A 135,910-nucleotide genomic window follows, 5' to 3' on the forward strand; every position below is an offset into this window, starting at 1 on the left:
CCTTTCCCAGCCACATTCCTGCTGTAGCCTGTCCCCTCCAGAGGCAGAAGTGACCTCACAGCCCCTTCACCGCCATTGCCTTCCTCCTGGATGAGTTCCTGAGACACAATTGACCCCATGACCCCGTACCCACCCATCACCCTCCTTGTGGCCCAGTCCCTGAGCAGATAAAAGGGAGCTTCTCTCATCAAATTTATCTCACAGATTTCCTGCCAACGGTTTGAGGGGAGAAACGTTCCTCAGAGGAGCTGCTGTATTTATACTGGTGCATTTTGTATCTCACCTTCTGCCTGTTTCTTCTTCTTCCTCCGTCTGTTCTGTCTTCAAAGAGCTCTCCAAGGAAAAGATTCCTCGAATCCTAGGACGGCGCAGGTTGGAAGAGACCCCTGAACAGCGTTGTCCTGGGTCTGGCTGGGAGGGAGTTAACTTTCTCCATAGCAGCCCCTACACTGCTGCGCTTCCTACTCGTGCCTAGAAGGGTGTTGGTCCTGCACCAATGTTTTGGCTATCGCTGAGCAGTGCTCGCACCACGTGAAGGCTGTCTCTCCCACCCCCTCTGAAGGTAGTACACTCGGGGTGGGCAAGTGGTTGGGCTGGGCCCTGAATTGACCAAAGGGATATTCCGTGCCATATGACATCATGCTCAGCAAGAAAAGCTGAGAGAAAGGACGGGGAAGGGCATGATATTCGTAATTAACACATTTGTCTTCCAAAGAGACTGCTATATGTATAGAATCGTTGCCTCCCAGGAGGTAGCTGATATTGTCTCCTGACAGGAAGTAGAGGAAACAATCGCATCTGGTTTTCCTCTCCTTCTGTGTGTGGCCTTTGCTTTTCGCTTGCTTCTTTTTTTTTTTGTCCTCACACACACAGACTGTCCCCCTCTGTCAAGCTACTTTTATCTTTACCCATGAGTGTTTTCACCTTCTTTTCTCCCTTTGTCATGCTGAGGAGGAGCGGTGAGAACCTCCCATGGCTTGGTGTGCACCTGATGGCCAGCCATGTGTAACCCACCACAGTCATCTTGCCCAACTCTCCTGCTACCAAGAGTGCTAACTAGGTGAGATTCTGCAAGGGCTCCCCACAACTTGGCATCATCCACAAAGGAGGGGAAAGTGCATTTTCTCCCACCATCCAGAGGGATAATAAAAATGTTCCCTACTTCTTGTCAAGGGCTGGTCTTTGAAGGATGCCACAGGAATTGGCCGCCAGGAGGACTTTGTAGCACAGATGACATCTCTCCTCAGCAATCAGCCAGCTTCCCACCCACCACATCGTCCACTTCTTCAGCCCGGCTGGCAACAAGCTGACTCTAAGGAGACTACAGAAGACCACGTCAAAGGCCTTGCTAAAGTCCGGGTACACAACATCCCCTTCTTTTCCCTCCCACATGTCTTCTGCGATCCCTTTCTTGTCCTTCAAATGCCTGCAGATGGCTGCAGGAGGACTTGTCATATCACCTTCCCTGGTGAGGCTGACCAGTCTGTGATCATCCCCGTCCTCCTTCCTGCCTTTTTGAAAACTGTCTGCCTTCTCCAAGGCCCCAGGAACCTCTCTGACAGCTCTGGCCTTTCCAAGGTGTTGGAAAGAGGTGTCACAATGACACTGGCCAGCCTTCTCCATCTCCCTGACACCAACAGCCTTCTCACTATGACACGCTGCCAGAGGAGTGCCCAGGACACAATTCTAACCTGTCCAGGCCCTTGGGGCCACTTCAAAAGAGAACCATAAGGGATTTCTTCCAACAAGCCCACAACTCCAACGGCATCTCTCTGCAGCTGACAGCTTTCCTAAGCTGTTTTTGTCAGTTCCTCCCGACCCCCAATCCTTTCTTCTCCTCAGGCTGGAGATGAGAGGATTGAGCAGGGGTGAGGTGCGTGTTGAAAGAGGGCTTTGTTAAACTCTCTCCAGAGGGCTGTTCTGGGCATCCCACTGACAGTGAGGAGGGTGCCGCAGAAAGGAGTGGCTCCAGGGAGATGAGAGGAACCGGTGGAGAAGGCCTTCTGCCTGCCCCTGCTGGGCAGGAGGGCTGCCCCCAAGTGCAGCTCTGATGCACTCACAGGATACCAGCATGAACAGGAACGGCAAGAATGGGTCTAAAAAGCAGGTCATGAAAACAAAGTCCATGAGTGTCATGGTTTCACGTCAGGAGAGTTTCAGCATTGGTGCAAACCCACCGAATCATAGAGTCATAAACAGGCTTGGGTTTTAAGGGACCTTTAAAGGTCATCTTGTCCAACCCCCCTTGCAGTGAACAGGGACATCTCCAATGAGACAGGTTGCTCAGAGCCCTGTCCCAGCTGACCTTGAATGTCTCCAGAGACTGGGTACATACAACCTCTCCAGGAGACCTGTTTCAGTGTTTCACCCGCACAAGAAGAAGTGGTCCAGTACGTGGGGAACACAACATGTACCTGGGACAAGAAGGAAATGATTGCTGTAGATGACAGAATCCCCCTAGCCAAGGTGCAGCCTTCTTCTGGAGACAACCCTTCCAGTTCACGAGCCTTGCAGAGAGCAGGGGGCGGCATACAGCCCAGTACTCCTCGTAGGATGTGGCCATCAGCAGGAAACACTGCGTACACGCCAAAGGTGCAGGAAAGAGCACTAACCATTGCTGTGAGCAGAGATTGTGCTGTCCCCAGTCGGGGGACAGTCAGGATGCTGGAGCTGGAGCAGGTTTCCAAGTTTTCCAGCAGCATCAACATGACGAGGAGGGTGTTCCCAACCCCAGTGATGGGGTAGGTCATGAGAAAGAGAGGAGGAAGAGACTTTTTCTGAAGGTTGAGGACATCTATTACTTAGGGCATTTGCTTCCCTGTTAGGTGCTTAAAAAAAACCTGTGATAGACGTTCAGAGAGGTGAAACATGGAGGGTGTGTGCCTCCGGCTACATTCCTACTCCCTAGACATGGTCTGTGCTTTGTGAAAGGTGAGAAATGCCATCTTCTAGAGGGCGATGCCACTCATGCCTGCAGAACCCTTTCTGACTGCACAGGTGAGATGCCCCACAGAGGCGCTTCTGTCACACTGTGTAATAAAAGGGACAGGCCATGAAGAGAGGGGAGGGTGAGGTAGCACACAGGCTGTTCCTGGAGGCACACCCAGCACTATCAGGGCTCTGGCAGGGCTGTTCAGAGACACGAGTCCTTCCCTGGCACGGGCAGAGGCCCCGCAGCAGACTCCATGGCCTCCTGTTGCCACTCCCGGAGGCCGGCAGCACCTCAGCCCCACGCTGTGTCTCCCTGCTCGGCACCTCTCTGAGGTGCCCCACGGCGTGAGGAATGGACACAGGGACCTGGGGTCAAGGAAGCCCACCCCAGGGCTGCATTCAGGGGGTTTCCCAGGGGACGTTACTCTCCGAGTGAAGTGACCTCCAGCCACTGTCTGTCCCACAGGCCTTCATGGAGGCCCCAGCAACAGCTGATGGTGTTTGTGCTCACTCAGGTTAATCTCACCACACGCACATCATGCTCATGCCTGTGGTTGTTATTAGCCAGGTGTGTGGCCATTGCCCTGTGGCAGCTTCCCTGGGGTGTCCAGCACACACAGGACCTGACCAGAACCTGCTCTGCTGGTCCTTCACGTCCTGCCCAGGAGCCCTGGCTGAGCAAGGGAGCTGCTGCTTGTCCCCACCCTGCACACTTTACGCAATTAAGTTCTACACTGGTGGTGTCATTTGTGGGGAACTTCCCTGGGCGTATTCTTGACAGCAACTCTTGGAGAAGCCCTTCCAAACGTCTTTTTGCCTGAGGACCTTCAGGCACTGCCCTGAGGACATTCCCTGCTGTTAGGGAGGCCAGCTCTGTCAGAGAATTGACCAGTCCCTGCCCCTGCCTGTGCTCACAGGGCCGCCACACCATCAGCAGTGTGAGAGAGCTGCCAGAGCAATCGGGCCTTCCAAGAAGGCAAAGGATCAGAATGGAAAATGTGGAAACGGAAAGAAAGCAGCTCGGAGAAGACCAAGGCTGGTTCTCCCTCCTCTTCCTCCCTCTCCTCTCTCCTCTTCTTTCCCCTTCGCCTCTGCACACAGGCATTGCCTTACGGCTCCAGAGAGGGCTTCATAGGAAGGATTTTGAGCAAACAAGTCACTGGAAAGTTCTTTATTTCTTTCAAATAGACAGAGAGCACAGGGCCTCATTTACATAGTCTGCAGGCCTCACAAATTTGGAAAGATGCATCATTAGGAACAGCACAAATGACAAAATTTCTTTGTGGCCATCAGTATAAGAAGTAAAGCAAAGCAAAAAAACCCCAAAACCACAACCATACCCAACAAACCTACAGGAGATGGACTTGGCCTCTAATGAGTTACGTTATGAGTGATTTGCAGAAGACAAATTTTATTGCTTTTGAAAATCATCTGGTCATCAATTTCCGCAATGCATCCTTGAACTCCTGCTTCCTCATGCTGTAGATGAGGGTGTTCACTGCTGGAGGCACCACTGAGTACAGCACTGCCACCACCAGTTCCAGAGATGGGGAGGAGATGGAGGAAGGCTTCAGGGAGGCAAACATGGCAGCGCTGAGAAAGAGGGAGACCACGGCCAGGTGAGGGAGGCACATGGAAAAGGCTTTGTGCCGTCCCTGCTCAGAGGGGATCCTCAGCACGGCCCTGAAGATCTGCACGTAGGACAGCACAATGAAAACAAAACAACCAAAAGAGAATAAGGCACTGACCACAATAAGCCCAAATTCCCTGAGGTAGGCATCTGAGCAGGAGAGCTTGAGGATTTGGGGGACTTCACAGAAGAACTGGCCCACAGCATTGCCCTGGCAGAGGGGCAGGGAAAATGTACTGGCCGTGTGCAGGAGAGCAGTGAGAAACCCACTGCCCCAGGCAGCTGCTGCCATGTGGACACAAGCTCTGCTGCCCAGGAGGGTCCCGTAGTGCAGGGCTTTGCAGATGGCAACGTAGCGGTCATAGGACATGACAGTGAGAAGATAAACCTCTGCTACAGCACAGAAAAAGAAAAAAAAATACCTGTGAAGCACATCCTGTGTAGGAGATGGCTCCAGTGTCCCAAAGGGAATTGGCCATGGCTTTGGGGACAGTGGTGGAGATGGAGCCCAGGTCAAGGAGGGCAAGGCTGAGGAGGAAGAAGTACATGGGGGTGTGGAGGCGGTGGTCACAGGCGATGGTGGTGATGATGAGGCCGTTGGCCAGGAGGGCAGCCAGGTAGATGCCCAGGAAGAGCCCGAAGTGCAAGAGCTGCAGCTCCCGTGTGTCTGCCAATGGCAGGAGGAGGAACTGGGTGATGGAGCTGCCATTGGACATTTGTTCACCTTCAGTGTGGGGGACTGTTGAAAGAGAAGACATTGACAAATTCAGGCAGACTGAGCCAATCCCATTCTTTTTTTCCCCAAAAATCTCCCCGCGATGACTTCTCCTTTGTAATAATTTCGTTCAGCTCCTTTTTGGAGATCAGGTTTGTGCTACTGAGGGCACTTTCCTTGCAGGGGCAGAAATCCTTCTTTTTCCCATTGCCTTTCGCCTGAACACTGCTGAGCCCTGAGGGACAAAAGGGCTCTCTGTGCCCTAGTGCAGAGTCAGGAGAGCTGCTCTGCTCACCAGTGACCTGCCGGGCACCACCCAAGTGTCCTGTGCTTACACCTCCATTGGACAATGGTCCCCCTGACAATGTCCTTGAAGAAGAAAATGGACTATTGTTACTGTTTGGGGAAGGAACCAGTTTCAAAGTCGGTTTCTCCCATCTGGTTTCTCTTTCCCTGTGCAGCGGAGCAGAGAGGGATGCAGCCGGCTGGCGTGGCTCTCTGCTGCCTGGAGCTGCCCCTGCCAGGAGCTGCTTCTCTGTGCCCAGGTCTCCTCCCTGTCCCTGCTCCCAGAGCCCATCCTACGCGCTGGATGCCAGGAGCCCAGCCCTGCTCCCAGAGCCCATCCTACGCTCCATGCCAGGAGCCCAGCCCAGCTCAGCAGCAGAGGACCAGCCCAAGGCAGCCCTTTCTCTGCCCCCTCGGGGATCCCTCCAGGTGTCCCTGGGGCTCCAGGGAACCTGCTAGGAAACAGGATGAAGCAATCACTAAGCTGGGGAGAGGCTCTTCCTTCCTGCGCTGTCATTTCGTGTATCAGGAAAACAGTGAGTCTCAAGAATCCTATTTTCTCATCCCATCATTTGTCAGGACACCCAGACAGGGATAGGGAGTAATCGCCTTTATCCCTCCTGCTGAGGGAAGGAATTCAGCCGAGTCAATCAAGGCATCTCATCCCGGCTCTGTAGCCCTGGGGCCAGAAGGGGACTCAGCTCCCTCCCGTGCCTGCCACAAACCTGCAGGAGGTGGGATTCTTCTTGCCTCCGTTCAGGCGTGCACAAGATGAGCACCTGCAAGTGAGCTGTTTGTGTCCACTCCCTTGCTAATTAATGGAGAGTGAGGGAGTTGTTCAGGTGGGAACACCTGGTGACATTTGAGGTGACACCAGAGTTTGCCCAGGATATGTGCAGGTGACTGCAAGCCCTAATGCAGCAATGCTGAGACACAAGGCAGCATCTGGGGGCAACATCATGGAGCCTGGTGAGGAATTTCTTTGGTAGATGGAAATGAAAGTAGATGTTACATTTTGGACAGATAAAACCTTCAATATTCCCTACATCCACAGCACCTACAGAGGTGGTCATCTGACCAAATGCAGCTAAGTCCCTCTCTTTCTCTTCTCCACCAGGTGTATTTCCTAGATCTCTGCTGACTGTAGTGGCAGGTGTCTCGTGGACATTCCCCCATTGCTCAACCTAATTCAGGACAGCTCCTCAGTGGCCATATTCGGCTTGTTGTGCCACCTGAGATGCCAGCGCCCCCCAGAACAACTGCAGGTTGCTGGCAGGGACAGCACAGCACCTACGGGAAAGCCATTCCTGATCAGAGCAGATGCATGACAGACACCCCAGAGAGCACCGCGGCCAGATTTGGTTCCTTTGGGCAAGCCTATGTGGCAGCCCAGGCAGGTTTGGTTTCTGTCCATCAGCAACCGAAACCCACCACTGCAGTGAGGCCCAGTCTGACCCATCTCCACCCAGTTGACGCAGACCAGGTCATGAACAAGAAGCCCATCACACGGAGGGCTCAACTCGGTTGGCTGTTCCCAGACTCTGCTGGGTCTTCTTCCAACAATCCTTTGCTGAGCCCCTCGGTGATATAACCAAGGAAGAGGCGACTGATTGTCACAGTGCTCCTCAATCACAGCATCTCCACACCCAAGGACATTTTCAGCAGCACCTTGTCCTCCTGGAGATCAACTTTCCCTCCAGCACAGCTCTTTGGGAGCATCAAAGCCTTTTCCTGGCAGGGCTACAGAGCCCAGCCCTGCTTTTCTGGCCTCTGGGTGAACAGGATTTTCACTTTTGGTGCTTTCACATTGCTGCCCTCCGTCCACTCCAGCATGTCTCTGATCTCAAGCAAAGCATTGCACATACTGGGTCTTGGGGACTTGGTACTTAGTGACAAGGCTGAGCGTGGCCCCAGTGCTCCAGCCGAAGTGATGCAGTGCACCAAAAGTGCACCAACACCCTCAGCCTGGGGCACAGAGCGGAGGAGCTGGAGTCCCATGTACTACCACAGAGTTTTGATACTGGTGGAAGAAATGGCGAGGAGTGCTGGGAAAGCTCCGGCTGCTAGTTGTAAGAGACAGACTGTAAATTCCCTGACAAGGGGCAGAAGGCCCTCTAAGCTTTCAATGGAAAGCCTCCAACACTCGCAAGGAAATAAATAATGCAGGCCTGGCCTTCAAAGAACTGATAAGGCTCACAGTTCTAGCACCAGAAAGTGTGGGAGAACCGTCTTGTGAAGACAAGATAGCTCTGCCACTCGTGTGGTGAGCTTGCTAGTTCTCAGTTCTCAAGGCCATTGTGTCTGAGAAGTGACCTTTGCTTCATTATCCATGAAATACATATGAAAGCACGCACACCCCTGCATATGATAATGAAGTTTATAGAGATCATGCTAAACATGTATGACTATAGTTCTCTCCCCACCCAAATGATGCTACACATCAGCCAGGAGGAGGAGACATCTGAGATGGAACTACCCCATAATGAGTGGGGCGGGCTGTGCTAATTCGGCAAACATAAAAGGGGAGGAAGACGAGTATGATGGGGGTGGATTTACAGGAGGTTGCTCCTACAAGACCTCCCCTGAGTTTTGGCTGTCTCAATGCTGAAACTGGGATTGGTGAACTCTTCATCTTTTCCTGCTGTCTTTTCTTATGGAGCTCCTCTATGGGATGTGCAAGAGGTTGGGTGAGTCCTTTGTGGGTGAGGATCAGAGGAGAGGCCTCTTAGTGTGGGAGACAAAGCACCTGCAATCAGGATAAGGAAGCGGAGAAAGGCTTATTCAAGAAACCCAAAGAATTGCCAGGTCTTATTGGGGATTTTAATGACCGTGGCATGCACTGGAAGAGGAGCACAGCAAGACGCACACTGTCCAGCAGGTGTCTAACCCTAACCCTACCCTGCCCGAACCGTAACCTAACCCTGCTCTGAACATAACCCTGACCTTATCTTAATCCTAACCCTAATCATTGCCTGACCCTAGCTCTACCCCAACCCCAGGTCATAACCCTCGACTCTAACTGTAACCCGCACCCCAACCTTACCCTTACCCTAACCAAACCCCAACCTATTTGAAATCTAACCCTAAACCACGTGAACTCTAGCTCTAATTTAAGAGTGAACATGAACCTTAACTAACCCTGACCTAACACTTATCTTAACCCAACAGCACGTGTGTAATGAAATCTGTATCATCCTATCAGGCAATGATTACCATGGTAAGTTTGTCACAAAAGAAACAAACTTGAGCATAGTGGGAGCACAACTGGGATGGACAGACAAGCTGGTATCACCTTGTCAGTGCTGTCTCAAGGCCCGAGCAGTCGCCTTTCGCTTCCTCATGATCTGGACGCACCACTGTGTGTCACCCAAGTCAGACCCTTGGGTCAGATGAGCTGTTTTTCAGTTCTCATATACTGTGTTCCTTGTTTCTCCATTGACTCTGACAAGAGCTGAGTTACCTAGATATCCAGGCTGCAGATGGCATATTCCTCATGCAATGACCACTTGACCCCACCTCAAACTGAGATTCTTAAACATCTCTCAGCTGAGTCCCTTCTCCATAAGAAGCCACCTGCTGTTGTGGTGCTGCTAGATTGTAGCTGACACCCTTCAGGTGTGCCCAGCAAGAAGCCCTTCTGCTCTGGGAAGGGGGGCAATGTGAAGGGAGGGCTGAGCTCCCCAGGCAGCAAGAGCACTGCTCTGCTTCTGTGAGGGCTTGCAGGGTTGGGATCAGAGCGAATGGGCCCTCGGCTGCATTTGTAAGCTGTCAGAAATCCAAGCGACAGAGCAGCAGGTTTGGGAACCCTGAATGATTCGGGACTTATTCAAAAGTTATAGATGCCTGACCTGTGCGGGAAAAACGGGTGTCATGGAGATATCACACGCTTTTAATCACTTTCTTCTCCGTATGATTGAAACCTGCATAAAGCAGTTTTCTTGCTTGCACAAAAATGTCTTTTAGCACCCTGAAAACTGGTAATTTAAGCATAACCTGCTGCTTCTCTGTCTTGTTTAAATGTGCCATGGATGCATCAGTGTCACTGGATTCTTTGGCAGAGAGAAGCCTGTGTTACTTCTGACGGGATTCACCCTTCACTAGGCAAAAACTGATGATTCAGATCTAAGATAGTCTCCCAGATCTTTGTGTGTGGACGCAGCATCAGGGGATGAGCTCTCCCATGTGAGGAGAGCTGGGATTAATCTCTCTCACTAAGGTCTAAGCATCAAGTCATACCTTGCCTTGCTTTGGCTTGTTTGCCTCTCCTTGCCTAGCCTTGCCTTTCTTTGTCTTCCCCTTTTTCATCCTTCCCCCCTTTTAACCCTATTCCTTCTTAATGTTCTTACATTAAATGCACCTCTGATGAGATCTGGACAAGGAACGTAAGTAAGGCTGTCCTTAAAGGCACTAGTATTTGTCTCTTTTCTTCCTTTTCTCTCATCTTTCAATAGGTACTCTATTTAATAAAATCACCTCTAAAAGAGAAAGTCAAGTTTCTTTTACCCATATGACAATAAAACCCCCAGTTATTCAGGCTCAAGGACTCTGTTCTCTCTCTCTACAAACCTCCCCTCCGCAAGCGACCCACGTTAGATTTCCAAACATTCATGCCTATCTTGGTCGACCTCTCCTAATCCTGCAATCGCGTGTATGCTGATGTTTGTAGTCTTTCTCTAGGCTTGAAGTGTCTGTGATGGTGGACAGGCCACCAGCATCCTCTGAGAGCCTGTTGTTTGAATCGCTCTGTGCAGGAAAAATGCCCCAAAGAAAAGGCCTGGAGAATCACACCGGTGGATCTGGATTCATTCTTCTGGGATTTTCTGACCACTCCAGCCTGCAGGGCTTGTGCTTCACAGTATTCCTGGTCATCTACCTCATGGTCCTCACAGGGAACAGCCTGATTGCACTCATCACAGTAGTGGACTCAAGCCTCCACAGCCCCATGTATTTCTTCCTGAGGAACTTGTCCTTCCTGGAGATCTGCTACACATCAGTCACTCTGCCAAAAATGCTGGTGGTTTTCCTGCTGGAGGATGGCAGGACCTCCTTCATTGGCTGTGCTGCCCAGCTGTATTTCCTGGTGTTGCTGGGCAGCATCAAGTGCCTTCTCCTGGCTGTCATGGCCTATGACCGCTACATAGCCATCTGTGACCCCCTGCACTACCCCCTCATCATGAGGAGGGGTCTCTGCATCAGACTGGTGGTGGGGTCGTGGGTGGCTGTCGTACCAGTGCAAGTAGGACAGACCTACCAGGTGTTCACTTTGCCCTCTGTGCATCCCATGACCTTCATCGCTTTTTTTGTGATGTCCCCCCTCTGCTGGAGCTGGCCTGTGCAGACACGTTCTGGAACCAAGTGACACTGTACACCATCATCCTGGTATTTGCAATCTTTCCCTTCTCCTTAATAGTTATTTCTTACATTAAAATTATCAGGGCATTTCTGAAAATACCTTCAGTTCTGCACAGATACAAAGCCTTTTCCACCTGTTCCTCACAGCTCGTGGTGGTGACACTCTTCTATGGCTCGGCCACAGTCGTCTACTTAAAGCAACGGTCAAGGGATTCCGTAGACACCGACAAATACCTTGCCCTGTTTTACACAATTTTTACCCCAGTGTTTAACCCTGTCATCTATAGCCTGAGGAATAAGGAAGTGAGAATTGCCTTGAAGACACTCCTACGGACAAAGTGGTACTACAGAGTACGTAAAATCCTCTCAAATAGTCCCCAAAAAGTCCCACTGGGCTACATGGTTGCCTGAAGAAAGGCATCTCATACCTGCTGAAACAAAACCATGTGTCCGGCCTGGCTTTCATCCTCCTCAAGAAGGGGAAAGGTGTCCTGAGGCATTCCTCCTATGTTGTGTCCCACCTTGATACCTTTGTACTCTAGAGCATCTTCAGCACCTCTGAGTAGTTTAATGCAAACAGCTACTTCAAGCTGTGTCTGACCAAATAATGTTAAAGGGAAATAGTCAAAGCATGGTCAGTAGCCATTGATGCCCAGAAAGTGAGACAAGTGGTGAAGAGACGACCAGCCTCACGTTTGAGAAATCGCTTGCTAGACCCCACGGGCTATCTTCTATAGCATCCCTGCATGGAATCGCCTTAAAAGTGTTCAAAGATATGAAGGGCTTCAAAGCATCTCCCCCTGCTATGATGTCTTGCTCTGAGTTGTGTAATTCTTGACTAACCTGACATAAAAATAAAAGATAAAAAGGTCACCAGGAGGACAGTCCAGCACTGGAATGGGGTCCCAGAGAATGGTAAAGTTTCTGTTTGTTGTGGTTTAACACCAGCCGGCAACTAAGCACTACACAGTCGCTCACTCACTTCCCGCCAGTGGGATGGGAGAGAGAATCAGAAGGGTAAAAGTGATCAAACTCCGGGGCTGAGATCAAGCAATTTAATTGGTAAAGCAAAAGCCGCACACTTAAGCGAAGCAAAACAAGGAATTAATTCACTACTTCCCATCGGCAGGCAGGTGTTCGGCCACCTCCAGGAAGGCAGGGCTCCATACCACGTAATGGTTACTTGGGAAGACAAAATGCCGTAACTCCAAACATCCCTCCCTTCCTTCTTCTTCCCCCAGATTTATATGGTTGAGCATGATGCTACATGGTACGGGATATCCCTTTGGTCGGGGTCCACCGTCCCAGCTGTGTCCCCTCCCAACTTCTCGTGCACTCCCAGCCTACTTGCTGGTGGGGTGGTGTGAGGAGCAGAAAAGGCCATGGTGCTGTGTAAGCGCTGCTCAGCAATAATGGAAACATCTCTGTCTTATCAACACTGTTTCCAGCACAAATCCAAAACACAGCCCCATACCAGCTACTGTGAAGAAAATCAACTCTATCCCAGCAAAAACAAGCATTTATGTGCCGAATCTGCTTTGCCACTCTGCAACTGTCTCTGAAAAACTAGCCCAGTGGGGGTTTTTAGCCCAAATGCACATGCAGCACTGAAGTGTGTTTCCGTATTGTCCTGGTTTAGGCCGAGTTGGCCAATGACGGACGACAGATGCTCTCCCCCAGCTCTCACTCCGAGGAGAGGAAGGAAAGAAAGAGATTTATGAGTTTAGAAGGAACTAATCTACTTTAATGAAATACTCGTAATAAAATAAAAAGGAAATAATGAAATAGATACAATATCTAGAAAAACTTTATCAAGCTCCAAGGATGATGTCACTGTCAGGCACTGGGGAAGTCCCAGACTGGACTCAATGACGGACAGGAGCTGGATTCCAGGTCTGGAGCCAAGAATGCACAGATCGGGGTCAAAGGCAGATTAACACTGAGCATTCCGCCACCTGAGGAACCTGAACATACACAAGTCCACATGGTGGACAGACAATTCCCTGTCTTCTCTCTGCCTAGCTGAACAAGGTAACTTAGAGGAGAGGGGGCTGTAGGAACGTGTTTCTGCCCAGAGAAGCAGGTGTGTCTCCCCACTAACTCCCCCACCTTCCCAGGTACCCTTAAAAATAAGTATGAGGCTCTGCAAGGGGAACTCAATCATGACGAGGAGGATAATTCAGTGTCCACAGAGGTGTCACCACAGTTAAATCAGACTACACCTCCCATCAAAACATCTTCAGTTAAGGAAAAAAGACCGGTCATTGTTGTAGGTGACTCCCTCCTGAAGGGAACGGAAGGCCCAATATGCAGAACAGACCCACTTCTCAGGGAAGTCTGCTGCCTCCCTGGGGCCCAGGTTAAAGATATAAAAAGAAAACTTCCCTCCCTGGTAAGACCCTCAGATTATTACCCACTACTAATTTTTCAGACAGGCAGAGATGATCTGTTAACAAGAAACGCAAGTGTGATCAAGAGAGACTTCTGGGCCTTGGGATGACTGGTTAAAGGGTCAGGACTGCAAGTCATGTTCTCCTCGGTCCTCCCAGTCACAGGGAAAGATGAGGAAAGCAACAGGAAGAGCTGGAAGATCAATACTTGGCTCTGAGCCTGGTGCCAGTGGCAGGACTTTGGTTTTTTTTGATCACGGGATGGTTTACACGACACCAGGCCTGCTCGAGACAGATGGGGTACGCCTGTCTCAAAAGGGGAAAAGGATCCTTGCACAGGAGTTGGCAGGGCTCATCAAATGGGCTTTAAACTAGATTTGAAGGGGAAAGGGGATGAATCCAGCAGCAGAGAGGCAAGGGTCTTTGATGGCTTAGAAACTATGGCTGCGCCTGCGAATGGTCAGGTAGAAGTTAAGCCTTCTTCCAGCAAAAAGGTGGCAGGACCAGTAGCCCAGCTGAAGTGCTTCTTGTCCTGGGTTGAGCAACACAGGACTAATTTATCTTCTAATGTCTGGGAAAACGTCATTCTTAGAAGATTCTAGTGTCTGAATTCGTGAAAATATTTGCTTTATAGCCAGCTAGGCTATGTGGGATTCAAGGCCTCGGTGTTTTCAAGCCTTGGCAGGTGCAGGTACGAGGAGGAGCGAGGCCTGGGCATTTGACCCAGGCTGGCCAACAGGATTATTTCATACCATGAACATCACATTCGATACAAATGAGAAAGTTTGCTGCGTCGTTTCTCTCTCCCTTGATGGCTGTGGTGCAGAGAAAGTCCTTGCCCCGGTGCTGGACCCCTGAGCCCTTCCCTCCCTCCTGAAGCCGTTGCTCTTGCAGTGTCCGACATTTACTCTCCCCTGCTGGGAGTGCACAGCTTCCTACTGATAGAATTGGCTGAGTATAATTCTTGTACATCTTATATTAGTATTGGGATTAATACTGGTGCTTTAATATTGTTGTTAACTATTTAGTCTTGTCCTATTAAATCTACTTATATTTCAACCCTCATGTTTCCTTGCTTTCCGTGATTCCCCTTTCTGCGTGGGGAGGGGTCACTGGGTGATAGAATAGTTGTCTAAATGACAAGAAATTGTTATGGGTTTTCTGAAAACATAACACGTCTACACTAATGCACGCAGCATGGGCAACAAACAGGAGGAGCTGGAAGCCATTGTGCAGCAGGAAAACTATGATGTAGTCGCCATCACAGAAATGTGGTGGGATGAGTCGCACAACCAGTGCTGCATTAGATGGCTACAGACTCTTCAGAAGGGACGGGCAAGGAAGGAGAGGAGGTGGGGTGACTTTGTATGTGAGGGAGTGTTAGGAATGTCAAGAGCTTAATGATGGTGACAATAGGGTTGAGTGTTTATGGGTGAGAATCAGGGGGAGGGCCAATAAGACAGATATCATGGTGGGAGTCTGTTATACACTGCCCAACCAGGATGCAGAGGTGGATGAAATATCGTACAAGCAGCTGGGAGAAATCTCATGATCGCTGGCCCTTGCCCTGGTGGGAGACTTCAACTTACCTGATACCAGCTGGGAGCACAATACGGCTGAGAGGGAACAGCCTAGGAAGTTCCTGGAGTGTGTTGCGGAGAACTTCCTGACACAGCTGGTGAGGGAGCTGACAAGGGAAAGAGCCCTGCCGGACCTGTTGTTTGTAAATGGAGAAAGACTTGTGGGGGATGTGACAGCTGGAGGCCATCTTGGGCATAGTGACCATGAAATTATTTTCAATTCTCAGAGGAGCAAGGAGGGTGGTCAGCAGAACTGCCACCATGGACTTCCAGAGGGCAGACTTTGGTCTTTCCAGGAGGCTGCTTGACAGAGCCACTTGGCAGGCAGTCCTGAAGGGCAAAGGAGTTCAGGAAGGCTGGACATTTTTCAAGACGAAAGTCTTAAAGGTGCAGGAGCAGGCTGTCCCCATGTGATGTAAAATGAGACATCAGGGAAAAAAGACAGCCTGGCTGAACAGAGAGCTACGGTTACAACTCAGGGAAAAAAGGAGAGTTTATGGTCTTTGGAAGAAGGCCACTCAGGAAGGCTACAAGGATGTTGTAAGGCTATTTACGGAGAAAATTAGCAGGGCCAAAGCCCAACTAGAACTTAAACTGGCTTTGGATGTTAAGAACAAGAAGAAAAGTTCCTATAAACACACTAGTAACAAAAGGAGGACTCGGGAGAATCTCCATCCTTTATCCGATGAAGGCAGTAACATAGTGACAAAGGATGAGGAAAAGGCTAAGGTACTCAGTGCCTTCTTTGACTCCTTCTTTAGTAGTAGAGTGGGTTGTTCCCTGAGTACCCAGACCCCTGAGCTTGTAGACAGGGGCAGGGAGCAGAACGAAGCCCCCATAATCCAAAGGGAGATGGTGAGGGACCTGCTCCAACAGCTAGACATACACAAGTCTATGGGGCTAGGTGGCCTCCACGCGAGGGTACTGAAGGAGCTGGCAGAAGTACTCACCGAGCGACTTTCCATCATTTACCAGCAGTCCTGGTGAACGGGGGAGGTCCCAGTTCACTGGAGGTTACCCCGCTTTGCTGGGTAAAAACCAGCGCGATGGCCAGGCCCAACGAGTGGTGGTGAATGGAATTCAATCCAGTTGGCAGCTGGTCACAAGTGGTGTTCCCTAGGGCTCGGTATTGGGGCCAGTTCTCTTTAATGTCTTTATCAATGATTTGGACGAGGGGATTGAGTGCACCCTCAGGAAGTTTGCAGATGAGAGCAGGTTGGGTGGGATTGTCGACCTGCTTGAGGGTAGGATGGCTCCAGAGGCAGATCTGGGCAGGCTGTACCGATGGGCCGAGGCCAATGGTATGAGGTTCCTCAAGGCCAAGTGCCAGGTCCCGCACCTGGGTCACAACGACCCCATGCAGTGATACAGGCTGGGGGAAGAGTGTCTGGAGAGCTGCCTGGCAAAAAAGGACCTGGGGGTGTCAGTTGACAGCTGGCTGGATGTGAGCCAGCAGCATGCCCAGCGTGGCTGAGAAGGACAACAGCATCCTGGCCTGTATCAGGAATAACGTGGCCGGCAGGACTTGAGAGGCTGAGGGCCCTGGGCTCAGTGGTGCAGAGACTGAGGACAGTACAGAGGTAGCCTGAGTGTGCTTGAGGGCTGCTGGTGGAGCCGGTGGAGCTTTCCTTTGTAGTGGAAAACAGCATGAGAAAGAAATAATGCCCCAACATGCAGCTGGGGAGGTGCAGACTGGACACCAGGAGAAAGAAATGTCATTCCAAGGGCAGTGCTGTGGTGCAACACGCCACCCAGAAAGAGTCTGGATCAGCCCAAGGCTTTGTGTTTCAAGGAAGAGCCAGGGAGGATGGAGAGATCTCAGCAAAGGAAGGTGGCAGCAAGGTGGGGCAGCCGGGTGGATGACTGCAGCCTGCAGGGAAAGAGGCAGAGGTGATGGGACACCGTAGGACAGCCTGTGGTGGAGATGACACAGGGATGTGGCAAAGCTGAAAGGCCCCTAACAGAGCCAACCTCTTCATGTCTTGGGCTATGGCTGTTGTCTCTGCTACTGATGCCTACGAGGAGTCAAGTTATCCTTCCAGCACTGGGGTCTCATTGCCTCCTCGTCCATACTTCAGAGGCTGGGAGGTGTCGTACCATAGCGCTGGCCGTGGCATTGCACATCTCCACACCACACTGTGCCAGGAAGAGCCCTGAGGAAGGAGTGAGGGAGAGGATCTCCCTTCCTGGGGGCTGGGGGTCAGGCCTTGGCCCTGTGGGTGATGGGGTCAGGCCTTTGCCCTTTGCACTAATGAAACACATCCAGGGTTACTCAGCACCAGAGCCACCTTCACCTTGCTTTTCTCGACCTGTCATCACTGCCTCCAGTTTCTGCTCTAACCGGACCCTGGGGACAACATCTCAGTGGTGTCCCTCAGTGGGACCTATTAACACTCCAAGAAACTTTGGAGTTTGAACCTGACTTTGACTTCTTGAGAGGTTTTTTCAGCTTCCTCTCAGTGTCTGGGGTTCATGGACTCGGCATCAATCCCACCAGAGGGGTCATTAAAACTCCTTGGGCTGGTCCTCTGCGTCTGAGCTGGGCTGGGCTCCTGGGATGGAGGGAGCTCATGGCAAGCGGGCAGCGCCTCAGCGAGACAGCTCTGCCCAGGAGCAGCTCCTCTGCCAAGCGCAGCAGGTCTGAGGGCGGTGCCTGGGTGTCTCAGGGAGATGAGCGAGGCAGAGAGAGAGCTTAAAGGTGTCAGGATTGGGAGGATGACTGAGAGCTCACTGGAGGAGAAATCCTTGCAGCCCTTGGCACGGTAAGCCTCTGGGTGCAGGGCACTGCAGGTGGAGTTCCTGGAGGCATCTCCTAAAGCTGGCACAGCCACAGCTTATGGGATCTGTAAGGAGGCGGAGGGGGAGGAGGGGTCTTGTTATGAAATGTGAATAGCCGTGAAGCCAGGGTGTGCAGGCAGGGGTGCCCAGGGCTGTCCTTGAGCAGGGTCCCTGCACCCCGTGGGTCTGTGTGCCGGGGCAGGGACTCTGCCGGCTGCCAGGGTCAGCTCTCAGCCTGCCCCGGGAGACCCCCACGGGCATGTGGGGAGAAGCTTTGGAGAAAGAGCAACCGCTGGCAGGGGAGGGTCCTGCTGTTGAGAGGGTGCTGCGTGGGTGAGGGCTGCTCACAGCTGCAGATCGCTGCAGGACGTTCCCTGGAGATTTTTCAAGAAGCACAGCACGGCAGGGGCTACCTGCAAGGGAAGGATCCTGTTCTTCCAATCTTCTACTCCGGGTTGTCTGGGTGGGCGATGGGACAGAGAAATTCATCTCTCAGTTGAGGAGGGGGCACTGAAATTCCAAATCTGTTTCTCTTAGAAGTGAATAATCCAGGGAGGATTGGAAATCAACAACTGAATCTCTGCCCCTGCAACGATACTGCCCTCGGCAGCACAAAGCTGATCTCGCAAAAAGATATGAATGAAATTATTCTGAGGAAAGAGAAGTCATTTGGGGGAAAATTTTGGGAAATGGAATAGGATGGGCCCAAAGAAGTCTGCCTTAACTTGCCAAGGTCTTCTCCTCTTTCAACAGTCCCTCATGCCCAGAGTGAACAAATGTCCAATGGCAGCTCCATCACCCAGTTCCTCCTCCTGCCATTGGCAGACACACGGGAGCTGCAGCTCTTGCACTTCGGGCTCTTCCTGGGCACCTACCTGGCTGCCCTCCTGGCCAACGGCCTCATCATCACCACCATCGCCTGTGACCACCGCCTCCACACCCCCATGTACTTCTTCCTCCTCAGCCTCGCCCTCCTTGACCTGGGCTCCATCTCCACCACTGTCCCCAAAGCCATGGCCAATTCTCTCTGGGATATCAGTGATATTTCCTACTTGGGATGTATTGCACAGGTCTTTTTCTTTGTTTTCTGTGCTGCAACAGAGTTTTATCTTCTCACTGTCATGTCCTATGACCGCTACGTTGCCATCTGCAAAGCCCTGCACTACGGGACCCTCCTGGGCAGCAGAGCTTGTGTCCACATGGCAGCAGCTGCCTGGGGCAGTGGGTTTCTCACTGCTCTCCTGCACACGGCCAGTACATTTTCCCTACCCCTCTGCCAGGGCAATGCTGTGGGCCAGTTCTTCTGTGAAATCCCCCAGATCCTCAAGCTCTCCTGTTCAGACTACTACTTCAGGGAAGCTGGGCTTTTTGTGTTTGGTGTCTGTTTAGGCTTTGGTTGTTTTGTTTTCATTGTGCTGTCCTATGTGCAGATCTTCAGGACCGTGCTGAGGGTCCCCTCTGAGCAGGGACGGCACAAAGCCTTTTCCATGTGCCTCCCTCACCTGGCCATGGTCTCCCTGTTTGTCAGCACTGCCACGTTTGCCTATCTGAAGCCCCCCTCCATCTCCTCCACAGTTCTAAATCTGGTGGTGGCAGTGCTGTACTCAGTGGTGCCTCCAGCAGTGAACCCCCTCATCTACAGCATGAGGAACCAGGAGCTCAAGGATGCCCTAAGGAAACTGGCTCAATGGAAGTTCTTTCTCCAATAATAACCTGTCTCCCTTCTCCGCAAGTTTCCTAGACTTTATGTTAGGCAATATGCCTGCTTTTTTCTCTTGCAATAATCCTGCTTATATATAATTTTCCGGGTTTGTACTACTTGTCTTGAGGTTTGATCCAGTTGTTTCTGACCCTTGCACAACACTGTGTCAAAGGTGACCTGTCTAATAGCAGCTCTTCAGTAAAAAGGCATCTCCCAGGTGCAGTGCCTGGAGGCTAGGTGCTTCCTCCAAAGGTGCTGCCAATAAAACGTCCAAGGAACTGGTCTTTCAAAGAGTCTCTTCTCCCTGTGTTCTCCCTGTGTTTGGGGTTAAGCTCACTGTACTATTGGGTTCCGTTGGACCAAATGTTCTGGTTTTAAAGGCTCTCTTCTTGTGTCCACTGGTAGTGGAGATGGCGCATGAGCTCCTGATTAACTCCTCAGGCTGCTTCATATGTGTCAGGACCTGCAGCATACAGCAGATTGTATGGAAATGAATTTGGATGTGTGAGGAGAGGATGGGGACTCGCCCCGTGCCCTGAGCTGTGGGTGAATGAAGACACAGAAGGTGAAACGCCCACAGAGGTGAAGTCGCCCACAAGCAAAACACTAAATTGAGGTATGCACAAACAAGAACTCTGCAGTCCCCTGAAAGTCAGTGGGGACCCAGTAGGCATGGGAAAGGGAGAGGTGTGGGAGCTGCCCGAGGACCCCCAGGGCCAGGAGTGTCGTGCTGTCCTGGGGAGTGGGGCTGATGGGAGCAGAGGAGGGGGCAAATTCAGTCAGGATTGTGGGTTCACCTAAATAGGATAGCAGGAGGGGCAGAGAGTGACTAGCCTGTTTCAATTGTTCCCTTGGGGCCAGCACTGGCCTGGGGCTGATGGGGAGGCTGAGCTCCTTGTCTGCCCCACAGGAGCTGCTGTGCCCTTCAGAGGAGCTGGGGCTGGGGATGAGCGCCAAGAGCTCTGCAGCAACTGTGGTGGGCACTGCCATGGGACCAGCCCAGACCGGGCAGCTGTGCTTGGCTGGGCAGAGGAGGGGGCAAGGGGTCTGGGGAGAGCCGAGGAACAGCTAGGATGGGCTGGTAAAAGCCTGGGAGAGGAAAACATCAGTGTAGAGCTAAGTTGTGCAGGGCGTGGGCACTCCAGGTGTGGCCTCACCAGAGCCGAGTAGAGGGGAAGGGACACCTCCCTCCATCTGCCAGCAATGCTTTTCCTAAACAGCCCAGGAGGCTGTTGGCCTTTGCCACGGGGGTGCATTGCTGGCTCACGCTCAGCTGCTTGTCCTCCAGGACCCCAGGGTCCTTCTCTGCAGAGCCACTATCTAGCCAGTCAGCGCCCGGGACGATGTCCGCTGTGTGGCTAGATCACAAGCTGTCCTCCCCCAGGGACTTTCTCAGCAGCACCTTGGCCTTCTTGGAGATGAGCTCCACCTCTGTCACAGGTCCCACAGAGCTTCAGAGAAACCTGGGACAGCAAACCCCTCTCCTGCCAGGGCTGCGCAGCCAAGGCCTGTTTCTCTCTGGCCTCAGGGACTGCAGCTTCTACTCTAGTTGTGGGAACCCCATTCATCACTTTGTGTCCACCTGACATCCACTCCAGCATGCCTCTCCAGGTTTTCTGGTAGGACCTGTGGCCTGTGGGGGACCCACACTGGAGCAGTCCGTGCCTGAAGGACTGTACCCCATGGAAAGGATCCACGCTGGAGCAGTTTGTGGAGAACTGCAGTCAGTGGGAAGGAGCCACATTTGGGGAAGCTCAGAAACAAAGTGTTATGAACTGACTGCAACTCCCATTCCACAAACCCCTGTGCCACTCGGGGCAAAGGCAGAAGAGTTAGGAATGAAGTTGAGCCTGGGAAGAAGGGAGGGAGGGGGGAAGGTGGTTTTAATTGTGTTTTATTTCTCACTGTCATTTTTAATTAATTTCCCCAAGTTGGGTCTCTTTTGCACATGACAGCAACCGGTAAATTAAGAACATGGTGAGAGTTCCCCTCACACAAAAGTGCAGTTATTTCATCATGAAGGCAATTAGATTGGCAAGGCATGATTTCATAAAATCGTAGAATGGTTTTAGTTGGAAGGGACCTTAAAGATCATCTAGTTCACACACCCCTGCCCTGGGCAGGGACACCTCCCACCAGCCCAGGCTGCTCCAAGCCCCGTCCAGCCTGGCCTTGAACCCTTCCAGGGATGGGGCAGCCACAGCTTCTCTGGGCAACTGGGCCAGGGGCTCACCACCCTCAGAGTGAAGTTTCTTCCTGATATCTAATCTAAATCTACCCTCTTCCAGTTTGAAACCATTACCCCTCGTCCTATCAATTCATGCCCTTGTAAAAAGTCCCTCTCCAGCTTTCGTGTAGGCCCACTTCAGATACTGGAAGGCTGCTATAAGGTCTCCACACAGCCTTCTCTTCTCCAGGCTGAACAACCCCAGTTCCAACAGGTCCATGTCCTTCCTATGTTGAGGACTCCAGAGCTGGACGCAGTACTTCAGGTGGGGTCTCACCAGAGCACAGCAGAGGGGCAGAATCCCCCCCCTCCCCCTGCTGGCCACGCTTTTGATGCAGCCCAGGATGCGGACGGCTCTCAGGGCTGCGAGTGCACATCACTGGCTCATGTTGAGCTTCTTATCCACCAGCACCCCCAAGTCTTTCTCCTCAGGGCTGCTCTCAAGCCATTCTCCACACAACCTGTATTTGTGCTTGGGATTGTCCTGACCCGTGTGCAGGACCTTGCACTTGGCCTGGTTGAACCTCATGAGGTTTACACAGGTCCATCTCTCAAGCCTGTCAAGGTCCCCCTGGATGGCATCCCTTCCCTCCAGCTTGTCAACTGCTCCACAGCTTGGTGTCGTCGGCGACCTTGCTGAGGGTGCACTCAATCCCAATGTTCATGTCGCCAACAAAGATGTTAAATAGCACTGGTTCCAGTACTAGCCCCTGAGGAACACCACTGGTCACTGCTCACCACTTAGACATCGAGCCATTGACTGCAACCCTTTGAGTGCAACCATCTAGCCAGATTTTTGTCCAACAAGTGGTTCATTGGTCAAATCCATGTTTTTCCAATTTAGAGACCAGGATGTCGTGCGGGACAATGTCAAATGTTTTGCACAAGTCCAGGCAGATGATGTTAGTTGCTCTTCCCTTATCCACCAATGCTATAACCCGGTCATTGAAGGCCATCAAATTTGCCAGACACAATTTGTTCTTGGTGAAGCCGTGTTGGCTGTAACCAACGACCTCCTTATTTTGCAGGTGCCTTAGCATAGCTTCCAAGATGATCTGCTCCGTGATTTGCCAGGCACAGAGGTGAGACTGACTGGCCTGTAGTTGGCTGGATCTTCCTTTTTTCCCTTTTTGAAAATCAGCTTTCTTGTTGCCCTTGATGCCTCTGGCCAGATTTGACTTTATCTGGGCTTTGGCTTTCCTAACATGATCCATGGCTGCTTAGACACTTTCTCTGTATTCCTCCCAGGCTACCTGTCCTTGCTTCCACCTTCTGTAGGCTTCCTTTTTCTTTGATTTACTCGTGGTAAGTCCATGCTGATGGTTCTTAGCACAGCTGCCAAATGGGCCACACAGTCTGAGGCACAAGTGGAGCTGGTACTCCCAAAAGAGGAAGAGCTGGTCAGAGATGTGAAGACCAGTCTCAGCCTTGACTGTAGTGACCATAAAATTGTGGTCTCCCAGATCTCCAGGGAAACAGGGAAGGAGAGCAGCAGAGCACAGACCCTGGACAGTAGGGAAGGAGGCCTACTGAGGGCACTGGCAGGTGGGCTCCCATGGAAACAGTGACAGGGCCCTGAAAACATCCACAGGCCTTCATGGCCCTGACCAGCTTCACCTGGGGCCTCCACCCCCACCTCTGTCCATCAGCCCAGGAGTCCCTTTAAGCCCAGGCCTGAGGTTCAGCCCCAGCTTGATCTATGCTGTAGGTGTAAAGGTCTCCAGACACAGCCTTGCCTGTCCATGGACCTTGTTGGTTTGGTCTTGCAGGCTGACTTCCCAGCTTGATTCTTTACCTGGTGTACCATGAAATAACTGACATTCACTGAACGGCCCTCCAAGTGCTAGACCCCAGCTAATTCACAGAGGCCTAGGGCCTTTCTGCTTGCTTTCTCCATATCACTTGGTCAGGTTTTGGGAGGAGAGGAAGAAAAGCACTTGAGGTTTCTGGGTGCCAATGATTGAAAGTGGGAAGCAGAACCATCCCATGTGAAATGATTTAAAGGCTAGGCTAGTTCAACACTCTTATTTTCAACTCCTTTCTTGGCCCTGAAAACCTCCCCGTGGGGACAGACCGGCTGGTATGAGGTCCTCCAGACCTTCCCTTCTCCAGGCTAAACAAGGCCCTTCCCCTTCAGCCCCTAAGCATCTTGGTGGCCAACCGCTGAACTCGCTCCCAGCTATCAGAAACTTCCTTGCTGTGGTGGGTTGACTCTGGCCAATAGCCAACAGCCCAGCAGCCACACAGTCACTCACACTTTCTTCCCCCTTCCCGAGTGGGACAAGGAAGACATGAAGTGTGAAAAGTTTGTGGTTGACAGAATAACAGTTTAATAAGTGAAGAGATTAAGAAAACCTCAACAAGCGAAACACAGGCCATCGCTCACCACCTCCCACAAGTAAACTGATGGCCAGCCAGTCTCCAAGCAGCAGGCTCCTTGAACAACAAAAACTTCACCGTCTTCTTCCTCTGTCTCAAGCCTTTATTCCTGAGCATGAGGTCATATGGTATGGAATATGCCTCTGGTCAGCTTGGATTGGCGGTCCTGGCTGGGTCCCCTTTCAACTTCTTTCTCACCTCCCACCTACTCACTGGAGGGAGCAGAGTGAGAACTAGAGAAGGCCTTGACACCGTGCAAACTCTGTTCAGCAATACCCAAAACACTGGAGTATTATCAACACTGAGTTTTCTCAAGTCCCATGGGCAAAGGAAACAGCCGTCCTCCGGGACTTCTTGTGGTCTGGTCCAGAAGAGAAGCCGTGCTGGGCTGGCCTTTTTCCTGTAGGAGAGTTAGACCTGCAGCCCATGGAGGACCCCGGTGGAGCAGGCTCCTGGCCGGACCTGCTGCCCAAGGAGAGGAGCCCATGCTGGAGCAGGTTTTGCAGCAGGACCTGTGGCCTGTGGGGGACCCACACTGGAGTAGTCCGTGCCTGAAGGACTGTACCCCATGGAAAGGATCCACGCTGGAGCAGTTTGTGGAGAACTGCAGTCAGTGGGAAGGAGCCACATTTGGGGAAGCTCAGAAACAAAGTGTTATGAACTGACTGCAACTCCCATTCCACAACCCCCCTGTGCCACTCGGGGCAAAGGCAGAAGAGTTAGGAATGAAGTTGAGCCTGGGAAGAAGGGAGGGAGGGGGGAAGGTGTTTTTAGTTGTGTTTTCTTTCTCACTGTCCTATTCTGTTACAATCAATTGGAAATAAATTTAATGAATTTTCCCAAGTTGGGCCTGTTTTGCCTGTGATGAGAATTGGTAAATTAACTGGTAAACAAACGATCCTCCCAATTTATTGCTATTGACAAACGTGGCGAGAGTTGCCCTCATGCACAAAGGCAGTTACTTCATCGTGAAGTCAATCAGGTTGGCGAGGCATGATTTATCCTTGGTAAGTCCATGCTGATGCGTTTTGGACACGTTCTGTTGGTGGTGCCCAGAAATGTCACCCAAAAGGACTCGAACTGATGGCCCTCTCCTCACCGATGTGAGCCTGTGCAGCCTGGGGTTCCCTGGGGTGCACTTTTGGATTCTTCCAAAGACGGGTGCACCACTTGCTTGTCCTCTCTCACAAGAGACCTCTGCCAATCCCATGACCTCTCAGAAAGGATATTCCAAAGAAATATTGATCTTCCCTGTGACGCCATTACAACTATTCTCCCTGTTACACAGTGCAGTCAGTTTCTCTGATTGTTCATATACTTGTCCTGATACAGTGACCATTTCTAAAGTCACCTTTTCAGATCCAGACTGTCTAGGCAAAGGCCCTTTCCATAATTCTTCAGTTTTCTTCTCCATTTACTCTTTGTTCATTCAGGTACCTCTCACCTATGCTGCTGCTTTCACCTTCAGAGACTGAACAGCTTGACTATCTTTCAACAGTCTAATGGTCTCCTTATCCAGATCTTTAATTATGTTTATATCTATCTTTTTTTATCTAACTACCTAAAATATTTCTGCTAAGATTATCCCTTGTAGAAAAGCAACCTCATTAGTGGTAGCTTGTACTTAGCGTGTGATTACAGAATACGATTTATTATTTATGAAAACTGATTGTGCTTTACTTTTCTGAAGAATGGGAAACAATGGTTCAGTCCACTGTCCTGGAAACCCTGCGGGATTGATCTAGTGCAGCCCTTCCCTGCCCTTTGTGAAACTGAAGACACCCCTTGGTCCTGCCAAGCCCTGTCCTTGGCTACTGAGCAATGAGGGAAGATGGAAGGGGGCTTAGCAGCAGTGATCCCTTTCTGGCAAGTTCTGCTCCTCACCCCGACCAGCATGGCCAGTGCAGGGTCACCCCATGGCCTCAGGGCACCACAGCCCCCTCCCTCTGCAGAGCAGAAACACCAGCTCAGGGCCCTGCAGGGAGCACGCAGTGGGAACCAGGAATGTCCAGCCAGGCCAGCCTGGACACGCTCACCTGGGGAAAGGCTCTCTGGGGAGAAGGGGTGTCCCTGGAGAAGAGCAAGGGAGCATTTCTGTGCTTGCAGGGAGGAATCCTTGAGAAGGAGAAACCTCTTCCTGCAGGCCCCCACTCTGGACAGGCTGCTCTGTGCCTGGACCAGGACTCCTGTGCTGGCCTGGGGAGAGGGGCTGGCACTGAGGGGACACAGACCATCTGTGGCCCAGGCACTGGGGGAGGCCACAAAAACAGGCAGGCTGAGGGGGACAGAGCCCTGAGGGCTGCCAGGGTACTTTGCCGGGGGGATGTCTCCCCACCCTCGAGCACACCTGTCCCATGCGGTTCCAGCATGGTGGGCCCATCGAACCATTAAGGGGGCAGCAGGGCCAGCCTCCCCATTGCTCTCCAGTTTCCCCGTCACTTACTCCTCGCTCAGTCACATCCCTCTAAACTCCCCAGGTGCTGCTTTGAGCTTCAGGCAGTTGGAAGAATGCCCTGGTCTTTCAGCAGGCTAATAATCTCTTCAGCAAAATCCTTCCATGTGTTTATATCTATCCTGTCCCACCCACCTCTCCCCCATACTTCGAGTGAGGTTATCCCTTTTGGATGACGACCCTCACTGGAGGAGGTTCACCAGGTTGAAGAAGCCCATGTCCCTCACCGTCCCCACACAGGGCTTATGTGCTAGGCCCCAATCCTCAAAACCAAGAAATTCCAACTGAACTCAAGAAAACATGTTTCGGCATCAAGGGCGCATGACCCTGGCACAGGCTGCCCTGAGAGGCTGTGGAGTGTCCATTCGTGGAGATACTTAAAACCAGCCTGGACATCTTCTTACGTGATGGGATTGATCTAGATGATCTCCAAAGATCCCTTACAATCTACATGATTCTGTGAGGACACGGCAGTCCAGCAAAAGGCTTTATCATTAGAGTAGTTGCTTGTGAGGTCCCTTCTGCCTGAGAACCCCAGTCCAGCAGCAGGCCAAGGTCTGGCATGTTGATTGTGAGGTCACTGCTGCTATAACAGCGGGCATCTGCTTTGGATGCTCATTTTGGGGTCACCCCTGTCTCTGCAGGTGGCAGGCCAACCCCAGGCTCAAGGCTGGGTTCGGTGCCTACGAGGTCCTTTCTCCATGAGTACCTGACAGGCCAGCAGCAGGCACACGGTGTGGATGTTGGTTATGAGGTCAGTGCTGCCAGAATCTCTGATAGACCAGAAACAGGCAGATCTCTCTGATACTGCTTTGGAGGTCACTGCTGTCTGAGTGCCCGATAGGCCAGCACCAGCCTCATGGATGAGCTCGGTGCTTGGGAGGTCACTTCTGCCTGAGTCCTTGATAGCCCCGCAGCAGGCGTATGGCCTGAATGCCAGTTGTGAGGGTGCTGCTGCCTGAGGACCTGAGAGACCATGAGCAAGGTCAGAGGTGTTTGAAGCCCTGTGTTCCAGAGCACCCCTTAGGCCAGCAGAGGGGTGATGACCGGCCTTGGTTCTTGTGAGGTCCCAAGTACGGGACATGCCAGCAGCGTGAGTATGAATGCAACACACAGTATGGAACACGCCAGCACGTATGGAACATGCCAGCAGCTAGAGGTTGCTTGTGGGATCACTGCGGCCTGGGCACATGATTGTCCATCAGCAGGCTCACAACTGGGGTCTGTGTGTGTGAAGTCATTTCCTTCTGCATACCTTTTTAGGGCAGGATGAGGCTTGTGGCTGTGTTAGGTGCCTCGGAGGTCTCTTCTTCCTGGAAACTTTCTGGACTCTTCTGTAGGTGGTGGGACGTCCACACTAATGGTCCCAAGGCTTCTGCCAGCTTTTACTTTCTCAGCAGTGAAATGTCTCAGCATTTCTCTTCCCTGGGTTGAGGTTTCTGGGCTCACTGGTAAGGCATCCGACAGAGCCAAGGTGCCTGGTCATGAATAGTGAAATATTTATTAATAGAAAACAGTGATTTAACAAAGTTAGCAGTGAATGCGACAGTGTTTTATGAGGTTCGATGACAAGGTACACCTGATTATTTACTGCATAGAGGCCGGGGTCAGACAAGCTCTCAGGGAGACCCTCCCGTTGAGTCCCGAGGTTCAGAAAGGACCCCCTGGCTTTCTAAACTCCTTCTCAGAGAGGAGTCTGGCTGCGGCTGGATCCAATCCTAGTCCCAGACTCGGTCAACGGTTTATGTCTAAAGGATTCTATATGCGCAATCAATCCTTAGATCCCTTAGCTAAGATTTCAAAGTTTAGCATGCTATTAGTCACTTACCGAGAATCTGTTGCGGCAAGGAATCTCTCAGCCTCGAGGAGAAGAACCTTAAGTGAGCGTCCCCACTCAAGGGAAGATCCTGTCGTGCAGCCGCTGCCGTGCAGGAGAGCTCCAAGGGCTCTTGCTCTGTCCACTGTTTATGGAGTAGGAGAATTGACCTATAGTCATATTCGCATGGGAACAAAATATCTAGGCCCCCACTCCAGACAGTGTTTTGACTGTTACCAGCCATCCCCCAAAGTCCAGGTGCAACTCATCACAACTCCCACTGATGGTTATGGCTTGAGCAGGAGCCAGAGGGGCAGGGAAGGGGGAGAGCACAGCACCACAAGATGTGGCACGCAGGGGTGTGGTTTAGTGGTGGACCTGGCAGTGTTAGGTTTACAGTTGGACTCAATGATGTTAAAGATCCTTTCCGACATAATTGATTCTATGCGTCTGTGATTCTTTTGAGCCTCAGGACTCTGTTTCATCCTCGCCCCTTCTCTGGGAGGCCAGGAGGTGTCACAGAATTTTCCTACACTTGGCATTGCTCCCCCTCACATCCCTCTGTCCCAGGAAGAGCCCTAGGCCACAAGTGAGGGACAGGATCTGCCTTGCCAGGGCCTGGGGCTGAGGGCTTGGCCTTTCTGCTGCATCAAACAAACCAAGGGTTTCTTCAGCTTTCCAGCCACCTGCACTCTGCCTTTGCCCACCTGCAATCACAGCCTCCAGCTATCTGCTCTAACGAGTCCCTGGGGAGGCTTTGTCAGGAATGGCCCTCAGTGGGGCTCATTAACGCTTCCAGGTACTTTGAGTTTGGCTTCTGATTTCTTGAGCACTCTGTTCAACCTTCTCTCAGGATCTGAGGTCTATGGACTCAGCAGCAAATACACCATGGGGCTCATTAAAAGACAGAAAGCCTTAACAAGGTATTTCTCCTTTTGTAATTTTCTTCAAGTCTTCAAGACTTGTACAGCTAATTAGAGAGGTTTCATAGCGTAATTAAGTAGGAAGATTCCAAAGATGCATCTTTTATGTTGAAGGATATATTTTATTACTTTTCACTTTAAAGAAGAGGTGATAGAAGCATTCTCTGATTGATACTGATGCAGAGTGTTTGCTCAGGAAGTCTGGGCAGAAAGGAAAAGTAGTCCCTTGACGTCCATCGCTGCATGGACAGCCTTGCTCCTCACCTCCCCAACCTCCCCATTTCTGACATTGGCCACCTGGGACTTACATCACTGCTCCTTGCATCAGACTTCTCCACTGATCTCTGCAGCTGGAGGTTACAGCTCCATTGCACCATCTCCCACCTGAGCTCCTTAGAGACATGGCTGCGCTCAGGCACAGGAGAGTTTTTCCCATTCTTCAGAAAAGTAAAGCACAATCAGTTTTCATAAATAATAAATCGTATTCTGTAATCACACGCTAAGTACAAGCTACCACTAATGAGGTTGCTTTTCTACAAGGGATAATCTTAGCAGAAATATTTTAGGTAGTTAGATAAAAAAAGATAGATATAAACATAATTAAAGATCTGGATAAGGAGACCATTAGACTGTTGAAAGATAGTCAAGCTGTTCAGTCTCTGAAGGTGAAAGCAGCAGCATAGGTGAGAGGTACCTGAATGAACAAAGAGTAAATGGAGAAGAAAACTGAAGAATTATGGAAAGGGCCTTTGCCTAGACAGTCTGGATCTGAAAAGGTGACTTTAGAAATGGTCACTGTATCAGGACAAGTATATGAACAATCAGAGAAACTGACTGCACTGTGTAACAGGGAGAATAGTTGTAATGGCGTCACAGGGAAGATCAATATTTCTTTGGAATATCCTTTCTGAGAGGTCATGGGATTGGCAGAGGTCTCTTGTGAGAGAGGACAAGCAAGTGGTGCACCCGTCTTTGGAAGAATCCAAAAGTGCACCCCAGGGAACCCCAGGCTGCACAGGCTCACATCGGTGAGGAGAGGGCCATCAGTTCGAGTCCTTTTGGGTGACATTTCTGGGCACCACCAACAGAACGTGTCCAAAACGCATCAGCATGGACTTACCAAGGATAAATCATGCCTCGCCAACCTGATTGACTTCACGATGAAGTAACTGCCTTTGTGCATGAGGGCAACTCTCGCCACGTTTGTCAATAGCAATAAATTGGGAGGATCGTTTGTTTACCAGTTAATTTACCAATTCTCATCACAGGCAAAACAGGCCCAACTTGGGAAAATTCATTAAATTTATTTCCAATTGATTGTAACAGAATAGGACAGTGAGAAAGAAAACACAACTAAAAACACCTTCCCCCCTCCCTCCCTTCTTCCCAGGCTCAACTTCATTCCTAACTCTTCTGCCTTTGCCCCGAGTGGCACAGGGGGGTTGTGGAATGGGAGTTGCAGTCAGTTCATAACACTTTGTTTCTGAGCTTCCCCAAATGTGGCTCCTTCCCACTGACTGCAGTTCTCCACAAACTGCTCCAGCGTGGATCCTTTCCATGGGGTACAGTCCTTCAGGCACGGACTACTCCAGTGTGGGTCCCCCACAGGCCACAGGTCCTGCTGCAAAACCTGCTCCAGCATGGGCTCCTCTCCTTGGGCAGCAGGTCCGGCCAGGAGCCTGCTCCACCGGGGTCCTCCATGGGCTGCAGGTCTAACTCTCCTACAGGAAAAAGGCCAGCCCAGCACGGCTTCTCTTCTGGACCAGACCACAAGAAGTCCCGGAGGACGGCTGTTTCCTTTGCCCATGGGACTTGAGAAAACTCAGTGTTGATAATACTCCAGTGTTTTGGGTATTGCTGAACAGAGTTTGCACGGTGTCAAGGCCTTCTCTAGTTCTCACTCTGCTCCCTCCAGTGAGTAGGTGGGAGGTGAGAAAGAAGTTGAAAGGGGACCCAGCCAGGACCGCCAATCCAAGCTGACCAGAGGCATATTCCATACCATATGACCTCATGCTCAGGAATAAAGGCTTGAGACAGAGGAAGAAGACGGTGAAGTTTTTGTTGTTCAAGGAGCCTGCTGCTTGGAGACTGGCTGGCCATCAGTTTACTTGTGGGAGGTGGTGAGCGATGGCCTGTGTTTCGCTTGTTGAGGTTTTCTTAATCTCTTCACTTATTAAACTGTTATTCTGTCAACCACAAACTTTTCACACTTCATGTCTTCCTTGTCCCACTCGGGAAGGGGGAAGAAAGTGTGAGTGACTGTGTGGCTGCTGGGCTGTTGGCTATTGGCCAGAGTCAACCCACCACAGCAAGGAAGTTTCTGATAGCTGGGAGCGAGTTCAGCGGTTGGCCACCAAGATGCTTAGGGGCTGAAGGGGAAGGGCCTTGTTTAGCCTGGAGAAGGGAAGGTCTGGAGGACCTCATACCAGCCGGTCTGTCCCCACGGGGAGGTTTTCAGGGCCAAGAAAGGAGTTGAAAATAAGAGTGTTGAACTAGCCTAGCCTTTAAATCATTTCACATGGGATGGTTCTGCTTCCCACTTTCAATCATTGGCACCCAGAAACCTCAAGTGCTTTTCTTCCTCTCCTCCCAAAACCTGACCAAGTGATATGGAGAAAGCAAGCAGAAAGGCCCTAGGCCTCTGTGAATTAGCTGGGGTCTAGCACTTGGAGGGCCGTTCAGTGAATGTCAGTTATTTCATGGTACACCAGGTAAAGAATCAAGCTGGGAAGTCAGCCTGCAAGACCAAACCAACAAGGTCCATGGACAGGCAAGGCTGTGTCTGGAGACCTTTACACCTACAGCATAGATCAAGCTGGGGCTGAACCTCAGGCCTGGGCTTAAAGGGACTCCTGGGCTGATGGACAGAGGTGGGGGTGGAGGCCCCAGGTGAAGCTGGTCAGGGCCATGAAGGCCTGTGGATGTTTTCAGGGCCCTGTCACTGTTTCCATGGGAGCCCACCTGCCAGTGCCCTCAGTAGGCCTCCTTCCCTACTGTCCAGGGTCTGTGCTCTGCTGCTCTCCTTCCCTGTTTCCCTGGAGATCTGGGAGACCACAATTTTATGGTCACTACAGTCAAGGCTGAGACTGGTCTTCACATCTCTGACCAGCTCTTCCTCTTTTGGGAGTACCAGCTCCACTTGTGCCTCAGACTGTGTGGCCCATTTGGCAGCTGTGCTAAGAACCATCAGCATGGACTTACCACGAGTAAATCAAAGAAAAAGGAAGCCTACAGAAGGTGGAAGCAAGGACAGGTAGCCTGGGAGGAATACAGAGAAAGTGTCTAAGCAGCCATGGATCATGTTAGGAAAGCCAAAGCCCAGATAAAGTCAAATCTGGCCAGAGGCATCAAGGGCAACAAGAAAGCTGATTTTCAAAAAGGGAAAAAAGGAAGATCCAGCCAACTACAGGCCAGTCAGTCTCACCTCTGTGCCTGGCAAATCACGGAGCAGATCATCTTGGAAGCTATGCTAAGGCACCTGCAAAATAAGGAGGTCGTTGGTTACAGCCAACACGGCTTCACCAAGAACAAATTGTGTCTGGCAAATTTGATGGCCTTCAATGACCGGGTTATAGCATTGGTGGATAAGGGAAGAGCAACTAACATCATCTGCCTGGACTTGTGCAAAACATTTGACATTGTCCCGCACGACATCCTGGTCTCTAAATTGGAAAAACATGGATTTGACCAATGAACCACTTGTTGGACAAAAATCTGGCTAGATGGTTGCACTCAAAGGGTTGCAGTCAATGGCTCGATGTCTAAGTGGTGAGCAGTGACCAGTGGTGTTCCTCAGGGGCTAGTACTGGAACCAGTGCTATTTAACATCTTTGTTGGCGACATGAACATTGGGATTGAGTGCACCCTCAGCAAGGTCGCCGACGACACCAAGCTGTGGAGCAGTTGACAAGCTGGAGGGAAGGGATGCCATCCAGGGGGACCTTGACAGGCTTGAGAGATGGACCTGTGTAAACCTCATGAGGTTCAACCAGGCCAAGTGCAAGGTCCTGCACACGGGTCAGGACAATCCCAAGCACAAATACAGGTTGTGTGGAGAATGGCTTGAGAGCAGCCCTGAGGAGAAAGACTTGGGGGTGCTGGTGGATAAGAAGCTCAACATGAGCCAGTGATGTGCACTCGCAGCCCTGAGAGCCGTCCGCATCCTGGGCTGCATCAAAAGCGTGGCCAGCAGGGGGAGGGGGGGGATTCTGCCCCTCTGCTGTGCTCTGGTGAGACCCCACCTGAAGTACTGCGTCCAGCTCTGGAGTCCTCAACATAGGAAGGACATGGACCTGTTGGAACTGGGGTTGTTCAGCCTGGAGAAGAGAAGGCTGTGTGGAGACCTTATAGCAGCCTTCCAGTATCTGAAGTGGGCCTACACGAAAGCTGGAGAGGGACTTTTTACAAGGGCATGAATTGATAGGACGAGGGGTAATGGTTTCAAACTGGAAGAGGGTAGATTTAGATTAGATATCAGGAAGAAACTTCACTCTGAGGGTGGTGAGCCCCTGGCCCAGTTGCCCAGAGAAGCTGTGGCTGCCCCATCCCTGGAAGGGTTCAAGGCCAGGCTGGACGGGGCTTGGAGCAGCCTGGGCTGGTGGGAGGTGTCCCTGCCCAGGGCAGGGGTGTGTGAACTAGATGATCTTTAAGGTCCCTTCCAACTAAAACCATTCTACGATTTTATGAAATCATGCCTTGCCAATCTAATTGCCTTCATGATGAAATAACTGCACTTTTGTGTGAGGGGAACTCTCACCATGTTCTTAATTTACCGGTTGCTGTCATGTGCAAAAGAGACCCAACTTGGGGAAATTAATTAAAAATGACAGTGAGAAATAAAACACAATTAAAACCACCTTCCCCCCTCCCTCCCTTCTTCCCAGGCTCAACTTCATTCCTAACTCTTCTGCCTTTGCCCCGAGTGGCACAGGGGTTTGTGGAATGGGAGTTGCAGTCAGTTCATAACACTTTGTTTCTGAGCTTCCCCAAATGTGGCTCCTTCCCACTGACTGCAGTTCTCCACAAACTGCTCCAGCGTGGATCCTTTCCATGGGGTACAGTCCTTCAGGCACGGACTGCTCCAGTGTGGGTCCCCCACAGGCCACAGGTCCTACCAGAAAACCTGGAGAGGCATGCTGGAGTGGATGTCAGGTGGACACAAAGTGATGAATGGGGTTCCCACAACTAGAGTAGAAGCTGCAGTCCCTGAGGCCAGAGAGAAACAGGCCTTGGCTGCGCAGCCCTGGCAGGAGAGGGGTTTGCTGTCCCAGGTTTCTCTGAAGCTCTGTGGGACCTGTGACAGAGGTGGAGCTCATCTCCAAGAAGGCCAAGGTGCTGCTGAGAAAGTCCCTGGGGGAGGACAGCTTGTGATCTAGCCACACAGCGGACATCGTCCCGGGCGCTGACTGGCTAGATAGTGGCTCTGCAGAGAAGGACCCTGGGGTCCTGGAGGACAAGCAGCTGAGCGTGAGCCAGCAATGCACCCCCGTGGCAAAGGCCAACAGCCTCCTGGGCTGTTTAGGAAAAGCATTGCTGGCAGATGGAGGGAGGTGACCCTTCCCCTCTACTCGGCTCTGGTGAGGCCACACCTGGAGTGCCCACGCCCTGCACAACTTAGCTCTACACTGATGTTTTCCTCTCCCAGGCTTTTACCAGCCCATCCTAGCTGTTCCTCGGCTCTCCCCAGACCCCTTGCCCCCTCCTCTGCCCAGCCAAGCACAGCTGCCCAGTCTGGGCTGGTCCCATGGCAGTGCCCACCACAGTTGCTGCAGAGCTCTTGGCGCTCATCCCCAGCCCCAGCTCCTCTGAAGGGCACAGCAGCTCCTGTGGGGCAGACAAGGAGCTCAGCCTCCCCATCAGCCCCAGGCCAGTGCTGGCCCCAAGGGAACAATTGAAACAGGCTAGTCACTCTCTGCCCCTCCTGCTATCCTATTTAGGTGAACCCACAATCCTGACTGAATTTGCCCCCTCCTCTGCTCCCATCAGCCCCACTCCCCAGGACAGCACGACACTCCTGGCCCTGGGGGTCCTCGGGCAGCTCCCACACCTCTCCCTTTCCCATGCCTACTGGGTCCCCACTGACTTTCAGGGGACTGCAGAGTTCTTGTTTGTGCATACCTCAATTTAGTGTTTTGCTTGTGGGCGACTTCACCTCTGTGGGCGTTTCACCTTCTGTGTCTTCATTCACCCACAGCTCAGGGCACGGGGCGAGTCCCCATCCTCTCCTCACACATCCAAATTCATTTCCATACAATCTGCTGTATGCTGCAGGTCCTGACACATATGAAGCAGCCTGAGGAGTTAATCAGGAGCTCATGCGCCATCTCCACTACCAGTGGACACAAGAAGAGAGCCTTTAAAACCAGAACATTTGGTCCAACGGAACCCAATAGTACAGTGAGCTTAACCCCAAACACAGGGAGAACACAGGGAGAAGAGACTCTTTGAAAGACCAGTTCCTTGGACGTTTTATTGGCAGCACCTTTGGAGGAAGCACCTAGCCTCCAGGCACTGCACCTGGGAGATGCCTTTTTACTGAAGAGCTGCTATTAGACAGGTCACCTTTGACACAGTGTTGTGCAAGGGTCAGAAACAACTGGATCAAACCTCAAGACAAGTAGTACAAACCCGGAAAATTATATATAAGCAGGATTATTGCAAGAGAAAAAAGCAGGCATATTGCCTAACATAAAGTCTAGGAAACTTGCGGAGAAGGGAGACAGGTTATTATTGGAGAAAGAACTTCCATTGAGCCAGTTTCCTTAGGGCATCCTTGAGCTCCTGGTTCCTCATGCTGTAGATGAGGGGGTTCACTGCTGGAGGCACCACTGAGTACAGCACTGCCACCACCAGATTTAGAACTGTGGAGGAGATGGAGGGGGGCTTCAGATAGGCAAACGTGGCAGTGCTGACAAACAGGGAGACCATGGCCAGGTGAGGGAGGCACATGGAAAAGGCTTTGTGCCGTCCCTGCTCAGAGGGGACCCTCAGCACGGTCCTGAAGATCTGCACATAGGACAGCACAATGAAAACAAAACAACCAAAGCCTAAACAGACACCAAACACAAAAAGCCCAGCTTCCCTGAAGTAGTAGTCTGAACAGGAGAGCTTGAGGATCTGGGGGATTTCACAGAAGAACTGGCCCACAGCATTGCCCTGGCAGAGGGGTAGGGAAAATGTACTGGCCGTGTGCAGGAGAGCAGTGAGAAACCCACTGCCCCAGGCAGCTGCTGCCATGTGGACACAAGCTCTGCTGCCCAGGAGGGTCCCGTAGTGCAGGGCTTTGCAGATGGCAACGTAGCGGTCATAGGACATGACAGTGAGAAGATAAAACTCTGTTGCAGCACAGAAAACAAAGAAAAAGACCTGTGCAACACATCCCAAGTAGGAAATATCACTGATATCCCAGAGAGAATTGGCCATGGCTTTGGGGACAGTGGTGGAGATGGAGCCCAGGTCAAGGAGGGCGAGGCTGAGGAGGAAGAAGTACATGGGGGTGTGGAGGCGGTGGTCACAGGCGATGGTGGTGATGATGAGGCCGTTGGCCAGGAGGGCAGCCAGGTAGGTGCCCAGGAAGAGCCCGAAGTGCAAGAGCTGCAGCTCCCGTGTGTCTGCCAATGGCAGGAGGAGGAACTGGGTGATGGAGCTGCCATTGGACATTTGTTCACTCTGGGCATGAGGGACTGTTGAAAGAGGAGAAGACCTTGGCAAGTTAAGGCAGACTTCTTTGGGCCCATCCTATTCCATTTCCCAAAATTTTCCCCAAAATGACTTCTCTTTCCTCAGAATAATTTCATTCATATCTTTTTGCGAGATCAGCTTTGTGCTGCCGAGGGCAGTATCGTTGCAGGGGCAGAGATTCAGTTGTTGATTTCCAATCCTCCCTGGATTATTCACTTCTAAGAGAAACAGATTTGGAATTTCAGTGCCCCCTCCTCAACTGAGAGATGAATTTCTCTGTCCCATCGCCCACCCAGACAACCCGGAGTAGAAGATTGGAAGAACAGGATCCTTCCCTTGCAGGTAGCCCCTGCCGTGCTGTGCTTCTTGAAAAATCTCCAGGGAACGTCCTGCAGCGATCTGCAGCTGTGAGCAGCCCTCACCCACGCAGCACCCTCTCAACAGCAGGACCCTCCCCTGCCAGCGGTTGCTCTTTCTCCAAAGCTTCTCCCCACATGCCCGTGGGGGTCTCCCGGGGCAGGCTGAGAGCTGACCCTGGCAGCCGGCAGAGTCCCTGCCCCGGCACACAGACCCACGGGGTGCAGGGACCCTGCTCAAGGACAGCCCTGGGCACCCCTGCCTGCACACCCTGGCTTCACGGCTATTCACATTTCATAACAAGACCCCTCCTCCCCCTCCGCCTCCTTACAGATCCCATAAGCTGTGGCTGTGCCAGCTTTAGGAGATGCCTCCAGGAACTCCACCTGCAGTGCCCTGCACCCAGAGGCTTACCGTGCCAAGGGCTGCAAGGATTTCTCCTCCAGTGAGCTCTCAGTCATCCTCCCAATCCTGACACCTTTAAGCTCTCTCTCTGCCTCGCTCATCTCCCTGAGACACCCAGGCACCGCCCTCAGACCTGCTGCGCTTGGCAGAGGAGCTGCTCCTGGGCAGAGCTATCTCGCTGAGGCGCTGCCCGCTTGCCATGAGCTCCCTCCATCCCAGGAGCCCAGCCCAGCTCAGACGCAGAGGACCAGCCCAAGGAGTTTTAATGACCCCTCTGGTGGGATTGATGCCGAGTCCATGAACCCCAGACACTGAGAGGAAGCTGAAAAAACCTCTCAAGAAGTCAAAGTCAGGTTCAAACTCCAAAGTTTGAAGATGAGTTCCGCTTGAGCTTTGGCCCTTCTAATTTTTGCCCCGCAGAGCTTCACTACTTGGTATTTTCCATAAGCAGCCAACCCCCTTTTCCAAAGATCATAAACTTTCTCTTTTTTCCTGAGGTTCAGCCAAAGCGCTCTATTTAGCTAGGCTGGTCTTCTTCCCTGTCTGCTCATTTTTTGGGACTTGGGGATGGCCTTCTCCTGAGCTTTTAAGAGTTCCTCCTTGAAGTAAGACCAGCCTTCCTGGGCACCTTTGCCCTTCAGGACTGTCCCCCAAGGGACACACTCGACCATGCTCCTAAGCAGGCCAAAGTTTGCCCTTTGGAAATCCAAGGTGGCAGTTCTGCTGGCTCCCCGCCTTGCTTCACCAAGAATCGAAAATTCTTTCATTTCATGGTCACTCTGCCCGAGACGACCTCCAATCTTTACATCCCCTACAAGACCTTCTGTTGCGGGCGGAGTGAATAACTTCACTTGTAAGAGAGCGTCAGGAGGATGGGGCCAGGCTCTTTCCAGTGGTGCCCGGCGACAGGACAAGAGGTAATGGGCACAAACTTGACCATAGGAAGTTCCATCTCAACACGAGGAGGAACTTCTACCCTGAGGGTGTCAGAGCCCTGGCACAGGCTGCCCAGAGAGGTGGGGGAGTCTCCAACTCTGGAAACATCCCAAACCCGCCTGGACGCGTTCCTGTGCCACCTGCTCTGGGTGACCCTGCTCTGGCCGGGGGTTGGAGGAGATGATCTCCAGAGGGCCCCTTCCAACCCCTGCCAGTCTGTGATTCTGTGAACTGCTAATTTGCAGTTCGGGAGTGTATTCCTAATCAATGCATCGAGTATCACAGAGGATAGCGTGCCAGAGTTACAGAAGCGTGCCAGAGTTATAGAAGCTGTATGCATCTTGGGAGAGCAAATTCTTTTTGCCAAAGTAAGTACTTATGATTCACGGGAATTAGTTGAAATAGTGTATGTGGCTGACATTGATTTAGAATAACTACCCCAGTAATAGTCGAAAATCCAGTCTAGTAATCCAAAAGTACATGCTTGTTTAACAGTAAGAAAGGCAGGTATTGCTTTTGCAGAGGAGAAAAGCCGTTTCCATCAGAGGTGACACGATAAGGGAATGACTAAGACAAAGAGGCTCCAGCAAAGGCTTGTAGAACATCTCTTATCACACAGACAAAAGGACAAACTGATTCCTCCTGGATTAGTGTCTAGAAGGGGAGTCAAACATTTAACCAGGGCTAATGACATTGAGCAATCTTTTACCAAAAAGGAAAGAAATAAACTAGTCAGATAATCCCTTTAGGTGTAGCATAAAGAGAAGTAAACAGAGGCAGGACATGTGGGAAGAATTTTAGGCGCCTCGGACAGACTGTGAACCCTGGAGTACCCAACCAATGGGAAACAGGGGAGGGAAAAATTCGGCCGGGATTAGGGAATAAAAAGGTGTGTTTCAAGAACTGGAAGTGTGCCTCCTTGCTAGGTCACCCGCTCTTGCAAGAATGTGAATAAAAATGTGCTTCACAGAGGATGCTGCCTGAGCCTGTTTCATTCGGACCGGAACTTGTTTCTCACAGGGGGCAGATTTAAGGGAGGGGACTGTATCGGGGGGGGGCGCGTGTGTTTGGGGGGCATGGGGAGAGGGACATGTTTAGGGGAGGGGGGGTTAGAGTACCTTCGATAGGACCTTTTCTCTCGTGTTTTTCCATTAAAAGTTGTAGCGGGCAGTGTGTTTGGGGAGGTGGGTGTGTTTAGGGGAGGCGGGTACATTTAAAGGTGGGGTAGTGTATTTTGAGAGATGCAGGGAGTGAGTTTAGGGGAGGGGGGGTTAGAGTAGCTTCGACAGGACCTTTTCTGCTGTGTTTTTCCATTAAAGGTTGTGGTGGACAGTGTATTTGGGGGGAAGGATATGTTTAGGGGAGGGGGGGTTAGGGTAGCTTCGATAGGACCTTTTCTCTCGTGTTTTTCCATTAAAAGTTGTTTCTCCAGCCCCGCTCCGTGCCTGTCTGGGAGGGGAGGGAGCGTGGGGGACAGCGGGAATCAGCCCCCACCAGGTGCCACAGTCCCACATGGGACCCCGAAGGGCACCGAGCCGGCCCCAGGGCCGAGTCACCACCAGTGGGGTGACAGTGGCGGGGGGGACTCCCCTGTCCCCTTCCCCAGGGGCAGCCAGGACAGACGGGTCCCTGCAGGACCCACGGACACGGCCCCACGCAGAAAGCAGCACGGAGCCCCTGGGACAAGGACAGACCTTGGCGAGTGGGAGGGGACGGACATACACGACCACAAGGGCTGCCAGGCCTTCGGCTGGACCCCGGCCAGCGTCCCCTCCCGCGGGGACAGGGCTCGGGGCAAAGCCCCCAAAGCCTCGGCACAATCACCCCCGTCCGTGGCTCCACAGCCCGGCTTTGCCTCCCTGCGCTGCCCAATCACCCCAAATCACCCCCACAACGGCCAGGGGGGAGCTGCCGGCCAGGCAGGGACCCTCCTCCCCTTCTCTGCCTGCACCTTGGGCAGCCCCGACACCAGCAGTGGGGGGGAAGTAAGGAAAGAAATAAAGAAATCACGGCAGGGGCCAAAAATGCCTGGAAACCCCAGCTCTGTATTGCCCGTTCCCCCTCCCAACTCCACAGCCCGGGGCCAACGCAGCCAAGGGCGCCTTCGGGCAGCGGCCGCCTCTCTGTGGGTCCGGCACGCAGAAGGTGCGGGGGGAGGTCCCTGTTCCCCGTCGGGGCACCCCCAACGTCGGGGGCTGAGCCCCTGCCTGAGTGATGCCGCCGGGGCGGGGGGAGTAGCTGCGGGCCCCGGGCGGGCGCAGTCCCCTTGGCCTCAGCAGGGCCCGGCGCAGCTCCCAGCACCGCTGCTGCTCCGTGTCCGGCCTCCCAACCCTCCGCCCCGAGCACCCTCCTGCACCCAAAACTCCCGTCCCCTGCAGCAGCTGCACCGCCACTGCCCGCAGCTCCCGGGGGCCGCGGGGAGCTGCTCTGCGCCAGAGAAGGAGGAAAAGGGAAGAGAAAGACCAGAACCCAAACTGCAGGGCTGACCACGAGTTAACTGCAGGGCTGCCCAGCACCGCACACAGTGCTCCAGGTGAAGCCGCGCCAGCGCTGAACACAACGGGACAATCCCCTCCCTTGGCCGCCTGCTTCTACTGTCTTTGATGCCCCCCACGATGCGCTTGCCCTCTTGGTCCCCTCTTGGTGCCAGGGGACACTGCTGGCTCCTCCTGAGCTGCTCACCACCCCCACACCCCTTTCTGCAGGGCTGCTCCCCAGACGCCCCCTCCCATTCCCACTGGTGCCGCCGTTACTCCCTCCCTCCCACCTGCAGAACGCGGCACTTGGACTGGTTCAATTTCACGCCGCCAGGATTGCCCAACGCTCCAAGCCATCTAGAGCCTTCTGCAAGGCCTCTTGGCCCTCAACACACTCAACAGCACCTCTCACTTTCGGATCACCAGCAACCTTCCTAATGGGGCATTCACCTCCCAAAATCCAGGGGAGCAACTCTGCCCGCCCTTTTTCTGACAATTTGAAACTCAACCATTTCATGATGTCTGCAGCTGAGACCTTCCCGTCTCCCACGAGTCCTTCTCCGCTCACAACCACCATGTCTCGCAGGGCATCTTTCCTCGATGGCCCCCGAGCGCTGCCGACAAGAAGTTCCCATCTCCCACAAACTGCAGGAATTGCCCAGCCCTGCTCCTCACAGCACCAGGGGCTTCCCAGATGCTGTCTGGGAAGACGAAATCTGCCAGAAGGAGAAGGGCTCCTGACACAGAGGTGTCTCCTCATCCCCTAGAGATTCAGAGACTCACGGCCTCAGTGCCGGCATCCTGGCTGGGCGATGGGTCGCAGACCCCCACTGCACCATCGTGGCTGGACCATCAAACCTCTCCCCTTGGGGACGGTGCGACCCCTCCACCTCTGCTCTGCCACCCCCCCAGTACAGCCCAGCACCTCCAGCGTGGCCCCCCAGCTGTGGGACCGTCCCACTGAGCCCCACTCACCCGAAGGACACCCCAGCTCTGGGAACGCACCAAGGCTCCAGCCAAAGGCACTTGCACCCACAGCCCCCGGTAGCTGCCCGTAGGGGCTGCAGGCCCTCAGCCCCCCCGAGCCCCTTCCCTCCCCAGCAGGAGCTGGGGGGGGCTGTTGGGGGGGCCGTTGGGAGGGGGCGGAGCACAGGGAGCCCCAACATTCCATCCTGGAGACGCCAAAGAGTCCTTAGCAGCCGAGAGACTGAGGGGACCCACCATGGCGCTGCCACCTCGGTGGCGCCCACTGCGCAGCCCCCGCACCCCCCCGGCCCCCCAGAGCCATCAGGCTTTCGTGCTCCCACAAACCTTCTACCCCCAAGGCAGGGAACGACCCCGACCCACAGCCCGGGGACGCTCTCGGGGCCAAGAGCGCAGGAGGTGACCGTGGCTCCTGTCTCTCTTCCAGGCGCAGCCACCCTGTTCCCACCGCCCGGGCAGCAGCAGCCATTCCCTGCAGCCTGGGCACCCCCAGTGGGGGCAGCCCCACAGGTCCCACCACCAGGTATGGCACCCCTGTCCCCTCTGCCACCCTGACACCATCAGCACCCTGATGGCCATGGGGGGCGGTTCGGCGGGTGCCCCGGGGGGTGCCCACGGCCCAGCACAGCTCCATTCTACCCACACAGGGCTGCACAGGGCCCCACGCGGTGGCTACAGCGTCGACCCACGCTTCGTCCACATCGAGCGGACGGTCAACAATGTGTCTGTGCCGGCCACCGCCACCCTCAGCCATGGCACCGCTGCTCCACCAGGCGCTGCCCTGTGGGGCCCCAGGGGCTGCGGGACCCTCCCGGCCTGGGCAGCCCCTGGCACCCCCCAGGGAATACACCCACTGCCCCACATGACGCAGCTCCCAGACTACGGCCACCAGGGCACAGCGGTGCCCGCAGCCCCCACGCTGCTCCTCACCTCCATCCCCGGATGCCAGCACCTCAAGGGACAGCCTGCAGGCACCAACAGCTCCGGCACGGCCATACCTGTGCACACACCCACTGCCAGCCGCATCCCCACGGGCACCTGCGTCTCCTCCAGACCCATTGCAGCCCCCCACAAAGAAGCTCCTATCGACCTGGATGCCAACATTGAAGTGACCGAGGAGATGCTCCTGCAAGACACCCTCAGGCTCTTTGGTTCCTCCCCAGACGCAGTGCAGGTCGGCCAGGACCCTGACACCGCTGTCCCCACACCTGGGGAACGCAGTGGCGCCAGCAGAGAGGGGAGAGCGGTGGCCCCAGCACCCACCCAGCTGCCAACCTCCATCCCTGCCTCTGAAAACACCGAGGAATGCTCTTCAGTGACCAACGGCTCCAGCAGGGCCTCCCCCACGCAGACAGCCCTGGGCAGCAACATCTCCTCAGAAAGCGACACCTCCTCAGAGCGTGACATCTCCCCAAAAAGCAACATCATCTCAGCGTTCAACATCTCCCCAAAGAGCAACACCTCCCCAAAGAGCGACATCTCCTTAGAGCGTGACATCTCCCCAGAGAGCAACATCTCCTTTGAGGGTGAAATCTCCACAGGGCGCAACATCTCTCCAAAGAGTGACATCTCCTCGGGGCACAACATCTCCCCAGAGGCATTCAACATCTCCTTTGAGAGTGACATCTCCGGGCACAACATCTCTCCAAAGAGTGACACCTCCTCGGGGCGCCACATCTCCGCAGAGCGCAACACCTCCTCCAAGAGCGACACCTCCCCAGAGCACAATTTCTCCCCAAAAAGCGACATCTCCTCAGAAGACAACAGCTCAGACCGCAACATCATCTCCCTAAAGAGTGACACCTTCTGGAGCAGTGACAACCCCTGCGAGAGTGACATCTCCTGGGAGAAAGATGTCCCCAGCAGCGCCTCTGCTGTCCCCCACAGCCAAGCCCTCGGGGACAAGGACGGCCACCTTGCAGAGCCCCAGAAGGTGCCTTTCGAGTACTACAGCGTGGAGGAGACCCTGGAGGCCATCCGCATCCTAGAAGAATCCCTCTATGGGACAGAGTCCCAGGAACTGTGCGGGGACGTGGGGATGGAGCTACCGCCGGCCCAGCCCACCGTGGCGGAGAAGCGGGGGACAAAGCGGGGGCCGAGCCCCCCATCGCCACCACCCAGCAAGCGCAGGGCTCTGGCAGGCTGCCCGGGGGTGGCAGGGGGGAAGAGACCACCCCAGTGAGGAGACAGAGATGATGGGGGGCAGAGGGGGGGTGCAGCTGGGATGTGGGGGAGGGTTGTATTTAGGGGAGGGGGGCAGATTTAAGGGAGGGGATTGTATCTGGGCGGGTGGTGTGTTTGGGGGAGGGTGGTGCATTTGGAGGTGGGGTAATGCATTTTGAGAGATGGGGGGATGTGTTTAGGGGTGGGGGGCTTAGAGTAGCTTCGATAGGGCCTTTTCTCTCCTGTTTTTCCATTACAAGTTGTAGCGGGCAGTGTACCTGGGGGGCACGGGGAGGGATGTGTTTAGAGGACCAGCGTGTATTTGGGGGGGTGGGGGGAGGGATGCGTTTAGGGGAGGGGGGCTTAGAGTGGCTTTGTTAGGACATTTTCTCTTGTGTTTTTCCATTAAAAGCTCTTTCTCCAGCCCCGCTCCGTGCCTGTGTGGGAGGGGAGGGAGCACGGGGGGGGTCAGCGGGAATGGGCCCCCACCAGGTGCCACAGCCCCGCTGAAAGGGTATTTTCATTCATACCTGTCCCTTGTTTAACTTGGACGTTCAAGCAGCTCAACTTTTTCTGACTTACTTCTCCCTGTATACACATCACACTCTCCTGCAATCAGCCTTTCCTTTTCTCCTGACTTGGCCTTTCCCAGCGAGTTCTTGGCTAGTGGTTTTCTTCAAAGCTGCTTTAGTGCTGCTGAAGGATGTTGAAGCGACAGCTCTGGCGATCCAAGCACTGTACTCGCCCATGAAAGCCTTCCAGCTCAGGCAGCCGCAACACAGGATTCACAGCTCCTCGCTCCCCTGGACACGCTTCCAACCTCCGTATGACCCGATTCTATGACTATGGAGCTGGAGAGGCTGCAGCCGGGGTCCCAAACGCATGGGGAAGATGTGGCAGCTAGAGGGCAGGAAGCAGAGGTCAGCGAGTGCCGTCTCACACCAAGCACCCCACACTTGCCACATCACTCTGTCTTTCAGTCTGAACTCCCACCCACACACCAAACACAAGGACAGACTTTGCACTCCGGCCGCTCTCATGAGCGCCAGCCCTTGCTCGCTGCATTAGCAGCACAGCCTCCTTCATACACCCACCAGGAACGTGTGGCAGCACCAAACATCTGCAGTGAGCTTTGTGCTGGCTACAGCCCATGTCAGAGAACGACCCCAGCCCCCAGAGGGAAGGTGACTTTGTCCCACGGCTCCTCCATCCATCCTGCAGCCTGCCCACAGCAGGAAGAAGGCACAACGGCCTGCACCAAAGGAGGAGCAAAAAACAGTTCCTCCCATGGGCCACCAGCAGCCGAAACACAAAGCCCTCTCACACCTCTGCTGGGCTGAGCTTGAAAATCCTTCCAAGGGGTAATGTGGAAAACCCTGTTGCCGGAGCAGCACCAACAGAATTCTGCCCACGGGACAGCTTCAAGCAGATTTACACCTCTGTGCAATGGGAGACGGCTGAGCCCTGAGCAACCAGGCCTTGCATTTACTGCTTCAAAAAACCCCCCATTAAAAAAGCCCACACCAAGCGCTCTGCATCTCTGCAGAGAGCTCCACCTTCTCCAGCTGACAGCCAGCAGGAGGCAGAAGAGCCAAAGCCCCAAAGCACAGAACCCCTCAGAGGTCACCAGATGGGGGCCTCTAGGGGGGTTGTTCTGTCCCTCGAGCCAGGATGAGCCCTGCTCCCCCGGCACAGCAGCTGCTGCTCATCCCCAACGCCTCACAGGTCAGCACCCAGGAGGTGCCCCAAAACACAGGCCCTCAGGAGCCACAACACGGGACGACACCTCTCCCCAGTGCAAGGCCCACACACCGGCCCCGCCGCCCCTCCCCACACGGACAGCCCCTCCCCCGGGGGTCCTGCCCCCACGGCCAGGCCCTTCCTGAGGGCCGCCCCCAGCCCACAGGCCCTGCTCCCCCGCAGAGCGCTCAGAGCCTCCCACAGCCGGACGGACACTGACCTCAGCGGCGCTGCGACCCCTCACACAGCCCGCCCGGCCGCCGCCCCCGGCCCGGGCACACGCAAACCCCGGCCCCGCCGCCGCTCTGAGGCAGCCTGGCCGCCGCCGGGCCTTTTATACCCGCCCCGCGCACGCGCCCCCGTCACGTGGCCCGCCCGGCCCCGGCCCTCATCCCCGCGTGCGGCAGCATGGCGGCGGCGGCGGTCCCCGCTGAGTGCGGGCCCACGACGGCCCCAGCCCCGGCCCCGGCCCCAGCCCCGGCCCCGGCCCCGGCCCCGGCCCCGGCCCCGGCGGCCCCCCGGTACGTGCCCGGGCCCCCTCCTAACCCCCCTCGGTACGTGCCAGGCCCCCCCCCAACCCCCACAGTACATGCGCAGACCTCCCCATAACCCCCTGGGTACAGGTATGGCCCTTCCATAACCCCCCTGGTAGGGGCCAGGGCCCTCCATAACCCCCCCACTACGTGTACGGCCCCCCCATAACCCCCTCCCGGTACATGCCAAGCCTCTGCACTGCCCCCCCAGTACATGCCGGGCCCCGCTGTCCCCCCAGCAGCCCCCTGTCCCCATGGCCCTGTCACACCGCCCCCCCCATGGCTGGGGTGACAGGGGTGGGATGTTTCTGTAGGTTCCTCGCCTCCAAGGAGCAGTTCCATGCCTACCTGTGGGCCCGGGGCGAGCCCAGCGGCAGGGGCGAGGAGGAGGAGGAGGAGGAGGAAGAGAAGGTCAAGGAGGAGGAGGAGGTCGGCAGCTGCCAGAGCGAGCCCCCCGCCAAACGAGTGAAGTCAGAGGACCTCGGTCAGGACGGGGAAAGCCGAGAGGATGGTGGAGCAGCAGAGAAGGAGCCCGTGGAGCGGAAGCGGGCCCGGGGGCAGAAGAAGAACAGGCCGTGTATGAAGCCCAAGCGCTACGAGCAGAGCAGGCTGTGCCCGTGGGTAACGCAGGTAGGGTGCGGGGGCCCTGCTCTGCGCTGCTCTGGGGTGGGGGATTTGGGACCCCGGTGATCCCTCCAGGGCTGCATTGATTTGGAAGTCTAGGGAAGCACACTGAAGAGAGAGACGCACCAGGGCAGGCTCCCAGCAGGGAGCGCGTAGCAGGGGGCTGCGCCGACAAAACCAGCTCCGTTGGCTGCCTGGGAGAGGGTGAAGCAGGATGAGCTGAGCGGGACAAGTAAAGCTTCAGCTTCCCTGAAGCGCTAGTGCTAAAATGTCCCCTCAAGTGGGTACGTCACCGCCCTTCTGCGGCACGTTACAGCAGTCGGCTTCCTGGGAGCGTTTCGTGGGGCACCCAACATCACCCGGGGAGCGACGGGTGCTTGGAGCAGTTCTGGCCCCTCTCCGCGTTCATCCTTTAGCCAGTCTTGCATCCCTCTAGATCTGTAACTGCTTTGAGTTTTCTCCAGGGTGAGCACTGAAAACAAACGGAGCGGTTCCAGTTTCTGGTTCTTTTCTCCAAGTGATACATTCTCTTGGAATAGTTGGGGATCTCGAAGAAAAACCAGTGATTTCCTGGGTTTCCCACTGACGTTTAGCCAAGGCAAGTGCTACAATTGCTACCTGGAATATCCTTCTGTTTAACCACTGCTGCTTCAGCTCTCCTGACGTGCTCCTCCATCCTTCTTGCTTTCCAGCTGGAAATCCAAGGCAAGCTCTACTGGGCTCCGCTGACCACGGTAGGTGGATAATTCTCTCCTTTTGTCCAAATTTGCCATTGCCACATCTGGAACAGAGCAAATCTCCTGACAAACCATCTCTCTGCTGTCTCTTTCAGGGCGGTAACCTCCCTTTCCGAAGGCGATGCGAGCGCTTTGGGGCAGACGTCACCTGTGGAGAGACGGCTGCGTGCACAAACCTGCTTCAGGGCCAGTCCTCCCAGTGGGCTCTCCTCAAACGGCATCACACCGAAGGTAATTTTTGGGGTGCGGGTGGGTGCTGTCATCTTGAGAACCAAAGAAATGATAACTCGCTTCTGAGGAGAAAAGCTGCTGCTTGAATTCATGCAGCCTGTCCCCCTCTGGCAGCCGGAGGGAGCGTTTCCAGACACGATGACCAAATGCGCAGAGCTCCCGAACCAGACAACTGAAGTGGACTTTGTGGACATCAATGTCGGGTGTCGCATTGACCTGGTCTACAAGAAGGTAAGAAGACGTTCTGAAGCGCATTTTTCCCTCCTTCAATAGATGCTTGTCTTTTGCCTCATCTCCTGTTACCCGATCTGCTCCTGCCAGTCTGATCCAGAGCTCCCAGTCCATTTATGGGCACTAGACCTCAGCGAGAAGGCAAATAAGCTTATCCGGGAGCAGGGAATGGTGAGCTGTGTCTCCCTGGCAGCAGGCAGAAGTTGGAAGGGAAGGGGCTGTGGGGTTTTTTTTTGAGTCCCTTTGAGTTTTTTTTGATCCCTGCAAGTCTTGAGGTGCTGCAAGTCTTGAGATGCCAAGCAGGAAGCGGTGCCCATCCCCAGGTCAGGAGAGCTGAGCGTTTTCCCCATTTTTCATTACCCGATTTCTGAGTTCACACAACACAGTGCAGGAAACTGGTTTTCTCCATTCCTACGAGTCCTCAGGCACTGGCTTGAAATGACTTTGCAAGCTCAAAGGCAGCTAAAAGGAGAGCTGGAGCAGCCAGCTGCTATTTCGCATCTCAGGGAAACAGAGATTAGCAGAAATAGAGCATGGCTACGGCCTTCTCTGGTTTTGCCAATCCTCATCCCTTTGGTCAGTGCTGGCAACAGCTGCCTGAAACCACGTTACCAGTACATCGAGTGGGATCCAAATTCTTAACTGTCATTTTCCAAGCGGAACCCGCCCGCATTAGGCTGCACGAAGCTTTGTAACCTGCGGTCTTTACAGTGCCAGGTAACAGACATTTATAGCTGTAAGAACTCAACATTTCAAAGCAATTTAGGTTTATTCCTTAACTCTCATTTGAAGGAGACGCTAACCAGGAGCAGGGTTCTCTGAGCACACTCCATTTCTGCTTTTGGGCTGTAGATTCAGGCTCTTGCTGTGCCGTTCTGTGCCCTGCTGGGCCACTCTCTCTCTGACATGTCTTACGGAAAGTTGTAGTGATGCTGTGTTGAAGCAGCCTCCAGGAAATAAGGTAAGCCTCCTTGACTGTAAAGAAAATGGCTCTGCACTGAAAATACAATGTGTGTTCCAAAGGGTGAAATAGCTGAAGTCGCCGAGGAGACCAGCTCCAGTGCAGGTAAGGCCTCACTGGGGAAGGGGATCGTGGCTGGGAAAAGCAGCTGCCTCGTGCCGGAACCGGCAGCTCGGGGATGGGGTGCTGACACGACGGGGGTGGAGACAACGACACACGCGGCAGTTCTAAACGGACTGTCCCCACACCCAGCACGCAGGCAGCTGGTGGGTGTCACCGCGGCGAGAGCGGGTGTACAGGACGCAGCTCTTTGAACAGTAAGTCACTGGAAACCTCTCGACCTGACCAGGACGTCATGGTAAGAACTCGGCAGAAGGCCATGCTATCCCTGAGCTCTGCACCGAGCAGCTCCGATGTGGCCACTCAGACAGAGCTTGCGTGGGAACATGCTGCCACCCAGGTGTCAGGCTGCAGGGTGTGCCCTGCTCTTGCGCCTGTGTTGAATGGCAGTGGTGAGCAGACCTGTGGGAGGTGTGCCCAGGTAGAGGAACTCCTTCACCTAGTGATGGAGCTCCGTGAGGAGGTAAGTCGTCTGAGAAGTATAAGGGATTGTGAACAGGAGATAGATAACTGGAGTCGCATCCTGCCTTCCCTGAAAGAAGCACCTCAGGCAGACAGAGCTCCACATACAGAGCGCTCCCCACCCTCTAGCAGCGTGGCTGAATGTGGAGATTCAGAGGACAGGGGCCAGTGGCAACAAGTCCCCGTCCAGCGTAGCAGGCGTGCCACCCAGGTAACCCCCACACCATCCCAGGTGCCCTTGCAGAACAGATATGATGTTCTGCAAAGGGAACCGGACGATGACAAGGACAACAGCTTGCTGAACTTGGAGTTGTCACTGAGGCCAAGACGGATTATGCCTCGTATAACAACATCCTCAGTTATGAAAGAAAGACAGGTCCTTGTAGTAGGGGACTCGATTCTGAAGGGAGCGGAAGGTCCCATATGTAGGCCAGACCCAATCTGTAGGGAAATCTGCTGTCTCCCTGGGGCCAAAGTTAAGGATGTCCAGAAGAAACTCCCTACCCTAGTTAGGCCTACTGACTACTACCCTTCATGGATTTTTCAGGTAGGCAATGATGAAATTTCAGGAAGAAGCCTGAGGGCAATGAAGAAAGACTTCAGGGTCCTGGGACGGATGGTGAGGGGATCAGGAGCACAAGTAGTGTTTGCTTCTATCCCAACAGTTGCGAAGATTGATGAGAAGATTAACAGGAAATGCCAGCTGTTCAATGCCTGGCTCAGAGACTGGTGTCATCGGCAGGACTTTGGGTTCTTTGATTATGGGCTGCTTTTCAGGACGCCAGGCCTGCTGGCAACAGACGGCAAAAGCCTGTCTCAGAGGGGGAAAAGGGTTTTAGGGCAGGAGTTGGCGGGGCTCATTGACAGGGCTTTAAACTAGATTCGAAGGAGGATGGGGATAGATCCAAGCTTGCTAGCAAAAAGCCTGAAGGTGGCATGCTGGCACTTGACTTGGAAAAGATAGGGGGCATAACCAGGCTCCTTAGGAATAAGTCTGGGGGTGGCAGAATTTCTGCTCCCGACAGTGAAAAGGAGAAAGGACCTATAGCCCAGCTGAAGTGCTTATACACTAATGTTGAAGCATGGGCAACAAACAGGAGGAGCTGGAAGCCATTGTGCAGCATCATAATGTGTACATTATGATGTAGTCGCCATCACAGAAACATGGTGGGATGACTCGCATAGCTGTAGTGCTGCCATGGATGCCTATAGGCTCTTCAGGAAGGATAGGCAAGCAAGGAGAGGCGGGGGTGTGGCCCTGTATGTTAAGGAGTGTTATGAATGCTTTGAACTAAATGATGGCCAAAGCCCAGCTAGAACTAAACCTGGCTTCTGTTGTCAAGGACAACAAAAAAAGTTTCTATAAATATATTAGCAATAAGAAGAGGACTAAGGATTATGTCTGTCCTCTAGTAGATGGGGCCGCCAACATAGTGACCAAGGATGAGGAAAAGGCTGAGGTACTTAATGCAGTCTTTGCCTCAGTCTTCAGCAGTAGGACCAGTTGTTCCCTGAGCACCCAGACCCCTGAGCTGGAAGACAGGGATGGGGAGCAGAATGAAGCCCTGTAATCCAAAGGGAAACGGTGAGGGACCTGCTTCAGCACCTGGAGGTGCACAAATCTATGGGGCCGGATGGGATCCACCCAAGGGTATTGAAAGAGCTGGCGGAGGTGCTCACCAGGCCACTTGGTATCATTTATGAGCAGTCCTGGACAACCGGGGAGGTCCCAGCTGACTGGAGGTTAGCAAATGTGACACCCATCCACAAGAAGGGCCGGAAGGAGGATCTGGGGAACTACAGGCCAGTCAGTCTGACCTCGGTGCCTGGGAAGGTCATGGAACAGATCCTCCTCAGTGCCATTACACGGCACATGCAGGAGAACAGGGTGATCAGGCCCAGTCAGCATGGGTTTGTGAAGGGCAGGTCATGCCTATCAAACCTAATATCCTTCTATGATAAGGTGACCCACTTAGTGGATGAGGGAAAAGCTGTGGATGTTATCTACTTGGATTTTTGCAAAGCTTTTGACACTGTTTCCCACAGCATTCTCCTGGAGAAACTGGCTGCTCGTGGCCTGGACAGGTGTACTCTTCGCTGGGTAAAAAACTGGCTGGATGGCCGTGCCCAGAGAGTGGTGGTAAACGGAGTTAAATCCATTTGGTGTCCAGTCACAAGTGGTGTCCCCCAGGGCTCGGTGCTGGGGCCGGTTCTCTTTAATATCTTTATCAATGATCTGGATGAAGGGATCGAATGCACCCTCAGTAAGTTCGCAGATGACACTAAGCTGGGCGGGCGTGTTGATCTGCTTGAGGGTAGGTTGGCTCTGCAGAGGGATCTGGACAGGCTGGACCGATGGGCTGAGATCGATGGTATGAGGTTCAACAAGGCCAAGTGTCGGGTCCTGCACTTGGGTCACAGCAACCCCATGCAGCGCTACACGACTGGGGCAGAGTGGCTCGAAAGCAGCCCGGCAGAAAAGGACCTGGGGGTGTTGGTGGACAGCCGGCTGAATATGAGCCAGCAGCGTGCCCAGGTGGCCAAGAAGGCCAACAGCATCCTAACCTGTATCAGGAATAGTGTGGTGAGCCGGACTAGGGAAGTGATCATCCCCCTGTACTCGGCACTGGTGAGGCCCCACCTCGAGTACTGCGTTCAGTTTTGGGTCCCTCGCTACAAGAGGGACATTGAGGTGTTGGAGCGTGTCCAGAGAAGGGCTACAAAGCTGGTGAGGGGCCTGGAGGACAAACCTTATGAAGAACGACTGAGGGAGCTGGGGTTGTTTAGCCTGGAGAAGAGGAGGCTGAGGGGAGACCTCATCACCCTCTACAACTACCTGAAAGGAGGTTGTAGAGAGATGGGGGCTGACCTCTTCTCCCTGGTGACAAGTGATAGGACGAGGGGAAACGGGTTCAAGTTATGTCAGGGGAGGTTTAGATTGGATATTAGGAGACATTTTTTCACTGAAAGGGTTATTAAACATTGGAACAGGCTGCCCAGGGAGGTGGTGGATTCACCATCCCTGGAGGTGTTTAAAAAAAGGGTAGATAGGGCACTGAGGGACATGGTTTAGAAGTGGCTTTTGTCAGGGTAGGCTAAAGGTTGGACTCGATGATCTTAAAGGTCCCTTCCAACCTCAGCAATTCTATGATTCTATGATTCTCTGATTCTATGCTGTCCTTGGCATTGCACATCTCCACACCACACTGTGCCAGGAAGAGCCCTGAAGAAGGAGTGAGGGAGAGGATCTCCCTTCCTGGGGGCTGGGGGTCAGGCCTTGGCCCTTTGCACTAATGAAACACATCCAGGGTTACTCAGCACCAGAGCCACCTTCACCTTGCTTTTCTCGACCTGTCATCACTGCCTCCAGTTTCTGCTCTAACTGGACCCTGGGGACAACATCTCAGTGGGACCCATTAACACTCCAAGAAACTTTGGAGTTTGAACCTGACTCTGACTTCTTGAGAGGTTTTATCAGCTTCCTCTCAGTGTCTGGGGTTCATGGACTCGGCATCAATCCCACCAGAGGGGTCATTAAAACTCCTTGGGCTGGTGCTCTGCGTCTGAGCTGGGCTGGGCTCCTGGGATGGAGGGAGCTCATGGCAAGCGGGCAGCGCCTCAGCGAGACAGCTCTGCCCAGGAGCAGCTCCTCTGCCAAGCGCAGCAGGTCTGAGGGCGGTGCCTGGGTGTCTCAGGGAGATGAGCGAGGCAGAGAGAGAGCTTAAAGGTGTCAGGATTGGGAGGATGACTGAGAGCTCACTGGAGGAGAAATCCTTGCAGCCCTTGGCACGGTAAGCCTCTGGGTGCAGGGCACTGCAGGTGGAGTTCCTGGAGGCATCTCCTAAAGCTGGCACAGCCACAGCTTATGGGATCTGTAAGGAGGCGGAGGGGGAGGAGGGGTCTTGTTATGAAATGTGAATAGCCGTGAAGCCAGGGTGTGCAGGCAGGGGTGCCCAGGGCTGTCCTTGAGCAGGGTCCCTGCACCCCGTGGGTCTGTGTGCCGGGGCAGGGACTCTGCCGGCTGCCAGGGTCAGCTCTCAGCCTGCCCCGGGAGACCCCCACGGGCATGTGGGGAGAAGCTTTGGAGAAAGAGCAACCGCTGGCAGGGGAGGGTCCTGCTGTTGAGAGGGTGCTGCGTGGGTGAGGGCTGCTCACAGCTGCAGATCGCTGCAGGACGTTCCCTGGAGATTTTTCAAGAAGCACAGCACGGCAGGGGCTACCTGCAAGGGAAGGATCCTGTTCTTCCAATCTTCTACTCCGGGTTGTCTGGGTGGGCGATGGGACAGAGAAATTCATCTCTCAGTTGAGGAGGGGGCACTGAAATTCCAAATCTGTTTCTCTTAGAAGTGAATAATCCAGGGAGGATTGGAAATCAACAACTGAATCTCTGCCCCTGCAACGATACTGCCCTCGGCAGCACAAAGCTGATCTCGCAAAAAGATATGAATGAAATTATTCTGAGGAAAGAGAAGTCATTTTGGGGAAAATTTTGGGAAATGGAATAGGATGGGCCCAAAGAAGTCTGCCTTAACTTGCCAAGGTCTTCTCCTCTTTCAACAGTCCCTCATGCCCAGAGTGAACAAATGTCCAATGGCAGCTCCATCACCCAGTTCCTCCTCCTGCCATTGGCAGACACACGGGAGCTGCAGCTCTTGCACTTCGGGCTCTTCCTGGGCACCTACCTGGCTGCCCTCCTGGCCAACGGCCTCATCATCACCACCATCGCCTGTGACCACCGCCTCCACACCCCCATGTACTTCTTCCTCCTCAGCCTCGCCCTCCTTGACCTGGGCTCCATCTCCACCACTGTCCCCAAAGCCATGGCCAATTCTCTCTGGGATATCAGTGATATTTCCTACTTGGGATGTATTGCACAGGTCTTTTTCTTTGTTTTCTGTGCTGCAACAGAGTTTTATCTTCTCACTGTCATGTCCTGTGACCGCTACGTTGCCATCTGCAAAGCCCTGCACTACGGGACCCTCCTGGGCAGCAGAGCTTGTGTCCACATGGCAGCAGCTGCCTGGGGCAGTGGGTTTCTCACTGCTCTCCTGCACACGGCCAGTACATTTTCCCTACCCCTCTGCCAGGGCAATGCTGTGGGCCAGTTCTTCTGTGAAATCCCCCAGATCCTCAAGCTCTCCTGCTCAGATGCCTACCTCAGGGAAGCTGGGCTTCTCATATTAAGTTGCTTTTTAGCTTTTGTGTGTTTTGTTTTCATTGTGCTGTCCTATGTGCAGATCTTCAGGACCGTGCTGAGGATCCCCTCTGAGCAGGGACGGCACAAAGCCTTTTCCATGTGCCTCCCTCACCTGGCCATGGTCTCCCTGTTTGTCAGCACTGCCATGTTTGCTTACCTGAAGCCCCCCTCCGTCTCCTTCCCATCCCTGGATCTGGTGATCACAGTGCTGTACTCAGTGGTGCCTCCAGCAGTGAACCCCCTCATCTACAGCATGAGGAACAAGGAAGTCAGGGATGGAGTTTTGAAACTATTTTAATGGTGTCTACTTGAGATTAATAAGGTGGCCATTATACCACTACGGCTCCAACTGTACATCAGGAAAAAGCAGGACTAACTATTCTTCATATTTGTCTTTCTTATTTCGTTGTGTTTTTTTAATGTTTTGTTGTTGTTGTTTTGTTTGTTTGTTTGCTTTATACCTGTGATTTTCTTCTTGGTCTCCTACATGTTTTTCTCTTGACCCAAATACCTAAGGTATGTATGGATCTGGGCTCCCTGGTTAGATAAACTCAATAAAGAAGCCAGCAGAAAATTATTAGTTTCTGCTTCCATCTCTTCACTTCTCCTCCGGAGCTGTCCGAGCAGCCCCAGCATGCAGGAGGGGTTCGGGAGGAAAATGCCCATCTGCTCCATGGAGGATCTGCCCTGGGGGCCCTTGGGGCTGCCCCGGCTGCCTCGCTGGGCACTCTGCCTCTGCTGTCTGCGAGTCGGGGCTGCTGCTTCCCTGGAGCCATGGTCAAGGACAGCAGCAGGATGTGGCATTTCCAGTGCTGGTTTCTCCTCACACCCCCACTGTCCTGCTGTGCCCTTGCCTTTGTGTTCCCCCTAAGGTCTCGTGTACCTTGTGACCGTCCTGATGTCTCTACAGCGGCATCCCTGTGGCTGCAGGCAGCAACAGGCCATGTGAACCACTGTGTCAGAGGGGGCCTTCCTACTGGCACCACTCTCACTAACGGGACTCCTCAAGGCAGCGGTAGAGGTTGGATGGCTCTTCCAAAGCTGGTATCAGGAAGGCACCCAAGGAACTGTTCCATGAAAAGCTCTCTTGGTGTTCTGGGGCTCTCCACAGACTCAGGGGGACAGGGTCAGAGTTGCAGGGGAATCTGTTAGGGACCAAGGGCTGGGCCTAGAATCATAGCATCATGTAATCATAGAATCTTCATGGTTGGAAAGGACCTTTGAGATCATCGAGTCCAACCATACACACACCAAAAAAAAACCCAACCCGCAAACAAACAACCTACAATCTCTGCCCCTAGAGCATGCCCTGAAGTGCCAAATGTAGACATTTCTTAAATACCTCTAGGGATGGGGACTCAACCACCTCCCTGGGCAGGCCGTTCCAGTGCCTGACCACTCTTTCAGTAAAGTCATTCTTCCTGATATCTAATCTAAACCTCCCCTGCCGCAGCTTCAGACCATTTCCTCTGGTCCTCTCATTATTCACCTGGGAGAAGAGGCCAACACCCACCTCTCTACACCCTCCTTTCAGGGAGTTGTAGAGGGCAATGAGGTCTCCCCTCAGCCTCCTCTTCTCCAAGCTAAACATGCCCAGCTCCCTCGGCCTCTCCTCATATGCCCTGGTCTCCAGACCCCTCACCAGCCTGGTAGCTCTCCTCTGGACACGCTCCAGCACCTCAATGTCCCTCTTGTACAGAGGGGCCCAGAACTGAACACAACACTCGAGGTGAGGCCTCACCAGTGCCGAGTACAGAGGCACCATCACTTCCCTACTCCTGCTGGCCACGCTGTTCCTGATACAAGCCAGAATGCTGCTGGCCTTCTTGGCCACCTGGGCACACTGCTGGCTCATGTTAAGCTGGCCGTCCACCAGCACCCCCAGGTCCTTTTCTGCTGGGCAGCTTTCCAGCCACTCTGCCCCAAGCCTGTAGCGTTGCTTGGGGTTGTTGTGACCAAAATGCAGGACCCGGCACTTGGCCTTATTAAAGCTCATACAGTTGGCCTTGGCCCATGGATCCAGCCTGTCCAGGTCCCTCTGTAGAGCCTTCCTACCCTCCAGCAGATCAACACTCCCACCTAGCTTGGTGTCATCTGCAAACTTACTGAGGGTGCACTCAATCCCCTCATTCAGATCTTTGATAAAGATATTGGTGGCACATGTCCAAGAAGAGTGCAAATGGTTTTTGATTGTCCTTCCTGGTACTGTCCCACTTGTGGTGCGGCTGATGGCCAATGCTATCCTAGAGAGGAACTTGGAGTTGCCAGCAGAGCTCAGGGGATCTCCCAGAAAAGTATGTGAGTCCTCATAAAATGACTGACCATCCAAGGTGGAGTGTCCTTGAAGGAAAGGTGAACCTGAAGAGCCCATGGGCTAACGAGGCCCCTGCAATGCCAGGAGGCAGCAGGCGAAAGGGACATAAGACTAAACAATGGTTCAGTCCACTGTCCTGGAAACCCTGCGGGATTGATCTAGTGCAGCCCTTCCCTGCCCTTTGTGAAACTGAAGACACCCCTTGGTCCTGCCAAGCCCTGTCCTTGGCTACTGAGCAATGAGGGAAGATGGAAGGGGGCTTAGCAGCAGTGATCCCTTTCTGGCAAGTTCTGCTCCTCACCCCGACCAGCATGGCCAGTGCAGGGTCACCCCATGGCCTCAGGGCACCACAGCCCCCTCCCTCTGCAGAGCAGAAACACCAGCTCAGGGCCCTGCAGGGAGCACGCAGTGGGAACCAGGAATGTCCAGCCAGGCCAGCCTGGACACGCTCACCTGGGGAAAGGCTCTCTGGGGAGAAGGGGTGTCCCTGGAGAAGAGCAAGGGAGCATTTCTGTGCTTGCAGGGAGGAATCCTTGAGAAGGAGAAACCTCTTCCTGCAGGCCCCCACTCTGGACAGGCTGCTCTGTGCCTGGACCAGGACTCCTGTGCTGGCCTGGGGAGAGGGGCTGGCACTGAGGGGACACAGACCATCTGTGGCCCAGGCACTGGGGGAGGCCACAAAAACAGGCAGGCTGAGGGGGACAGAGCCCTGAGGGCTGCCAGGGTACTTTGCTGGGGGGATGTCTCCCCACCCTCGAGCACACCTGTCCCATGCGGTTCCAGCATGGTGGGCCCATCGAACCATTAAGGGGGCAGCAGGGCCAGCCTCCCCATTGCTCTCCAGTTTCCCCGTCACTTACTCCTCGCTCAGTCACATCCCTCTAAACTCCCCAGGTGCTGCTTTGAGCTTCAGGCAGTTGGAAGAATGCCCTGGTCTTTCAGCAGGCTAATAATCTCTTCAGCAAAATCCTTCCATGTGTTTATATCTATCCTGTCCCACCCACCTCTCCCCCATACTTCGAGTGAGGTTATCCCTTTTGGATGACGACCCTCACTGGAGGAGGTTCACCAGGTTGAAGAAGCCCATGTCCCTCACCGTCCCCACACAGGGCTTATGTGCTAGGCCCCAATCCTCAAAACCAAGAAATTCCAACTGAACTCAAGAAAACATGTTTCGGCATCAAGGGCGCATGACCCTGGCACAGGCTGCCCTGAGAGGCTGTGGAGTGTCCATTCGTGGAGATACTTAAAACCAGCCTGGACATCTTCTTACGTGATGGGATTGATCTAGATGATCTCCAAAGATCCCTTTCAATCTACATGATTCTGTGAGGACACGGCAGTCCAGCAAAAGGCTTTATCATTAGAGTAGTTGCTTGTGAGGTCCCTTCTGCCTGAGAACCCCAGTCCAGCAGCAGGCCAAGGTCTGGCATGTTGATTGTGAGGTCACTGCTGCTATAACAGCGGGCATCTGCTTTGGATGCTCATTTTGGGGTCACCCCTGTCTCTGCAGGTGGCAGGCCAACCCCAGGCTCAAGGCTGGGTTCGGTGCCTACGAGGTCCTTTCTCCATGAGTACCTGACAGGCCAGCAGCAGGCACATGGTGTGGATGTTGGTTATGAGGTCAGTGCTGCCAGAATCTCTGATAGACCAGAAACAGGCAGATCTCTCTGATACTGCTTTGGAGGTCACTGCTGTCTGAGTGCCCGATAGGCCAGCACCAGCCTCATGGATGAGCTCGGTGCTTGGGAGGTCACTTCTGCCTGAGTCCTTGATAGCCCCGCAGCAGGCGTATGGCCTGAATGCCAGTTGTGAGGGTGCTGCTGCCTGAGGACCTGAGAGACCATGAGCAAGGTCAGAGGTGTTTGAAGCCCTGTGTTCCAGAGCACCCCTTAGGCCAGCAGAGGGGTGATGACCGGCCTTGGTTCTTGTGAGGTCCCAAGTACGGGACATGCCAGCAGCGTGAGTATGAATGCAACACACAGTATGGAACACGCCAGCACGTATGGAACATGCCAGCAGCTAGAGGTTGCTTGTGGGATCACTGCGGCCTGGGCACATGATTGTCCATCAGCAGGCTCACAACTGGGGTCTGTGTGTGTGAAGTCATTTCCTTCTGCATACCTTTTTAGGGCAGGATGAGGCTTGTGGCTGTGTTAGGTGCCTCGGAGGTCTCTTCTTCCTGGAAACTTTCTGGACTCTTCTGTAGGTGGTGGGACATCCACACTAATGGTCCCAAGGCTTCTGCCAGCTTTTACTTTCTCAGCAGTGAAATATCTCAGCATTTCTCTTCCCTGGGTTGAGGTTTCTGGGCTCACTGGTAAGGCATCCGACAGAGCCAAGGTGCCTGGTCATGAATAGTGAAATATTTATTAATAGAAAACAGTGATTTAACAAAGTTAGCAGTGAATGCGACAGTGTTTTATGAGGTTCGATGACAAGGTACACCTGATTATTTACTGCATAGAGGCCGGGGTCAGACAAGCTCTCAGGGAGACCCTCCCGTTGAGTCCCGAGGTTCAGAAAGGACCCCCTGGCTTTCTAAACTCCTTCTCAGAGAGGAGTCTGGCTGCGGCTGGATCCAATCCTAGTCCCAGACTCGGTCAACGGTTTATGTCTAAAGGATTCTATATGCGCAATCAATCCTTAGATCCCTTAGCTAAGATTTCAAAGTTTAGCATGCTATTAGTCACTTACCGAGAATCTGTTGCGGCAAGGAATCTCTCAGCCTCGAGGAGAAGAACCTTAAGTGAGCGTCCCCACTCAAGGGAAGATCCTGTCGTGCAGCCGCTGCCGTGCAGGAGAGCTCCAAGGGCTCTTGCTCTGTCCACTGTTTATGGAGTAGGAGAATTGACCTATAGTCATATTCGCATGGGAACAAAATATCTAGGCCCCCACTCCAGACAGTGTTTTGACTGTTACCAGCCATCCCCCAAAGTCCAGGTGCAACTCATCACAACTCCCACTGATGGTTATGGCTTGAGCAGGAGCCAGAGGGGCAGGGAAGGGGGAGAGCACAGCACCACAAGATGTGGCACGCAGGGGTGTGGTTTAGTGGTGGACCTGGCAGTGTTAGGTTTACAGTTGGACTCAATGATGTTAAAGATCCTTTCCGACATAATTGATTCTATGCGTCTGTGATTCTTTTGAGCCTCAGGACTCTGTTTCATCCTCGCCCCTTCTCTGGGAGGCCAGGAGGTGTCACAGAATTTTCCTACACTTGGCATTGCTCCCCCTCACATCCCTCTGTCCCAGGAAGAGCCCTAGGCCACAAGTGAGGGACAGGATCTGCCTTGCCAGGGCCTGGGGCTGAGGGCTTGGCCTTTCTGCTGCATCAAACAAACCAAGGGTTTCTTCAGCTTTCCAGCCACCTGCACTCTGCCTTTGCCCACCTGCAATCACAGCCTCCAGCTATCTGCTCTAACGAGTCCCTGGGGAGGCTTTGTCAGGAATGGCCCTCGGTGGGGCTCATTAACGCTTCCAGGTACTTTGAGTTTGGCTTCTGATTTCTTGAGCACTCTGTTCAACCTTCTCTCAGGATCTGAGGTCTATGGACTCAGCAGCAAATACACCATGGGGCTCATTAAAAGACAGAAAGCCTTAACAAGGTATTTCTCCTTTTGTAATTTTCTTCAAGTCTTCAAGACTTGTACAGCTAATTAGAGAGGTTTCATAGCGTAATTAAGTAGGAAGATTCCAAAGATGCATCTTTTATGTTGAAGGATATATTTTATTACTTTTCACTTTAAAGAAGAGGTGATAGAAGCATTCTCTGATTGATACTGATGCAGAGTGTTTGCTCAGGAAGTCTGGGCAGAAAGGAAAAGTAGTCCCTTGACGTCCATCGCTGCATGGACAGCCTTGCTCCTCACCTCCCCAACCTCCCCATTTCTGACATTGGCCACCTGGGACTTACATCACTGCTCCTTGCATCAGACTTCTCCACTGATCTCTGCAGCTGGAGGTTACAGCTCCATTGCACCATCTCCCACCTGAGCTCCTTAGAGACATGGCTGCGCTCAGGCACAGGAGAGTTTTTCCCATTCTTCAGAAAAGTAAAGCACAATCAGTTTTCATAAATAATAAATCGTATTCTGTAATCACACGCTAAGTACAAGCTACCACTAATGAGGTTGCTTTTCTACAAGGGATAATCTTAGCAGAAATATTTTAGGTAGTTAGATAAAAAAAGATAGATATAAACATAATTAAAGATCTGGATAAGGAGACCATTAGACTGTTGAAAGATAGTCAAGCTGTTCAGTCTCTGAAGGTGAAAGCAGCAGCATAGGTGAGAGGTACCTGAATGAACAAAGAGTAAATGGAGAAGAAAACTGAAGAATTATGGAAAGGGCCTTTGCCTAGACAGTCTGGATCTGAAAAGGTGACTTTAGAAATGGTCACTGTATCAGGACAAGTATATGAACAATCAGAGAAACTGACTGCACTGTGTAACAGGGAGAATAGTTGTAATGGCGTCACAGGGAAGATCAATATTTCTTTGGAATATCCTTTCTGAGAGGTCATGGGATTGGCAGAGGTCTCTTGTGAGAGAGGACAAGCAAGTGGTGCACCCGTCTTTGGAAGAATCCAAAAGTGCACCCCAGGGAACCCCAGGCTGCACAGGCTCACATCGGTGAGGAGAGGGCCATCAGTTCGAGTCCTTTTGGGTGACATTTCTGGGCACCACCAACAGAACGTGTCCAAAACGCATCAGCATGGACTTACCAAGGATAAATCATGCCTCGCCAACCTGATTGACTTCACGATGAAGTAACTGCCTTTGTGCATGAGGGCAACTCTCGCCACGTTTGTCAATAGCAATAAATTGGGAGGATCGTTTGTTTACCAGTTAATTTACCAATTCTCATCACAGGCAAAACAGGCCCAACTTGGGAAAATTCATTAAATTTATTTCCAATTGATTGTAACAGAATAGGACAGTGAGAAAGAAAACACAACTAAAAACACCTTCCCCCCTCCCTCCCTTCTTCCCAGGCTCAACTTCATTCCTAACTCTTCTGCCTTTGCCCCGAGTGGCACAGGGGGGTTGTGGAATGGGAGTTGCAGTCGGTTCATAACACTTTGTTTCTGAGCTTCCCCAAATGTGGCTCCTTCCCACTGACTGCAGTTCTCCACAAACTGCTCCAGCGTGGATCCTTTCCATGGGGTACAGTCCTTCAGGCACGGACTACTCCAGTGTGGGTCCCCCACAGGCCACAGGTCCTGCTGCAAAACCTGCTCCAGCATGGGCTCCTCTCCTTGGGCAGCAGGTCCTGCCAGGAGCCTGCTCCACCGGGGTCCTCCATGGGCTGCAGGTCTAACTCTCCTACAGGAAAAAGGCCAGCCCAGCACGGCTTCTCTTCTGGACCAGACCACAAGAAGTCCCGGAGGACGGCTGTTTCCTTTGCCCATGGGACTTGAGAAAACTCAGTGTTGATAATACTCCAGTGTTTTGGGTATTGCTGAACAGAGTTTGCACGGTGTCAAGGCCTTCTCTAGTTCTCACTCTGCTCCCTCCAGTGAGTAGGTGGGAGGTGAGAAAGAAGTTGAAAGGGGACCCAGCCAGGACCGCCAATCCAAGCTGACCAGAGGCATATTCCATACCATATGACCTCATGCTCAGGAATAAAGGCTTGAGACAGAGGAAGAAGACGGTGAAGTTTTTGTTGTTCAAGGAGCCTGCTGCTTGGAGACTGGCTGGCCATCAGTTTACTTGTGGGAGGTGGTGAGCGATGGCCTGTGTTTCGCTTGTTGAGGTTTTCTTAATCTCTTCACTTATTAAACTGTTATTCTGTCAACCACAAACTTTTCACACTTCATGTCTTCCTTGTCCCACTCGGGAAGGGGGAAGAAAGTGTGAGTGACTGTGTGGCTGCTGGGCTGTTGGCTATTGGCCAGAGTCAACCCACCACAGCAAGGAAGTTTCTGATAGCTGGGAGCGAGTTCAGCGGTTGGCCACCAAGATGCTTAGGGGCTGAAGGGGAAGGGCCTTGTTTAGCCTGGAGAAGGGAAGGTCTGGAGGACCTCATACCAGCCGGTCTGTCCCCACGGGGAGGTTTTCAGGGCCAAGAAAGGAGTTGAAAATAAGAGTGTTGAACTAGCCTAGCCTTTAAATCATTTCACATGGGATGGTTCTGCTTCCCACTTTCAATCATTGGCACCCAGAAACCTCAAGTGCTTTTCTTCCTCTCCTCCCAAAACCTGACCAAGTGATATGGAGAAAGCAAGCAGAAAGGCCCTAGGCCTCTGTGAATTAGCTGGGGTCTAGCACTTGGAGGGCCGTTCAGTGAATGTCAGTTATTTCATGGTACACCAGGTAAAGAATCAAGCTGGGAAGTCAGCCTGCAAGACCAAACCAACAAGGTCCATGGACAGGCAAGGCTGTGTCTGGAGACCTTTACACCTACAGCATAGATCAAGCTGGGGCTGAACCTCAGGCCTGGGCTTAAAGGGACTCCTGGGCTGATGGACAGAGGTGGGGGTGGAGGCCCCAGGTGAAGCTGGTCAGGGCCATGAAGGCCTGTGGATGTTTTCAGGGCCCTGTCACTGTTTCCATGGGAGCCCACCTGCCAGTGCCCTCAGTAGGCCTCCTTCCCTACTGTCCAGGGTCTGTGCTCTGCTGCTCTCCTTCCCTGTTTCCCTGGAGATCTGGGAGACCACAATTTTATGGTCACTACAGTCAAGGCTGAGACTGGTCTTCACATCTCTGACCAGCTCTTCCCCTTTTGGGAGTACCAGCTCCACTTGTGCCTCAGACTGTGTGGCCCATTTGGCAGCTGTGCTAAGAACCATCAGCATGGACTTACCACGAGTAAATCAAAGAAAAAGGAAGCCTACAGAAGGTGGAAGCAAGGACAGGTAGCCTGGGAGGAATACAGAGAAAGTGTCTAAGCAGCCATGGATCATGTTAGGAAAGCCAAAGCCCAGATAAAGTCAAATCTGGCCAGAGGCATCAAGGGCAACAAGAAAGCTGATTTTCAAAAAGGGAAAAAAGGAAGATCCAGCCAACTACAGGCCAGTCAGTCTCACCTCTGTGCCTGGCAAATCACGGAGCAGATCATCTTGGAAGCTATGCTAAGGCACCTGCAAAATAAGGAGGTCGTTGGTTACAGCCAACATGGCTTCACCAAGAACAAATTGTGTCTGGCAAATTTGATGGCCTTCGATGACCGGGTTATAGCATTGGTGGATAAGGGAAGAGCAACTAACATCATCTGCCTGGACTTGTGCAAAACATTTGACATTGTCCCGCACGACATCCTGGTCTCTAAATTGGAAAAACATGGATTTGACCAATGAACCACTTGTTGGACAAAAATCTGGCTAGATGGTTGCACTCAAAGGGTTGCAGTCAATGGCTCGATGTCTAAGTGGTGAGCAGTGACCAGTGGTGTTCCTCAGGGGCTAGTACTGGAACCAGTGCTATTTAACATCTTTGTTGGCGACATGAACATTGGGATTGAGTGCACCCTCAGCAAGGTCGCCGACGACACCAAGCTGTGGAGCAGTTGACAAGCTGGAGGGAAGGGATGCCATCCAGGGGGACCTTGACAGGCTTGAGAGATGGACCTGTGTAAACCTCATGAGGTTCAACCAGGCCAAGTGCAAGGTCCTGCACACGGGTCAGGACAATCCCAAGCACAAATACAGGTTGTGTGGAGAATGGCTTGAGAGCAGCCCTGAGGAGAAAGACTTGGGGGTGCTGGTGGATAAGAAGCTCAACATGAGCCAGTGATGTGCACTCGCAGCCCTGAGAGCCATCCGCATCCTGGGCTGCATCAAAAGCGTGGCCAGCAGGGGGAGGGGGGGGATTCTGCCCCTCTGCTGTGCTCTGGTGAGACCCCACCTGAAGTACTGCGTCCAGCTCTGGAGTCCTCAACATAGGAAGGACATGGACCTGTTGGAACTGGGGTTGTTCAGCCTGGAGAAGAGAAGGCTGTGTGGAGACCTTATAGCAGCCTTCCAGTATCTGAAGTGGGCCTACACGAAAGCTGGAGAGGGACTTTTTACAAGGGCATGAATTGATAGGACGAGGGGTAATGGTTTCAAACTGGAAGAGGGTAGATTTAGATTAGATATCAGGAAGAAACTTCACTCTGAGGGTGGTGAGCCCCTGGCCCAGTTGCCCAGAGAAGCTGTGGCTGCCCCATCCCTGGAAGGGTTCAAGGCCAGGCTGGACGGGGCTTGGAGCAGCCTGGGCTGGTGGGAGGTGTCCCTGCCCAGGGCAGGGGTGTGTGAACTAGATGATCTTTAAGGTCCCTTCCAACTAAAACCATTCTACGATTTTATGAAATCATGCCTTGCCAATCTAATTGCCTTCATGATGAAATAACTGCACTTTTGTGTGAGGGGAACTCTCACCATGTTCTTAATTTACCGGTTGCTGTCATGTGCAAAACAGACCCAACTTGGGGAAATTAATTAAAAATGACAGTGAGAAATAAAACACAATTAAAACCACCTTCCCCCCTCCCTCCCTTCTTCCCAGGCTCAACTTCATTCCTAACTCTTCTGCCTTTGCCCCGAGTGGCACAGGGGGGTTGTGGAATGGGAGTTGCAGTCGGTTCATAACACTTTGTTTCTGAGCTTCCCCAAATGTGGCTCCTTCCCACTGACTGCAGTTCTCCACAAACTGCTCCAGCGTGGATCCTTTCCATGGGGTACAGTCCTTCAGGCACGGACTGCTCCAGTGTGGGTCCCCCACAGGCCACAGGTCCTACCAGAAAACCTGGAGAGGCATGCTGGAGTGGATGTCAGGTGGACACAAAGTGATGAATGGGGTTCCCACAACTAGAGTAGAAGCTGCAGTCCCTGAGGCCAGAGGGAAACAGGCCTTGGCTGCACAGCCCTGGCAGGAGAGGGGTTTGCTGTCCCAGGTTTCTCTGAAGCTCTGTGGGACCTGTGACAGAGGTGGAGCTCATCTCCAAGAAGGCCAAGGTGCTGCTGAGAAAGTCCCTGGGGGAGGACAGCTTGTGATCTAGCCACACAGCGGACATCGTCCTGGGCGCTGACTGGCTAGATAGTGGCTCTGCAGAGAAGGACCCTGGGGTCCTGGAGGACAAGCAGCTGAGCGTGAGCCAGCAATGCACCCCCGTGGCAAAGGCCAACAGCCTCCTGGGCTGTTTAGGAAAAGCATTGCTGGCAGATGGAGGGAGGTGACCCTTCCCCTCTACTCGGCTCTGGTGAGGCCACACCTGGAGTGCCCACGCCCTGCACAACTTAGCTCTACACTGATGTTTTCCTCTCCCAGGCTTTTACCAGCCCATCCTAGCTGTTCCTCGGCTCTCCCCAGACCCCTTGCCCCCTCCTCTGCCCAGCCAAGCACAGCTGCCCGGTCTGGGCTGGTCCCATGGCAGTGCCCACCACAGTTGCTGCAGAGCTCTTGGCGCTCATCCCCAGCCCCAGCTCCTCTGAAGGGCACAGCAGCTCCTGTGGGGCAGACAAGGAGCTCAGCCTCCCCATCAGCCCCAGGCCAGTGCTGGCCCCAAGGGAACAATTGAAACAGGCTAGTCACTCTCTGCCCCTCCTGCTATCCTATTTAGGTGAACCCACAACCCTGACTGAATTTGCCCCCTCCTCTGCTCCCATCAGCCCCACTCCCCAGGACAGCACGACACTCCTGGCCCTGGGGGTCCTTGGGCAGCTCCCACACCTCTCCCTTTCCCATGCCTACTGGGTCCCCACTGACTTTCAGGGGACTGCAGAGTTCTTGTTTGTGCATACCTCAATTTAGTGTTTTGCTTGTGGGCGACTTCACCTCTGTGGGCGTATCACCTTCTGTGTCTTCATTCACCCACAGCTCAGGGCACGGGGCGAGTCCCCATCCTCTCCTCACACATCCAAATTCATTTCCATAGAATCTGCTGTATGCTGCAGGTCCTGACACATATGAAGCAGCCTGAGGAGTTAATCAGGAGCTCATGCGCAATCTCCACTACCAGTGGACACAAGAAGAGAGCCTTTAAAACCAGAACATTTGGTCCAACGGAACCCAATAGTACAGTGAGCTTAACCCCAAACACAGGGAGAACACAGGGAGAAGAGACTCTTTGAAAGACCAGTTCCTTGGACGTTTTATTGGCAGCACCTTTGGAGGAAGCACCTAGCCTCCAGGCACTGCACCTGGGAGATGCCTTTTTACTGAAGAGCTGCTATTAGACAGGTCACCTTTGACACAGTGTTGTGCAAGGGTCAGAAACAACTGGATCAAACCTCAAGACAAGTAGTACAAACCCGGAAAATTATATATAAGCAGGATTATTGCAAGAGAAAAAAGCAGGCATATTGCCTAACATAAAGTCTAGGAAACTTGCGGAGAAGGGAGACAGGTTATTATTGGAGAAAGAACTTCCATTGAGCCAGTTTCCTTAGGGCATCCTTGAGCTCCTGGTTCCTCATGCTGTAGATGAGGGGGTTCACTGCTGGAGGCACCACTGAGTACAGCACTGTGATCACCAGATCCAGGGATGGGAAGGAGACGGAGGGGGGCTTCAGGTAAGCAAACATGGCAGTGCTGACAAACAGGGAGACCATGGCCAGGTGAGGGAGGCACATGGAAAAGGCTTTGTGCCGTCCCTGCTCAGAGGGGATCCTCAGCACAGTCCTGAAGATCTGCACATAGGACAGCACAATGAAAACAAAACAACCAAAGCCTAAACAGACACCAACCACAAGAAGCCCGGCTTCCCTGAAGTAGTAGTCTGAACAGGAGAGCTTGAGGATCTGGGGGATTTCACAGAAGAACTGGTCCACAGCATTCCCCTGGCAGAGGGGTAGGGAAAATGTACTGGCCGTGTGCAGGAGAGCAGTGAGAAACCCACTGCCCCAGGCAGCTGCTGCCATGTGGACACAAGCTCTGCTGCCCAGGAGGGTCCCGTAGTGCAGGGCTTTGCAGATGGCAACGTAGCGGTCATAGGACATGACAGTGAGAAGATAAAACTCTGTTGCAGCACAGAAAACAAAGAAAAAGACCTGTGCAACACATCCTGCATAGGAGATGGCCCTTGTGTCCCAGAGAGTATTGGCCATGGCTTTGGGGACAGTGGTGGAGATGGAGCCCAGGTCAAGGAGGGCGAGGCTGAGGAGGAAGAAGTACATGGGGGTGTGGAGGCGGTGGTCACAGGCGATGGTGGTGATGATGAGGCCGTTGGCCAGGAGGGCAGCCAGGTAGGTGCCCAGGAAGAGCCCGAAGTGCAAGAGCTGCAGCTCCCGTGTGTCTGCCAATGGCAGGAGGAGGAACTGGGTGATGGAGCTGCCATTGGACATTTGTTCACTCTGGGCATGAGGGACTGTTGAAAGAGGAGAAGACCTTGGCAAGTTAAGGCAGACTTCTTTGGGCCCATCCTATTCCATTTCCCAAAATTTTCCCCAAAATGACTTCTCTTTCCTCAGAATAATTTCATTCATATCTTTTTGCGAGATCAGCTTTGTGCTGCCGAGGGCAGTATCGTTGCAGGGGCAGAGATTCAGTTGTTGATTTCCAATCCTCCCTGGATTATTCACTTCTAAGAGAAACAGATTTGGAATTTCAGTGCCCCCTCCTCAACTGAGAGATGAATTTCTCTGTCCCATCGCCCACCCAGACAACCCGGAGTAGAAGATTGGAAGAACAGGATCCTTCCCTTGCAGGTAGCCCCTGCCGTGCTGTGCTTCTTGAAAAATCTCCAGGGAACGTCCTGCAGCGATCTGCAGCTGTGAGCAGCCCTCACCCACGCAGCACCCTCTCAACAGCAGGACCCTCCCCTGCCAGCGGTTGCTCTTTCTCCAAAGCTTCTCCCCACATGCCCGTGGGGGTCTCCCGGGGCAGGCTGAGAGCTGACCCTGGCAGCCGGCAGAGTCCCTGCCCCGGCACACAGACCCACGGGGTGCAGGGACCCTGCTCAAGGACAGCCCTGGGCACCCCTGCCTGCACACCCTGGCTTCACGGCTATTCACATTTCATAACAAGACCCCTCCTCCCCCTCCGCCTCCTTACAGATCCCATAAGCTGTGGCTGTGCCAGCTTTAGGAGATGCCTCCAGGAACTCCACCTGCAGTGCCCTGCACCCAGAGGCTTACCGTGCCAAGGGCTGCAAGGATTTCTCCTCCAGTGAGCTCTCAGTCATCCTCCCAATCCTGACACCTTTAAGCTCTCTCTCTGCCTCGCTCATCTCCCTGAGACACCCAGGCACCGCCCTCAGACCTGCTGCGCTTGGCAGAGGAGCTGCTCCTGGGCAGAGCTGTCTCGCTGAGGCGCTGCCCGCTTGCCATGAGCTCCCTCCATCCCAGGAGCCCAGCCCAGCTCAGACGCAGAGCACCAGCCCAAGGAGTTTTAATGACCCCTCTGGTGGGTTTGATGCCGAGTCCATGAACCCCAGACACTGAGAGGAAGCTGAAAAAACCTCTCAGGAAGTCAAAGTCAGGTTCAAACTCCAAAGTTTCTGGAGTGTTAATAGGTCCCACTGAGGGACACCACTGAGATGTTGTCCCCAGGGTCCGGTTAGAGCAGAAACTGGAGGCAGTGATGACAGGTTGAGAAAAGCAAGGTGAAGGTGGCTCTGGTGCTGAGTAACCCTGGATGTGTTTCATTAGTGCAAAGGGCAAAGGCCTGACCCCATCACCCACAGGGCCAAGGCCTGACCCCCAGCCCCCAGGAAGGGAGATCCTCTCCCTCACTCCTTCCTCAGGGCTCTTCCTGGCACAGTGTGGTGTGGAGATGTGCAATGCCACGGCCAGCGCTATGGTACGACACCTCCCAGCCTCTGAAGTATGGACGAGGAGGCAATGAGACCCCAGTGCTGCAAGGATAACTTGACTCCTCGTAGGCATCAGTAGCAGAGACAACAGCCATAGCCCAAGACATGAAGAGGTTGGCTCTGTTAGGGGCCTTTCAGCTTTGCCACATCCCTGTGTCATCTCCACCACAGGCTGTCCTACGGTGTCCCATCACCTCTGCCTCTTTCCCTGCAGGCTGCAGTCATCCACCCCGCTGCCCCACCTTGCTGCCACCTTCCTTTGCTGAGATCTCTCCATCCTCCCTGGCTCTTCCCTGAAACACAAAGCCTTGGGCTGATCCAGACTCTTTCTGGGTGGCGTGTTGCACCACAGCACTGCCCTTGGAATGACATTTCTTTCTCCTGGTGTCCAGTCTGCACCTCCCCAGCTGCATGTTGGGGCATTATTTCTTTCTCATGCTGTTTTCCACTACAAAGGAAAGCTCCACCGGCTCCACCAGCAGCCCTCAAGCACACTCAGGCTACCTCTGTACTGTCCTCAGTCTCTGCACCACTGAGCCCAGGGCCCTCAGCCTCTCGAGTTCTGCCAGCCACGTTATTCCTGATACAGGCCAGGATGCTGTTGTCCTTCTCAGCCACGCTGGGCATGCTGCTGGCTCACATCCAGCCAGCTGTCAACTGACACCCCCAGGTCCTTTTTTGCCAGGCAGCTCTCCAGACACTCTTCCCCCAGCCTGTATCACTGCATGGGGTTGTTGTGACCCAGGTGCGGGACCTGGCACTTGGCCTTGAGGAACCTCATACCATTGGCCTCGGCCCATCGGTACAGCCTGCCCAGATCTGCCTCTGGAGCCATCCTACCCTCAAGCAGGTCGACAATCCCACCCAACCTGCTCTCGTCTGCAAACTTCCTGAGGGTGCACTCAATCCCCTCGTCCAAATCATTGATAAAGACATTAAAGAGAACTGGCCCCAATACCGAGCCCTGGGGAACACCACTTGTGACCAGCTGCCAACTGGATTGAATTCCATTCACCACCACTCGTTGGGCCTGGCCATCGCCCTGTTTTTTACCCAGCAAAGTGTACACCTGTCCAAGCCATGGGCAGCCAGTTTCTCCAGGAGAATGCTGTGGGAAACATTGTCAAAGGCTTTACTAGCGTCCAGGGAAACAACATCCACAGCCTTTCCTTCATCCACCAAGCGGGTCACCCTGTCATAGAAGGAGATCAGGTTTGTCAGGCAGGACCTGCCTTTCATGAACCCATGCTGACTGGGCCTGATCACCTGGTTGTCCTTCATGTGCCACATAATGGCACTCAGCATGATCTGTTCCATGACCTTCCCAGGCACTGAGGTCAGACTGACAGGCTTGTACTTCCCCAAATCTTCCTTCCGTCCTTTCTTGTGGATGGGCATCACATTTTCTAACCTCCAGTGAACTGGGACCTCCCCGGTTCACCAGGACTGCTGGTAAATGATGGAAAGTCGCTCGGTGAGTACTTCTGCCAGCTCCTTCAGTACCCTCGCGTGGAGGCCACCTAGCCCCATAGACTTGTGTATGTCTAGCTGTTGGAGCAGGTCCCTCACCATCTCCCTTTGGATTATGGGGGCTTCGTTCTGCTCCCTGCCCCTGTCTACAAGCTCAGGGGTCTGGGTACTCAGGGAACAACCCACTCTACTACTAAAGAAGGAGTCAAAGAAGGCACTGAGTACCTTAGCCTTTTCCTCATCCTTTGTCACTATGTTACTGCCTTCATCGGATAAAGGATGGAGATTCTCCCGAGTCCTCCTTTTGTTACTAGTGTGTTTATAGGAACTTTTCTTCTTGTTCTTAACATCCAAAGCCAGTTTAAGTTCTAGTTGGGCTTTGGCCCTGCTAATTTTCTCCGTAAATAGCCTTACAACATCCTTGTAGCCTTCCTGAGTGGCCTTCTTCCAAAGACCATAAACTCTCCTTTTTTCCCTGAGTTGTAACCGTAGCTCTCTGTTCAGCCAGGCTGTCTTTTTTCCCTGATGTCTCATTTTACATCACATGGGGACAGCCTGCTCCTGCACCTTTAAGACTTTCGTCTTGAAAAATGTCCAGCCTTCCTGAACTCCTTTGCCCTTCAGGACTGCCTGCCAAGTGGCTCTGTCAAGCAGCCTCCTGGAAAGACCAAAGTCTGCCCTCTGGAAGTCCATGGTGGCAGTTCTGCTGACCACCCTCCTTGCTCCTCTGAGAATTGAAAATAATTTCATGGTCACTATGCCCAAGATGGCCTCCAGCTGTCACATCCCCCACAAGTCTTTCTCCATTTACAAACAACAGGTCCGGCAGGGCTCTTTCCCTTGTCAGCTCCCTCACCAGCTGTGTCAGGAGGTTCTCCGCAACACACTCCAGGAACTTCCTAGGCTGTTCCCTCTCAGCCGTATTGTGCTCCCAGCTGGTATCAGGTAAGTTGAAGTCTCCCACCAGGGCAAGGGCCAGCGATCATGAGATTTCTCCCAGCTGCTTGTACGATATTTCATCCACCTCTGCATCCTGGTTGGGCAGTGTATAACAGACTCCCACCATGATATCTGTCTTATTGGCCCTCCCCCTGATTCTCACCCATAAACACTCAACCCTATTGTCACCATCATTAAGCTCTTGACATTCCTAACACTCCCTCACATACAAAGTCACCCCACCTCCTCTCCTTCCTTGCCCGTCCCTTCTGAAGAGTCTGTAGCCATCTAATGCAGCACTGGTTGTGCGACTCATCCCACCACATTTCTGTGATGGCGACTACATCATAGTTTTCCTGCTGCACAATGGCTTCCAGCTCCTCCTGTTTGTTGCCCATGCTGCGTGCATTAGTGTAGACGTGTTATGTTTTCAGAAAACCCATAACAATTTCTTGTCATTTAGACAACTATTCTATCACCCAGTGACCCCTCCCCACGCAGAAAGGGGAATCACGGAAAGCAAGGAAACATGAGGGTTGAAATATAAGTAGATTTAATAGGACAAGACTAAATAGTTAACAACAATATTAAAGCACCAGTATTAATCCCAATACTAATATAAGATGTACAAGAATTATACTCAGCCAATTCTATCAGTAGGAAGCTGTGCACTCCCAGCAGGGGAGAGTAAATGTCGGACACTGCAAGAGCAACGGCTTCAGGAGGGAGGGAAGGGCTCAGGGGTCCAGCACCGGGGCAAGGACTTTCTCTGCACCACAGCCATCAAGGGAGAGAGAAACGACGCAGCAAACTTTCTCATTTGTATCGAATGTGATGTTCATGGTATGAAATAATCCTGTTGGCCAGCCTGGGTCAAATGCCCAGGCCTCGCTCCTCCTCGTACCTGCACCTGCCAAGGCTTGAAAACACCGAGGCCTTGAATCCCACATAGCCTAGCTGGCTATAAAGCAAATATTTTCACGAATTCAGACACTAGAATCTTCTAAGAATGACGTTTTCCCAGACATTAGAAGATAAATTAGTCCTGTGTTGCTCAACCCAGGACAAGAAGCACTTCAGCTGGGCTACTGGTCCTGCCACCTTTTTGCTGGAAGAAGGCTTAACTTCTACCTGACCATTCGCAGGCGCAGCCATAGTTTCTAAGCCATCAAAGACCCTTGCCTCTCTGCTGCTGGATTCATCCCCTTTCCCCTTCAAATCTAGTTTAAAGCCCATTTGATGAGCCCTGCCAACTCCTGTGCAAGGATCCTTTTCCCCTTTTGAGACAGGCGTACCCCATCTGTCTCGAGCAGGCCTGGTGTCGTGTAAACCATCCCGTGATCAAAAAAACCAAAGTCCTGCCACTGGCACCAGGCTCAGAGCCAAGTATTGATCTTCCAGCTCTTCCTGTTGCTTTCCTCATCTTTCCCTGTGACTGGGAGGACCGAGGAGAACATGACTTGCAGTCCTGACCCTTTAACCAGTCATCCCAAGGCCCAGAAGTCTCTCTTGATCACACTTGCGTTTCTTGTTAACAGATCATCTCTGCCTGTCTGAAAAATTAGTAGTGGGTAATAATCTGAGGGTCTTACCAGGGAGGGAAGTTTTCTTTTTATATCTTTAACCTGGGCCCCAGGGAGGCAGCAGACTTCCCTGAGAAGTGGGTCTGTTCTGCATATTGGGCCTTCCGTTCCCTTCAGGAGGGAGTCACCTACAACAATGACCGGTCTTTTTTCCTTAACTGAAGATGTTTTGATGGGAGGTGTAGTCTGATTTAACTGTGGTGACACCTCTGTGGACACTGAATTATCCTCCTCGTCATGATTGAGTTCCCCTTGCAGAGCCTCATACTTATTTTTAAGGGTACCTGGGAAGGTGGGGGAGTTAGTGGGGAGACACACCTGCTTCTCTGGGCAGAAACACGTTCCTACAGCCCCCTCTCCTCTAAGTTACCTTGTTCAGCTAGGCAGAGAGAAGACAGGGAATTGTCTGTCCACCATGTGGACTTGTGTATGTTCAGGTTCCTCAGGTGGCGGAATGCTCAGTGTTAATCTGCCTTTGACCCCGATCTGTGCATTCTTGGCTCCAGACCTGGAATCCAGCTCCTGTCCGTCATTGAGTCCAGTCTGGGACTTCCCCAGTGCCTGACAGTGACATCATCCTTGGAGCTTGATAAAGTTTTTCTAGATATTGTATCTATTTCATTATTTCCTTTTTATTTTATTACGAGTATTTCATTAAAGTAGATTAGTTCCTTCTAAACTCATAAATCTCTTTCTTTCCTTCCTCTCCTCGGAGTGAGAGCTGGGGGAGAGCATCTGTCGTCCGTCATTGGCCAACTCGGCCTAAACCAGGACAATACGGAAACACACTTCAGTGCTGCATGTGCATTTGGGCTAAAAACCCCCACTGGGCTAGTTTTTCAGAGACAGTTGCAGAGTGGCAAAGCAGATTCGGCACATAAATGCTTGTTTTTGCTGGGATAGAGTTGATTTTCTTCACAGTAGCTGGTATGGGGCTGTGTTTTGGATTTGTGCTGGAAACAGTGTTGATAAGACAGAGATGTTTCCATTATTGCTGAGCAGCGCTTACACAGCACCATGGCCTTTTCTGCTCCTCACACCACCCCACCAGCAAGTAGGCTGGGAGTGCACGAGAAGTTGGGAGGGGACACAGCTGGGACGGTGGACCCCGACCAAAGGGATATCCCGTACCATGTAGCATCATGCTCAACCATATAAATCTGGGGGAAGAAGAAGGAAGGGAGGGATGTTTGGAGTTACGGCATTTTGTCTTCCCAAGTAACCATTACGTGGTATGGAGCCCTGCCTTCCTGGAGGTGGCCGAACACCTGCCTGCCGATGGGAAGTAGTGAATTAATTCCTTGTTTTGCTTCGCTTAAGTGTGCGGCTTTTGCTTTACCAATTAAATTGCTTGATCTCAGCCCCGGAGTTTGATCACTTTTACCCTTCTGATTCTCTCTCCCATCCCACTGGCGGGAAGTGAGTGAGCGACTGTGTAGTGCTTAGTTGCCGGCTGGTGTTAAACCACAACAAACAGAAACTTTACCATTCTCTGGGACCCCATTCCAGTGCTGGACTGTCCTCCTGGTGACCTTTTTATCTTTTATTTTTATGTCAGGTTAGTCAAGAATTACACAACTCAGAGCAAGACATCATAGCAGGGGGAGATGCTTTGAAGCCCTTCATATCTTTGAACACTTTTAAGGCGATTCCATGCAGGGATGCTATAGAAGATAGCCCGTGGGGTCTAGCAAGCGATTTCTCAAACGTGAGGCTGGTCGTCTCTTCACCACTTGTCTCACTTTCTGGGCATCAATGGCTACTGACCATGCTTTGACTATTTCCCTTTAACATTATTTGGTCAGACACAGCTTGAAGTAGCTGTTTGCATTAAACTACTCAGAGGTGCTGAAGATGCTCTAGAGTACAAAGGTATCAAGGTGGGACACAACATAGGAGGAATGCCTCAGGACACCTTTCCCCTTCTTGAGGAGGATGAAAGCCAGGCCGGACACATGGTTTTGTTTCAGCAGGTATGAGATGCCTTTCTTCAGGCAACCATGTAGCCCAGTGGGACTTTTTGGGGACTATTTGAGAGGATTTTACGTACTCTGTAGTACCACTTTGTCCGTAGGAGTGTCTTCAAGGCAATTCTCACTTCCTTATTCCTCAGGCTATAGATGACAGGGTTAAACACTGGGGTAAAAATTGTGTAAAACAGGGCAAGGTATTTGTCGGTGTCTACGGAATCCCTTGACCGTTGCTTTAAGTAGACGACTGTGGCCGAGCCATAGAAGAGTGTCACCACCACGAGCTGTGAGGAACAGGTGGAAAAGGCTTTGTATCTGTGCAGAACTGAAGGTATTTTCAGAAATGCCCTGATAATTTTAATGTAAGAAATAACTATTAAGGAGAAGGGAAAGATTGCAAATACCAGGATGATGGTGTACAGTGTCACTTGGTTCCAGAACGTGTCTGCACAGGCCAGCTCCAGCAGAGGGGGGACATCACAAAAAAAGCGATGAAGGTCATGGGATGCACAGAGGGCAAAGTGAACACCTGGTAGGTCTGTCCTACTTGCACTGGTACGACAGCCACCCACGACCCCACCACCAGTCTGATGCAGAGACCCCTCCTCATGATGAGGGGGTAGTGCAGGGGGTCACAGATGGCTATGTAGCGGTCATAGGCCATGACAGCCAGGAGAAGGCACTTGATGCTGCCCAGCAACACCAGGAAATACAGCTGGGCAGCACAGCCAATGAAGGAGGTCCTGCCATCCTCCAGCAGGAAAACCACCAGCATTTTTGGCAGAGTGACTGATGTGTAGCAGATCTCCAGGAAGGACAAGTTCCTCAGGAAGAAATACATGGGGCTGTGGAGGCTTGAGTCCACTACTGTGATGAGTGCAATCAGGCTGTTCCCTGTGAGGACCATGAGGTAGATGACCAGGAATACTGTGAAGCACAAGCCCTGCAGGCTGGAGTGGTCAGAAAATCCCAGAAGAATGAATCCAGATCCACCGGTGTGATTCTCCAGGCCTTTTCTTTGGGGCATTTTTCCTGCACAGAGCGATTCAAACAACAGGCTCTCAGAGGATGCTGGTGGCCTGTCCACCATCACAGACACTTCAAGCCTAGAGAAAGACTACAAACATCAGCATACACGCGATTGCAGGATTAGGAGAGGTCGACCAAGATAGGCATGAATGTTTGGAAATCTAACGTGGGTCGCTTGCGGAGGGGAGGTTTGTAGAGAGAGAGAACAGAGTCCTTGAGCCTGAATAACTGGGGGTTTTATTGTCATATGGGTAAAAGAAACTTGACTTTCTCTTTTAGAGGTGATTTTATTAAATAGAGTACCTATTGAAAGATGAGAGAAAAGGAAGAAAAGAGACAAATACTAGTGCCTTTAAGGACAGCCTTACTTACGTTCCTTGTCCAGATCTCATCAGAGGTGCATTTAATGTAAGAACATTAAGAAGGAATAGGGTTAAAAGGGGGGAAGGATGAAAAAGGGGAAGACAAAGAAAGGCAAGGCTAGGCAAGGAGAGGCAAACAAGCCAAAGCAAGGCAAGGTATGACTTGATGCTTAGACCTTAGTGAGAGAGATTAATCCCAGCTCTCCTCACATGGGAGAGCTCATCCCCTGATGCTGCGTCCACACACAAAGATCTGGGAGACTATCTTAGATCTGAATCATCAGTTTTTGCCTAGTGAAGGGTGAATCCCGTCAGAAGTAACACAGGCTTCTCTCTGCCAAAGAATCCAGTGACACTGATGCATCCATGGCACATTTAAACAAGACAGAGAAGCAGCAGGTTATGCTTAAATTACCAGTTTTCAGGGTGCTAAAAGACATTTTTGTGCAAGCAAGAAAACTGCTTTATGCAGGTTTCAATCATACGGAGAAGAAAGTGATTAAAAGCGTGTGATATCCCCATGACACCCGTTTTTCCCGCACAGGTCAGGCATCTATAACTTTTGAATAAGTCCCGAATCATTCAGGGTTCCCAAACCTGCTGCTCTGTCGCTTGGATTTCTGACAGCTTACAAATGCAGCCGAGGGCCCATTCGCTCTGATCCCAACCCTGCAAGCCCTCACAGAAGCAGAGCAGTGCTCTTGCTGCCTGGGGAGCTCAGCCCTCCCTTCACATTGCCCCCCTTCCCAGAGCAGAAGGGCTTCTTGCTGGGCACACCTGAAGGGTGTCAGCTACAATCTAGCAGCACCACAACAGCAGGTGGCTTCTTATGGAGAAGGGACTCAGCTGAGAGATGTTTAAGAATCTCAGTTTGAGGTGGGGTCAAGTGGTCATTGCATGAGGAATATGCCATCTGCAGCCTGGATATCTAGGTAACTCAGCTCTTGTCAGAGTCAATGGAGAAACAAGGAACACAGTATATGAGAACTGAAAAACAGCTCATCTGACCCAAGGGTCTGACTTGGGTGACACACAGTGGTGCGTCCAGATCATGAGGAAGCGAAAGGCGACTGCTCGGGCCTTGAGACAGCACTGACAAGGTGATACCAGCTTGTCTGTCCATCCCAGTTGTGCTCCCACTATGCTCAAGTTTGTTTCTTTTGTGACAAACTTACCATGGTAATCATTGCCTGATAGGATGATACAGATTTCATTACACACGTGCTGTTGGGTTAAGATAAGTGTTAGGTCAGGGTTAGTTAAGGTTCATGTTCACTCTTAAATTAGAGCTAGAGTTCACGTGGCTTAGGGTTAGATTTCAAATAGGTTGGGGTTTGGTTAGGGTAAGGGTAAGGTTGGGGTGCGGGTTACAGTTAGAGTCGAGGGTTATGACCTGGGGTTGGGGTAGAGCTAGGGTCAGGCAATGATTAGGGTTAGGATTAAGATAAGGTCAGGGTTATGTTCAGAGCAGGGTTAGGTTACGGTTCGGGCAGGGTAGGGTTAGGGTTAGACACCTGCTGGACAGTGTGCGTCTTGCTGTGCTCCTCTTCCAGTGCATGCCACGGTCATTAAAATCCCCAATAAGACCTGGCAATTCTTTGGGTTTCTTGAATAAGCCTTTCTCCGCTTCCTTATCCTGATTGCAGGTGCTTTGTCTCCCACACTAAGAGGCCTCTCCTCTGATCCTCACCCACAAAGGACTCACCCAACCTCTTGCACATCCCATAGAGGAGCTCCATAAGAAAAGACAGCAGGAAAAGATGAAGAGTTCACCAATCCCAGTTTCAGCATTGAGACAGCCAAAACTCAGGGGAGGTCTTGTAGGAGCAACCTCCTGTAAATCCACCCCCATCATACTCGTCTTCCTCCCCTTTTATGTTTGCCGAATTAGCACAGCCCGCCCCACTCATTATGGGGTAGTTCCATCTCAGATGTCTCCTCCTCCTGGCTGATGTGTAGCATCATTTGGGTGGGGAGAGAACTATAGTCATACATGTTTAGCATGATCTCTATAAACTTCATTATCATATGCAGGGGTGTGCGTGCTTTCATATGTATTTCATGGATAATGAAGCAAAGGTCACTTCTCAGACACAATGGCCTTGAGAACTGAGAACTAGCAAGCTCACCACACGAGTGGCAGAGCTATCTTGTCTTCACAAGACGGTTCTCCCACACTTTCTGGTGCTAGAACTGTGAGCCTTATCAGTTCTTTGAAGGCCAGGCCTGCATTATTTATTTCCTTGCGAGTGTTGGAGGCTTTCCATTGAAAGCTTAGAGGGCCTTCTGCCCCTTGTCAGGGAATTTACAGTCTGTCTCTTACAACTAGCAGCCGGAGCTTTCCCAGCACTCCTCGCCATTTCTTCCACCAGTATCAAAACTCTGTGGTAGTACATGGGACTCCAGCTCCTCCGCTCTGTGCCCCAGGCTGAGGGTGTTGGTGCACTTTTGGTGCACTGCATCACTTCGGCTGGAGCACTGGGGCCACGCTCAGCCTTGTCACTAAGTACCAAGTCCCCAAGACCCAGTATGTGCAATGCTTTGCTTGAGATCAGAGACATGCTGGAGTGGACGGAGGGCAGCAATGTGAAAGCACCAAAAGTGAAAATCCTGTTCACCCAGAGGCCAGAAAAGCAGGGCTGGGCTCTGTAGCCCTGCCAGGAAAAGGCTTTGATGCTCCCAAAGAGCTGTGCTGGAGGGAAAGTTGATCTCCAGGAGGACAAGGTGCTGCTGAAAATGTCCTTGGGTGTGGAGATGCTGTGATTGAGGAGCACTGTGACAATCAGTCGCCTCTTCCTTGGTTATATCACCGAGGGGCTCAGCAAAGGATTGTTGGAAGAAGACCCAGCAGAGTCTGGGAACAGCCAACCGAGTTGAGCCCTCCGTGTGATGGGCTTCTTGTTCATGACCTGGTCTGCGTCAACTGGGTGGAGATGGGTCAGACTGGGCCTCACTGCAGTGGTGGGTTTCGGTTGCTGATGGACAGAAACCAAACCTGCCTGGGCTGCCACATAGGCTTGCCCAAAGGAACCAAATCTGGCCGCGGTGCTCTCTGGGGTGTCTGTCATGCATCTGCTCTGATCAGGAATGGCTTTCCCGTAGGTGCTGTGCTGTCCCTGCCAGCAACCTGCAGTTGTTCTGGGGGGCGCTGGCATCTCAGGTGGCACAACAAGCCGAATATGGCCACTGAGGAGCTGTCCTGAATTAGGTTGAGCAATGGGGGAATGTCCACGAGACACCTGCCACTACAGTCAGCAGAGATCTAGGAAATACACCTGGTGGAGAAGAGAAAGAGAGGGACTTAGCTGCATTTGGTCAGATGACCACCTCTGTAGGTGCTGTGGATGTAGGGAATATTGAAGGTTTTATCTGTCCAAAATGTAACATCTACTTTCATTTCCATCTACCAAAGAAATTCCTCACCAGGCTCCATGATGTTGCCCCCAGATGCTGCCTTGTGTCTCAGCATTGCTGCATTAGGGCTTGCAGTCACCTGCACATATCCTGGGCAAACTCTGGTGTCACCTCAAATGTCACCAGGTGTTCCCACCTGAACAACTCCCTCACTCTCCATTAATTAGCAAGGGAGTGGACACAAACAGCTCACTTGCAGGTGCTCATCTTGTGCACGCCTGAACGGAGGCAAGAAGAATCCCACCTACTGCAGGTTTGTGGCAGGCACGGGAGGGAGCTGAGTCCCCTTCTGGCCCCAGGGCTACAGAGCCGGGATGAGATGCCTTGATTGACTCGGCTGAATTCCTTCCCTCAGCAGGAGGGATAAAGGCGATTACTCCCTATCCCTGTCTGGGTGTCCTGACAAATGATGGGATGAGAAAATAGGATTCTTGAGACTCACTGTTTTCCTGATACACGAAATGACAGCGCAGGAAGGAAGAGCCTCTCCCCAGCTTAGTGATTGCTTCATCCTGTTTCCTAGCAGGTTCCCTGGAGCCCCAGGGACACCTGGAGGGATCCCCGAGGGGGCAGAGAAAGGGCTGCCTTGGGCTGGTCCTCTGCTGCTGAGCTGGGCTGGGCTCCTGGCATGGAGCGTAGGATGGGCTCTGGGAGCAGGGCTGGGCTCCTGGCATCCAGCGCGTAGGATGGGCTCTGGGAGCAGGGACAGGGAGGAGACCTGGGCACAGAGAAGCAGCTCCTGGCAGGGGCAGCTCCAGGCAGCAGAGAGCCACGCCAGCCGGCTGCATCCCTCTCTGCTCCGCTGCACAGGGAAAGAGAAACCAGATGGGAGAAACCGACTTTGAAACTGGTTCCTTCCCCAAACAGTAACAATAGTCCATTTTCTTCTTCAAGGACATTGTCAGGGGGACCATTGTCCAATGGAGGTGTAAGCACAGGACACTTGGGTGGTGCCCGGCAGGTCACTGGTGAGCAGAGCAGCTCTCCTGACTCTGCACTAGGGCACAGAGAGCCCTTTTGTCCCTCAGGGCTCAGCAGTGTTCAGGCGAAAGGCAATGGGAAAAAGAAGGATTTCTGCCCCTGCAAGGAAAGTGCCCTCAGTAGCACAAACCTGATCTCCAAAAAGGAGCTGAACGAAATTATTACAAAGGAGAAGTCATCGCGGGGAGATTTTTGGGGAAAAAAAGAATGGGATTGGCTCAGTCTGCCTGAATTTGTCAATGTCTTCTCTTTCAACAGTCCCCCACACTGAAGGTGAACAAATGTCCAATGGCAGCTCCATCACCCAGTTCCTCCTCCTGCCATTGGCAGACACACGGGAGCTGCAGCTCTTGCACTTCGGGCTCTTCCTGGGCATCTACCTGGCTGCCCTCCTGGCCAACGGCCTCATCATCACCACCATCGCCTGTGACCACCGCCTCCACACCCCCATGTACTTCTTCCTCCTCAGCCTTGCCCTCCTTGACCTGGGCTCCATCTCCACCACTGTCCCCAAAGCCATGGCCAATTCCCTTTGGGACACTGGAGCCATCTCCTACACAGGATGTGCTTCACAGGTATTTTTTTTTCTTTTTCTGTGCTGTAGCAGAGGTTTATCTTCTCACTGTCATGTCCTATGACCGCTACGTTGCCATCTGCAAAGCCCTGCACTACGGGACCCTCCTGGGCAGCAGAGCTTGTGTCCACATGGCAGCAGCTGCCTGGGGCAGTGGGTTTCTCACTGCTCTCCTGCACACGGCCAGTACATTTTCCCTGCCCCTCTGCCAGGGCAATGCTGTGGGCCAGTTCTTCTGTGAAGTCCCCCAAATCCTCAAGCTCTCCTGCTCAGATGCCTACCTCAGGGAATTTGGGCTTATTGTGGTCAGTGCCTTATTCTCTTTTGGTTGTTTTGTTTTCATTGTGCTGTCCTACGTGCAGATCTTCAGGGCCGTGCTGAGGATCCCCTCTGAGCAGGGACGGCACAAAGCCTTTTCCATGTGCCTCCCTCACCTGGCCGTGGTCTCCCTCTTTCTCAGCGCTGCCATGTTTGCCTCCCTGAAGCCTTCCTCCATCTCCTCCCCATCTCTGGAACTGGTGGTGGCAGTGCTGTACTCAGTGGTGCCTCCAGCAGTGAACACCCTCATCTACAGCATGAGGAAGCAGGAGTTCAAGGATGCATTGCGGAAATTGATGACCAGATGATTTTCAAAAGCAATAAAATTTGTCTTCTGCAAATCACTCATAACGTAACTCATTAGAGGCCAAGTCCATCTCCTGTAGGTTTGTTGGGTATGGTTGTGGTTTTGGGGTTTTTTTGCTTTGCTTTACTTCTTATACTGATGGCCACAAAGAAATTTTGTCATTTGTGCTGTTCCTAATGATGCATCTTTCCAAATTTGTGAGGCCTGCAGACTATGTAAATGAGGCCCTGTGCTCTCTGTCTATTTGAAAGAAATAAAGAACTTTCCAGTGACTTGTTTGCTCAAAATCCTTCCTATGAAGCCCTCTCTGGAGCCGTAAGGCAATGCCTGTGTGCAGAGGCGAAGGGGAAAGAAGAGGAGAGAGGAGAGGGAGGAAGAGGAGGGAGAACCAGCCTTGGTCTTCTCCGAGCTGCTTTCTTTCCGTTTCCACATTTTCCATTCTGATCCTTTGCCTTCTTGGAAGGCCCGATTGCTCTGGCAGCTCTCTCACACTGCTGATGGTGTGGCGGCCCTGTGAGCACAGGCAGGGGCAGGGACTGGTCAATTCTCTGACAGAGCTGGCCTCCCTAACAGCAGGGAATGTCCTCAGGGCAGTGCCTGAAGGTCCTCAGGCAAAAAGACGTTTGGAAGGGCTTCTCCAAGAGTTGCTGTCAAGAATACGCCCAGGGAAGTTCCCCACAAATGACACCACCAGTGTAGAACTTAATTGCGTAAAGTGTGCAGGGTGGGGACAAGCAGCAGCTCCCTTGCTCAGCCAGGGCTCCTGGGCAGGACGTGAAGGACCAGCAGAGCAGGTTCTGGTCAGGTCCTGTGTGTGCTGGACACCCCAGGGAAGCTGCCACAGGGCAATGGCCACACACCTGGCTAATAACAACCACAGGCATGAGCATGATGTGCGTGTGGTGAGATTAACCTGAGTGAGCACAAACACCATCAGCTGTTGCTGGGGCCTCCATGAAGGCCTGTGGGACAGACAGTGGCTGGAGGTCACTTCACTCGGAGAGTAACGTCCCCTGGGAAACCCCCTGAATGCAGCCCTGGGGTGGGCTTCCTTGACCCCAGGTCCCTGTGTCCATTCCTCACGCCGTGGGGCACCTCAGAGAGGTGCCGAGCAGGGAGACACAGCGTGGGGCTGAGGTGCTGCCGGCCTCCGGGAGTGGCAACAGGAGGCCATGGAGTCTGCTGCGGGGCCTCTGCCCGTGCCAGGGAAGGACTCGTGTCTCTGAACAGCCCTGCCAGAGCCCTGATAGTGCTGGGTGTGCCTCCAGGAACAGCCTGTGTGCTACCTCACCCTCCCCTCTCTTCATGGCCTGTCCCTTTTATTACACAGTGTGACAGAAGCGCCTCTGTGGGGCATCTCACCTGTGCAGTCAGAAAGGGTTCTGCAGGCATGAGTGGCATCGCCCTCTAGAAGATGGCATTTCTCACCTTTCACAAAGCACAGACCATGTCTAGGGAGTAGGAATGTAGCCGGAGGCACACACCCTCCATGTTTCACCTCTCTGAACGTCTATCACAGGTTTTTTTTAAGCACCTAACAGGGAAGCAAATGCCCTAAGTAATAGATGTCCTCAACCTTCAGAAAAAGTCTCTTCCTCCTCTCTTTCTCATGACCTACCCCATCACTGGGGTTGGGAACACCCTCCTCGTCATGTTGATGCTGCTGGAAAACTTGGAAACCTGCTCCAGCTCCAGCATCCTGACTGTCCCCCGACTGGGGACAGCACAATCTCTGCTCACAGCAATGGTTAGTGCTCTTTCCTGCACCTTTGGCGTGTACGCAGTGTTTCCTGCTGATGGCCACATCCTACGAGGAGTACTGGGCTGTATGCCGCCCCCTGCTCTCTGCAAGGCTCGTGAACTGGAAGGGTTGTCTCCAGAAGAAGGCTGCACCTTGGCTAGGGGGATTCTGTCATCTACAGCAATCATTTCCTTCTTGTCCCAGGTACATGTTGTGTTCCCCACGTACTGGACCACTTCTTCTTGTGCGGGTGAAACACTGAAACAGGTCTCCTGGAGAGGTTGTATGTACCCAGTCTCTGGAGACATTCAAGGTCAGCTGGGACAGGGCTCTGAGCAACCTGTCTCATTGGAGATGTCCCTGTTCACTGCAAGGGGGGTTGGACAAGATGACCTTTAAAGGTCCCTTAAAACCCAAGCCTGTTTATGACTCTATGATTCGGTGGGTTTGCACCAATGCTGAAACTCTCCTGACGTGAAACCATGACACTCATGGACTTTGTTTTCATGACCTGCTTTTTAGACCCATTCTTGCCGTTCCTGTTCATGCTGGTATCCTGTGAGTGCATCAGAGCTGCACTTGGGGGCAGCCCTCCTGCCCAGCAGGGGCAGGCAGAAGGCCTTCTCCACCGGTTCCTCTCATCTCCCTGGAGCCACTCCTTTCTGCGGCACCCTCCTCACTGTCAGTGGGATGCCCAGAACAGCCCTCTGGAGAGAGTTTAACAAAGCCCTCTTTCAACACGCACCTCACCCCTGCTCAATCCTCTCATCTCCAGCCTGAGGAGAAGAAAGGATTGGGGGTCGGGAGGAACTGACAAAAACAGCTTAGGAAAGCTGTCAGCTGCAGAGAGATGCCGTTGGAGTTGTGGGCTTGTTGGAAGAAATCCCTTATGGTTCTCTTTTGAAGTGGCCCCAAGGGCCTGGACAGGTTAGAATTGTGTCCTGGGCACTCCTCTGGCAGCGTGTCATAGTGAGAAGGCTGTTGGTGTCAGGGAGATGGAGAAGGCTGGCCAGTGTCATTGTGACACCTCTTTCCAACACCTTGGAAAGGCCAGAGCTGTCAGAGAGGTTCCTGGGGCCTTGGAGAAGGCAGACAGTTTTCAAAAAGGCAGGAAGGAGGACGGGGATGATCACAGACTGGTCAGCCTCACCAGGGAAGGTGATATGACAAGTCCTCCTGCAGCCATCTGCAGGCATTTGAAGGACAAGAAAGGGATCGCAGAAGACATGTGGGAGGGAAAAGAAGGGGATGTTGTGTACCCGGACTTTAGCAAGGCCTTTGACGTGGTCTTCTGTAGTCTCCTTAGAGTCAGCTTGTTGCCAGCCGGGCTGAAGAAGTGGACGATGTGGTGGGTGGGAAGCTGGCTGATTGCTGAGGAGAGATGTCATCTGTGCTACAAAGTCCTCCTGGCGGCCAATTCCTGTGGCATCCTTCAAAGACCAGCCCTTGACAAGAAGTAGGGAACATTTTTATTATCCCTCTGGATGGTGGGAGAAAATGCACTTTCCCCTCCTTTGTGGATGATGCCAAGTTGTGGGGAGCCCTTGCAGAATCTCACCTAGTTAGCACTCTTGGTAGCAGGAGAGTTGGGCAAGATGACTGTGGTGGGTTACACATGGCTGGCCATCAGGTGCACACCAAGCCATGGGAGGTTCTCACCGCTCCTCCTCAGCATGACAAAGGGAGAAAAGAAGGTGAAAACACTCATGGGTAAAGATAAAAGTAGCTTGACAGAGGGGGACAGTCTGTGTGTGTGAGGACAAAAAAAAAAAGAAGCAAGCGAAAAGCAAAGGCCACACACAGAAGGAGAGGAAAACCAGATGCGATTGTTTCCTCTACTTCCTGTCAGGAGACAATATCAGCTACCTCCTGGGAGGCAACGATTCTATACATATAGCAGTCTCTTTGGAAGACAAATGTGTTAATTACGAATATCATGCCCTTCCCCGTCCTTTCTCTCAGCTTTTCTTGCTGAGCATGATGTCATATGGCACGGAATATCCCTTTGGTCAATTCAGGGCCCAGCCCAACCACTTGCCCACCCCGAGTGTACTACCTTCAGAGGGGGTGGGAGAGACAGCCTTCACGTGGCGCGAGCACTGCTCAGCGATAGCCAAAACATTGGTGCAGGACCAACACCCTTCTAGGCACGAGTAGGAAGCGCAGCAGTGTAGGGGCTGCTATGGAGAAAGTTAACTCCCTCCCAGCCAGACCCAGGACAACGCTGTTCAGGGGTCTCTTCCAACCTGCGCCGTCCTAGGATTCGAGGAATCTTTTCCTTGGAGAGCTCTTTGAAGACAGAACAGACGGAGGAAGAAGAAGAAACAGGCAGAAGGTGAGATACAAAATGCACCAGTATAAATACAGCAGCTCCTCTGAGGAACGTTTCTCCCCTCAAACCGTTGGCAGGAAATCTGTGAGATAAATTTGATGAGAGAAGCTCCCTTTTATCTGCTCAGGGACTGGGCCACAAGGAGGGTGATGGGTGGGTACGGGGTCATGGGGTCAATTGTGTCTCAGGAACTCATCCAGGAGGAAGGCAATGGCGGTGAAGGGGCTGTGAGGTCACTTCTGCCTCTGGAGGGGACAGGCTACAGCAGGAATGTGGCTGGGAAAGGGACTGTGAGGTCCCTTCTTTCTGAGAGAGCTGACAAGTCAGCCCTTGGCTCGTGGCTGGGCTCTGTGCTTTTAAGCTCACATCTGCCAGTGTCTCTGACAGGCCGGCAGAAGGCCCCTTGGTGGCACATTGACTGGGAGATGCCCTCTGCCGAAGGACCCAGGCTCACTCCAGCAAGGGGACTTATATTTTGGGTCTCATGTCTCTTCTACATTAGTACGTGAAGGGACAGCAGCAGGCACGCAGCTTGGTCATGTCTATACAAGAAGCTGAAAGGCTGGCAGCCTTGGGACATCACGGTGAGCCTGCTTCTGTCTGGTCTGGTGAAAGGCCACCAGAAGGCTGATGGGCTGGGATGGCTGCTTGAAGGTTGTTTCCCAGCTGGTGGAGCTTTCCTTGGAGGTTGGGAACTGCAGGAGAGGGAAACACTGCCACACAGTGCAGCTTGGAAGGTGGAGAGTGGCCATGAGGAAGCAGAAATATCACTCCAAGGGTAGGGCTGTGGTACGAGAAGTCATGCAGAAGGAGTCTGAGTCCATGTCTTTGTGTGTCATGGAACAAAGTGTGAGGGTGGACAGACGTCGGTGAGTGTCTGGAACTGCCAGGGTGAGAGCAAGGTGGGGAAGCGACATGGGTGTCTCCAGCCGGCAGGGAAAAAGAAGCAGCTGTGGGAGAGCGTAGGACACACTGTGGTGGAGATGGCAAAGGGCGCTGGCAAGGCTGGAAGTCACCAAGAGAACCCAAGTCTTTGTCCCCTTGGGCACAGCAATGACACCTCTGCCACCAAGGCCTGTGAGGAGACATGTTGTCCTGAGGCACTGAGGGGGCCTCCTGGCCTCCTTGCACACCCCCAGCGCTGCTGGAATGGTGACTTCAGACATGGTCGGTTTAGTTAGGAGATGTGGAAATTCATGAAAGATGAGGGAGATTAAATGCACGGTCTGAGAGGGAGCACTGAAAAAATGCAAATCAAGTTCTGCTGGTTTGGAAGGTCAATAGCTCTCCGCTTGCCATTCATGCACGTCCAGAAATCTCTTTATTTTCATCGCATGGGAAAACACTGATGACGTCCCCCAGGGATGTCATTGGCTGCCTGCAGCTGAGGCTGCAGTTGAAGGATCAGGAAAAGGTAAAGCGGCTGGAGAAGGACAGAAAGGGCATCCATCTGGAAGCTGCCCCCAGCCGGAGACAAGAGGCCGCCGGCCCCTGCGGGTGAGGAAGGGTCCCTGCGAGCAGTCCTCAGCAGGCCAGCTGGCCACCACACACCGCAGGGTCTGTATGTGGAACCAAAGGTGCGGCACGGCCGTGCAGTGTGTGTGCGGGTGTGTGAGGCTGTGTGTCTGGGAAGCTTGACCATCGTAAGAGCTGAGAGAGGCAGAGACAGAAGCGTCTGAACTGTAACATTCTCCTGGCGGCACCAAGAGTGGGAACTGCGTTGAGTCCTGGGGCCGGGGGCCGTGTCACCCCTCTGCTGCGTGCAGGTCCCTCCCCATGCCTGTGCCCCCACAGCCTTTGCCTCACTGGTCTTGCTTTTTTGCTTGCCTGTGCCTCTCTTCGGGCTGTTCTTGTATCCTGCTCCCTGCCCCTGCTCTAGTTTCCAAGCCCCTCTCTTTCTCTGCCGTTCTTCCTGTCCCTTTTGTGTTTCCCCTTGCTCTCCCTCTGTCCCGCTCCCTGCTCCTCTTTTTCTCTTCCTCTGTCTCTGTCCTGAAGCACATTGCTGGTTTTCCCTCTGGAATCTTGGGGGGGTTCCTCATATCCTGGGGTGAAGAGGTGGAGGGGCAGCTCTACGTGTGGGGCAGGGGCTGTATTAACCCCCCCACCTCCCGCTGCACGAATGGCCGCAGGTAGAAGCAATGTGAAACAAACATCAAACCTTTAATGACTTAAGAAGGAAAGCGAGACGTGGTAGAGGGCTGGGGCTGGAGTGGCTGGGTGCGGGTCGCATGCCACAGGGATTTGTGCTCCCCACCTTCCCTATCAACCCATCAACAGTGGTCGGGGGGGTGTGGGGCACTTTGCTCATCCCCCAGGGTTCGGGATTGCCTGGTGGGCACGTTGTTGCCATGGCATGCCCTCCTCTTGCTGCTGCCCACGTGCTGCCTGCTGCTACCAGCTGCAGCACCGTCCCCCATCAGCTTTCCCTCACCCAGGGTTTTTGAGTGTTTGACCACCTGGCACACCACCATCTTCTTTCTCTTCTTGGGTGGGATATTGTCCCGTGAGGAGGTCTCTTCCATTCTTGGGGTGCCCTCTGGCACGGGGCGCTTCACCTGCTTTCTGCCCGCCTTCCCCGATCTGGGCACTACCCAGTGGGGGACGATGCCCGGCGGCAGCGGCAAGCGGCTCAAAAGCACCTGGGGCTGCCTGTGCAGTGCCTCCTCCACCAGCTGGGCCTTGCGGGGCGGATGGTGCTGGGGGGCAGCTGTGGAGTTCAGCAGAGGACTCTCTGGAGGACCCTCTGGACGATCCTTCACGGGACTCTCCATGGGACTGTCCCCACAAGTCTCTACAGGACAAAGTGGCAGCCAGGTGGGGAGGACCGTTCCCACCCCACCCTGTGTCCCCTTGGGGTCCAGCAAGGGGGACGTTGCCACCCCTAAGAAGGGGTAGGCCTCTCCCAGCATCGCCACCACTTGCTCCTCAGGGCAGTCACCCTCTGCCCCGTACTCGGAGAATTGGCAGGGCTGGTTGGGGAAGGCAGTGCTGGTGAGACCGGTGGAGATGTCGAGGGCATCGGGGACGGTGTCCTCGCCCTCCAGGGTGTCGAGCCAGGCGAGCATGTCGGTGATGTCCACGTTGAACTCCTGAAAGTGCTCGTGCTCATCCTGAAAGTGCAGGTTGTCCCCTGCCAGCTCGGGAAAGGCCTCGGCAAAGCTGTGTGGCCCCAGCTCAGGCAGGACCGGGGGCTTCTCCAGGGTGTCCAGGATGGTCACCCCTGCTGACAGAGCAATCAAAACCAGCCAGACCCTGTGGCAATGCAAGATTTCCTGGGCATGGGATGGCCACCCACGGGCTCTGCCATCCCCCCCAAAACTCACCTTTGGACTTTTTTCTGGTGTCGGGGCCGCTGCCCTTGATGACCACCACGTCATTCTCAGAGGCCTCCAGCGCCTTCTTGATGCTGGTGCTCAGGGTGTGGGCCATAGGAAGGCCCTGCCCCCAATGCTGAGCCATGGTGGACAGGGGTTCCTGGTGGGCCACGGCCCATGGCCCCAACCCCATGGGCTGGTGGGGCACCAGGAGCCCTGTCACCACCTGCTGTCCCCAGCTGCAGGGACGAGGACAGGGAGCAGCCACAGGGGGAAGTGGCACCCCGTGGGGGATGTGCCCCAGCTGCCCTAGGACACCCAGGGGCCCTGGCACCCCCTGCCAGATGCTGGCCTGCGCCAGCTGGTGGGTGCTGGGCTGGGCCTGGGCAGGCTTGGAGTGCCCCGGCTGCACGCTGGCAGTGACCGGTGACAGCGTGGCGGGGGCGGTGAGGCTCACGGTAGGCACTTGCGATGCCATCAGCAGCCGCAGAGGCAACCTCTCTGTTGGGGGAAGCCAAGAGGGGTGATGGGGGGGATACTGGCGGGCAGAGCCGGCTGGGGGGTTACCCGCAGGGTAGGAGCACCAGGAGGAGCGGGAGCTGCTGCCGTACCTCGATGGCAGGCAGAAACCCGGCAAGACAGGGTGTGGTGCCAGCTGCCAGCTGGCCTTGGGGAGACCACAGGGTCGTCGTGGAAACGCACAATGACATCCTAGAGGCCGTGGGAGCCTGGGGGATGGAATCTGTGCTGTTGCGTCACCGGGCTGATCTGGAGCTGGGCATGTCCCGCAGGGCTGTCAGGATATTGGCACCTGGAAAGAAGAGGATGTAGAGTGGATAGTGGAGATTGCACCTCTAACTGAAAGAATTTTCTTGAAGGTTTTCCACAGCTGTGTAGAAGTGACTTTTATGAGAGCCTTGCATCTTCCTGTTTCTTCACACCATCATGAAACTGATGCTTTTTCTTTATTTTTACCTTTTTGTTTGTTTGTTTCTTTTTTTCTTTCCTTGCCATACCCTTGAATCACCCAGCATTTGGAAAATTGTCCATTTGTTTCTAAGCAAGTAATTTTTTCTTTTCGATGAAATATTTGGAAGGCTTTGAGAAGTGCAGACGTTAGCTCACAGGAGAATTCTGTTCCTGCTGTTGTCTACCCTGGAGGTGGTGAACCTTCCTAGCTATGAAGTTGTCAACTGAAATAACTCCTACGACCAGCAGTCAAAAGCCACGTCCCATATGCAGTGGTGAGCTGCAGTGCGGAGGAGCTCTGGACAGTCATTTCGGGTGGGGTGAGAGGCAACCCCAGCTTCCTCAAGTTCCTGGTGTTCCTGCTGGAACAACGCTAATTCTTCATTCTCTCCACTTCCTAGCTACCAACAGGAATTGTCCTGAGGATGTAAAGTGCCGCATGGCAGCATTGATCTGTATTTCTCTCTGAGAGCAGCTGTTTCCCTGGTTTCCCTCTATGTCCTGCCTTTCAGGGGACCATGTATCAAACCTGTAATGAAGAGTTTTGTTTCCAAGGCTTTCAGATGGTTGTGTCTGTCCAGGACACCTCAGCCTGTGAAGACAAAGTGCTGTCAAGTGTCTTTGTGCTGGAGACAAACTCTTGGCTTCTTTGGGATTTTGATCCCATGCAGCTTCTAGTGCTGAGGACTGAGCACCTTTTTCCAGTGTTTCCAGCCTTTTCTATTGCAGCCAAAAGCTGAGGGAGGGTTTCCAGGGCTTAGTTTGGAGTGACAAGACAAATTGTCCTATGCAAGTAAACATCGCTCACGGAGTGTAGGCATGTGCGAGCCATGAAAACTTGTGTGAAGAGCACAGTGTGCTCGGAGAGCATCCCTCTGTCCTCACTGACAGGAGACACCAGAGCAGATCTGTCGGGGGCGGCTAGCAGAAAAGTACAAGTATGCAAGAAATTCGAGGGCATGCCGACCTTGCAGACCTGAGACAAATAACTCTGAGGAGCCAGGGAACAGCTGGCCTTGCAGGTCCGAGATAAATAACCTTGAGGAAGTGGGGAGTAGGCAACAAGTTATCACTGTAGCTTTTAGCACATTCCAAAACTGTAGCTTCTAGCATGTAGCGAAACCGCAAGTAGGAGGGATTATTGTAATGAAACATTTAGAGCTAAGCCAATTAGAAATGATAGAATTTGTGTAATTTATGTAACTGTTAAGTAGCTGTATAAAAAGCTTTCCGACGCGTGTAATAAACTGACATCTTGCTTGCATCAAGCAGCGTCCCGTCTCTCAATCGCGGCAAATTGGTGACCCCGACGTGATGGGGTGGTGAACCGCCTAGCTGAGCGGCTTGCTGCGAGTCCCACGGAACGTTGAATGAGCTGCTGAAAGGAAGCAGGAACTGGCCAGGAATCCCTCTGGAGTTAAGAGGTGAGCTGTGGGAAACATGGGGAATCAGATGTCCCCCGCAGAGAGAGACATATATGAAGTTATGAAAACGCTCCTCTGGAAACATAAAAAAGATATTTCCGGGCAGGACTTAAAGATTATGCTTAAGTGGGTACAAATGAAGATCCCCACTGTTACGGCCTCCAGTATTTTTACCCAGGAACTTTGGGACGATGTGGGGGTAAAGTTGTGGGACTCAGCGACATCAGGGAATGCCGAGGCTCAGCATTTGCTTCCGTGGTGGAGAAATATCTTTGAGGCTATTAAGGCACAGGAAAGGGGCCATAAAGACTCTCCAGATACTAAGGGGGAACCTCCACCAGCTCAGCCTTTGCTTCCCCCTCCGCTACCTCCGCGACGCGCTAAGTCACCCGGACCCTTGAAAGGTCTGTGCCGCAGGCTACCCTCCTGAGGAAGATCCGCTTGACCCGGCGCCCGTTGATCCCGATAAAGAGCCTGACTTGTACCCCCCTGACCCTCATGATACGTGGGCGAATATTAGACGTCAAGCTTTAAAAGAAGGTGACTTGGAAATAGCGCGAACGATAGTCGCCCCTGTTATTTATCAAGGCCGGGGAGTGCAGTGGGAGGCTTTGTCCTTCCCGGTGATTAAAGAGCTGCGCCGTACCGTCACAGAACACGGGCTCTCTTCCCCATATTTTGCGAGCCTGCTGTCTTCTGTCTTTGATACGTATGTTATGACTCCCCATGATTTAAAATCGCTAGCGCAATTGTTATTAACCCCTTCCCAGTATTCCCTCTGGGAGTCGCATTGGAGGGGGGGCCTTCAAACTCTCCTCACCAGCTACGTGGGTCATAATAATGCTGCTCTTGCCGCACTGACCATGGAGCACCTTATGGGTACGGGTCAGCACTCTGATCCAGCGGCACAGGCTCGAGATTGTCCACGAGAGGCCCTGGAAGCAATCCGCGAAGAAGCAAAAAAGGCTTTACTCAAAATACCCGATTCCAGTAAACCTCAAAAGGCATTCACCTCTATTACGCAGGAACTTCGGGAACCGTACATGCAATTCATTGATAGACTTAAGCAAGCTTTAGAACGCCAAATAGATAATACCGAAGCTCGAGAGATTTTGCTATTAAAATTAGCAGTTGAAAATGCTAACGCCGACTGTAAAAAATTACTTAAATCTCTCCCTAACCCAGCTCCGACTTTGGTTGAAATGGTAGAGGCTTGTAATCGTATCGGTCTGGGGGAGGAAATTGTTACGGTTGTGGTAAACCAGGCCATATCAAACGAAATTGTCCCGCTTCTAATGGGGGGGCTAAAGCTCAAGCCCCTGGGATCTGTCCCCGATGCAGGAAAGGGCGTCATTATGCTAATCAATGTCATTCTAAGTATAATTTTCAAGGGCAGCCGATACAGGGAAACCGCTTGCGGAGCGCGGGGCAGCGACGCGCACAGACACAAGTGTCGTCGCCGGTGAATCGAGCCATGCAGATGGGTGTGACCTCGCCACAAGTCTTCGCCCAGCAACAGCCGGTAGCGCCGGATTGGACCTGGCAACCTCACATGCAATAACAACCCTCCGATCGTTCGCCACTTTAACACAAACACTTCTTTCGAAGCCAGCGTAAAAGCTCCAGTCCTGATCCGCGACCCTGAGACAGGTAAGGTCTTGGGGCCATACCCCCTTGTCACATGGGGCAGAGGCTATGCTTGTGTTTCCACAGAACGAGGCCCCAGGTGGATCCCAGCGAAGAGCGTGCGACCGTTCCGTGAACCCCTACCACAGTCGGGCGGCCACAACACCAATCCACAGCTAGATCATTCCCCTGAACAGCATACCGGAGAACATTCGGAGGACTGATGCAGTGCTCTTATGGACAATAGAGCAGAGACGCCAGTAGAACATATTCATTGCGTCGCCTGTGGTAATTGTGACCCTTGGGTTTTATGTGACTGCTATCGCTGTGGTAAGAGATGGTAGCGACGGAATGTGCTGCATGGACTTAGAGGACCACTCTTCTTCGATACATAAGCAAATTACACAACTCCTCGCGCATTCACAAAAGGTGCAATCTGATACGGACTTCTTCGGATTGGGTACTTTGGGTGATCGGTTTGGGCTAAAGGGCTGGCTTAGGAGCCTGGTACAATCTGCTGTGCTCATATTAGTTATTATATTGGTAGGCCTTTTGATTCTAAGCTGCGCTCTTTCCTGTGTCAGGTCTATGGTGACTAAAGTTATTCGACATACATGGTTTATTCAAAACGGCGATATTCCGAAGATTTACGGTAGTGTTAGTTCTGTCCAGCTCACTGAGTATGATGACCTTTAAACCCGCGCCTCAGTTCTGTCTTTAAAGAAACAAAAAGGGGGAGATGTCGGGGCAGCTAACGGAAAAGTACAAGTATGCAAGAAACTCGAGGGCATGCCAGCCTTGCAGATCCGGGACAAATAACTCTGAGGAGCCAGGGAACAACTGGCCTTGCAGGTCTGAGATAAATAACCTTGAAGAAGTAGGGAGTTAAGCAACAAGTTATCACTGTAGCTTTTAGCACATTCCTAAACTGGTAGCTTCTAGCATGTAGCGAAACCGCAAGTAGGAGGGATTATTGTAATGAAATATTTAGAGCTAAGCCAATTAGAAATGATAGAATTTGTGTAATTTATATAACTGTTAAGTAGCTGTATAAAAGGCTTTCCGACGCGTCTAATAAACCGACATCTTGCTTGCATCAAGCAGCGTCCCGTCTCTCAATCGCGGCAGAGAAGCAGGGTGCAGAGGGCTGTTTGAGGATCTCCTCTTCACGCTCCACAATGGCCCGCCTTGACACTCAGAAAGGAAGGCGTAGATGAGAAAGAAGCTCCTGACAAAACCCAAGCCTGAAGAGGAAGGACAGAGGAGGTGGAAGCTGGCTGCCTGCCAGCCTCAGGGGTTTTGTGTTTCCATACTGGAGACACGCATTTGTGTGTGCGTGTGCTTGTTTCTGTTGGGGGGGAACTGAGGGATGAGGAGATCCTGGGGCCGGCTTCTAGATAGAGCATCTACAACCAGCTCCTGGAGGGATCCATTTTCTCTGTGTGTCTATACAGGTCTATATTTCCCACTAACGCAGTCTGCCATACAGGCAGCGCACCATACCAGTACCCTCACTGGTATTTTGGTGATGGTTGTCACGGTACTTCCTACTTGAGGCGGCAATTCTATTGAACTAGTACCTCCTTTAATTGTGTATCGTGGCCTGCAACTCCTCATGTTATCTTGTGAGAGACAGCACCACCAGGGTGAGCCATCAGCATAGAAACATGAACAGCTGAGCAAATGGATCTTCATTCCAGGGCAATGGAGCTTCACTTCAGGGGAACCTTGAGAAACTCTGGGATATGGCCAAGAGCAACCTCTAGAAGTTTACAAGGAGAAGCATCCAGTCCTGCACTGAGGGGGAGGAAGGAATAACCAGGTGCATCAGAGCCCGCTGGGACCTAACGTGCTGAGCAGTGATCCTGAGGAGAAGGTGCTGGGAACTGGAGTGGCCCCCCAAAGAAAAGTGTCCCCCTGTGTGCAGCTCCCCATTTTGGAGGAGTGGGGAGGAACTGGAGAGTGCCCAGAGGAGGTCTGCCCAGCTGTGGTTCAGCGTATAGTGCACATGCGCTGCGTGGGGAGGCTGAGGAATGGGGGCTTCTTTGCCCCTTTGGCCCCATGGTGGAGGGGCTCTGGGCAGGACAGGGGTTGCTCGAAGGACAGTTTCAGAGATAACGGGGCTTTTCTTCTTCGTGGGAGACCGCATGAGAAAGAAATAATGCCAGAACTTGTAGCTTGGGAGGTTTAAACAGGAAACGGGAGAAAGAAACGTCACTCCAAGGGCAGTGCTGTGGAAAAGGCGGCCATCCAGAAAGAATGTGGATCAGCCCGTGGCTTTGTGTTTATTAAAGACATATCCCCGAAGGATGGCGAGACTTCAGAAAGCTTAGTGAGTTGCTCAGGCGAGAGCAAGGTAGAGAAGCAGGGGAGATGTCTGCAGCCTGCAGGGACCATGCCCAGGTGTGGAACACAATAGGACAGCCTGCGGTGGTTTCAACAGTGTGGGGCTGTTGAAATGTGAAAAGCCCCCAAGAGATCCAAGGTCTTAATCGCCGTGTCTGTGACTGTCACCTCTGCCACTGATGCCTATAAGGAGTACAAGAGCCTGATGGCCTCCTCGTCCCCACCTGGGAGCCTGGGAGGTGTCCTGCTGTCATTCTGCACGTGTCATTGCACCTCCCTTCCCACATCATCCGCATGGAAGAGCAACTTGGAAGACATCATCCTGATTATGGAACAGGTCATCCTGAGTGCCATTATGTGGCACATGAAGAACAACCAGGCGATCGGGCGCAGTCAGCATGGGTTCACGAAAGGCAGGTCGTGCTTGACAACCCTGATCTCCTTCTAAAATAAGGTGACCCGCTGAGTGGATGAGGGAAAGGCTGTGGATGTTGTTTACGTGGAGTTTAGTAAAGCTTTTTGACACAGTTTCCCACAGTGTTCTCCTGGAGAAATTGGCTGCCCATGGCTTGGATGGGCGTACACTTCGCTGGGTGAAAAACTTCTGGGACAGCTGGGCCCAATGAGTGATGGTGAATGGAGTTCAATCCAGTTGGTGGCCGGTCACAAGTGGTGTTCCCCAGGGCTCAGTACTGGGGCCGATTCTCTTTAAAATCTTTATCAATGATCTGGACAATGGGATCGAGTGCACCCCAAGTAAGTTCACAGATGACACCAAGTTGGGTGCGTGTGTCAACCTGCTCGAGGGTAGGAGGGTGTTGCAGAGGGACCTGGACAGGCTGGATCGATGGGCCGAGGCCAAGGGCATGAGGTTCAACAAGGCCAAGTGCCAGGTCCTGCCCTTGGGTCACAACAACCCCATGCATCGCTACAGGCTTGGGGAGGAGTGACTGGAGAGCTGCCTGGCAGGAAAGGACCTGGGGGTTTTTTGGTTGACAGGCATCTGAATATGACCCAGCAGTGTGCCCAGGTGGCCAACAGCATCCTGGCCTCTATCAGGAACAGTGTGGTGAATTGGACCATGGAAGTCATCATCCCTAGTCACTAGTTCAGGTTGCTCCAAGCTCCTGACCTTGGACACGTCCAGGGATGGGGCATCCGCAACTGCAAGCCATTGCCCCTTGTTCTGCTATTACAGGCCTTGGTAAAAAGTCTCACTCCATCTTTCTTGGCCTATGACCACTGTGATTTCACCTGCAAACACCGTGGAGAGAGCCCAGAGATCTCCCAAGACAGGGTTTGGAGGCCTCAAGCACTTGACCAGTATCTAGAGGCTGAGAGCCCTGGGCTCAGTGGTGTGGAGACTGAGGACGGTATAGGAGGAGCCTGAGCGTGCTGGAAGGGTGCTTTCAGAGCTGGTGGAGCTTTTCTTCCTAGTGGAAAACAGCATGAAACAGTGGAAAACAGAAAGAAATATTGCCACGACGGGCAAGTAGGGAGGTGCAGGCTGGCCACGAGGAGAAAGAAACATCACTCCAAGGGCAGTGCTGTGGTGCAACGCGCCACCCAGAAGGACTCTGGATCAGCCCAAGGCTTTGTGTTTCAGGGAAGAGCCAGGGAGGATGGAGAGATCTCAGCAAAGGAAGGTGGCAGCAAGGTGGGGCAGCCGGGTGGATGACTGCAGCCTGCAGGGAAAGAGGCAGAGGTGATGGGACGCCGTAGGACAGCCTGTGGTGTAGAAGACACAGGGATGTGGCAAAGCTGAAAGGCCCCTAACAGAGCCAACCTCTTCATGTCTTGGGCTACGGCTGTTGTCTCTGCCACTGATGCCTATGAGACAACCAGTCCTTCCAGCACTGCGGTCTTGTTGCCTCCTTGTCCACACTCAGGAGCCTGGGAGGTGTCGTACCCTAGTCCTGCCCTTGGCACTGCACATCTCCACATCCCACTGTGCCAGGAAGAGCCCTGAGGAAGGAGTGAGGGAGAGGATCTCCCTTCCTGGGGGCTGGGGGTCAGGCCTTGGCCCTTTGGGCGATGGAGTCAGGGCTTGGCCCTTTGCACTAATGAAACACATCCAGGTTTACCCAGCATCAGGGTCACCTTCAACTTGCTTTTCCCGACCTGTCATCACTGCCTCCAGTTTTCTGCTCTAACCAGACCCGGGGGGCAATTCCTCAGTGGTGTCCCTCAGTGGGACCCATCAACAACACAAGAAACTTTGGAGTTTGAACCCGACTTTGGCTCCTTGAGAGGTTCCTTCAACTTCCTCGCAGCGTCTGACGTTCACGGACTCGGCCTCGAACCCACCGGAGGGGGTCTCTCCAGTTGCTGCCCCCCCAGAGAATCACAGAAGATGCCAAGTTGGAAGGGACCCACAAGGCTCAAGTCCAACTCCCAGCTCCTCACGGAAGCACCTGAAACTGAACCATATGACAAAGACCGATGTCGGATGCTCCTTGACCTCTGGCAGGCTGGGTGCCGGGACCACTCCCCTGGGGAGCCAGCGACTGACCACCCTCTCAGTGAAGAGCCTTTGTCTCACATCCAGGCGGAATTTCCCCCGATGCAGCTTCATTCCATTTCTTCGTGTCCTGCTGCTGGTCACCAGAGAGAGCAGATCAGCACCTCCCCCTCCGCTGCCTCCGCTCGTGTCCACACGCGTGTCCATTCACCTCCCCGCCTGTCTACGTGTGTCCACACACCCCCACAGGCTTCCACGCATCTCTGCACACGTGTCCACACACCTCCACATGCCTCCACTCCCAACCACACGCCTCCACACGTGTCCACTTGCATGTCCGCACACCCCCACAGGCTTCCACGCGTGTCTGCACATGTGTCCACACGCCTCCACATGTGTCCACATGTGTGTCCACACGCCACCACTCCTGTCTCCACACGTGTCCACACACCCACATGGGCTTCCACACGTCTCCACACGTGTCCACATGTGTTCACACACCTCCACACGTGTCCGCTCTTGACCACAGGCCTCCACACGTGTCCACACGCGTGTCCACACACCCCCACAGGCTTCCACTCCGTTCTCCACACGTGCCCACACGCATCCACACGTGCCCACACACCTCCAGATGCCTCCACACCCCATTGTGCGTGGCCACACACATGTTCACACACCTCCACATGCCTGAGACCGACCCCTCCACACCATCTTGGTGCCCCCCCCACATCCCCTCCTGTCCCCCGTGGGGCGGCCCCCTCCCCGACCCACCCGTGTCCCCACTGGGGGGGATCTCCGTGTATCCCCCCCCGCCTCCTGTCCCCACCCACTAGGGTGTATCCCTGCACCCCCCACGGGTATCTCAGTGCCCCCCGTGTCCCCAGTGGGGGTCCCCGTGTTTGTCCCACCCTCCGCCTGTCCCCCCGAAAAGGGTCTCCCCCTGCCTCCCCCCCGGGTATCTCAGTGCCCACCGTGTTCCCCGCGGGGGGGGGGGGGGGGGTCCCTGTGCCCCCCCCGACCCCCCCTGTGTCCCTGCAGGCTGAAGGGGGCTTTTGGGGGGGCCCTCGGCCTGCTGGGGGTCGAGTTTGTCGGGTTCTTCTCAGGGGTCTCCATGTTCCGGCCTGGGCAGAGCCTCTTCTGTATCTTGGGGGGGCCCCAAAACCCGGGGGGGGACACCCTAAAAATGGGGGGGCCCTAAAACTGGGGGGGAGGGGCCTAAAACTGGAGGGAGGGGAGGGGCCTTAAATGGGGCAGGGGGGAGATGCCCTGAAATGGGGGGGGGACCCAATAAAGCGGGAGAGGCCCTGAAACAGGGAGGGACCCCGAAATGGGGGACACACACACACAAAACATGGGGGGTGACCCTGAAACACGGGGGGGGGGCCCAAAATATGGGGGGGGACGAAACATAAGGGGGGACAGGGCCCAACATGGGAGGGGGGCCAAAAACGGGGGGGGAACCCAGAAGGTGTGTGCAGGGGTCCGAAATGAGGGGGGGATCCCTGAAATGGGGGGCGAGACACCCTAAAACCGGGTGGGCTGCCATCAGGGAGGTTCCTTCCCCCCTCCAAAGGTCACAGGGGGGCCCTGCCAGGCCCGGGGGGAGGCGGGTTTCGCCCAATTCCGCCCTGTGGGGGGGTGCCCGGGGGGGAGGGGCCGCCCCCCCCCCCCATTTTTGGGGTGATTTTCCCTGACGTGGGGCAGCGCTGGGGGCCCACGTGGCGGCTGCCCTGGGCCTGGCCCTGGCCCTGCTGGAGGACTGGAACAGCGGCTCCTTCTGGCTCCTCTTCGGCCTCTGCAGGTGGGTCGCGGGGGGAGGGTGTCTTTTTTGGGGTGTCTCCCCCCCGCTTACACCTGACTGACACCCCCCATTCCCCCCCCCGCCCCGCAGCGTCCCTCCCGCTGTCACCGAGGCGCTGCTGCTGGTCTCCATTCTGGGGTGCAGGAGAAGAGCCCTCTGAGCCCCGGGGGGGGGTGGGGGGTGGTGTCGGTGTCCGTACCCTCCCTCCCCCCCCGAACCCCCCCGAGCGTCCCCAATATGCGCTGACCCCCCGGCGTGCCCCCAAACCTCCCCTTCCCCCCCCCCCAACTTCCACCGCCGTGTTGAGAAATTAAAGGGTTTAGCGCGGGAAAGCGCCGGCGCGCCACGGCTTTGGCGCAGAAAGACGGGGCGGTGGCCCCGCTCCTCATGCAAATGAGAGCCGCGGGGCAGGCTGGGAGCGCGCGGGAGAGAGGAAGGAGGGGTTTTTTGGGGATCGGGAGGGGGGTGAGGGAAGGGGATGGGGGGAGAGGGCGGGGGGCGTCAGGGGAGTGCGAGGGGGCGGGGGGGGTAGGGCGGGTCGCCGTTGCGTAGGGGGTGGTGGCGGATGTCCGCCCCTGCGGGGGAGGAGTAGGTGGTATTAGCGTGGTGCAGTTTCATTGTTGTTTTTCGGTTCGTATGTGGTGAGTGCGGCACGACGTGGTGTGATCACATGTCCGTGAGACGAGCGGGGCCAGGCCAAGCGCCGTAACCGGTAGCTCCAGCGGAGTGTCTGGTTGTTGGTGCGGTGGGAGTTAGCGGTGTGTGCCGTGAAGGGCCGCGTGTGCGCATAGCGGCGCCGTGCGACCGGGGGAGTCGCGTGTGTGAGGGGGCTGTGGGCACGAGGGACACTGTTTGTGCCCCATACATCCCCCACCCCATGGACATCTGCTTTGCCCCATAGGTCCCCCCTTGCCCCATACGCCCCTCCTTGTGCCCTCCACTCTCCGCACTGGGACCCCACTCGCCTGGTCTCTGGTTTCTCCCGTTTCTCCCAGTTTCCCAGTTGGCAGCTCCCAGCCCCGCAACGCGCAGCTCCCAGCCCTGCAACGCCGGGAGTCCCCCCCCCGCCCCGGGGACCCTCCGGTGCCCCCCGGGAATGATCCCCCCACAGCCAACCCCCCTGAAGACGGGAAATCTTGGAATCCTGGAATCATTTGGGTTGGAAAAGATGTTGAAGATCCTCAAAGGAGGATATTTGTGACCGTTCCTCAATAGCTACGGGGCGGGGGGCAGGAGGACGGGGCCCAGTGACAGGACAAGGGGCAACGGGGACAAACCGGGACACGGCAAACAAGGAAAATTTCGCTTGGAGGGAGATGGAGCTTGGGGACACGGTGCCTAGAGAGTGTCCTTCTCCGGAGATATCCCAACCCTGCCTGGAGCGGTCCTGGCCCACCTGCCCCGGGTGACCCTGCTGTGGTGGGGGCTGGATGATGGTCGCCGAAGGAGACGGAGGAGAGGGAAGGGGGGGGGTGAGGGCATGGGAAAGGGCCCATGGGAAGGAGGGGGACGTGGGGTTTTGGGGACCTGGGTTTTGGGGATGTGGGGTTTTGGGGACATAGGGTTTGGGGGACGTGGGTTTTTAGGGACGTGGGTTTTAGGGGCAGATTTTGATGGATATGGGGTTTTGGGGACGTGGGGTTTTGGGCCATAGATTTTGATGGATGTGGGGTTTTGGGGACGTGGGGGTTTGGGGACATGGAATAGTGATGGATTTGGCAGTTTTGGTCCATGGTTGGCCTCGATGATGTGAAAGGTCCCTTCCGACCTGGGCAATTCTGTGGTTCTCTGGGGCGGAAGAAGCTGTTTCTGCAGCGGCCCCCAGCCAGGCAGGAGTGTGTCTCCCCTCCCCGGCGTTGGCGGGGGCTGGATGATGGTCTCCAAAGGAGATGGAGGAGAGGGAAGGGTGTGGGTGAGGGCATGGGAAAGGGTCCACGGGAAGGAGGGGGATGTGGGGTTTGGGGACGTTGGTTTTTGGGGACATGGGCTTTAGGGACATCGATTTGTTATGGATATGGGGTATTGGGGGACATGGGGTTTTGAGGGACGTGGGTCTCTGGGGACTCCTCCAATGGTTGGGGCTCTCTCTGGAACCCAGATGCCATTTGTCCTTCCTCTCGTGGCGTGTCGACACCGAGGCTTTTCCCTGGGGAACGCTGGCTCCAAGGTGCCATCCCCGAGCCAGAGGTGGCGGATGGGCAGCGCCGGGGACAGGCGCGGGGCCACCACAGCCCAGGGAGAAGAGCTGCCTCGGGGACTAGCGGGAGAGACCCAGCGAACGCCGGCCCTTCCTGGCCCCCCCGCCTCCAAAAGGAGGGAATTTCCCCCCAAAATGGTGGGGAATTCCCAGGAGAGGTTGTGAGCTCAGGCGCCAGCACTGCGCGGAGCCGAGGGGCGAGTTCCAGCCCGGCTCCCATGGAGCTCTCTCCCAAGGGGGACCCATGACGAGCCCGTGCCAGCGTTTCCGTCCTGTGCCCCCCATCTCTCCCCGGCCCCTTCCTCTCCCAAGACGGTCTGTCCCAGTTGGCCACTTCCAGCCCCCACGGGGGCTCCTTGGAGCAGCCTTTTTGGGGCGGTTCCGACCGCAGCCAGCGCCAAACCCCGCTCCCGGACATCGGAGGAGCCCCCCGGCGGGGACGGAGCTGGGTCACAAATCCCTGGGGGATTCTCCGGGTTCCCGAGGCTCCTCCCCAACCCGCGATGCCCCAGAGAAGGGGGTGGGCTGGGGGGGGGGCAGTTCGGGAAGGCAGGTGGCCAGGCGTGGGGCTCCGAAATGGCCTGGGAACCCCCCAGAGCGCTGAGTCCGTGGGGCAGGAGCCCAGAGGTCCAGGCCGTCCCTCCACGCTCCTCTCCTGCCCCACACCACGGGGAGAGGGGCCACGGAGGGGGAGCCACGCGCAGGCAGATGCGGAGCGAAGCTTTGCTGAAGGAGTTTATTGATGGCGAGAGGGCAACGGTCCGGGGCTCCCGGGGGTCGGGGGGGGCCATCCAGGGATGATCATCTCCTCGTGCTGCTGCGGGAGGACGGGACGAGGGTGTCACCGCTGGTTCCAGTCCTGGAAGGCAGAGCCCGGCGTGAGACCCTCCCGGCGTGTGCCGGGCCAGGAGAGCGGCCGCGTCCCCCCCCGTCTCCCCACAGAGCCCTGGGGACGGAGAAGGGACCCGGAGCCCCCCACGCACCCAGGGCAGGACCTGGCTCTCCTGAGCCCCCCAGGGCACCCCCAGCCCCTCGCCCGGCGTGGCCTTACCTGGGGACGCCCCGAAACCTCCGTGAGCCCCGCCCGGCCCCCGCGGGCATCCTGGGGGGCACCAGAGCCCCCCGCCCGGCCACGGCGGGGCCCCGGGCAGTCCGTGCAACCCCCCCCGGGTGTGGGGACTGGCAGAGCAGCAGCTGCGTCCCGCTGGCCCGGGACATGCGGCGCCGCCGTCCCCTCGTCATCCCGCTCCTGCGGCCCCAGCAGTCCCGGCCCCGAGGGCTCGGGGACCCCCTGGGGCCCAGGACCCTCCGTGGGGCTGGAGTGGCCGGGACGTCACTCACCTAGGCCTCGGCCGCCTCAGCCATGCGTCTCTGGCGCGCCAGCTCCAGCAGCTTCTCAGCCCGGGGGGCCTGGGGAGACGGGGGGGTCAGGGAGGCGCTGGGAAAGCCATGGGGGGGCTGGGGGCGAGTGGGCTCCCAGTGCGGGCACTGAGGGGGAGTGGGCTCCCAGTGCAGGCACTGGGGGGGAGTGGGGCCCCAGTGCAGGTACTGGGGGGGGAGTGGGGTCCCAGTGGAAATACTGGTGGGAGGGGGTGGGTTCCCAGCACAGGTACTGGGGGGGTGAGTGGGTTCCCAGCGCAGATACTGGTGGGAGGGTGTGGGGTACCAGTGCAGATAGTGGGGGGCGAGTGGGGTCCCAGTGCAGGTACTGGGGGGCAAGTGGGGTCCCAGTGGAGATACTGGTGGGAGGGGGTGGGGTCCCTGTGCAGGTACTGGGGGGGCGAGTGGGGTCCCAGTGCAGATACTGGGAGGGAGTGGGGTCCCAGTGCAGACACTGGAGAGTCGAGTGGGGTCCCAGTGCAGGTACTGGGGCACACTGGGATGCTCTGGAGCGCGGTGCCCGTGGGAGGGAGGGTCTAGGGGCAGCAGAGCTGGCTGTACCTACCGCAGCCCTCTTCACTCGCCCGAAGTTGATTCCCCCCTGTGGAGAGACCGTGGGGTCGCCTGGGTCACTGGGATGTCCCCAGCCCCGGCGAGCAACGGGGGGACCGAGCGGCCCCCCCAGTTCCGCAGACTGGGCGCCCTCCCAGCCCACCCGCCGCTTACCCCGATGCAGTAACCTCCGCTTGCTTCGAAGGCCTGGGGAGAAAGAGCGCAGCAGGGGCTGGAGGGGACCATGGTGGGGCCGGGGGGGACGACACAGGCTCCCCTCGGCCCCAAGGCTTCCCAGGAAAAGGCCTTCTGCTGCCCCCCAGCACCATCCCCCCCCCCAGGTTTCACCTCACACGAGGACCAGGGGTGAGGACGGAGATGAAGGGACCACGGGGAGTTCAGGAGCCCCAGAGAGGACGGGGGCGGGGGCTGGTGGGGACGCAGCGATGGGGCACGGGGGCGGTCGGCGGGACCCCCGAGGGCCGGGGCCGGGGGCTCTGGAGGGCCGGGGGGGCGTGGGACGGACAGGAGAGGGAAGGAGCCCAAGCGGAGGGGCCGTGGGGGCTCCGAGGCGGTGGCTGGTGGGGGCAGAGGGGGGAGGAGAGCGGAGGAGCACAACGAGGGGACGGTGCAGGGAGACGGTGGGGTCGGGCAGGGGCTGCAGGGACACCGCTGCCGGGGAAAGGGGGGAAGGCGAAGGGCTGAGGGGGATGAGGGGAAGAAAGACCTCGGCAGCGACAGAGAGGTGGGACACGGAGCGTGTTGCCGGGGGGAGATGGCAGCGGGGCCCAAAAGGACGGGACTCGGGGGTGCCGGGGGGGGATGGGACGGATGTGGGGGCGCCGAGACGAGAGGCCAAGCCAAGGGCTTTCGTGCCCCCCGCTGCAGCGGAGCCGGCGTCCCCCAGCCCAGCCCCGGCCCGCGGCCCTGGGGACCCACCTGGGCATCCTCCGGGGTGCAGAGCAGGACGGCGAAGAGCAGGGCCAGGCTGAGCACCGCCACCTTCATCTTCCTCTGCCGTGCGGAGAGTCCCGGCTGCAGCTGGGGAAGGTGAAAGGGCAGATTTATCCCCCCCGGGACTCCTGCTCCTCCCTCCCCGCCCCGAGAGCCCCCGGGGCAAAGCTGGCCTTGGCAGAGACACCGGCCCTGGCCACCAGCCCAGCCCCGGCACAGAGTCACCTCCGTCCCGGCACCGGTCCAGCGTGGGCATGGGGCAGCTGGGCAGGGAAGGGCCCCGGCACCGGGGGGCGGCTGGAGAGGGCGGCCGGAGCCTCCCGACAGCCGGACGCCCGACAGCCGTGACCCACTGCTCCATCATGAGACCGGCCTCCAACAGCCCCTAAAGCCAGAACCCCCCAGCTCCCCGTGTCCCTCACCCCCAGACCCCCATCTCCCCACGTCCCTCACCCCCATCTCCCCGTGTCCCTCACCCCCAGACCCCCATCTCCCCACGTCCCTCACCCCCAGCTCCCCGTGTCCCTCACCCCCAGAGCCCCATCTCCCCACATCTCTCACCCCCAGACCCCCATCTCCCCACGTCCCTCACCCCCAGACCCACATCTCCCCACATCTCTCACCCCCAGACCCCCATCTCCCCACGTCCCTCACCCCCAGACCCACATCTCCCCACATCTCTCACCCCCAGACCAGCCTTTCCCTCCAGGGCCCCCCAGGGGTGACAGCACCCTCCAACCAGGGCTCTCAGGGCAGAAATACCTCTGCCTCGTCCCCAGCCCCTCGGGTAAAGGGGGGGCTGGAACCGGCCCCTCTTCTTCTGCACCGGGGACCCCGGGAGGAGGGAATGTGGGAGGGGGGAGGATGGCTGGGGGCAGGGGCCACGGGGCCGGCAGGAGACTGGGGCCTTCGGGCACTGGGGGACACTGGTGGGTGCTGGGCGTGGAGAGGGGAAGGCTCGGCGTGGGGGACGTGCTGGGGGGCGGCCGTGCCCGGCTCCAGCCCCCACTGTTCCCCAGGCTCCGCGGGACCCAAACCTGTGCCGTTCCCAGCCACGGCCCCCCCCGGCAGAGGGGGCTGGCCCCTGCCCTGGCCCTCGCCCCGCCGCCGCCTGGGGACACCCCGTCCCCCCACATCCCCGGGGTCCCCCGGGCAGAGCCGGCCCCGAGAGCGGGTCCCAGCGCCCCGGCCCCGGTGCAGCGCTGGCTCCGCTCCCCGCTGGGGCTCGGCCACCTCTCGCAAAAGGCCCTCGTCCCCTCCGGTGTCCTCGACCTCTGCTGGCCCTGGACGCGGCCGTTCAGAGGGACGCGACGAAGCCTCAGCTCATCCCCCGGCAGCCCCTCGGTGCTGATGGCGGGCACGGAGCCCCCCCGGTGAGAGGAGGGACGTCTGTCCCGCGGCACCTCTGACACCTGCCTGCGCCCTGCGGCACACAGGGCCCTCCAGCCCCCCCGGGGCTTCCCCAGAGCCCGCTCGGGGGCAGAACGGCGGGGGCGACAGCAGCCGGGGTGCCCTCCAGCCCCGCCAGCGGGCAGAGCCCCCTCAGGAGGGCGGTGCTGGGGGGAGCGGGGAGCAGCGGGTCCTGGGGCGCCCCAGCGCCGCGGTCCCTCCTTCCCCGGGGACAAGCCGGCGCCCAGAGACGAGGGATCTCCCTTTCCCCCTTCCTTCCCCCCGGCTCCTGCCCCAGCCACAGCCATCAGTGGGAGGTGTCCTGAGGCGCACCCCGGCCTTGGGGGGGGGCTGCCCGCAGCCGAGCGCTGTCTGGGGCGGGGACCGAGGGGTTATGTCCCCTTGCGAATATGGCCGTGGGTCACTTCTCCTACCCCGTGAAGAGCGCACAGCCCAGGAGCCCTCGGGGCTCTCCTGCGCGGCGGCGCCTGCGCCCCAGGATCTCCCCTGGAGCGGGGACGCTCGCTTGAGGTTCTGCTCCTCGGGGCCGGCAGATTCCTCACCGCAAGAGGCTCTCGGCGGCGTGCTAAACCCTGAAGTCTTGGCTAAGTGACGTAAGGGTTGATGGCGTGGCTATAATCCCTTAGACGTGAACCCTTGGCCAAGCCTGGGGCTCGGATTGGATCCAGCTGCACCTTGACTCCTCTCGGAGAAGGAGTTCGGAAAGCTGGGGGGTCCTTACCGAGCCCCGGGACCCAACGGGAGGGTCTCCCTCACGGATCGCCTGGCCCTGGCCCCCGTGCGGTAAATAACCGGGTGCCCCTTGCCATCGAATCCCGTAAAACACTGTCGCCTTCACTGCTGGCTTTGGTAAATGGTGTTTGCTGTTCATCACTATTTCGCTGCTGCTCTCTTACGAGTGAAGGTAATCCCTACGCCGGCGACGGGGCGGCGCTGGGGGAGCAGCCGGACAGCCGGGGGGGCTGCTCTCCTTGGGGGAGCCTGGGGGGGTCCGAGCAGCCAGGGTGATGGAGCTGCCTCCCCAGGGGCGCCGCGTCCTTTTCCCTCTCCTCCGCCTGCCCCGCGCTGGCCCTGGCTCTCCAGCTTGGTTTCCTTCACCCCCAGCCTGACCACCGCCACCCTGGGGGCCCTGGGCAGCCCCCTTGGGGTGCTGTGGCGTAGGGACAGCGTTGGGCTGGTCGTAAGCGGTCCGGGGCTCCGCTCCCAGTGGGGAGAGCCGCCGGGGGAAGACGCACAAGCCGAGCCAGACCTTTTCCAGCAAGCCGGCGCCAATGGAGCTGCTCTCTGCCATCGTGACGCTCCCGCAGTCGGCCCCGGCTGCTCTCTTCAAGGGCGCAAGTGCCCCAAAGGGCAGAGGGAACGGCCGGGACCTCTCCCAACAGGGACAGCTTCAGGGCAGACATGGGCATTTTTGGCTCGAGGAGCTCAGGCACCCCGGGTTTTCCCCCCTGCAGACGCACACAGCTCTCAGGGGAGACAAAGAGCAGCACAGAGAGCGACTGATTGGCTTCTGCATAACGAGGAGACCAGCCCTTCGATGGCATGAGCCACCGCTGGGAGGACATGGGACCGGCAAGGTCTCCATCGGGAGGCGCAGATCGACGGGTCTCTCTGGGTGGCAGAAGGAACCGCCCGTAACAACCAGCAAATCCACTGGCCGCGCTGAGCAACGGCGGCACCGAACGCCTTGGACTCGCCGCCTGCGCTGAGTTCCCGGGACGTCGGCATTATCCCAGCAAACCCGCGGGTGCTCTGTAAGGCCGGTGCGTTCCTCTGTAAGCTCTTCCTCTGTTCCCTGCCACAGGAATTCCAGCCACCATGCTGCGCTGCCCAAGGGCCGTTCGCCCCCTAACCCACCCAGTGGCCCACGGCCCACGGCTGAAAGTAAAACAGCGCTCAATTGGAGTCCGTGGCCCCTGGGGTTGGGGGGGTGGTTTGTGTTTGTAGGAGACGTGGGGTGGGAGTCAAAGGCCGGTGGGAAAAATCTGGACGGGGCTTTGGAAGTCGGCTGGGAGGTTTGCCCGAGTTTCAGCGAAACTGAGGTGTCGCTGGTCGTGTCCCCGTGACGGGACAGGCTCCTGTCCCGGCTTGGAAGAAACCCTGTCTGGGGTCATCTGCCCGAGAAGAGGGAAACGAGGGTGCGCTGAGAAGTCGTCACGAGAACCGTCACGAGAACCGTCAACAGCTCAGGGCCCTCGTTGACATTAGATGGCATTTCCGAGGGTTAGGGATAAGGTCGTGTCTTCACGAGACACTAACTCTAAATAAGGGATCTCTTGTGGTTCGGTCGTGAAAAGATTGAAGGCGCCTGACTGGAATATTTGCTTTGGAAATGCCCAAAGAGCAGGCAGCCACCTGGCAGATGTTCATTTTGACGGCTTCTGCTTTCTGCGTTATCTGTTGGACAGACAAGTCACCCGGTGCGGAATCATGCACCGCATTTAAACACGCTGTGGTGTTTTTTGCGTTCCGGGCCTGTTTTGAAAAGAATCGACGAATCGTAGGCGCTGACACCATTGAGGAATATGGGATTAGGAGCAGCCGATGAGAGAAACGCAGACCAGCGGGCGGCACTGGATGCCCCTTGACATTCACAGTGGTGTTCGGGGAGGTTCCCTCTGCCGGCTCAGTGGTGGCGATGACAATGCGCTCGGGTGGTTGTGATCGTGAGCCGCACATTGAAAAAGGTAAATGTCAGCAGTTGGCCGGTTTGACCAAGGGCTGGACAAGAGCCTCCTCAGGGTCTCTCTGAAGGGTGGCTGATCCTACCCGTGCTGTCCCCCCGCCGCCTCCTCAGGGGGAGCGCAAGGCCTGTGGCTTTGACAGTTCGTGTCCCAGACAAAACCCCACTGACGCTTCCGAGCACCCCAAAGTGCCAACAGAAACCAGCTTTTAACAAGCCCAACAAAAAGGGGCGCAGGGCACAGATCTGGAGGTGACTCCCGTTGAGCGCGAAGGAGAAGTGTCCCGTCAAGGAAAGGTCTTGCCAATCCCCAAACGAGTGGACCACCGTTGAGGGCAGCACCCAGAGGGAACCTCCCGTGGGGCCAAGAGCACGTCTGTACCTTTCTCTCTTTTTCCTACAGTCCCTCCTGGGAGGCAGGGGGAGTTTTACCACATTTATTTTCCAAATAAATTTTTATCAGGGTTGTTCTCCTCAGGCTCTGACCCGCAGTGAGGCGTCCCGCCGTTTTACAGAGGGAAAGGGGAGGGAAAGTGCATGTACCGCTTCTTCTTTGGTGGGAACACTTGGTTCAGTGCTCATCGTGCACACTCGGATGGCGCTGGAGCCTGAGCCACGACCCCAGCTCTGCCCTCGGCTGGTTGGAGATGGATCTTCCCCAGGGATGGAGGTGGGAGCGAGTCTGTCTGGGGTCAACGCCTGGCACATCAACCCCACGGGAGTGTGAAGCTCTGGTGGACTCTGGTGCAATGTTTGCCTTTTTCCAGTCACCGGGGACTTCACCTGACTGCCATGGCTTTTCAAATATCATGGAGAGTGGCTTGGCAACTCCACCAGCCAGTTCCCTCAGGACTCTGGGATGCATCTTGTCAGCCCCCATAGACTCCTGCATGCTCAGGTTCCTCAGGTGGTCACAAACCTCATCTTTTGCCACAGTGGGGGGGGACTTTTTTCCTCCAGTCCCTACCTTGAGGTCCACCCACTCGAGAGGTGTGGGAAGAGAGGTTGGCAGGGAAGACTGAGGCAAAACTGTTGTTGAGTACCTCAGCCTTCTCCTCGTCCATTCTTACCAGTTTGCCAGTCTTGCTCATCAGGAGGGGTACGCTTTCTTTGACCTTCCTTTTCTGGCTGACATATCTATAGAAGCCCTTCTTATTATCCTTTGCCTCCCTTGGCAAGTTCATCTTGAGCTGCGCCTTGGCCTTCCTGACCCCATCCCTGCACACCTGGGCAACATCCCCATGCTCTTCCCAGGGTACCTCTCCCTGCTTCCACTGCCTGTGCATTTCCTTCTTGCCCTTTAGTTTGACCAGCAGGTCTCTACTCAGCCATGCACATTGCTCAAGGCTTTATCCATGGGGATTATCTCCACCCCAGCCACTCCCTATGCATTGAATCTCCCCTTCCATATCATTCCTAGTCGCTTCTCTGTCTCATTCCCTGTCCATTGCAGACCAACCATCTGCAATATAAACGTGGGCACCAGATGAACTCCTCCTGGGGCCTTTGACAAGCACTTAGACCTCAAAGAGCAGAGAGGTGCCTCTAGGAGGTCCTCCTCTCCCCGAGATATGCTTCCCTCACTGGTGTCTTTAGGATGCATGAGTGGTAAATGGAGAAAGATGGTCAGCCCCTGAGAGCTTGTTAACGTTTCAGTTAGTGGTGAGGCAGTGATTGGTAGTGGGTAGGGATGCCAGAGAGGGCAGAGGAAACTCAGTGACAAACAATTCTTATGGGGAGTGGCTGAGGGAACTGGGATTGTTTAGTCTGGAGAAAAGGAGGCTGAGGGAGACCTTATCACTCTCTACAGCCACCTGAAAGGAGATGTAGAGAGGTGGGGGTGGGTCTCTTCTCCCAAGTAACAGGCAATAAGAGAAGGGGAAGCAGCCTCGAGTTGCACCAGGGGAGGTTTAGACTGGATATTATGAAAAAAGTTTACTCTGAAAGGGTTATTAAGCATTGGACGAGGCTGCCCAGGGAAGTGCAACCATCCCTGGAGGTATTTAAAAGACGGGTAGACGCCGTGCTTAGAGATATGCTTTAGTGATGGTTTTTGTCAGAGTTAGGTTGGTGGTTGGACTCGATGATCTGAAAGGTCTCTTCCAACTTAGGCAATGCTATGATTCTATGCACCCCAGAATGCAGGTTGCCCTCTTGGCTGCCAGGGCACACTCCTGACTCGTATTAGCCCAGCTGCCAACCAGCGTCCCCACATCCCTTTCTGCAGGGCTGCTTTCTAGCCACTCCTCTTCCAGCCTATACTTGTGGCCACCATTATTTCATCCCAGGTGTAGATTGCAGCATTTGTTCTTGTTAAACATGCTGAGAGTTGCCTTCTCTGGGTCACGGACACAGGTGCTAAACTGAACAGGGCCCAGGAGCCAGCATCCCTGTGCTGCCCCACAATGCCCCAGCATGTCCCAGTACGTACCCTCCGTAAGTCCATGCTGACTGCATTTGAAGACAAATTTCTCTTTTTGGTGCCCAGAAATATCACCCAAGAGGACTCTAACTGGTGGCACACTGCTCACCAATGCGAGCTTGTACAGCCAGTGAGTTGTTCCCTGAGTTGCATTTTTGGCCTCGTTCAGAGCTGGGTGCAACACTTGCTTGTCCTCTCTCACAAGAGACCTCTGCTAACCCAATGACTTTTCAAAAGGGATATTCCAAAGAAATGTCAATCTTGTTCTGTAACTTCACTACCGCTATTTTGCCTGTTATATGATGGATTTCATTTCTCTAATCTTTCTTATGTTTTCACCTGTCCTGATACAATGACCATGTCTAAAGTCATCTTTCCAGGTGCAGACTGTCTAGACAAGGGCCTTTTCTATTATACTCCCGTTTTCTCCTTCCCTTACTCTTTCTTCATTCAGGTTCCTGTCACCCATCCAGCTGCTGCTTTGAGCTTCACGTGGTTAAAAGTTTCCCTGTCTTTCAGTAGTCTAATTGTCTCCTGTAGCCAACTCTTTAACTATGTTTATATCAACCTTTCTGTACCTATCCATCCAAAGCATTTCTCATAAGATTACCCCTTGCAGAAAAGCAACCTCATTAGAGGCAGCATGTACTTAGCATATGGCCGCAGAGGGTGTTTTATTGTTTACCAAACATGATCCAACATGATCAGGCTTTACTTTTCTTTGCTTGCAAAGAGGAGAAACCCTTCTGTGCCCGGGCGCAGCCAGGTCTCTAAGGAGCTCAGGTGGGAGCTGGTGCAATGGAGCTGTAACATCCAGCTGCAGAGACCAGTGGAGAAGTCTGATGGAAGGACACTGATGTAAATCCCAACTGGGCAATGACAGACATGGTGGGGTTGGGGTGGGGGCGGTGAGGAGCAGCATTGTCCATACAGTGTCAGACCTCAAGGGACTGCTTTTCCTAGCCATCCAGACCTCCTGAGGAGACCCTCTGGATCAATATCAGTTGCAGAAGACTTCTATCACCTCTTCTCTAGACTGAAAAGTAAAGTAAAACAAAGCCTTTAAAAAAAAACTTATTGGGTTTTCTTTGAAACCTTCCTTCTTAACTACAGTATGAAAGAGCTCCAATTCACTGTAGAAGCCTTGAAGACTTGAAGGAAATTAAAGGAAGAGAAACAGCTTGTTAGGGCTTTCTGTACTTTAATGAGCCCCATGGCGTATTTAGCTCTGAGTCCACGAACCTCAGAGAAGATTGAAAACACTGTTCCAGAAGTCAGAAGCAAAACTCAAAGTACCTTGAGGGCCACTGAGGCCCATTACTGACAAAGTCTCCCGGTGGACTCTCAGAGGAGATAGCTGGAGGCTGGGATTGCAGGAAGGCAAAGGCACTGTGCAGGTGGCTGTAATGCGGAGAAAACTGTTGCTTTGTTTGATGAAGCAGAAAGGCCAAACCTGACCCTTAGGCCCTGGGAAGGCAGATCCTGCCCCTCAGGTGTGGCTCAGGGCTCTTCCTGGGGGTAGTGGGGTGTGAGGGTGAGCAAGGCCAAGGGTAGGGGGGCTGTGCAACACTCTTGCATGAGGAAGCCAGGAGGTGAAGCAGAAACCAAGCCCAGAGCTTCAAAATAAAGTTTTTTCTAGTAGGCCTTGGTGGCAGAGGCAAGTGCCATAGCCAAGGGGACAATGAGCTTGGTGCTGTTGGGCTTTTTGACATTGCCAGAGCCCTGGGCCACCTCCACTGCAGGCTGTCCATCACTGTCCCATGCCTGCACCTCTTTCCTTACAGGCTGCAGACACCCATTGTGCTTTCCCACATCGCTCTCACCCCGGCATTTCTATACCTGTGCTGATGCCTCTCCACTCTCACCGGCTGTTCCTTGGAACACAAAGCCATGGGCTAATACAGACTCCCTCTGGGTGACCTCTTGCACCACAGTGCAACCCTTTGAGTGAGATTTCTTTTTCCTCACATGCAGTCCGGCCCTTCCAAGCTGCGCTTTGTTGAGGTTTCCTTCTCTTCCCACTACCAAGAAAATCTCCATGATCTCTGAAGCCACACTTCAAGCAGGTGCAGGCTACTGCTAGAGAGCCCTGGGCCTCCACTTCAATAGGTACAGAAGCCCAGCTCCCTCAGCTTCTCCACACATGCCCCAAACCCCATCCTGGCTAATGTCCTTTGGAGCTTCTCCAGTTCCTCCTCCTTCCTTCAGAACAGAGAGCCCCACACACAGACACACTAGACCAGATGTGGCCACACCAGTGCTGCATCAAGGGGGATGATAATCACAGGATCTTTGCGGTTGGAAGGGACCTTTAAGATCATCGAGTCCAACCATACACACACAACCCCCCCACACACACAATCTCCATCACTAGAGCATGCCCTGGAGTGCCACATCTAGACATTTCTTAAACACGTCTAGGGATGGTGACTCAACCACCTCCCTGGGCAGGCTGTTCCAGTGCCTGACCACTCTTTCAGTAAAGTCATTCTTCCTAATATCTAACCTAAACCTCCCCTGCCACAACTTCAGACCATTTCCTCTGGTCCTGTCATTATTCCCCTGGGAGAAGAGGCCAACACCCACCTCTCTCCAACCTCCTTTCAGGGAGTTGTAGAGGGCAATGAGGTCTCCCCTCAGCCTCCTCTTCTCCAAGCTAAACGTGCCCAGCTCCCTCAGCCTCTCCTCATATGCCCTGGTCTCCAGACCCCTCACCAGCCTGGTAGCTCTCCTCTGGACACGCTCCAGCACTTCATAGAACCATAGAATCATTTAGGTTGGAAAAGACCCTTGGGATCATCGAGTCCAACCATCATCTCCACTCTACAAAGTTCTCCCTTACACCATATCCCTTAACACCACATCTAAAGGAGTCTTAAACACATCCAGGGATGGTGACTCCACCACCTCCCTGGGCAGCCTATTCCAGTGTCTGACCACTCTTTCTGTGAAGAATTTTTTCCTTATGTCCAGCCTAAACCTACCCTGTTGCAGCTTGAAGCCATTCCCTCTTGTTCTATCGCTAATTACCTGTGAGAAGAGACCAGCACCAACCTCTCTACAATGGCCTTTCAAGTAGTTGTAGAGAGCGATGAGGTCTCCCCTCAGCCTCCTCTTCCTCAAACTAAACCGTCCCAGCTCCTTCAATTGCTCCTCATAAGATTTATTCTCCAGGCCCTTCACCAGCTTCGTTGCCCTCCTCTGCCCTCGCTCCAGCACCTCGATATCTCTCTCGGATTGAGGTGCCCAGAACTGGACACAATACTCAAGGTGTGGCCTCACCAGTGCTGAGTACAGGGGGACAATCACCTCCCTCCTTCTGCTGGTCACACTATTTCTAATACAAGCCGGGATGGCATTGGCCCTCTTGGCCACCTGAGCACACTGCTGGCTCATGTTCAGCCCCTTGTCAATTAGAACCCCCAGGTCCTTTTCTGCCAGGCAGCTCTCCAGCCACACTGCCCCAAGCCTGTAGCGATGCATGGGGTTGTTGTGGCCCAAGTGCAGGACCCGGCACTTGGCCTTGTTGAAGCACATTCCATTAGCATTGGCCCATCGATCCAATCTGTCCAAGTCTCTCTGTAGAGCCTCCCTATCCTCATGTAGATCAACACTCCCGCTTAGCATCGTGTCATCTGCAAACTTGCTGGTGATACACTCTCTGTCCTTATCAAGGTCATCAATAAAGATGTTGAACAGAAATGGTCCCAACACCGAGCCCCAAGGGACACCAGTTGTGACCGGCCGCCAGCTGGATTTAACTCCATTGACCACCACTCTTTGGGACCGCCCATCCAGCCAGTGCTTGATCCAGCAGATCGTATGCTCATCCAGGCCGTGAGCCGCCAGTTTTTCCATGAGAATTCTATGGGGGACAGTGTCAAATGCAAGTGATCGCGAGATTTCCCCCAGCTGCTTATAGAAAGCTTCGTCCGCCTCACTGCTTTGGTTGGGAGGTCTATAGCAGACTCCCACAGCGCTATCAGCTTTATCGGCCCTTAACCTAATCCAAACACTCTCCACCCCGTCATCGCTATACTCGATTTCTGAGCTCTCGTAGCATTCTCTAATATACAGGGCCACTCCTCCACCTCTCCTTTCCTGTCTGTCCCTCCTGAAGAGCTTGTAGCCATCGATTGTGGCACTCCAGTTATGTGAGGCATCCCACCACGTTTCTGTGATAGCCACTATGTCATAGTTTCCCTGGTGCATCATGGCTTCAAGCTCCCCCTGTTTCTTGTGCATACTGCATGCATTGGTAGAGATGCACTTCAGATGTGCTAATGACTCCAGCACCTTTTTGTGGGTGTGGGCCCCATTTCCCACCAGACCCCTCTCAGGTGCTTCCATGATTTCTAAGCATCTATCCCTTCTCTCCAATGAAATGTCAGAGTGAGAGTCCTCACTATCCTCCCCTTTGATTTATTCCTGACAGGCCCAGTTGTCTCCCCTTCCCCCCTCATATCTAGTTTAAAGCCCTGTCAATGAGCCTTGCTACCTCCTGCCCCACAATTCTTTTCCCCTTCTGGGACAGGCGCGTTCCACCTGCCACCAGCAGGTCAGGTCACTCCTATAGCAGCCTGTGATCAAAAACCCCAAAGCCCTGCCCATAACACCAGTCCCAGAGCCATGAGTTGACCTGTTGCCTCTTCCTGTGAATTTCCTCAGTCATGATTGCCACTGAAGGGATAGAGGAGAACACAACTTGTGTTCCTGACCCCTTAAGCTGTTGCCCCAAGGCTCTAAAATCTCTTTTAATCAATTTTGTGCTCCTCCTACCCACTTCATCACTACCCACCTGAAATACTAAGAGGGGGTAGTAGTCAGAGGAGTTTACTAGGGCTGGAAGTTTGTCCAACACATCCCTGACCCGTGCCCCAGGGAGGCAGCAGACTTCCCTGTGAAGTGGGTCTGGACGGCATATTGGCCCCTCCGCCACCCTCAATAGAGAGTCACCCACCACAATGACCCGTCTGCTTTTCCTTTTGGAGCCAGCTGTGATGCTGGGTCCATGGCGACTTGGTCTTTCTGACGTTCCTGGCCTGGGTGTCTCATCCTCCTCTCCAACAGCCAGTTCCTCCTGCAGGGCTTCATATCTGTTCTGCAAAGGTAACTGGGAAGGTGGGATGGGCCGGGAGGGGATTCTCCTGCTTCCCCGAGCAGGGACCTGTTTCCATTCCCCCTCGTCTCTGCCATCCCCTCCTATTGCCTGGTGACGAGAGGGGAGGGGGTCCTCTGACTTGTGTGGGGCCTCACCCTGTTCCCTTTCTCTCCGGGAGCGGGTCCACCAGTCACTCTCCCTCTCGCATTCTCTCATGCTCCTCAACCTTTCCACTTCTTCCTTCAGCTCAGCCACCAGAATGAGCAGATCATTTACCTGTTCACATCTGACACAGGTGTTGTCTCCGCTGCCCTCCATGGCGAGTGCCAGGCTCCGGCACTCTTTGCAGCCAGAGGCCTGGATGCCCACATGTTTGCGCGGGGCCTCTGTCTGGGTGCCCACAGTTTTTTTAACAGCCGCCTTCGACCGGGTAGCAACCACGGCTGGATCTCTAGACACAAGCGAGACCTTGTGACTCGACGGTCACTTCGGGGGAGCACTGGTTGCTCGCTCTGGGCAAGGACTAGTCCCTGCCCTCCCGGAGGCTTCCTATAACCTGGTGGCTTGATCGATCGGGGCAGGGGCTGTCTCTGCCCCCAGGCTCACTCAGCAGCCCGCCCACCAGCTGACAGCCCTCAGCACAGGCCGAGGGCTTTTGCCAGGTTCCAAAAGCCCCAAAAAGAGCTTTGTGTCGGCCCTTTTCGCTGCAGATCCCTTCCCCAGCTCAGTCTTACCAGCCCTGAAGCTGGTCTCTGTGGCAAGAGTAAAGTCAGGCCCCCGAGTTGCAGGCAAGCAAACTTCCAGCTCTTCCAGGAGCTGGTCAACAGGACCTTCTGGGACACCGATGACAATCTCGATCCTATGAAACTGATAGAAATGAAACTTGCCGATTTGGATGAGGGACTGTGAGTCCGGGGAATGTGGAGTACAACGTCCTACCCTTGCCAAGGTCTGACTTCACAAGTGATGAGCAAAGTCTTGACTGTCAGAAACATGGAGTTTATTTTAAGAAGAAAAATCCCTTCTGTCCACTCCTCCAGCCTTCCTTGCTCAGCAAGAAGACAATGTGCTGCCTCCTGTTGGGCAGGTCATGAGCAGCCCAGGTGAGAACGGCCTCCAGCGTGGCCTCTTCTCTCACAGGGAGCTCATCCTTCTCCAGCAGGCGTTGCAGGTCATTGAAGGAGAGCTCCAGAAACTCTGCGGACACCCTGGTCACCTCCTCCAAGTGACGCAGGATGAACTCGTGGGCTGCTTCTCGCAGGTCAGCACAGCAGCAGTAGTGGGTGAATCTCCAGATGCCGATGCAGTTTTCTGAGCACAGCTGGGCTTTTAAGAAGTGGCAGCAGAGGCTGACGATGCCCAGGACGTTGAACTGGTCTGCCGCCAGGAGCAAACTTTCAACGTTGTCCTCCGTGAGGGGCACTGTGCCGGTGTAGGCGTACTCGATGAGGAGCCCCATCGTTTCAGGGGAAGCGCCGTGGATTTGATAGACGTTGCTGTCGGCACTGCTGCAGTTGCTGGAGAACAAAGCCCTGAAAAACCAAGAGAGTGCTGCTGGGGAAGAAAGCGGCCTTGCCGTGGGAAACCCTGAGCCCGTGATCCCCTGTGCCCCCATCCCTGCACACCCGTTTGGGCACTAGCAGTAGCCACGCTGGGAGGCCGTGGAGTTTGATGAAGGAAGGCTTTACTGGGCGCTTGTTTTCAAGAGGAGCCACAGGGCGAGTGGGCACCTGGCTTCAAGAAGAACAGCAGAGAGTAGCCGTGTGTGGGGAAGGAAAGCCTCCCGCCTGACAGCAGAGCAGCCAGGCTGGCCACGCTCCCAGCCCCGCACCCTAGCTGGGCCTTCTCAGACACCACTTCCAGCTTGTGGAGGACTTTGGGTGCCTGGGCAGGGAGCAGGACCAGGGGGAACTGCCGGAGGAGAGTTGGAGTGCCGAGGGAAGCGCTGGAGATACAGCCAGGCACAGTGTGGCACGGAGCAGGGAGCGCTGGTTGGCCCCATCCCCTCCTCTTTCAAGCACTCACCCGAAGTACGCACTGCAGTTAGAGAGGACCATCTTGTGCGCGTTGAATTGAATGCCGTCCACGCTGAGGATCACATCGCTTGGTGTCGCTTCCGGGCAAAGCCCGTGGAAGGCGGTGCAAGCCACAGCACTCATCTTCCCCTCCCTGGGTGAGGAGGAGGAGGATGCGCCGCGAGGCAAGCTGTCGCCCACCTCCAAGCCTGAGGCAGTGGGAGACGCTTCTGCCACTCTGGGGTGCTTACAGCACTTTGTCCTTGCCCTCCCTCCGGCGTCGTAGTAGAAGCCCTGCCTGTCTGCTGGCTCTGGAACGTGCCCCATAATGACATCACAGATGTTGTGTCGAAGAAGTGTCACCATGCCAGTCTAAAGGGATCTGCCTCTGTTCAGCAGCTGTTCCGTACAAGCGTAAATAGCCAATTTGTGTTCTCTGAGGAGAGAGATGTGTGTCAATAGACACACAGTGGCGATGTCTCGGCCGTAGGAGGTTCCGAAAAGGCAAAGAAAGCCTGTTTCTATCTCTCAGGATTCTACAATTTCTTATGATGTAAAGGAGTTTAGACTACGAAAAGACTGTGGACAGATTTCTTTAGAAAGAGATGTTCAAGCGTCAAAATCCCTGTCTAGAGAGAGCTGGTGGAGGGCACTGGCCGGCTGTGGGGCTGCACTGCGCGTGCACAGCGACGCTCCCATTGGTTGGGCTGCCGTGCCGCGCTCCCATTGGGCGGTTCCCCGTGTGCCCGCCCACTGGCCGGATCACCTTTCCGGGGGTGGAGCATGGTGGGGATTGACGGCTGGAGCGGGCCAATGGAGCGGCACTGCCCAAGGAGGAGGGGGTGGGTGGTGGGGCGGCAGTGGCCAATGGGCGCCCGCCGTGGGCGGGCCGGCCTGGGGGAAATGGCAGGCGGCTGGAAATGGGAGTGCGGTGGTCCCGGCGGAAAGCGGGGCCCGGTGGGTGGGTGGTGGGTCGGGCCGGGCCCACGGGGCCGCTGCAAGCACATGGTGAGGCAGCTGGACTGCGCAGAGGGGAGTGGGCGGCCCCGAGGGGTGATGGGGGGTGCAGGAGGGCCCTGAGTGGGGCTGGGGGAATGGGAGGGTTGGGGGGGGCATTGACGGGTGGGAGGGGGGTGGCTGGTCACAGCTCCCCATGGGGTCGCTTGGTCCTGGGGAGTCTGGGGTGCGGTGTTGGTGATGGTGGAGAAATGAAGCCCGTCAGGGTGGTAAGAAAGCGGCGCCTGGGCCGTGCTGGTGCCGCCCCAGAGGGACGTGGGGCCGGGCCCTCCACAGTTCGCCAGCGCTCCCCCCAAAGTGTCGGTGGGGCCCTGGGGGTGTCGGGCTGTGGGGTGGCTGCGGTCCCTCAGCGTCGCCCAGGGGGGCTGCAGAGGGGGGAAGGAAGCAGAGAGGGGGAGCCGGTTTGTGGCCCGACCCTGAGAGCGGGACTCCTGCTGCCGGGGCTGGCAAAGGGGCTGTCATGGCTGGTTTTGGGGCTGAGAAAGAGAGGGAGTTGTGTGACTTTGGGCTGAGGAAGAGGGCTCGAGATGAAATCCGCGCCAGGCCCCTTCTTTCTGCATGGAGCGTCTGTGCCGGACCCACTCCCGAGGGGGCAGAGGTGGGGTGGGGGTCCCCCGGCTCACCGCCCTTGGCTGGGTGTGACAACCAGGCTCATTTCTCTGCTCGTCTTTTCTCAGGGTCATCTTCTGCGGCACGGCAAGAAAATCCTGCACGGCTGATTCCGCTCGCTGGTCAGGTAGTCGCACGCCTGGGGCGAGACACCTTTGCGAGTTCAGGGATGCTACAGATCCTCCCCATCAAAGCCGCAGAAAAGGCAAATTTACTGCCAGTGGAGAAAAGCTGGCGAGGAGTTTTGCGCTCATTTTTGTGCGGATATTTAGTCGTTTGAGGGCCGGACCCCTCCAAGAGAAGCGTTATAAAAAAAGGTGTTTTTATTAATACTAAAGTGAGAAGTGTAGAGGAACGCGAGGAATGAAGTGCGTGCTTTTTATTAGTGCCGACAGCTCTAGATTCTCCAATAACAGCACTTCAAAAGTGCTTACGTCCAGAGCGCTCTGAAAACCATTAATTGATTAATCCAGCGCCAAAGGTTGAGAAATCATTTCAGGAGCTCAAGTCTTGGGATGTTTAATAATGTGAGACGGAGCCTTTCGCTTGGCTTCTGGGCCAGGCTCGTGCCCAGGTCAGCGATAATCCAAAGGGGAACCGCTCGCTCCATCGGAAATAACTGGTGTGAGTGGAAATAATGAGCGTCTCGTCAGCCGTGGGAGGGAAAAGGGAGATCAAGAGTCCGCCTAAACAAACCTCGCGCCGTTAAGAGATCATTCTCTGGGGAGTCACTGCCAAGATTATGTTTCGGGGAAGATCGTCTTACCGAGCAATGTGCTGCATCCGGTTTGGAGACTAAATATCTCCAAAGTTTGGGGTTGATTAAGTGCTTCTTGGTTATTAGTTGGATATCTTGGTTGGGTTTTTTTCCCTATTTACCACCTTTTACCGCTAAACGAACTGCAGCGATTTCCCAAGTAGGCACGAAACAGCGGATCAAACGCTAAAGGGTGGCCACCGTGAGCCTGGGAGAGAGGCCGGAGCGGTGCTTTCCTGAGCTGTCCCCCACGGTGCACCCTTGCCCCGGTGCTCCTCCCCAGGCAGGGGGCCTTTCTCTGTGGCTTCTGGAAGAAGGTGTCCACATGACTCTTCCTTTTCTTCCCTCTGTCCGCAGAGTTCCTGATTTTTGGAGGAGACATCTTGAAGTTTGCTGGTAGGTTCGTGGGACGACGATGACCTTGGGCACTGAGCTGCAGCATTTAACTCCTGTGGTGGCCATTTGCTCTGCTCTCCTTCTCAAGAGGCTCTGCGCAGTGCCTTGAGCCAGCTCTTTGGCCACGCACGCACCCCCCTGGCAGTGGCCTCTCTCCAGTGCTGCAGCTGCAGAGGAGCGCTCGGGGCAGGGGGTGCCACTGCTGCTGGCCGGCTGCTGCTGTGGCTTGCCCAGGAGAGGAGAGGTGTCCCGGTGCCCAGGACATGGTCCTCCAGGATGATGGCCTCCCACAAGCCCATCTTCCTCCTCACAGCGGCTGGTTTCTGCTGTCCCTGCTGCTGAGCGTAGGTCAGGGAGAGTCAGGTCTCGACTGAGCCTTTACCTTCCCTCCCTTTCCCCAGGAGACGCTGTGCTGGTGCTGTGGAGTACACTAGCCCAGGAGGTGGCCAGGACCATCAGCCTGGTGCTGCACTGTAGCCGACAGATCCAGAAGAAGTACGGAAGGCGTGACACGGATGTAGGGCAGAAGGTCCAGCTGAAGATAGGTACGGGCGCTGTGCCAGACGCAGATGCGTGGCACTCTTCCGTGTCACAGGGTGCTTCTGGTTTGCTGGGCTTCTGGGGCAGGCAGCTGGGGATGACGCCCAGCATTCTCAACACATTCTCAATGTCGACTTGGTTTGTCTATTTCTAGACGCCCATTTCAGGGACTCATGTCAGCATCTCCCCGAGGAGGAGGGAGGATGCTCTGCCCCTCCGTAATGCCCGTCTCCCCGCTGGGCTTCAGATGAGCTTCTGAGCAGCCGAGATGCTGGGGGCTGTAGAGTTCCAAATGTTCCCTGTGTCAGTTCTGCTTCTCCCTCTCCCCAGGGATCTCTGCAGGGCCCATGAGCCTCCTGATTTTCGGAGATGAGATCTGGCAACGCTTCTGCATTTTTGGCCCATGCCTGGCTGGAGTTTGTGACGCCGAACAGGTTGCGGGTGCAGGTGAAGTTGTCCTCTCGGCAACCTGCTGGGAGCTCTGTGAGAAGCACCAGCTGAGGACCAAGCGTCTTGCAGGCGCAAGACCTGTGCAGGCAGGTGGATGGGATGGCCTCGAGAGCCATTCTGAGAGCCTGGGCCTGGCCATGAAGGAGGGAGGTGTCGGAAGGCTGAGGGGATGAAAGTGGAGAGAGTTGTAGGTGGGAAAGCGGGCAGGCAGCCGAAGCTCTTGTCCTCCCATCTCAGGGGTGACCATGGTCTGGGCTTGCTTGCTTTGAGGGGTCGGGAGGCACTGGGAGGGTTTGAGCCCCAGCAGCAATGTCCTCTGTGGGCCATGGAGCTGTGCTTGCTTGGAGATGGGCATGCTTGGAGAACGGCTGCCCAGCTCCGGTGCTTCTGAGGAAGCACTGCTGTCCCATCCAGCCAGGTGGGCTCCTTCTCCCCTTCTCTGGGCAGTGACGGTGGAGGGCAGGCTCTTTCCCCTGGGACTCCTGGGGAGGCCAGTGGCAGTGCTTTCATTCTGTGTGTCTTCAGGTGACGGGCATGGATCCGATGCCTTGGTCCAAATGCCAAGACGCCTTTACGCAAGCTTGTACAAGACCCAGTGAGCCACCGCTCAAAAAGGGAAGGTGAGTGCCCACTTCCCCTTGCTCTGTGATTGTCCCGAAAGGTGGGGCTTTGCTGCTTCAGGGGCCAGAGAGGAACCACCTCCTCCCTCTTCCCTCCGTCCGTTAGCACTCAGGCTGTTGGGCCTCCCAGGGCGGTGGCTGCTGCCGCCTCCTCCTTCCAGGGGAGAGCTCTGCCCTCAGCATCTGGAGGTGGCAACGTGAGCAAGCGCAGAAGACTCTTTCTCCCTCGATTCCAGGGCCAGGCCCTGCTTTGCAACAGCTCGTAGTCCCATCTGCCCAGTGACCACCTGCATTTTCTCTCCTCAGGTGCCATGAGACCTGCTCTTCCCTTGCCCAGTGACCTGAATGCCGAGGATGTGCTTAGGAAGTACATACCAGTCGCAGGTCTCGGGAAGGTACAGCAAGGCCACCGCTGTGGGGACTGCATTTTTGGAGGGCAGAAGAAGTGGTGCCCTGCAGAGATGCAGTTCTCACGGGAACAGACCAATCAAAGAAAATGCACCCTGAGACAACAACGCGGGGGAACTGAGCCCAGGGGCACTGGTGCTGCACCATTGTCTGCGTTGTCCTCAGAGAGACATGGGTGGCGGGAGGACGACTCCTGTCTCTCTGTCTTTTGTGTGGCTATGGTTCTGGATGTGCTGTGCACACGACGGTGGGATAAAGGGGAGATTCCCCTGAAGTCCCTGGAGCATCCCTGAGGGTCTCCCCTCATGTCCGTACGGGTCCCCAGATGGCGCGTTAATGGAGCAGCCTTCTCTCCTTTGTCATTTGTGTTCTGACGCGGCGTCTGCCTGCCGCAGGCTGGGCGGCCTGCCCGCCCTTTGCACTGAGAAGAGGATTTGTCCCTTTCTCTGCTAGTGCCCGCTATCGCCAGCACGCCTGCTCTCCCTCGGTACCGGTGTGGGCAGTAAGAGCCCGGGAGAGCAGGCTGGTGAAGCCGTCGTGCTCTTGTCTTCCAGCTCGATGCAGGACTGCCCATGGACCTCCTCTCTGAGCTACGGCCAGTCACCTGCATCTTTGTCCAGCTGCATCTCAGCACCATCCTCAAGGAGGCCGGCAGGGTGATGCTAGAAATCCTCTCTCCTCACGAGGGTCACATCAACAAAGTCCTCCTGTGTGATAAAGTGAGTGGGGGGGAACGGTCACCTCCCCCAGCACCAGAGGGTGGGCAGTGAGTGCGAGGGAGAGACTCCCTCTTAGGCGCTGTAGCAACGCGTTCCACATCTGTCCTGGGCAGGGCTGCATGTTCCTCTGTGTGCTGGGACTCCCTGCAAACAAGCTGCCCTGCGAGAGCCTTCACGCCTTGCAGAGCGCTCTGGAGATCTTCAACTCGTGCTCCACCATGCTCGAGGAAAAAGAGTGAGTGTGCGGTGGGGGTTGGCGGGGTGCGTGCTGCCTGGGACGGCGCAAGGGGGCTTCCCAGAAAGAGATGTGCCTTCTAGTTTGCCCTCCCGTGTCCCTGGCAGGAAGGAGGCAGTGCCCTGAGAAGGTGGCAGGCAACCCCTGGGCTCAGCCCACGGCAACCAGACGGAGTCCCTCCCAAGCACGCTCTGCTGGCCACTGCGCTGGGAAGAGCCCTCGTGAGGGCCAGAGGCCCCTGTGGCTAGAGGCAGGCCCTTCTGGACCACTGGCCCATGAACGGGGATGGGGCCCAGCCACCTGATCCCAAGTGGCTGTCATCGCCAGGCGGTGACATGGCGGGCGCCTTCTTCTCTCTCTCTTTGTTCATGAGAGGGCTGTGGCCCTGCACGTGCTCTGCCTCTGCCCCTTGTCCCTTGCAACCTGCAGATGTTGCACCCCTGAGCTCTCCACGTCCCCGAGACCCACGCTGGCAGGGCAGGACAGCTGGTGGCCCAGGCTGGCACCGAGGGGAGGTGAGGGAAGGGATGAAGCCAGGCGGGCAGGGCTGCACCTGGGGCGCTGCTGAAGCCCTGCTGTTTCTCTGTGTGCCAGGACAATGTCTGTGGCAGTTACCAGAGGGACGACGTTCTGCGGAGTCACTGGCCACCCGCTGAGACACGAATACACAGGTATTGGCCTGGAAGGGTGCCGCGGGGCTGGTGGCACAGGCCACACCAATGCGTGCTCTCTCTCTGTAACGCGTGCCCTCTCTCTTTGGCGGTCCTTGGCCAGAAGGTGAACTTGGCTGCCCGGATGATGGTGCACTACCCTGGGCTGGTGTCCTGTGATGCAGTGACCTACGCCGCCTCTCGGCTGCCCACTTCCTACTTCAAGGAGCTGCTGGAGAGAGAGATGAAAGTCCTCAGCCAGCCTGGCCCTGTCTATCAGTACATGGGGGTCACCGAGGAGAGGTGAGTGTCCTCTGAGACAGTGGGAAGCCCTGGCGCGGCAGGCTTTTTGCCCCTCTCCGCTGCTGTCTCCAGCTGCTGAGAGAGCAGGAGTGAAACCACAGGGATGGGGAAGGTTTGTCTGTCTTGGTAGACACAACCTGGCCTTGTGGGCTCGGTCTAAAGGGCTTTGGGCTGTGCTTTCCGTGCGGGGCTTGCTCCACCATGTGCCCTGGGAATGCTGACCCAAGGAGATTTTTGTCCCAGCTGCTCCGAGCAGGAAGCTTTGGGCATGTCTGGTCCCCGTGGGGAAACGTGGACCATCGGGACACTCTTCCTCAGGTCTTCCTGCAGAAATCTCAGCTCTTCTTCTGGGACAAGATTTGACCTTCCCTTCAGAGGGCGGTTTGAAGGTTATCATTGCCGTCTCTTTGAAACTGTGGGAAGACTTGAGCCAAAGGTGCCAGTTGCTTTGCATCCCAACCCCTTCAGGGACCAAGTCCTCCTTTCAAAGACACTTCGTGTTCCTGGCCAACGTGGTAAAGCTGTCTTTTAGCCAACAGCACGCCCTGGCTTCTTTCACTTGTCTTCTACAATTTCTCTGGGTTTGGCCTCTGGGGATGGACTCTTGATATCTTCTTCTGTCCCACTGTTGCCGTTGGGCTTCTTTATGCTTGAAGCTGTGGTAGTGTGTTAGCTTGAACTTTGGCTGGGAAAGCGTGCAGGGGATAACACCCTGCTCCAAAGAAAAGCCGGTACCCGAGGAGCACCTCCTTCCCTGCCACGCCAGGCTGCTGCTCTAGGTCCCCTGGCTTCTCACCAGATCATTGACTTGTCTTGTCGTTTCCCCTGCTTCTAGCATCTTTGGCGTGGGTCTTACCAAGAAGAGGTGGGAGTACATCCCCTTGCTGGGTAGGTGGAGAATGCCTCGCTTTTTTGAAGCCCAGGTTCTTCCCCTTGGTGACTTTTAGTGCCTTGCTGGGAAGGGAGAGGCTTTTACCAGGGATGGTGTTGCCTGCAGCAGCCCTAAGGAAGCGTCACCTGTCTTGGTCTCTGCTTGCTTGATATTTTTGGGGTGGAAAGCGAGGCGGGGCGCCTGCTGCTCCCTGTCGTCTTCCAGACCTGGTAGGAAGGTTCCTTTCAACTGTGGAGCTGCTCACAGCCTGGGGGCTAAACTGATCCCTGTCTTTGGGGTCAGGAAAGAGATTTCCTTCTGCCAAACCGATGGAGAGTTTTGGCGGTGGGTTCTCCTCCTTGTACTCCTCAGAGTTCCTTTCTTGGCAGCATCTGGGCGAAGACATGGGAAGGTCAGGACGCAGGGGATGCCTGTATTCACTCGGTGTCTTGCCAAATGTTTTGGGCCCTGTTGTGGGTTAACCCCGCTTGGCAGCTCAGCCCCACAGAGCCGCTTGCTCCCCACAGTGGGATGGGGAAGAGAATCGGAAGGGTTAAAGTGAGAACACTGTTGTGATGAGATACAGACAGCTTAATAGGGAAAGCAAAAGCTGTGCACACACGCAAAGCAAAACAGGCATTCATTCACTGCTTCCCATGGGCGGGCAGGCGTCTCGCCATTTCCAGGAAAGCAAGGCTTCATCACGTGTGACAGTGACTTGGGAAGACAAATGCCATCACTCCGAACGTCCCCCCCTTCCTTCTTTCCCCCGGATTTCCTTGCTGAGCACGGCGTCATATGGTCTGGAATAGGCCTTTGGGCAGTTGGGGTCAGCTGTGGCGGCTGTGCCCCCTCCCAACTTCTTGTGCACCCCCAGACTGCTCGCCAGCGGGGCGGCGTGAGCCACGGAAAAGGCCTCGACGCTGCACAGGTGCTCTTCAGCCATAACTAAAGCATCGTTGTGTTATCAACAGCAATGTTTGGTCACAAATCCAAAACATAGACCTGTACGAGCTATTGCCGAAGAAAATTAACTCCAGCCCAGCCCAAACCAGTACAGTCCAGATGACACTGCCTTAGCTCCTGGGAGGTGCTGTGGGGCTCACAGCACAGCGAGGAGATGCTTTGAGTCTGTTTGGGACGCAGCTGCCTGAACCGGCTGCAGTCCTCCCTTCCAGCCTTGTGCTGGATCTCTGCGGGGAGTCGCGTGGGGCCGGCGGAATCTCTGTGCCTGTGGGAGAGGGCAGAGGGCGAGGGGGCTGCACTGTGGGGCAGGGGTCCAGGTGGCCCTGCGAGCGCTCTGAGGAAGGCAGAGGTGCCCAAGCATGGACGAGCGGGTGGGAAGGAGGCCTGGGTGCCGGCAGGCTGGCCAATGTGGTGGCGGGGAGGGAAGCTGCGGTGGAGGGTGCCCGCAAAAGGGACGGCTCTTTGCTTTTCAGCACGCTCCCAGCAGCTCGTTTTCTGGTTTGTCTTCGCAGGTCGGAAGCAGGAGACTGACCTCTTTGTCAGCTGCTCGAATGCCTACCGGGATTCAGGCCAAAGGAACATCCTGGCGTTTGAGGACACGATGGGCTGTGGAAAGAGCCACTTACTTGCTGATCGGGCCTCTTTAGGCCAGGATGCTGGCCACAGGTACAGGTTTTCCACCTGTAGCTTTGGGATGCTGCCCCTGCCCATCCCCTGACAGCCGTGGAACGCTCCAGCCCCTCTGCCAGGGCACCTGGCCCTTGGACTGCAGCCTCCCGACAGAGCCTCCTGGAGACACTGCCTGGGAGCACCTGCGTGCTGCGCTCCCGCCTCTGCCTCTCTGGGGAGTTGGAGGTGGCTTCTGGAGCCACGGCCTTTCCTCCTTCACCCCTGGGTCAGGCGCGGATAGAATGAAAGAACCCAAGCTCAGTGCTTTTCATCCCACTCCAGACCCAAGAGACAGCAGGGCTGCCTGTCTCGGAAGTCCTGCTCGCCCTCGGCCTGTTTCCCAGAAGGAGCACCGGGGCCTGTGCTCTGGCAGGCGGACCGATAAGGTCTGGAGCCCAAAGGCAAAGCTTCCAAGCAGGAAAGTGGCTGGGGAGAGACTTCATAGCATTCCCTCAAGAGACGGAGGCTAAATCTCGTCCCCTGGAAGACAGTCGAGAATCCACTGGATTCCCCTCAGAACAACCTGCTTTTTTTTCAGACCCTTACAGGAGATTTTGGCATATTTGTCATCGACAATGCCCATTTCATCGACCCTGACTCCTGGTTCATCACGTCACCCGAGCTCCAGAAAGTCTCCCTCTTCACAGTCATGAGCTTAGCCCTGGGCTACGAGATAACAGAGAGCTTTCGCAAAGCCGCAGCAGACAACGCCATGTCCCAGAAAATCACTTATTTTCATCTGGACAAGCTGAAAGCTTCAGCTGTGATGCAGAAGGTCTGCAAGGACCTCGGAGTGGTCAGCATCCCCAGGGATCTGGTGAGGTAAGTTGGAGGCAGAGGAGCACTTCCTGGGGGCCTGAACCTCTGCCGACGGTGGTAGGGAATCAGCCCCCCAGGCAAGGGAGCGCAGGGCCGCTAGAAGCATCCCGGACTCTAGCGAGTGCCAGGCGTGGGCGGCTTGTTATGCCTCACCCTGGTGGGTGTGCGCTGAGAGCGGGCAACTCCCGAGACACCCAGCCTGGGAGGTGTCAGCCTTGGCTGCCGCACAGGGAGGAAGGGAGGAAGAGTCCTGAGCCCAGCCGTGTCTGCGTGTGAACAGAAAAGGCCTTGGTCTGGGTGGCTGGGCTGTGGGGGAGATTCCCCGGGGCAGAGGTCCATCCTCTCCAGGCTCCTGAGGAGAAGAAAGGCAGGGATCACTGCTCTGTGCTTTGGGCATTGTCCACAGTTCTTTTCCCATGGACTTCAGCAAAGGCTGGAGGTTCAGGGGGCACAAAAGCCCAAGGCAGCGGGAGGACGATCCCTTTCCAAAGTGAGGTGTAGCTGTGATGAAGGTGCTGGCTACCCTGGTATGCCTGAGTGACTGGCCGCCCACCTGAACCGTGTTTCACCTTACTTTCCTTGTGCTGGTCCCCAACAGGTCTGCTCCTGTGCAGGTTCCTGATCCGAACCAGCTCAGGGATCCCATATTACTGTGAGGAGCTGCTGCGCTGCCTTCGTGCCAACAGCGTGCTCCAGTTCTGCACCCGGAGGCAGTCTGGAAAAGCAAAGGACAACTGGGAGAGCCTGATCAGTAAGCAACTTGGCTGTGACTATTGAGTTGCTGTGGCGCGTTCTCCACAGCAGAGTCTTGCCCCGTTGTTCTCCCGTGGCTCTGGGCAGGGTCAGATCTTGGTCTGGTGGAGGTGTGGGCTCCTGCGCGACTTGCTGTTGGGGCAGCCAAAGCAGGGGCAGTGAGTTCTGGTGGCTCGGAGGGACCTACATTCTTGGGGCGGGGGTTGCGGGGTTAAAACACGGGGGAAATCATTCCGGAGCACATGTGTTTGTGGTGTTTCTTAGGCATTCCAATGGGCATGTAGTTTAACTTGGCCAAAGGCTAGCTCACTTGAGAACAAACCCCAGCTTGAGGTGGGGGATGAGCTCGGGAAACTTGAATCCCAAACCGTAAATCCCTACAAGGGTGCCGGTAGTGGAAGAAAACGGTGGTGATGCCACCGAGAGAGCAATGCCAGCCAGAGTGCCACGGCCTGGGGAAGAGCCAGGACTGAGGCCACATCTGGCATTAGCACCAGCAGTTTCCCTGGCTGTGGAGGCGGCACTGTCGGAGGCAGCAATGCTGCTGCTTTCTGCCCCGGGGCATTCCGTCGTCCCCTGGGGAGTCGGGAAGCTTTGACGGAAGGACTGTGTGGGAAAGCTGGCGTGAAGGCAGAACATCTTTGGGAGGGCTATGCCAAGAAATGCTTGCGGTGGGAACTGTTTTGCTCTGCTTCATGACCACCACATTCAGGGCAGGCACTGGACCATGTCAGAGGGGACTTGTCCCATCCCAAGTGAGTCGTGAAGCGCTCGCGAGCTGTGAGTCGCTTTGCAAACTGCCTTATCGGTGCTCTCTTGCTCCGCCCAGCATCAGCAGTCGAGGCTTCATCCCTCGCAGGAACTTGGAGCCCCGAGGCGGGGAATGACGGCAGGGTCTGCCTCCTCAGGCCAGGCGTGACCCTGGAGAACACCGCGCTGCCCGTCCCCTTGAAAGGTGAGGGGCCGAGCGCCACTCTGCCGGCCGGCGGCTGTGCTGGGGCCCCTTCCCGGGGCAGGGGCTGGAGGGAGGCCGGGCATCCGTGTGCTGCAGAGTCACCCTCTGTGGAATAATTACTGAATTGGCTAAAAATACAAAATACAGCATTGTTCACACATTAAGGAAAAATATAAAATCAAGAGGCTTCTGAGGTAGAAAATAGCTGCAGCTGACATGAAGAATACAACATCTGTGGTTCCCTGATAAGGATGCTTGTGAAGCTACATGAGGTACGGGGTGGGATGCCATTATTCTGCGGCTTTGCCTTATGATGTACAGCAGATATGGGAATGGGATGATAGCGTGAAAGAGATAAGCTGCTATTGGAGGAGTTTTAGTACAAAGGGGTCATCTGTGAACACTCCAAGCACCGAAGAACTATGTAGGCTTTGTAAGTTTGAAGGTTGTGTGAAAACATTGTAGGGATGTTAGAAATGCTGAGACCAACAAGATATGAGAAAGTGTGCTGAACTCAGCGTGCGAAATGCAGAACTTCACCCAGGATATCTGTTGCGTGAAAAGGGGCAAAGCGGTTTTAGCAGAAGATAAACCCCCTTGTGTTCTAACACTCCTCACCGAGGTGGGAGGCCAGGTGCGGCTGGGTTTAAATTCTGAGTGATGCCCAATTCAGCACTATCAGTCCAATCGCGTTTAATATGTATTAAACTATTACGATTTGGATACACTAATAGTGGACTGCACCTTCCGTCTAGTCGTGCTCATGAACTAGCACGGCCACTCTCGAGTCTTTGGTCGCGTTCAGTGAGAAACCAAAACGGCTAGCTACTTAAAAAAGTGCAGTTTATTTAAACAACAGAGATATAGGTTCTTAGGATCGCCGGTGATAAATACACTGTCTGCAAAGCACGTGCAAATGAAAGTATTGTTACATATACAAAACGCGCGACAAAGTTATAAACGATACAGCCTGGCTTTAAATGTAGAAAAAGAGAGTCTCTAGAGAAATTTCTAAGTTTCCTGAGGACGCACTCGGTATAATCTAAGTCTTACCCAAAGGCGTCCCTATGGGGGGGAAGAGAGGCTCAGCCCGTCGACTGATCCCAGAAGTCAGTGATGTAATTCTTTATGATGGTGTCTTCCCTGGGTATCCCCCCTCTCTTGGGCTATTTTTATACTATTTGTTATCTTCAAGGTGGAGTTTGAGTGACTTTAGTCATACATACTTTTATCATGATTGGTGTAAATTTCTCTCGCTTCACAATTAAAGGTATAGTTTACGAGAAATTCAGGGCGCAGACTCAAGAAGGAGTGGTCGCACCTTGGAGGCGGGTAGCCTTCGGGATGGAGGTGTGTTTTGGTATTATAATGACATTATAATAAGCAAAGTTCGCACAAAGGACAGCATTTCATCAACATTTGACAAAAAGTTGGCTCTGAGCATCTAGCGGGCAGCTAATTGGCAGCTTATCTGTTTCATGGTATCATCCCATTCCTGTATCCGCTATACATCATAAGGTAAAGCCACGGAATAATTGCATCCCGTCCCGTACCTCATGTAGCTTATCAGGGAACCACAGATGTTGTGTCCTTCATGCCAGCTGCGGCTATTTTCTACCTCAGAAGCCTCTTGATTTTAGACTTTTCCTTAAGGTGTGAACAATGCTGTACTTTTGTATTCTTTAGCCAATTTAGTATTTATTCCACAATATCGGAGGGATGATTGTCCGCGTGGACAGATGCTTTAAGCCAATTATAATGTGTTGCTTACCGCATGCACAGCTCGTGCAGCCAATCGGCAAAGTGTCGGCGCGTGATGCGGAACCGGAACGTCTGTAATAACTGAGCTATCTGTGCAATAAAGTGGCATTAACCTGATCACGTTGGTCGTTGTGTTATTGTCCGAGCCTTCCGCGTCAACAGGATTTTTTGGGTTGGATTTGGGGATTTTTTGGGTGGGGTTTTGTGTTGGACTTTGTGTTGGAATTTTTGGGTTGGATTTTTCGGGTCGGATTTTTTTGGGTTGGGTTTGAGGTCGGTTGGGTTGGATTCTTCTGGGGTTGGAATTTTTGTATTGAATTTTGGGTCGGACTTGGGGATTTTGGGGTTGGACATTTTTGGGTTGGTTGGGTTGAATGTCGCGTTTGATTTTTTTGGGTTGGATTTTGGGTGGGGTTTGGGGATTTTGGGGTTGGATAGTTTTGGGTTAGTTGGGTTGGATTTTTTTGGGGGCGGAATTTTTGGGGTTGGATTTTTCAGGTTGAATTTTGGGTCGTATTTGGGGGTTGGATTTTTGGGTTGGTTGGGTTGAATTTCGCGTTGGATTTTTGGGGGGGATTGGATTTTTTTGGGGGGTTGGCTTTTAGGGCTGGTGTTTCGGGGGGACCCTGGAGTGGGGGGGGAGGACACCCAAGGGATCGGGGCATCAGAGCCATCTCCAGACATATGGAAATTTTGGAGGCCGGGGCGGCGCCAAGTGGGAAAGGGTGGTTTTGAGGCTGAAGGCGGGGGGGGGAGGGGGATGGGGGGCACAGGGGTCAGGATGGGGGGGGGGGGAGAAGGATGGGGGGGGCCAGGGATGGGGGGCACTGGGGGGGCAGGATGGGGGTGTCAGAGATGTGGATGGGGGGGCAGAATGGGGGGGACAATGATGGGGGGGTCAGGGTTCAGGATGTGGGGGACGGGGATAGGGGGCACTGGGGGGGGCAGGATCGGGGGGGGGAAATGAGGATGGGGGTGTCAGGGGTGGGGGGGGGGTCAGGGATGTGGATGGGGGAACAAGGATGGGGGGAATGCGGGGGACGGGATGGGGGGTGGGTCAGGGAGCGGGATGGGGGCCACAGGGGTCAGGATGGGGGGTGCAAGAATGGGGGGAACAAGGATGGGGGGGTCAGGGATGTGGATGGGGGAGGGTCAGGGATGGGGGCCACTGGGGGGCCAGGATGGGGGGGGGTCAGGGATGTGCATGGCGGGGATGGGGATGGGGGGCACAGGGGTCAGGATGGGGGGGGTCAAGGATGGGGGGGTCAGGGATGGGGGGGTCGGGCAAGGATGGGGGGGACAAGGATGGAGCGATGGGGAGTGGGGGAACAAGGGGACAACGTGGGCTCGCCCTCACCCCCCAGGGAGGAGCCGCTTTGGCCGCCATGTTAGTTGTGGGGTGCCAGGCTTTGCTGGCCCTGCAGGCCCAGGCCCCAGTGCCACAATGGCAGCCGAGAATCTTGAACGGCCGGGCCGTGCGCCCTGGTGAAGGAGCCGGGGGGGACAAGCCAGGCTTCGGCCGCCATGTTAGTCGTGGGGGCGCCAGGCTTTGCTGGCCACGCAGGCCCCAGGCCCCAGCACCAAAATGGCGGCCAAGAATCCCAACAGGCCGGGCCTGGCCTCCCCGGGGGTTTGCGAACAGGCCCGGGTGTGGAATAATTACTGAACGGGCTCAAAATACGCAAGCGCGGCGTCGTTCGCCCGTTAAGGCGAAGCGTAAAGGAGGCTCCTGAGGGAGAAAACAGCCGCGGCCGGCGTGAAAAATGCCCCGTCGGCGATCCCCCGAGGAGGCGGACACTCGCGAGGCTACGTGAGGTGCGGGGCGGGATGCGGTTATCCCGCGGCTTTACCTGACGATTGTGGCGGATACGGGAACGGGGCGACACCGTGAAACGGGGCGGCTGCCAGTTTAGGGCCCGCTCGTTACTGGGAGCCGCGTTTCGCCCAATTTTGAGGAAATGCCGCCCTTCGGCTCACTTCACTCCTCCTCGAGCCTGCGCCTTGAATTCCTCGTATAAAAATAGCCCGAGAGACGGGGGAGGTTGGATCCCCAGGGAAGACACCGGGGCGAAGAATCCCGTCGCCGATTTCGGGGATAGCGCGGGCCGCTCTCGGCGGAACCAAACGTCCGTAGTTTAATATGTACGAAACGCGACGGGGCTGAGCCCAGCAGCGGAATTGGGGGATGTGTCCGGACAGAGATGGGTGATGAGTGGTGACGCTGGGGGGTCCCTACTGGGACCAGCACTGTTCGATATCTTCCCCAGGGACGTGGACAGTGGGACCGAGGGCTCCCCCGGCAAGTTTCGACGATGCCACCGAGATGAGTGGCCTTGGGTGGAAGCTCAGGTGGCCTCCACTGCCGCAGGTAAGTGCCCTCTGGGCCTCTCATCCTCTCCTTCCTCCTCCAGGGACGCCCAGATCTTCCCTACGTGGCTCCGAGCCACCCCGTTGTCTACTCTTGCCCCCAAAATCAGGTTCTTCTCCTTAGCAGCCACGGAAAAGGTCCCTCAGGCAGCCCCTGGCTTCCAGGCCCAGCCACGGCCAACTCTCCAACCCTTCTTCCCCGTTCCGATTGTGACCGATTAAAAAAGTCCACGCTCTTCTGCAACGTCCTCCCGCTACGTTTTTATTCAACTCTTTCCTAACGACTCTAACTGAGGTCTCCCCGGCCTCCCGGGGAGCGCT

General features: G+C 54.6%; 2 protein-coding genes, 1 long non-coding RNA gene and 2 pseudogenes across 3 annotated transcripts; 3 read left to right on the forward strand and 2 right to left on the reverse strand.

Annotated features, from left to right (window-relative positions):
• LOC134509194 (olfactory receptor 10AG1-like) overlaps window positions 1-11,324 on the forward strand; it is a 14,497-nt pseudogene extending 3,173 nt beyond the window's left edge.
• Window positions 11,325-54,384: 43,060 nt separating this feature from the next.
• LOC134509195 (olfactory receptor 14J1-like) lies at window positions 54,385-55,296 on the forward strand. Its single transcript, XM_063321675.1, has one exon. The coding sequence runs from the start codon at window positions 54,385-54,387 to the stop codon at window positions 55,294-55,296; it is 912 nt and encodes a 303-aa protein (XP_063177745.1).
• A 12,351-nt stretch (window positions 55,297-67,647) lies between these two features.
• LOC134509196 (olfactory receptor 10A7-like) lies at window positions 67,648-90,528 on the reverse strand (annotated as a pseudogene).
• Window positions 90,529-95,141: 4,613 nt separating this feature from the next.
• LOC134509197 (transmembrane protein 107-like) lies at window positions 95,142-101,170 on the forward strand. Its single transcript, XM_063321676.1, has 4 exons — window positions 95,142-95,170; window positions 100,248-100,348; window positions 100,914-101,010; window positions 101,101-101,170. The coding sequence occupies exons 1-4, from the start codon at window positions 95,142-95,144 to the stop codon at window positions 101,168-101,170; spliced, it is 297 nt and encodes a 98-aa protein (XP_063177746.1).
• A 2,779-nt stretch (window positions 101,171-103,949) lies between these two features.
• Window positions 103,950-106,217, reverse strand: LOC134509223 (uncharacterized). The gene is made up of 5 exons (XR_010069259.1): window positions 106,079-106,217; window positions 105,314-105,346; window positions 105,153-105,188; window positions 104,549-104,617; window positions 103,950-104,066 (listed from the first exon to the last, which is right to left on the reverse strand). It is a non-coding gene; the product is annotated as an uncharacterized LOC134509223 (long non-coding RNA).
• Between the last annotated feature and the right edge of the window lie 29,693 nt (window positions 106,218-135,910).

Source organism: Chroicocephalus ridibundus, unplaced genomic scaffold, assembly GCF_963924245.1.
Source record: "Chroicocephalus ridibundus unplaced genomic scaffold, bChrRid1.1 SCAFFOLD_84, whole genome shotgun sequence".
Classification (NCBI taxonomy): Eukaryota; Metazoa; Chordata; class Aves; order Charadriiformes; family Laridae; genus Chroicocephalus; species Chroicocephalus ridibundus.

Excerpts from the sequence above, each read along its gene's own strand:
- LOC134509195 (XM_063321675.1), top strand. The coding sequence starts at position 54,385 with ATGTCCAATGGCAGCTCCATCACCCAGTTCCTCCTCCTGCCATTGGCA.
- LOC134509197 (XM_063321676.1), top strand. The coding sequence starts at position 95,142 with ATGTCGGGGCAGCTAACGGAAAAGTACAA. Across the intron at positions 100,349-100,913 it reads GCCTGGGCAGAGCCTCTTCT|CGCTGGGGGCCCACGTGGCG; the intron begins GTATCTTGGGGG and ends GACGTGGGGCAG. Across the intron at positions 101,011-101,100 it reads CTCCTCTTCGGCCTCTGCAG|CGTCCCTCCCGCTGTCACCG; the intron begins GTGGGTCGCGGG and ends CCCGCCCCGCAG.